Source organism: Mustelus asterias, chromosome 22 (assembly GCF_964213995.1).
Source record: "Mustelus asterias chromosome 22, sMusAst1.hap1.1, whole genome shotgun sequence".
NCBI classification, from domain to species: Eukaryota; Metazoa; Chordata; class Chondrichthyes; order Carcharhiniformes; family Triakidae; genus Mustelus; species Mustelus asterias.
Genome location: NC_135822.1, coordinates 3,261,722 through 3,396,352, shown reverse-complemented (window position 1 = coordinate 3,396,352; position 134,631 = coordinate 3,261,722). Strand labels below are relative to the sequence as shown.

General features: G+C 41.9%; 1 protein-coding gene across 1 annotated transcript; it reads right to left on the bottom strand.

Annotated features, from left to right (window-relative positions):
- Positions 1 to 25,869: 25,869 nt before the first annotated feature.
- On the bottom strand, positions 25,870 to 106,471 carry LOC144509811 (guanine nucleotide-binding protein G(I)/G(S)/G(T) subunit beta-1). The gene is made up of 11 exons (XM_078238635.1): positions 106,091 to 106,471; positions 56,665 to 56,772; positions 50,288 to 50,326; positions 42,709 to 42,815; positions 40,251 to 40,314; positions 36,159 to 36,321; positions 34,219 to 34,285; positions 33,197 to 33,398; positions 30,152 to 30,368; positions 29,691 to 29,804; positions 25,870 to 27,859 (listed from the first exon to the last, which is right to left on the bottom strand). Exons 2-10 carry the CDS (start codon positions 56,719 to 56,721, stop codon positions 29,698 to 29,700), a joined length of 1,023 nt encoding a protein of 340 aa, XP_078094761.1. The 5' UTR covers positions 56,722 to 56,772; positions 106,091 to 106,471; the 3' UTR covers positions 25,870 to 27,859; positions 29,691 to 29,697.
- Between the last annotated feature and the right edge of the window lie 28,160 nt (positions 106,472 to 134,631).

The window sequence follows — 134,631 nt, the reverse complement described above, 5'->3', positions numbered from 1 at the left end:
TGAGATCAAGCCTTGGAGGAGGTGCAATGCCTGCTCCAATCAACTTGTATCATGTAGATCGAGCCCAAGACAGGAAGTGGGAAGCCTGCCTTGTCAGCTTGGATCGGGAATGTCTCACTTGCTGAGACTTTGAATTGGACTTTGATTGGATTGAATTGGATATAAAACAAAAAAAATCTGAAAAGCAACCATGATCAGCTGCAGGACAACCACACGGCCAAGATAAGGCAACTATACCTTGAGATTGGGAGAAGGATTCTCCACCACCCTATTCAAGTTCACCTGGGAGCCAGCCTCCTGGCAATTCAACTATAAGAACTCCCGCAGTTTACTGAAAACCCATTGCTTTACAAGATCTCCACGCCAACCAAAACATTAATTCATCAAAGAAACTACAGGCGATCTATGAAGCAGTCTGAAATAATTGCTACTTATAAAGTATTGTGATTTTCTTTTTCATCTGTATTTACTCTTTGTGTGAAATAGTGCGGAGATGTTCCCTTTAAACCTCCGGGACAAGTGTGTGCTGAGAAATAATCTTCTTTATTTTAAAATTCACAGAAAACTTGCTGCTGGAGTCATTTAACTTCGGACAAACCACTCGGAGGATAAGAAAATGCACTGATCTCACACATTGAAATACTTTGATCACAAACAACAATAAAATATATAACTCTGTCCGTGATAACAAGGTAGCAGAATAGAGTTCTAACAGGAGATACACATCTTGCTGTATGGGTTGTTGGGACATTAATATCCCTGGAATAAAACTTTGTAGTGTTAGATTCAATTCAGCAGAGCTGCACTGACTGGGGATAATCAAGAAACATGACCCTTGCAACTGGAAGTTGCAGTTGGATTAGCAATAGCAGTCATTCCCAGACATTTTTGGTTGACTTTTTCAATTCCTTTTCAAAGAGTTAGTAATCATTATTCCCCCCGTGCCCCCCATATCTAAATTATAATATATAATCTAAAAATTCTGTCTGTTTTAATAATGCTTTTAAGAAAACAGGTATTTACTGACAGATATCAGTGAGATGAGGGAGGTTTTGTGCAGAGTGGGCTGTATTCCTGCCTCTGAGCCAGGAGACACCGAGGAATGTTTGAATAATCTCTTTAACTTTATGGACAAACTTCACAATTTGTTAAATGCAGCTGAGGCAAGATTTTGATAGATGTAGAAGGATGGATGGTTATTCTAGAGAAGAATGTTTCATGGAATTCAATACGTTTTGTATTAGATTGCAGAAATTCTATTTGGAGATCACTATTTCAGTGCTTCACACACACATACACAGACACACTCAGACACACACAAACACACACACACAGACACACACACGCACACAGACACACAATGAAACCAGGAAATGCTGGAAAATCTCAGCAGATCTGACAGCCTCTGTGAAGAGAGAATAGAGTCAACGTTTCGAGTCTGGATGACTCGAATTTCTCTCCACAGAGGCTGTCAGACCTGCTGAGATTTTCCAGCATTTTCTGTTTTTGTTTCCGATTCCAGCATCTGCAGTATTTTGCTTTTATCTTGCTTTCAAACTGTTGGATTGGGCTAAATTCTCAAACGTGAAGTTAGATTCTAAAGAAAAAGATACACTTTTGGAACAGATGTCTAAAGTTTTCCAAACATTTCTGGGGAAACATTCAGTTCCAGCCACATCTGTGGTTTCAATGGGACATTCGACAGTTACACAAAGGATGGAGGATTGGACTGTTGTGGGAAATTTACCTCTTCGGAGTCAGACTTGGAGGTTTCAACAATACAGTTTTATTTTGGACACAAAGCTTCAGGAGAAAGCGCTGGTGCTCCGCAGTACTTGGCAGCTACCTTCTCAACTACACAATGGTAGTTGACCATCTTTATACCTTTTAGACAATAGGCAGTACGGACATTAGCCGTTAACACAGCGTTACAAGTTGAGTAGACAGATACGGACATCGACAGTTAACACTTCGTTACAAGCAGCTGGTACGGACATGGACAGTTAACACACCATTGTTCATAGAATGGATACATTCATGCAGTTATGTCCTCTATCAATGACTGGTTTCGATATATACATTCAGTGGCTGATCTTGTTACATTTATGTATTTATGTCCCCATCAGTGGCTGACCTTATTATCAAACTCATTGTTCTGGGTCTGCTCTTATCTAAAGTGCCTCCAGCTCTGACCAGCTTCCTGCAGCAATTCAGATACTGCAGGTTTTAACTTTTTGTGTAACTGTCTGTGCCTAAAGCCAGTGCCTTTTAATGTCCCTTCCCAGGTAACCATTTTGTGTGCCAGGCAAACATTTTGTGTCCATCACTTTAATTCCACCATAACAGGATACTGGCAGCATTTCAAGACCAGTTAGAATTGGGGCACAAGAGTTAATATGAAAGAAGAATCACAAACAAAAGAAATGAGGTTAGGGATCCTTTGGCTGTTCTAACAGAGGGCAGGAATGGGGTAACTATGCAGGAAAATGAACCCCAGGAATAACAGAGGAAGGGTCAACAGGTGTTAGATGTGACTCAAAATATCATTATGTGGCTAATTGTCTGAAACAGAATAACAGGGTTTTTGAAAGGATGCATGACAAGGAAGGTTCAGATGGAGAAGATAATGATAGTGATCAGTCAGTCGGAATTGTACTGGTCGGTGAAAAACTTTAGCCCTGTAATGCATGTTCCAGTTGTGGACTCATTCAATTGTGCTGTGTTAGACAGTGGGTGCACCTTCACAGGATGTGGAGTGGATTGGTTAAAGTGTTCCCTGGGTCCGCTAAGTAGGAAAGACCAAAATAAGGTTAAGGAATATGAACATTCTACTTCTGCTTAGGGGACAATAACACGTTAAAATCACTAAAGAGCGATAAATCTGTGTAAAATAGCTGAGGTAAACCATTTTATCAGCAAAGATGTGATATCCAGTGAAATACTCTTACTGTTGAGTAAGTTGTCTATGAAAAAGACTCAAATGAAATTGGATGCAGAACGCAATAAGGCAATTGAATAATTTGATTTTGATTTGATTTATTACTGTCACATGTATTAACATAAGTATATTAAAAGTATTGTTTCTTGTGCGCTATACAGACAAAGCATACCATTCATAGAGAAGGATTACCTGGTCACTTTAAACCAAAACTTTAACAATTACAAACAAGAAACACAACAACCAAGGAAATATCTCTAAGCTTATCTCTATCAGCTTAGCCCCATCCCAATGACATCACTGAAGCTGTAAGCTGCATGATTTTTAAAATAAAACTTTCTTAAAGGTACAGTCACATGACAGCGCCAATGGTCGTGCATGCAGGGGGAGGGGCATTTATCAAGGCTGAGGTTTCAGAGAAGATTTGTGAGTTTTATGGCATTGCATAAGGATTCAGAAATAGATTTGAATCCAAGGAACGTGGTATATTACAAAAGAGAAGGATAAAAAGTGGAAAGGCTCAGGTAAGGTTATAATCAGTGATAGAAAAAGTTTGGGGGAGATCTTACCAAAAAATTTCTAAGCACCAAACAAGTGTGAAAACGGGAAAGTTTCAGACCTGTTTTTTGGGCAAGTTTGAAAATGCAATCTCACGCCACTTTATGCAAAAATAATGCACAATCTGATTCCTGCCAGTGTGGGGAGGGGACGGGGCCTAGGCACACTGGAAAGCAGATTGTTCATTGTAGAGGAATAAAAAAAGAGTTTAAGATTGGAAGTCAGACTTTGGAGGCTTTTAGATACATAGGATTGGACATTAAACAGGAATCAGGAGTGACCTTGAATCAACAATTTTACTTAGAAAATGTCAATCGCAATTCAATAAATTGGTTCCTGCATCCAAGGAAGAAAAAGCTCAATTATGAAATCCGATTGGAAAATTGAACTGTACTCAGTTGTACTCAGACTGGAGCTGATGTCAGTTGTGACGTGTTGGAACTGAGTACCAGGATGAAACATGCTGCAGTTGAGGAAATTCTGAAAGCAAATAAAATACTGAAGAAATGAAATTCAGAGAAATGCGCACTCAGGTTCCCAGTCTTGGGTGTTCCAGAAGGTATTAAGTTAATCTTTTTTAGTGAAGTTTCATATGCCAATCTTCCAAATGGATATTCCAGTCCTGCGGGGTTTATCACACAATAAATGTTGTCCATTGGCCTGGGAAACAAAGAGAATAAAAACAATAGTTAAAAGCACCTTAGCTGCAGGAAGATTGGCTCTGATGCCCCAGTGGTTTTAGCTCTGCTGCCACACAGTCCCAGGGACCTGGGTTCGATTCCTGGCTTGGGTCACTGTCTGTGTGGAGTTTGCACATTTTCCCTGTGTCTGCATGGGTTTCCTCCGGGTGTTCCGGTTTCCTCCCACAGTGCAAAGATGTGCGGGTTAGGAGGATTGGCCGTGCTAAATTGCCCCTAAGTGTCAGGGGGACTAGTTAGGGTAAATGCATGGGGTTATGGGGATAGGGCCTGGGTGGGATTGTGTTCGGTGCAGACTCGATGGGCCAAATGGCCTCGTTCTGCACTGTAGGAATTCTATGATTCTATACGTGATAGATTTGGTATTTTACTTATCAAACATTTTGAGGGAAATCCTACAAAAAGGGAATTCAGAGAAAGGTTTGCCCATTGAATATGATATGGATAATCATTCTCGATGAGAGAATGTACATTCAGCAGAATGCGTGACTGAGAAAAGGTTAAGGATTGACCTTGTTATCATAAAATAAATGTTAGACTGAAGAGGTATTTCTGAAATACAATTGGGTTGATGCACCAATTGTGAGACTGTTTTACAAAAAGGAATGTTTGCTCAAATAAGTTGCTCGAGGTCCGAGAGGGACGTGGTTTTGTCTTCACCAACTGGCTTTGATCCTGTTAACATGAAGTGTGTACCAAGTGTAAACTTTCAGTAAAGCAAGCCAGAGATTCTCCATTGAGAACAGCCTAATACATTGACCAATGTTTGACTAATGTTGTATCTGTATCTGTAATAGGCAGGTATGTGTGTGGGTTAGGTTAGCGCAAGGCTATAAGAATGTGAGGATAAAGTATTTGTGTTTATCGAGTCCATTTCAGAGATGAGAATTCTTCCAATCCTAGCGTTACTTCAAGAGTTTTGGATAATTATGCGACCAAACTAGAGAGACTTAAATATGTATTGATGCAATCAGCAGCATAAGATTCACATTTATCACAAACAACAAACAGCAAGTCACATCCTATTCGATCACAACCTTGGAGTAAGGCACCAGTCAACCAGGCTTGCTGAAGAATGACCAGTGGAATGGACAGGGCAAAATTAAATTTCACAATAAATGCTTAAAGAAATGAAGTCTTGGCTGATGGATTTTTAGATTTGATGATGACACGTGCTCTTTGCTAATTTATTTTAAAACTTTCTCCATTTTGCCGACATTTGTAAGGACAGGATCTCCATTACTGTTCCAAAATGGCTGCTGACCGGCCCTCTGATTCCCTCCCTGGTCCCCACCTGAGAACGCTTCACTGAATTGTGTTCAAGACCAGGAATTGCTGCATGCAGAATTAAATTAAGTATCTATCATCCCAGGGCTCCATGGCATGGAAGATGAGGTTCTTCCTCACAAACACTTTCAGCAATGGGGGCTATTACAGCACCATACACAAGGCAGTTTGTTTTGTAATATGATGACCAAGTTACTAAAACAAACATAATGATAGTCAGTATTAAGGGACTCCCGTAGCGGGGAGGAGATTGCAAGGGGATTGGAATACAAGAATAAGGAAGTCTTGCTCTGGTTGTAGAGGGTTTTGTTGAAGCCACATCTGGAATACTGAGTTCCGTTTAGTCTCCACATTGAACTCACATTGGAGGCAATACAGCAAAGGTTCACTAAACTGCTCGCCAGGCTGCCCTACGCTGAGAGGCTGGGTCATTGAGTCATTGAGCCTATATTCTCTGGAGTTTAGAAGAATGAGAGGCGATCGCATTGAAAGCTACATTCGGAAGGAATTTGATAGGGTGGATGCTGAGAAATTGTTTCTGCTGGTCGGGGAATCACCAGGGCAGCACGGTGGCACAGTGGTTAGCACTGCTGCCTCACAGCGCCAGGGACCCGGGTTCGATTCCCGGGCCGACCCTCTGATTCCCTCCCTGGTCCCCACCTGCACGTTCTCCCCGTGTCTGCGTGGGTTTCCTCCGGGTGCTCCGGTTTCCTCCCACAGTCCAAAGATGTGCGGGTCAGGTGGATTGGCCATGCTAAATTGCCCCTTAGTGTCAGGGGGATTAGCTAGGGTAAATACATGGGGTTTTGGGGATAGGGCCTGGGTGGGATTGTGATTGGTGCAGACTCGATGGTCCGAATGGCCTCCTTCTACACTGCAGGGATTCTATGATTCTATGAAAACAGTCTCAGGATGAGGGGCCGATCATTTAGGACTGAGATGAGGAAAAATTACATCACACAAAGGGTTGTGAATCTTTGGAATTCTCTCCCTCAGAGAGAATGCTCCATATTGAATGGATTTTTGGTTGGGGTAGACAGATGTTTGGTCTCTCGGGGAGTTCAGGCGAGTGGGAAAACAGAGTTGAAAGCCAGGATTAGCCATGACAGTATTGAATGGTGGAACAGACCCGACGAGCTGAATGATCTACTCCCTGCTCCTATTTCTTGCTTTCTACATATTTATAATGACCTATAAAAAGTGACATTTAATAGATTCAACTTTCCTTCGCACTCCTGGTGCAAATAGAATATTCAGGGAGTGTAATTAAGAAAAAAACCTCACGAATCTTGGCCCCTCATGATCTTCGGTCTCGGGAGAAGATGATATTTTATTGTTAGGGTTAAATTCTATTCACTGATGATATTCAATCCTGCCACAAACATATTGAATAAAGGGAACAGGAGAGTGGGAGGAGGTTAACTTGGTCCTTTGTGTCTGTTCCAGTGTTGAATGAGATCGAGGTTAATCTCCTGCCTCGGGAACACCTTCCTGAACTTTCTCCAAATCCCCCGTGTCTCTCAGTGCCCAAACATTTGCTGATTCCAGTTTTAAATATACTCAGTGACGTAGCAGTTACTGCTCCCTGCAGGAAAGATTTCTAAAGGTTTGCAATCCTCTTAATCAATAAAAATCTCCTTATTAAAAGTCCATAGAAGTAAATCACGATTGCCAAATATTTGTTTTTGTTATAATAGCTTTGAAATTATATGTCCCCTTACCCCCGATAATGATCCAGGGCAGTGAAAACTCTCCTCTCCTTTATCTCAATGGAGGGGCTGCAAAATGTACAAAGCACTCAGCTCCCCGTGTTAACTACTCCACAATCCAGCCATGCCCCATATTCCTTTTCATAGAATAGAATCATAGAATCACTACAGTGCAGAAGGAGGCCATTTGGCCCATCGAGTCTGCACCGACTCTCTGACAGAGCATCCCACCTGATCCCCGTAACCTCATGGATTTACCCCACAAATCCCCCTAACCTACATCTTTTGAGACACTAAGGGGCAACTTAGCGTGGCCAATCCACCTAACCTGCACATCTTTGGACTGTGGGAGGCAACCGGAGCACCCTGAGGAAACCCACGCAGACACGGGGAGAATGTGCAGACTCCACACAGACAGTGACCCAAGGCCAGGAATTGAACCCGGGCCCCTGGCGCTGAGAGGCAGCAGTGCTAGCTGCTGTGCCGCCCTGTTCTTCAGGATTTATAGTCCTGATCTATTTTAGCTAAAAACGTCCACAAATGATGCAACCAGGAATATCCCTTCTTGTATCCTGCTGGTTTACCTCTGTTCTATTGATTTCCTGCAACCAGGTTCTGATACAGATACCTGTCCTCAAACTCTACCTGCCTCTGCCTCCATCACCGCTAATAATAATTTGGAATAAAGCAGATTCCCTTTGTGGGAATTTCATGTCTGATGTTTGTAAGTGGTTGCTTGGTTTATTGGTTATAGGTTGTAAGTTTAGGAAGATGATCAAAGAACAAAGAAAGAACAAAGAAAATTACAGCACAGGAACAGGCCCTTTGGCCCTCCAAGCCTGCACCGACCATGCTGCCCGACTTAACTAAAACCCCCTACCCTTCCGGGGACCATATCCCTCTATTCCCACCTCATTCATGCATTTGTCCAGACGCCCCTTAAAACTCATATCCGCTCATACCCGTATCCGCTTCCACTACCTCCCCCGGCAGCGTGTTCCAGGCACCCACCACCCTCTGTGTAAAAAATCTGCCTCATACATCTCCTTTAAACCTTGCCCTTCGCATCTTAAACCTATGCCCCCTAGTAATTGACTCTTCCACCCCGGGAAAAAGCTTCTGACTATCCACTCTGTCCATGCCCCTCATAATCTTGTAGACTTCTATCAGGTCGCCCCTCAACCTCTGTCGTTCCAGTGAGAACAAACCAAGTTTCTCCAACCTCTCCTCCTAGCTAATGCCCTCCATGCCAGGCAATATCCTGGTAAATCTTTTCTGTACACTCTCCAAAGCCTCCACATCCTTCTGGTAGTGTGGCGACCAGAATTGAACACTATATTCCAAGTGCGGCGTAACTAAAGTTCTATAAAGCTGTAACATGACTTGCCAATTTTTAAACTCAATGTCCCGGCCGATGAAGGCAAGCATGCTGTATGCCTTCTTGACTACCTTCTCTACCTGCGTTTGCCACTTTCAATGACCTGTGTACCTGTACACCCAGATCCCTTTGCCTATCAATACTCTTAAGGGTTCTGCCATTTACTGTATATTTCCTATCTGTATTAGACCTTCCAAAATGCATTACCTCACATTTGTCCAGATTAAACTCCATCTGCCATCTCTCCGCCCAAGCCTCCAACCGATCTATATCCTGCTATATCCTCTGATGATCCTCATCGCTATCCGCAATTCCACCAACCTTTGTGTCGTCCGCAAACTTACTAATCAATCCAGTTACATTTTCCTCCAAATCATTGATATATATTACAAACAGCAAAGGTCCCAGCACTGATCCCTGAGGAACGCCACTTGTCACAGCCCTCCATTCAGAAATGCACCCTTCCACTGCTACCCTCTGTCTTCTTTGACCGAGCCAGTTTTGTATCCACCTCGCCAGCTCACCTCATCAATGTGCATTTCAACCATTTTATGATGAAGTAATTATTTAAATGTATTAAATTATTATTATTAACCAATGGAAACAGAAATATTAGGGTAAATTGATGTTTTTGTCTGTCAGATATTTTCATTTTCATAGAATCTGGAAATTTAACATTTTGAACACAATAGGTGACATTTGGAAATTGCAGGTTTTGTCATTGTTGAATTGTCCAGCAGAGGGAGCACCAGGGAAAGATGGACTGGGTCAACCTGCCATCTCTTTACCTGAATTTGGTATTTCCAGTAAGAGTTTTAACAACACCAGGTTAAAGTCCAACAGGTTCTTGGTATTTCCTGTAGGTATCACAACCCCAGAAAGTGGGAATTTACCATGTGGTGAATCATGGACACACTTCAAATCCTCCGATAGCCGAGTGGCATTATCACTGGACTATTAATCCAGAAACTCAGCTAATGTTCTGGGGACCCGGGTTCGAATCCCGCCATGGCAGGTGGTGGAATTTAAATTGAATAGAAAACATCTGCTGTCCTTACCCGGTCTGGCCTACATGTGACTCCAGAGCCACAGCAATGTGGTTGACTCTCAACTGCCCTCTGAACAAGGGCAACTAGGGATGGGCAATAAATGCCGGCCAGTCAATGATGCCCATGTCCCACGAATGAATAAACAAAATATACACACTCCAGCACCCAAACAAGACAAACTGCACATTCATTTTGTTACTCGGACTTTGCTGTAGGCAAGGTTTATGAGTTATTTGCCTATAAAAGGTGAGTGACTACATTCTAAAGATAGCCTGTGAGTTGCTCTTGGATGTTCCAATAACAAGGAAGGTGCTTTATAAATGCAAGTTCTCTCTACTGTTCACTAATGCAGTGCTGAATGAACCCTAAACACCGAATACCCCAGAATAAATGATCTCTAAACTTCTCTTAATCCTCTGATTAAACTAGTTAAATCACTTTTAACAATTAATGTAAAATCACATCAAAAATTAGTTTATTCTATAAATCGATACATTTTAAAAATGTATTTACAGGATGTGAGTGTCGCTGGTCAGCATTTATTGCCCATCCTTAATTATCCTTGAGAAGATGGTGGTGAGCTGCCTTCTTGTCCAGCTGCAGTCCCGCATGGTGTAGGTACACCCACAGTGCCATGAGGAAGGGAGTTTCAGGATTTTGACCCAGCGAAGGAACAGAGATACATTTTCTAGTCGGGATGGTGAGTGACTTGGAGGAGAACCTCCAGGTGGTGGTGTTCCCAGGTATCTGCTGCCCTTGTCCTTCTAGATGGAAATGTAAGACATGTCACTTAAAGAGGATGTCTGCTCAGTAGATAAAGTTTGTTACTAACCAATTTCCCGAAAGAAACCCTTATGGATAAATTTGAGTAAACTTTGAGTAAATTTAAGGAGGAGATAGAGAGATTTTTAATTAGCAATGGGTTTGAAGGGTTATGGGGAACGGGCAGGAAAGTGGAGTTGAGGCTGAGATGAGATCAGCCATGATTGTATTGAATGACAGAACAGGCTCGAGGGGCTGAATGGTCTCCTCCTGCCCCTAGTTCTTATGATTCTTGTGACAGGTTGGTTTGGTAGTTAATGGGGCAATTGTTGTTGGAGCTGCCTCAGTGTCAGCAAGAGGGAGGAACTGAGTTAGTGTTCCATGGAGCATTGCAGTCTATAATGTTCAGTAAATATAGAGCAAAGACAGACGCTGTGAAGGGAATCTCCTTGTGAATTTGGGGGAGGGGGGGGGGTGGGGTGGTGGTGGGGGGGGGGGGGGGGGAGGGGGGGGCGTTGGGCCTGACTGAGATACTAAACGTATATCCTCTGTCTTTAAATCTGCAATACCACAGTGAAGAAAGAGGTGACAGAGAAATTGACAGGGGATAAATGGAGAAAGAGGCACAGAGAAAGGCCAGCAGCACTCAAAATATGAAAGAGTCACTTGACCCAGACAGGGAAGTGGAAATCTTTCCAACGTCCTTTGTTAAGAGGTGGTGCCGGAAGGCTGGCGGATTCCAAATGTTAAGCTGTTGTTCCAAGAACAGGGGAAGAGAAATAAACCAGCAACTACAGATCAGTAACCAATAACCAGTAACGAAAGGTCAGTAATCAGTAACAGGTAACTACAAATCAGTAACCAGTAACCAGTGACTACAGGTCAGTGACCAGTAACGACAGGTCAGTAACCAATAACCAGTAACTGGTAACTACAAGTCAGTAACCAGTGACCAGGTCAGGCAGCCTGAAGCTGCCGATGGGAAAACATCCAGAGGCAAAAATCCAGGGAAAATATAATCATCGCTCGGAAGAACAAAAGTTAATAAATGACAGCCAGGCACAGGTTCGTTAAAGGCAAATTATGTTTGACTAACTTAATTGAGCGATTGAATGAACTAATGGAGATGACAGGTGTGTGCAGGGAGATTCAAAAGGCATTTAATAAAACACCACATTATAGATGCAGTAACTTTGAAGGTGACTTGTTGAGGCTTCAGGTAATAATTGATTTGTTACTAACCCGATTTGTATATGTACAAGCAAGGGTCTGACAAAACAGTAATTTCCATCTACACTCTCTTCTCTCCCCTTCCCTCCCCTTCCCCCTCCCCCCTTCCCCACCCCGGCTCCAGCTCGGGTTCCTCCCCCCCCCCCCCCCAGGAAGCGCACCCTCCTTCTGATTGGTCCAGCCCCCAGCGCAGCCTCTCCATAGGGTCCAGCCCAACCATGTGGCCTCTGGGATTGCCCCCTTAAAGGGACGATGCTACCACAAGATGTCAGCAGAATTGAAGGCTATGGGAAGATTGGAACGACAGCAGAGTAGACATGACGTTGGCTCAGTCTAAGGAAACAGGGAGCAGAGGTGAACATCATCGGCGCCATGTTCTCCCGCACACCAACACGGGTCGCTGGCATCGGGGCATCAGGACCCTCCTGATGAGGCCCCTGACACCTAAAGCACCCCCTCCCTGCACACCCCCCCTTGCATTACTCCCCCCTGCATAGCCTCCCCCTGCAAAGCACCCCCCCCCCCCCCACACTCCCTAATTAAACAGTGACGTTACATTTGTTACTTTCCAATCTGCAGGACGCTTTCCAGATCTATCGACTGTTGAAAGGTAATCGCCAATGCATCCACTATCTCTGTAGCCACCTCCATCAACACTCTGGGATGGAGTTGAACAGGTCCAAGGGGTTTATCAGCCTTCAATCTAACGATTCTTTTGAATGCCACCTCTTTATTAATACCAATATCTTTCAGTTTCTATTTTCACAAGCTCCTTGGTTCCCTCGTATTTCTGGGAGATTTTGTGTATCTTCCTCCGTGAAGACAGACACAAAGTAATTGTTTAGTTTCTCCTCCATTTCCTGATTCCCCATTATAAATTCTCCTGTCTCTGCAAGTAGTAGACCCACAATTTGTCTTTGCTAACCTTTTCCTTTTCACATACCTAAATAAGCTTTCACTGTCCATCTTTATGTTTCTCAAAAAGCTTGCATCCATATTCTCTTTTCTTCATCAGTTTCTTGGTCCTCCTTTTTGGATTCTAAATTGCTCCCAATCCTCGGGTTTACCACTTTTTCTGGCAACCTTATAAACCACTTCCTTTGATCTAATGCTTTCTTTAACTTCTTAAAGTAAAGTTTAAAGTTTATTTATTAGTCACAAGTAAGGTTTACATTAACACTGCAAAGAAGTTACTGTGAAAATCTCCTAGTCGCCACCTGTTCGGGTCAATGCACCTAACCAGCATGTCTTTCAGAATGTGGGAGGAAACCGGAGCACCCGGAGGAAACCCACGCAGACACGGGGAGAATGTGCAAACTCCACACAGACAGTGACCCGAGCCGGGAATCGAACCTGGGTCCCTGGTACTGTGAGGCAGCAGTGCTAACCACTGTGCTACCGTGCCGCCCTACAGTTAGCTACGGTTGATTCACCTTTCCTGCTGGATTTTGTGTCTTAGAGGAATGTACATTTATTGTAGACCGTGTGACATTTGTTTAAATACTAGCCATTGCCTATTTTCTGTCAAATGTTTTAGTGTATTTTCCCAATCCACTGTAGCCAACTTTCCACTCATCCTTCATAATTTATTTTGTTCAGATTTAAGATCCTAGTTTCAGAATGAACTATATCACTTCCAAACGTAATGTAAAATTCTATCATATTATGGTCACTATTTCCTAAAGGCTCCTTTGCAGCAAGGTTATTAATGAGCCCTTTCTCATTACATAAGACTAAATCTAAAATAGCCTTCAAATCATCAACCTTGTTGTGAATGCTGCATGAAATCAGATGGAGTGCCTCATTCTGATCCCATTCAAATGTTGCCTTCACTTTGTCCGCCTTTGAATTTTGCTTACTATTTTTCTACTTCCTGTTACTAGTTTTGCTTCCCTTGAAACTGAGCTCCCTCTCAGGTCCCCATCCCCTCGCCAATCTAATTTAAACCAGCCCCAACAACACTAGCAAATCTTCCTGTGAGGATGTTAATCCCAGTCCTGCTAAAGTGCAGCTAATCAATCTTGTCTGAGTCTCACCTGCCCCAGAACCCAAGCCAATGCCTCAGAAATCTGATGCTCTCCTTCCTATCCTCCAGCCACGTGTTCAGTCGCTCAATCCTCCTACTCCCATTCTCACTACACTCACACACTGTGAGTAATCTCGAGATTACTGCTTCTGAGGTCCTGCTTCTTAATCTCTTTCCAAACATCCTAAAATCTACTTTCAGGACCTCAAACCTCTTCCAGCCGACGTTGTTGGAACAAGATTGGTTTGTGCTTGCAGTGTAGAAAATTAAACCAATTAATTTCCTTTAACAATTTTTTTGAATAGAATCACAGAATCCTACAGTGCAGAAGGAGGCCATTCAGCCCATCGAGTCTGCACTGACCACAATCCCACCCAGGCCCTATCCCCATAACCCCATGCATTTACCCTAACCAAGGGGCATTTTAGCATGGCTAATCCACCTAACCCGCACATCTTTGGAACATGGGAGGAAACCAAAGTACCCGGAGGGAACACACACAGACACGGGGAGAACATGCAGACTCCGCACAGTGACCCAAGCCGGGAATCGCACCCGGGTCCCTGGTGCTGTGAGGTAGCAGTGCTAACCACTGTGCCGCCTCTACGGGCCCATTATATATTAAGCTGATATTTCTCTTCACCCTATCTGTAGCTGCAACACTATATTCTGTACCCTCTCTTTTCCTTTTCCCCTATGTACTCTATGAGCGGTATGCTTTGTCTGTATAGCACCCAAGAAATAATACTTTTCACTGTATTCTAATAGATGTAACAATAATAAATCAAATCAAATCAATTGAACCAGTCTGGCCATCTCATGCCCAGTAGGACAAAAGGAAGTTACCCATTGTCATCGACAATGGCAACCCAATGGTCTGCCTTACACCGATTCATCACAGCACTTGAAGAATTAAACCTTCAGACACTGGGGTTGTTATTTGCAAATAATTCTTTGGTTTTGTTTATTTGCATGATAGTAAATCGTAGGCCAAGTTAAATGTCATTGTTTTTCTGAAAGGTGTTGTTGCCATCTAATTTTGGGCAGCGATTACGCCTCAGACACTGTCATTTTAGTGTTTGCTTTGGTTCCTGGAATGAGCAGAAGTGATTGTGACTTCATACACACTCTTGCTTTCACCTCCAGGTGGCGCTCAGGCCCTGTTGGCAGAGACAGAGATTTGAGATTGTTGGCGATCTGTGCCCAGTAATCCATAATCTTTCTCAAAACACAAAAGCAATCCAATGCCAGCTCCATAAAGTTTATTTTAGCTCCTCAGCAACAGTGGTTTATTTTTAAATACAAATAAAAATCTGGGATTGAAATAAAGTGGTTGAAATTCTGCACATTTATTCTGAACCAATGTGTTATAAATTGGAATATTTTCAAAACTTCTGATTGTAATCTCTGCTGGCAAGAAACATTCTTAAATATCCTGTCACTTACTGAGACTCAGAACAGGTTTGAACCATTTATGCTGCACATAACTCATACAAATCACTTCATTTTATGTTTGCGTCCTCGAGTCCCTTGTTAACTGAACATGTTTTCCTTCTGTCTATTTATGAAGCAGCTTGGGACATTTATTTACATTACTGACACTATATAAACATAAGTTGTTGTTGCTGTTGTTGCTATGCAAATATTCCCAGTGCAAGAATCAGCTGAGTAATAATTTTGATTTCCTTGATCAACATTCTATCAAACTGAGTTTCTCAAAATATAAAAACTAGTAACCATTATTGATGATATTATTTTGTTGGTAAACTAGCCATGCTTGTCACAGTTAAAATAAACTTGTGTTTAACATCCAGCACACCTATATTTGTGTGATACATTTATAGAATCATACAGTGCAGAAGAGGCCCTTCGGCCCATCGAGTCTGCACCAACACCTGAGAAACACCTGACCTCCCACCTAATCCCATCTACCAGCACTTGGCCCATAGCCTTCAATGTTATGACGTGCCAAGTGCTCATCTAAGCATTTTTTAAAGGATGTGAGGCAACCCACTTCCACCACCCTCCCAGGCAGCGCGTTCCAGACTGTCACCACCCTCTGAGTAAAAGGTTTTTCCTCACATCCCCCCTAAACCCCCTGCCCTTTACCTTGAACCTATGTCCCTCATGACTGACCCTTCAACTAGGGGGAACAGCTGCCCCTCATCCATCTTAGACAGTGACTTTCCCCATTGCTGTCCCAAGCTTTAGTGCATCCCTCAGCACATAGTCCTGAGCTTTGGAATCTGCCAGTCTGCAACACTCGGTGAAGGACAATTCCTTGCACTGGAAAACCGACAAGTTTCGGGCAGACCAAAGAGCATCTTTCACCAGGTTGATGGTCCTCCAGCTGTGGTCAATGTTTATCTCAGTGTGTGTCCCAAAGAAACAGCCCAAAAGAGAAAGAGTGTGAAGTTCCTCAGCATCGTTCACAGAGTCTGTCCCAGAGTGCTTCACAGTCAGAATTACTTTGTAAGTGTCTGGAACAGAGGTAGTAGTGGAGGCGGGTACAATTTTGTCTTTTAAAAAGCATTTAGACAGTTACATGGGTAAGATGGGTATAGAGGGATATGGGCCAAACGCGGACAATTGGGACTAGCTTAGGGGTTAAAGAAAGGGTTGGCATGCTCAAGTTGGGCCAAAGGGTCTGTTTCGATGCTGTAAACCTCTATGACTCTAAAACGTTACTGCTCAGTAGTCAGAGTTTATATTCTGTTTATGCACGGCAAGATTTCACGAACACAGCAAGATGAATGACCAGTTGGTTGAAGTTGGCAAGGACACCAAGAAAATTTGCTGCCTCTGATGTGTGTAGCACTTTCATATAAACGCTAAAGCCACTTCCAGGAGTGTAGTCTCCCAGTGTGACTGATGGGCAACAACCCACTCATCTCACACTGGCCAGAGTAACAGTGTCATTATCTACAGGTGTAAAATAACTCATTCTCCGCTCTGCATAACTTGTGGAAAATAATTGATATAAAAACTAAACCTGTTTCTTCTGAAGTAACAGGAGCAGAACACAGGAAAGTCTATACTTGTTCAGAAATTTGAATGTGTAACTCTGATGTAGCCGTCCTCAATGTGTGATATGTAGCAGCATTGCTGCAAAATTCACATCGCAGCTCTGCACGCAGCTTGGAATGACGTCAGTGAACCTTTTCTGAGGACATTTCACCTCAAGTGGAGGTAACTATGCTTCATCTAAAACACACACAGTCCCATTTAAATCAGCATTGTTGGGACATGCCAGTGTTGCCAATAGGCTGTGAAATTCTGGGGCAGGCACGGTGGCACAGTGGTTAGCTCTGCTGCCTCACAGCGCCAGGGACCCGGGTTCATTTCCTGGCTTGGCTCACTGTCTGTGTGGAGTTTGCACATCCTCCCCGTGTCTGCGTGGGTTTTCTCCAGCTGCTCTGGTTTCCTCCCACAGTCCGAAAGACATGCTGGTTCGGCGGATTGGCCATGCTAAATTGACCCTTAGTGTCAGGGGGATTAGCAGGGTAAACACGTGGGGTTAGGGAGATAGGGCCTGGGTCAGATTGTGGTTGATTCTGCACTGTAGAGATTCTATGAAATACAAAATTCGAATAAATTATGCAACATCAGAATAGTGCAATTTCCATAAATTGCCGTTTAACAGTTTAACACCTATTATGGAAAATTGACACCTTCTGAACAATCATCACACGTATACCACTTGCACCAATAAACTTTGATTTTCTCATGTCTATTCTGTGATATCACACAACAGAAACAGCTCACAGCATCTCGCAGTGAAGCATTGTATTGGAATCCAATGGCCATTGTTTCGTGGGCAGCTAATTCGCAACATCAAAATTTCACAATTAGCAATCAGATAAATGATGAGCTAATGTGTTTGTTTCGCTAGTACACTCGAGGTAAGAACCACCCTGGATTTACAGCAAGTGTCAGGATAGCAGATCAGAAACCCCAAGGTATGTTATGAAGTCAGACTAGACTCCAACAGTTTGTTATTTTGGTATTAATGTGAGGATGTGATGTTTCACTCCAAGCGCAATTCTACTGACAGACCAGGGAGATTTTATCAAAACAAATATAATTTAACAACACAGTTTAACTATAACAAATGAATTAGCTTAACATTTAACAGTTGAACAATGACAAGATACAATTCTTAACTGCTAACATATTACTGAGTTCCAATTCAAGCAATATTCCTCTTATAGACTTAAATCTCTCTTTAAAATTAGTTAGCAAAACACAGGTATACTTGCTTATCTCAGGTTAATAGTCTTGGAGTTTTCAGAACACCTCTGGAAAGAGAAAGACAGAGAGACACCTGTTTCTTCTGGCAGTCCAAACAGCAACTGCTTGTATTTTTAAAAATGAAACTGAAAGTGTTTCTTCCCTGAAAGCTCCAGGGAACATCAACCTGTCAATCAACCTAATCAAAACTCTACACTGAAACCCCCAGGTGAGACCCAAGTAAATACAAATGCATTAGCTCTGCTTCAAACAAACATTCCAAATCTAAAATGAGTACTTATCCTGTGTTCCCAACTACCAAGTTAAAGGTCTTGATAGACAAATTGGCACCCTTCAAAACAGATCTGAATCCTAAACATACCCCTTACAAGAAACATGATATAAATATATCTCTTAAAAGCACAGTATCATCACACAAGGTCTTCAGGCAGCAGGTGTACATTAGGGAATGGTATATTAGATGTTCAGTTGTAAATAGTTACATAAGCAGTTATTAAGCACTGCCATTGCAATGTGTACAAAACAAAGTGACATACTCTAACATAGCATGCATAAATTGTGGAGACATTTTTCTCCTCTGCAATGCTAGATTACAAAGTACTTGCAGCACAGAATGAGGCCATTCGGTCCAACAAGTCTATGCTGCTGTTCATGCTTGACATGGTCCTCTTATCTTTCTTTGTTTAACCCCATCAACATATTCTTCTATTCCTTTCTCACTCATGTGTTATGCAGTGTCTCCCTAAGCGTTTATATTTTTCACCTCATATGTGGTAGCAAGTTTCACATTCTCACCATGCTCTGTCATAGTCATAGATGTGGAGATGCTGGCGTTGGACTGGGGTAAACACAGTAAGAAGTTTAACAACGCCAGGCTTTTGCTACCAAATAAACCTGTTGGACTTTAACCTGGTGTTGTTAAACTTCTTACTATAGTCATAGAGTCAGAGAGTTGTACTGTGCAGAAAAGGCCCTTTGGCCCATCGAATCTGCACCAACAATAACTACTTTAAATTCACGCTAAGCCCATTTACCAGCACTTGTCCTATATCCTTGAATGTTATGATGTTTCAAGTGCTCATCCAAATACTTTTAAAGATTGTAAGGTTTCTGGCTACCACTATCTTCCCAGTCAGTGCAATCCAGATTCCCACCACCCTCTGAGCGAGTGTTTTTTCTCAAATCCCCTCTGAATCTCCTGCCCCTTACCTGAACTATGCCCCCTTGTGAATGGCCCCTTAACCAAGAGGAACAGCTGCTCCCGACTCACCCAGTCTATACCCCTCATAATTGTGTACACCTCAATCTTATCCCCCCATCAGCCTTTTCTGCTCTAAAGAAAACAATCCAAGCCTATTCAATCCCTCCCTGTAGCTAAAATGCTCCGTCCCAGGCAATATTCTGGTGAATCTCCTCTGTACCTCCTCTAGTGCAATCACATTTTCCTACAGTGAGGTTACCAGAACGGCACACTGTACTCCAGCTGTGTGTAACCAACGCTCTGTACAACTCCAACATTACCTCCTTGCTCTTATACTCTATACCACAGCTGATGAAAGCAAGTGTCCCATAGGCCTTCTTAACTATCCTAAAAACGTGCTCTGCCACCTTCAGAAACCTGTAAATAATTAACCCAAGATCCATTTGATCCTCTGAGCTTCCGAGTGTCCTGCCATTCATTAAATACTCCCATGTCTTTTTACTTCTTCCAAAGTACATCACCGCGCACTTATCAGGCTTAAATACCATCTGTCACTGCTCTTCCCATCTGACCAACCCACCTATACCTCCCTATAACCTACAACCTTCTTCTTCACTTTTAACCATTGGCAGCACAGTGGCACCGTGGTTAGCACTGCTGCCTCACAGCACCAGGGATTCAGGTTTGATTCCCGGCTTGAGTCACTGTCTGTGTGGAGTTTACATGTTCTCCCTGTGTCTGCGTGGGTTTCCTCCGGGTGCTCCAGTTTCCTCCCACTATCCAAAAGATGTGCTGATTAGATGCATTGGTTATGCTAAGTTCTCTCTGTGTACCTGAACAGGTCATGATGTGGAGATGCCGGCGTTGGACTGGGGTAAACACAGTCATGACGAAGGGGCAGCGCTCCGAAAGCTAGTGGCATTTGCTACCAAATAAACCTGTTGGACTTTAACCTGGTGTTGTTAGACTTCTTACTGTGTTTACCTGAACAGATGCCAGAGTGTGGCGACTAGGGGTTTTTCACAGTAACTTCATTGCAGTGTTGATGTAAGCCTACTTATGACACTAATAAATAAACTTTAAAACCACCCTAACAATCTTGGTGTCATCTGCAAACATGCATATCATTCCCCCCACATTATCATCTGTATCATTTATGTATATAACAAACAATAAAGGTCCAGCACTGAACCTTGTCCGACACCACTGAACACCAGCCTACAGTCACTCAAACAGCCTTCTACCAGCACACTCTGTGTTCTTTTACTAATGATGTGGAGATGCCGGCGTTGGACTGGGGTGAACACAGTAAGAAGTTTAACAACACCAGGTTAAAGTCCAACAGGTTTATTTGGTAGCAAAAGCCACACAAGCTTTCGGAGCTCCAAGCCCCTTCTTCAGGTGAGTCACCTGAAGAAGGGGCTTGGAGCTCCAAAAGCTTGTGTGGCTTTTGCTACCAAATAAACCTGTTGGACTTTAACCTGGTGTTGTTAAACTTCTTACTTCTTTTACTAAACCAGTTTCAGATTCATCTCGCCAAGTTTCCCTCTAGTTTTTTTCTGAATTCCCCAACACACTGTATGGAAGTTGTTTGTCCTCCAAAGCTTCGGATATTTACAGTTCTTGATGTATGAAAGGTAGCACTATATTGACCAGAGGTTCCAAGAACCAAATTTTCTGTAGCAGATGCAGAAATCACAAGGAATTTAGTAATCTCCCCCCACCACCCCCCCCCCCCCCAATCCTTTCAATAATCAGGAATATTAAGGGGAAAGAGAAAATATTCTTTCAGGAATTTTCTCTCAAAGAATGGTAACCCATTTATTGTTATTGTGCCAAGAGGGACTTGAAAAACGACTGGAAATATTTTATTGACAATCAATCTCTGAACAGGGTACTTGTTGAGATGGATTTTGTCTTTGTTAACAGGATTGTTATTTTGTTCCTTTTGACTGCTGAGTTTTATGTTGATGGTGTTTGACACAGCCTTAATACAATGCAGAAACGATAATAAAAGCAAAATATTGTAGGTGCTGGCAATTTGAAATAACAATGCTGTAAATACTCAGGTTTGGCAGCAAGTGTGGAGAGAAATTCGAGTTTATGATTGGAAATATTAATTCTGTTTCTCTCTACACGGATGCTGCCAGATCTGCTGCACATATCCATTACCTTCTATATTAGTGTATGGATTGGAGGTTGTCATCTTGCCAACTGACATGGCAGATCCCAGCTATACTGTCAGGCCACACCTTCATAACCTTAATTGGGACAATTTTCTTTCACTGGATCCAGCACTAATCATTCAAACTCAAACTAAAGCCTCTTTACGTGCAGAACATCAGATAGTAAACTCAAAAGAATTTGTGTCTATACTTCCTGCAGATGGGGCTCCATCTTGGAAGATGTATCTGTCATGGCATCATAAGACCAAGGAGATGCTTGGAGTCACAGGCATATCTACAGGTTTGGCTGAAGTCCCTTGTTGATAGTAAGGTATTGAGATAGTAAAATGTACAGTGAAGAGCTTGCATAACAAATAGGTCATTACGTGGACTGCCATCACCCAGAATATATTATTGTCATGCAGCTCAGATGTCATATGGATTATGACATTCAGCTAGTTATTACAATAAATCTATCTCAAGGAACAAATAGCATTAACTGTCCCACAAGGAAGTAAATTCTGACAAATAGATTGCCTGTGGCACAGTTGGTATATCCACGCAGACATGGAAAATGTGCAGACTCCACCCAGATAGTCACCTGAGGCTGGAATTGAAGCAGAGTCCCTGGCGCTGTGAGGCAGCAGTGCTAACCACTGTGCCACCCTACTTTCATCTAATGGGATCATAGTAAGTCCACAAGAAAGGTTCAGTGTAGAAAGAGGAAAGTATCTTGCATTTGTAAGCACTCTCCAAGGCACTTTACAGCCAGCTGAGTTAAAAGGAACCACTGTTGTAGGTTCTCTGGTCAATTTACACAAACATCCACTACCCAAATACAAAGACACTGTCTCAGTTTCTGTTGATCCAAAGTGTTTGTCAGACACACTTGTACAGTGATAGGCAACCTAGGCTAGTGCGTGGGTTACACGAGTGGCCCTCCTTAATCTCAGTGGGCTGCAAGATTGAAATTGGGCTTGTGAAATAACGATGACCTCATAAATAAGATTAAGTTCATTTAATACATGCCTAATATTTCATAATGAATTACATTATATTATTAGAGTAGTCATCAACTTCAAATGGTAAATAATTGATTAGCTGGAACTAGCACAATCAGCCATGATCTGATTGAATGGCGGAGCAGGCTCGAGCTGAATTTGTCAATTTCTGCTCCGAATTCCTATGTTCTTGTTTACTTTTACCTTAAAAGCACAAAAATAACATTAAAATGTGCAAACTCCCACGTCCACTGATGTGACCAAGATGGTCTCTGGGATGGGAGTAATTTTGCTAACTGCCCTTGTGCACCTGGAATGTGCCAATTGAACCATGGCAGTGTTTTGATTGAACGCAGAGGGAGCGTACAGCTCTCTCAGTCATCATTCACAATGAGCATGCACCTCACTTCACGTGCTCTTTCTTTCCATCTGCATCACTTCATTAATACTCATATGTAAAAAGCAGCAGAATCTGGCAAGCCTTTGCGTGGGCAAAATGTCTTGCGGGCCACTCAGAAACCTGTTGGGCTGCATTCAACCTGCCCACCATTGCTTTAGTAGTTCCAGCTGATCAAGTAATTAACTCATTAACAATCCTTCCCACGTCATAGATAACCACCAAGTATTTGGCAAACACTTTGGATCAGAAACCGAGACGGTTGTCTTTGTATTTGGGTAGTGGATGTTTGTGTAAATTGACCAGTTTCCTATAATGGTGGTTCCTTTTAAAACTTCAGCTGGCTGTAAAGTGCCTTGGGGAGTGCTTACAAATGCAAGATATTTTTCTCTTTCAACACTAAATCTTTCTTGTGGATATACTCTGATCTCATTATATGCAAGTAGGGTGGCACAGTGGTTAGCACCGCTGCCTCACCGTGCCAGGAACCCTGGTTCAATTACAGCCTCGGGTGACTGTGTGGAGTTTGCACATTTTCCGTGTCTGCGTGGGTATCCTCCCACACTCCAAAGATGTGCAGGATAGGTGATTAGGTATACTAAGCTGCTCCTTAGTGTCCCAAGATGTGCTGGTTAGATGGATTAGCCGTGGTGAATGTGCGGGGTTACGGAGATGGAGCAGGGGACAGAGCCTAGATTAAAAAAAACTGTCAGTCAGTGCAGTCTCAATGGGCCAAAAGGCCTCCTTTAGCACTGGAGGGATTCTATACTTTAGACTCAACACAAGCCAAGTTTCCTTGCTGCATCACTTGAAAATCATCTTGCACTTGGTTCAGAGTCTTTGACAGTGAGATCTAGAATTGGCTGTAAATTTAGATACACTTTTAGAGATTACGAAAAGGGGTGAAATTGGGTTTCCAATTTAGCAGCAATTTGCTCTTAGTCTTTCAAATTATTGGGAAGGCCAATCTTGTCCAATAGGATTTTGCCTGCACATCACCAGAGCTTATAAATGATTCTTCCCATAATTTCCAATGATGGAACAAGATACAGTCAGTATAAACAGGTGAAATTCAAAGCCACTGCTTGAGAAAGTATGAGTGACCATTCCCAATAAAGGAGTATGTTTCTAGGGAGTGAATCAGAGTAATTAATGCCCAAGCTAGGGAATGGATGAGCATAGCCTCCAGTTCAGCAGTGTTTTGATTGAAAGGACAAAACCCTTGTAATTGCAGGATTGTTCCACGTGCTTCTGGCTGGCCAATGGAAATGCCCCACGTTTTCCATTTCTAAACTCAAAAAACTTGAGACTGAAAAAATAGCCTCTGCAAACTTTCCTAGCTACTGCCTGAGAAACATGTTAAACTGGGCAAAATGGCACTCCTTGTATAGTACTCGGAACAGAGACCAAATGCTGGGGACTTTCTAATTGAATAGTGCAATGTTTACCTAAAAATATCGCAATGCTGGAGCATCATGTCATTACTCTCTCACTACACAACCTGAATTTCTGTATTGATGAAATCCAAAGTGCCTCATACCTAATTCAGTCAACATTGATTGTTATTTTCTTACGCTGAAGTGTCACCTGTTATTTTGCCAGGAAAATCTAACACTGAAAACTATCAAGGCTCTTTGGGAGATGATTCCCCCTTGTGGTTGGTGTGCAAAGCTCGGGATCCATACAGCATAGCCATTAATAAATGCAATAAGGAATTCAGAACCTTCTTTACCAGAGTGGTTAGAAGGTGGAACATGCCATCACAGTAAGCAGTTATAGTGAATAACTTGATGCACTCAAGAGAATACTAACTAAATACACAAATGAGAAAGGAATGGAAGGAAATAGTGGGCATTAGATAACTGAACAGGGAATATGTTCCCAAGGAGCATAACCACCAGAATAGACCAGTAGGATCTGTACGTGCTGTAAAATGCGTATAATTCTGAATCGACCTTGAAGCTCAAAAGCCAAGGCAATCATAGTTAAAATCAACTCCCCAACATAAGTAAACTTACCTTATGAAAGGAAGTTAAACACAAATGACTTGACAAGGAACGGGGCTGTTGGTAAGCAACATCAATGAACTCAATTTTTTGGAAATTTTATTTGCCTAAAAAGATGAATGCTAAAAGCTTGTGACAATGGAAGCTGAATGACTTGTGGAAGGAATGGATTGCCGTCAGGTGAAATAGTTTCTCCCTCCCTGGATGACCTTGCCAAGTGGACCCAATGCAAAAACAGCTGAAATCTTGTTTTGAGCCATGGGTTAATTAGTTTTTTAAAAAAAAACAAAATTAAATTGTTCACCTAGGAAATCTGTTTTCAACTTATCCATTTTAATTTGGAAAAATATTAAATTGCGTAACCAGCAAGAGAGCGAAGAACGTGCAATGTTGCACAGTTACCTGCAAGTTTTTCTGCAATTCTCTTTCAAATGTAAGACTACCTATTTAAGTATAAAGCTTAATTTTTTCTGAAAATGTTACAAAGTGTACAACCAGGAAGAATAAAGCATGGCTTTAATGAATCTTCACACCAAACAAAATTAGTGCATTTTTACCAATAAACTCGCAATAGAATGCCTCACTGGAAGACTACTGAACTTCACCCTTAAAATGGTAGCACACTAAAGTTACAAGTGTTATTTAAGACATCGGATTTCATTTAGACCAATTGTTATTTCAGTGATTTAAGCTGGCATCTTTGCTCATTAAAATTTCTGCACAAGAGGTGGAGTGACAACTTTGAGATATTTCTGAACTAGATCTTAAATTCTGGATGGCGGCTCAAATTTTCAGTAGAAAAATGTATTCAAATCAACCACTTCTTCAACTTGGACAAATGAATGTCTCACCAGAGTGAAAATATTAAGCTCACATTAATGGAAATGAAATGTGTGTTTGACAGAACATTAAAAACGTTACAAGTGGCTTAGTATTTATGTTCAATTAATTTCTGAAGTTGCTTGGATAAACACATGGAATGGGAAAACAGATGCAGATGGGTCAGTTTCAGATTTGACCTCCAGGAGACTCCCTTATGCAGACAAGATTGAGTCTGACTATGATTTAGGCAACCATGTCTTAAGTCCACATTTCAGCAGGAATCCCCATTTTTCAAGAGTGGAAGGGAGCAAATAAACTTAATGACACACAAAACAATTACAATCCATTGCATGAGAGAAAAAATGATGGTAGAATTTCTGACACTGACAGCTTAAGGTTAGTATTCGTTTTATTAGTCCAATTTTTCTTTGGCTAGAAATCATACAATACATTCATAGCATGCAACAAACAAAGTACAGTGTACATGATATTGTGCAGTAGCAAGTAAAAGCCTTGCAAAAGGGTCGGAAGGCAACACTGGGGACAGGCTTTGGGGAGTGGTGTTATTGTGTATGCTGTGCTTGCTAAATCAATGTCTGGTGCATTCTGGCTATGCTACCTTCCATTACCCTATTCTAGTTGGCTGCAGCATGCCCTCCCATGCAGTGCTGAAGCTATGTGCGGAGTGTTGCCTTGGTCCCATCTAACAACTGAAAATAGGCCAGGAATGGGAAATAGATATGACTAAATTTCTTCTGATTGTGTCAGGAGCTTTTGAAATTTCTCAATTAACAATGGACAATCTTGCTTCTGCAAGTCTATGCAAACATATCATAAAAGTAACCAGTCGAGACATACCTCATGTCAAACTGCTTTATTACATCTTAAATAACAGTACATTTTAATATAGTTATCTATCTTGCATCCAGCTTTCTTGTAGTACACCGACTTCAAAATTAAATACAAAAGGCAAAAGGAAAGGAGTGAGGAAAGACCTACAGAATTAATGGAAAGGTTGCCAGTCCAGGCCTACGCACAATTACAGCACATCTGTACAGGTTTGCAGGAACAGAATGAGAAAGCCACTAATGCTAGTAAAGAGCACTTCTGTTTACAGTATGGTGCAAAAAACTCTGCTGTTCAACTCAGCAAAATCAGAAAGCCAGAAACCTGTTCTAGAAAATGATTCTAACATTAAGCTTTCTACATAAAGAATTGAATTTTTAATGTATAAACAGGATGGTTTGTTTCCTTAAGAATCATCCAAGGTGAAGATAATTTGAACAGGCCAAGTTTGTTGTGAGAGCGCTACTCCAGAAAGTGCATAGCTTTTTTTTTATTCTTCATTGATTATGCACAAGAGTAGCCATGATTACAGCTGCAATGGTTACAATTTAACAGGTGTATCTTAAAAGAACATCTACTGACTTAATTCCATAAGCACTTTTTGCAATTCTACAGCATGCTTCTATAAGAGTAAACCCTCCCATGGCAAAAGGGAAAACAAAAAAAAAACTCCCAAAAAAATTAACTTAGAAACCTCAAGATCATTATTTTCAACATTGACTTACATCATTTGATACACACATTGACCAAATCCAAGCACAGGACATCTGCGGCTGCTACAAGCAGGAATCTTCAGCAAGTATGGGCAGAATGTGCCCAGAACAACTTTACTGAGAAACCCACCAGTTTAAAATCCATCGGGGAGTTTTAATTTTTCTACGTTACCCACAAGGTGAAGGGGGAAAATATTACATTATTTTAAAAAAACAAGCATTCATTACCAGGACTGTGTGCTTGGTTAGTTTAGTTCCAACACATTTTAAATGCAATATTTGTGCAACAAAAGGTCCGTGACACAGGACAAGACCAAAAGAGAAGATAGCTCTGGGACTAATTTACAGTCATTGACAAACCAGGACGATGCTGGTCTAGGACTCCCTTGTTTAGCGGAAAAATTTCATACCAGCAAATTCCTTAGCTAAAAACACAACTTAAAATTGAGATGTGTGTTAAAACAGAGCCTTCAACCCTTAACTGACAGCAAACCTTCATGGATCTAAAATTTTAAACTACTGAGAAATTAGCTGTTTATTCATGATTACCAAGTTTATTTTATAGTTACATTTTGTGGGATGATAGTGTTTTCTCAAGACAGAAACAAAATAATGGTCCCAAAAGGAATGCGCAATCTCATTTTTATACCACAGAATCTTCCATTTAAAGATGCCTAACATTGTGCTCTTCATTATAGCAAAGGTTAAAAGTACATTTTGCCCTTTGAAGTTGGGGGTGTCCAAGTCAGTATCAGTGGATCGGATATGCAATGTCATTGAATGTGGAATGGTCTTCCAGTCACCATGGAGTCCGTCTGCAATCTGGAAAGCAAGGACATTTAATTTGTTGAGTATTGTGCTTTCTCTCCTTGTTTTAGGCAGAAATTGGAAATGAGAACTTCCTGACTGAACTCGTCTCCATTAACAATTTAACAACATGGTATGTCCTAGCTTTTGATGTTGATAAACCAACAACTCTACAACACATTGGTCAGAATGTTATGATTTGATCACCTGCTTTAAAATCAAGGTTCCTAATCCATGGTGTTTCTTCAAGATAAACACTGGCTTACATCATATTCCTATACATGGAATATTCCCAAAATATTCCAAATACAAATAAGGCCATTTAATCCATTAGTTAATTCTTGCAAATATGAGCAATTTTATTCTTGTATTCTTACAACATTCAGGAAATAGGATCCCTTTTTTTAAAAAAAATCATCAAATGACAGGGTCACTCTACATTGTAGTTTGCAAGGTTCTGGGAAAATTACTTCTTAATCTACAGGAGCTGAATTAAAGATAGCTTAATACTGTCCAAGTATCTGGAAATTATGCCCAATTTTCAATTGCAGGACAGCACAAAATAACAAATGAAACTTTTTTTTTACGACAATCGACAATGGTTTCATGGTCATCACCAGATTTTTAATTCCAGGTTTTTTTTATTGGATTCAAATTTCACCATCTACTGTGGTGGGATTTGTACCCGGGTTCCCAGAGCATTACCCTGGGTCTCTGGATTACTAGTCCAGCAACAATACCACTACGCCACTGTCGCCAGAGTTTCTGTGATCTACCCTGCCTAAACGCAAATTTAATACTGATAAGTGATGGATAGCAGCTTGAAGTTAGTACAGTAACTCTGCAAATCACACCAACAGCATAGCCTTGATTTAAGGAACCATTCATATTTGAAGGGCAATTGTTAGACAAAGGAACTGGAAGAGCAAAATTATGATCAGGGCAGAGAATCATTGTGGGTCGCATCCTACAATTTTCTAGAACCTTGGATACCAAAAGGTGATTCCCCAATGACCCCAAATAGGTTATACTGCGGAATGAAGGAGGATGCAGTGCTTGTGGTACTATACACCAATAATGCAAGCAAGATATGGTAACCAAGTAAAAACTGATAACATGGCCTTTAATAAATGAAGAGCCATTTTTCATGCACTTCATTGATTCACTTTATAAAATCAGAACCAGAATATATAAGGGATGATGTATTCGATTCAGCCCAACACGACCACTATACGAATCTTTTTAAAAATAGCATGAGCTTTCACTCCAGAAGCTCCAGCAAGATTTTTCACATTGATATTTCCTTTTCCCTCACAATTGTTTGTGCAGAAATCTGTAAAGTTACACTGTTGGAAACAGATTTTCTTTCATGTTTGTGCATTGAGATTTGGGCAGCAAATGTTTCCCTTCACAAAGAATGAATAAAGCAAACTTCATTATTCAGAAAAGTCTGAGAGCGAACCATTATTTTGTCTGTGTTTTTATTAAAATTGTACTCAACTGGAAGAGATTCTAACAATCTCCACATTATCACCAATGAATCTCACCACTATTCACTCGCTGAATTCTCTTCATAAAGTGATAGAGAAATTGTGCAGAATGTGTTCACACTCACGACTGCAAATTCTAGGCAGGGTCAGAGGACAATTATTATTAGAAACGAAACTGTCAATATTTCATTTCCAGTTTGCTGTGATCTGTAAATATACTAATCGCATTTTCTGCAACTTGCTTTCACAATCAAATTGATTCTTCACCCCACGTTTGAAATGAGCCTATCGTAAGAAACAAGTTTAAATACAACGTGGGACCTTACTTAGCTGCAGACGGAAACTGATCAACAAACCTAATATTTAGTTCCAGATCTTCAGAAAACTATCCCATGATCCTGTTGCAACTGCCATGCCATCATCAGTAACACCCAGGCAGCTTACACGATTATCATGGCCAGCCAGTACACCTGAAATAATAAAGGGAAAAATCTTTTAGTAGGTATGTGAGCAATACTACAAAACTAATGATTCTTCCCCATTAGTTAGGATTTAGGGCTAATTTGATTAAACACTAGGCAGTCCAGCATTCGACTTCTGCTGATGTATTATTGGTGCTTTATCTGCAAAAGATATCTTTGCTAAATGTATTTATCATTTTTGTAATGGCAGCAACCATTTTACTACTGGTAGTAGCAATGATACTAGCAGTCAAAGAGCAAGACAATTTTACTTATCTGAAATCTACTTTGCACAGGAAATAGGTTCAAAATCCACAAAGAAAAGGCATAATTAAAGGTGAAAATGTGTGAAGTACCAGCACGATCAGCTTTCAGAGTATCCCAGACATTACAGTTGAAGTCATCATAGCCAGCTAGCAGAAGACGACCACTCTTGGAGAATGCTACAGATGTAATGCCACAAATGATGTTATCGTGGGAATACACCATCAACTCCTGATCAGCACGCACATCAAACAGCCTGCAGGTGGCATCATCTGAACCAGTTGCAAACGCATTGCCATTAGGGAAGAACTGAAAGACAACAGAGCACATTAAACGTGTACATCCGCACACACAGGCCTTTAAAACGTGTACATACACACATGCATTTAAAATGACTTTTATTTATACAGCACCTTGACCACAATAAAATATTACGGTGCTTTTGAGGCATAAGTAAGAAAAATATGGCACAGAGCCACATCAGGAGATATTAGGGCAGATAACCAAAAGCTTGGTCAAAGAGTTGGATTTTCAGGAGCATCTTAAAGAAGGGAAGTGAGCGAGAGTGCTGTCGAGGTTTAGGGAGGAATTCCGGAGGTTAGGGCCCAGCTGACAGCACAGCCAAAGATGGAGTGCGATGAAAATCAAGGATGCTCAAGAGCAGCATCGATATTTGAGTTTTAAGGCTGGAAGAGATCAAAGATGCAGTGGCGTAGCCATGGTGAGAATTTTAAAAATAGAAGCATTGTTTAACTGGGAAACAGGGCAATTTAATGGCCACAGTGGTGACAGGTGAACAGCATTTGGTAGGAGTTAGAGCACAGTCAGTGGGGCTATGGATGACCATTAGTTTGAGAGCAGAATGTGGCAGGTCAGCACGAGTCCGTTAGAATAGTCACATCAAATTTAACAAAAGTGTGGATGAGGTTTTCAGCAAATAAGCTGTAGCAGGGTCAGAGATGGGTGATGTTAGAGGTGGAAATAAACAGTCTGAGCAGTGCCATGGATCTGTGGTTGACTGCTGATCTCAGGGTCAAGTATGTAATTGAGCTTGGGAGCAGGCTGGGTCAAACCTCAGATAGTTGCCAGGGATAGAACTGGTGGTCAGGTCCAACGACAATAGATTCAGATTTCCAATATTTAATTGGAGAAGATTTCTGTTCTTCCAGGCAAAAAAAAGGACAGGGTTAGGGAGAAATGTTATCTATTCAAAATATTCTCTCTCACTGCAATAGATACTCCCATTTTGTATTTGTTGGCTCCTGCTTTCCTGAAGTGCTCTCACGATGTCAATGGGGTGAGCATTGTGGGCTTTAAGTGGCAGCTGACCCAAAACTGCTGAATGACGATAGTGGCCAAGCAGCTCAATATGCACAAAGCTGGATACAGAGGACAGTCTAGAAGAGGCAGGCTATTTAGGATGAGTTGAAGAGAAATTTCTTCACTCGTAGGGTGGTGAACCTTTGAAATTCTCTACCTCAGAAGGTAGTCAAGGCTCAGTCAACATGTATATTCAAGACAGAAATTGACAGATTTTTAGATATTAAAATATGTCACAGGATATGGGGATAGTGCGGGAAAGAGACGTTAAGGTAGAAGATTGGCCCGGATCTAGTAGAATAGCAGGCTCGAGGGGCCAAATGGCCTACTTCTGCTCCCATGTTCCTGCTTTTGCAGAAATAAAATCATCAAGCTATTTTAAGTGACTTCAATGAGCCTTTCTGGGTAACCATTCAATTTTTAAACTTTGAATGCAAAACAGAAGTAGAAGTAAGTTTGAACAAAGAGCTGCTCCAACTTTGTCTGAAACGGAAAAATAGTTTGATACAATTCATATTCTCTTACAAAAAGTTAAACATTCAAATAGGCATAAGTCAGGAGCGTGATGGTATACGCCCTACTTTAGACCATAAGACCATAAGACATAGGAGCGGAAGTAAGGCCATTCGGCCCATCGAGTCCACTCCACCATTCAATCATGGTTGATTTCAACTCCATTTACCCGCTCTCTCCCCATAGCCCTTAATTCCTCGAGAAATCAAGAATTTATCAATTTCTGTCTTGAAGACGCTCAACGTCTCGGCCTCCACAGCCCTCTGTGGCAATGAATTCCACAGACCCACCACTCTCTGGCTGAAGAAATTTCTCCTCATCTCTGTTCTAAAGTGACTCCCTTTTATTCTAAGGCTGTGCCCCCGCGTCCTAGTCTCCCCTGTTAATGGAAACAACTTCCCTACGTCCATCCTATCTAAGCCGTTCATTATCTTGTAAGTTTCTATCAGAGCGTAGCTTCAACAGAGATCAAGTTTCACATAATCCAGGATAAAGCTTGACTGGTACCTCATCCCCATCTCCTAAAATATTCACTCCCTCCCGCTACTGATACACAGTGGCAGTGGTGTGCACCATCTACAAGATGCACTGCAGTAACTCATCAAACCTCCTTCAACAGCACCTTCCAAACCTGTGACTTCTTCCACCCAGAAGGACCAGGGCAGCTAACATATGGGAACACCACCACCTGCAAGTTGCCCTCCAAGCTACACACCATCCCATGGTTCCCTAAATGTCACTGTCCCAAAATCCTTACTGGGTGCAACTTTTCATTTACTTTGCAAAATATTTTCGATTAATAAACTGTTGGCATAAAGGGATCAGTAATGTGCGAAAACAGCGATGAGTAAAAATCCTGGAATGCTTTCCCTAACAGCACTGTGGGTGTACCTACACCACATGAACTGCTGCAGTTCAAGGCAGCAGCTCACTACCACTTTCCATAGGGCAATTAGGGGTAGAAAATAAACGCTGGCCTTGTCAACGATGCTCAAATCCCATAAATAGAAAATGTATTTTATCTTTTCTGTGTTGAGGAACTTCTTTTGATCATACATTATTTGATATGAGATTCTGGACAGCACTGTTATTTTACACACCAAAGAAATTCTCAAACATTTTTTTTAAAATTTACTTTGATAATATAGACTTGAACTAAATAGAATGTAAATAATGGTCACATAAATATTTTACTAGGCCAAGGGAAGGCTTAAACTATATTTTAATTGGTTCTACCTGACGAATAATTAGAATGGCATCACTCCTGTCACACACAAACCCACAAAAGATAAAACTAAACTTACACAGATGGCATTAATGTCAGATTCATGTCCAGTGAAAGTCTGTCGGCACATGCCATCTCGAATGTCCCAAAGTTTCCCCGAGGCATCACAAGCACCAGAGACGAAAAGCCTTGTATCAGTGCCAAGAGAAAGGCTCATGACATCACCAGTATGACCAGTGAATGTAGTTGTTTGCTGCCCAGTTTCAATGTCCCAAAGAGCACTGATGAGAGAAAACGTGAAAGAATGCTTCAAATTAGCATTTTAACAATCTCAACTGCCAACATTTCATCTGAGCAATTCCAACATCTGTGTTTAAAATCTGCATACAACTTTAACCCAAGTGCTGTGCTAGGGACAATTGAACAGAGAAGGCAATCAATTTAAACAGGAATCAACAAGTATAAAGGGGTCAAATGTATCCTCCTGATGACCCCACCCCCTGCCATTTGCTTATACAAAATAATCAGATGTTTATATAAAACTGCAACAAGACAAGGCCAACCTATTTACGCTATCATCATTTCGTTCCACACTCATGCCTGACAAAGTATTTCAATCTCCCCACCAAATTGATGAGTCAAGCAAGAAAGATATAACTCATTTCTAATACATCACGAAGCAACATTTAATATTCAAACTAAGGCTGGTATCGGTCTGGCAGTGACATCTTCCATGTAATTTTACCCAATATACTTGGTTTAATTTGTAACTGTGACCTTATTTTACATCTGTCCAATTCCTTGTGACCATACAAGGCTCAGAAAAAGCATTTTGCCTTCTGCACCTCAGAATCTCCACCCCGCCAGATCTTTTCCCAGTAATTTAGTCCCGGTGACTCATTACTGCACTTCAAGGATACAATCCTTGGATATTTCAAAGTAGACTAAATGCACATAGCATTGAAAAGATGGCATTTTCAACATTGCGCCCAACTTGTACTCAGTACCCTGAATACTACATGAACATAAGCTGCTCACCTCACAGTTCACTTCAAAGCATATTTTTTTAAAACAGTCTAATGGTATGATTTCAACACTCACCAAGTGGTGTCTCCTGAACTGGTTACAATTTGATTATCATCCAGGAAGCGACAACAGGACAGATAACCTGTAATCAAGAACAGTTAAAGCTGAAATCATTAAAACTGCAAATGTATAAAAAGTGCCAAAATCTGTACTTATTTTTAGTCACCCTCCTCCTATAGTCAAGTTAAAAATAGCATTCACAGGACATGCAGTTGCAGTGCCTGCAACGTCACTGACACCACAGATAGGTAGGTCCCTCCATTGAAGAATTGGACCATCCATAATACCGAGCAATGTAGATATTTAAACATCAATAAAGTGTTATTTTCACCATGGGTAAGAACTTCGATTTTCACAGAAAAATGGAACCCCAAAATACCAGTTACAAATCCTGGGGTTGCAATTTTGATCTGTTTGCTGCCTTGCTCACCCACTCTCAACTCCTCACTGCCTTCCTCTCATTTGCTGCTCTGCTACCTCACTATCTACAAGCAGTGAGGAGAGTGGCAAACAAAGTAGTCAAGTGCTGGGAGGGAGGCAGTGAGCTGGCAACCCAAGCGACAAGTGGGACAGGGAGTGAAATGGCACGAGGTGAGCAAGCAGGCACTGAGCATTCGACAGGCACACATCAGCAACACTGCAACGCCAATGAGCGGAGTGGGTGCTGAATTTGTGTTGCTGTGTGGCTGCGGGTGATGGTGATTATGGGACGGAGTAGACAACTGGCAAGCTAGTCTACACTGTCAAGTTCATTCCTGCTTTCACTCATGTCCACATATTTCCTGCAGCACCCACAGCTGATTGGCCACTTTTACCTCAAGGAACTGAGGAAAATTATAATATCCACATGAACATCGGGCTGAGATCAGCTAACTTGGTAGAAATCAAGGGTTAAACCTTGGACTTTCCTACATGGCTCAGGTACTCATTGCAGCAAAGGAGAAAAATGTTCCTCATCTTAACTCTACAAAGGGGGAGCCAAAGTTGGAGCAAACATTTGGCACATCAATTTATCATGGATCAGCCATCTGAGTACCACGATGTCCATCAAACATCGAGGATCTGTTAACATCTTAGAAGACTCAACCCTCAGTGAAGCACTTCAGCCTGGAACTGCAATGCACTCAGTATAAACATGCCTCTGCTATTTTGAAGAAGCTGTATCCCAGTCAATGTTCTCATTAAGACAGTAGGTATTCCTTTAATTCCTCTACGCAATATTTATTGCTATTTCTTATGCAGGTAACATTGTTATTGCCATCAAGTGCAAGGATTTGGTTTGACCTCTGTCCTCCATGCCAAGACACAGGAACATCCAGGCCACGTCTCTCACGGTGACCAGTGACAGTGAAATTGAGAGATGTGGCTGAAACCAGGATCAGAAAATGATATGCCCTTACTCAATATAGCTGGGAGTTTTAATGGGTGAAATCCACCATGCCCAATTAATTATGACATAATGTAGAGCTACCCACCAGCCAGAGGGGAATGACACCAATATCCAGAACATCAGGAAAGAATCACTGAAATCACCATGCACGATTATCTACAATCGAGTCTCATTAACTTCAACTGTTTCTTTTAGCTCCAGGGGTAAAATTTGCAATAGCATTTAAAGGAATTCTGCCTTTGGAGAAAGTTAAAGTGTGCTGAACTGTACCCAGGTTTTTAGGTACCTCCCCCAAATAATCTGTAGTTGCAATAGATTCCTAAGAGCTAAGAAACAGGAGTAGGCTAGACAATCCACCAGCCTGCACTGCTATGCAATAATGTCACGGTTGAATTTCCACATCAGCTCCATTTTTCATCCAATTCCCTGTTAAACCTATCCCTCTTTATTGGGACAAGGCACAGCCATACATCGGGTCAAAATGTCCATTAAGATTAACACAAGCATCTGTGTCTTTATATGAAAACAGCCTTAACTCCAATAAGAGCCGGCTGGGACTCCTTACCTGTATGGCCAGCCAGCTCACGACTCACACGGACATTTCCTTCACGGGTCTTCAGGTTATAAATGGAACAGATGTTATCCAAGCCACCACAAGCAACATAGTTACCAGAAGGGGCATATGCACAAGTCATGACCCAGGAAGACCTCAGAGGAATGGCATGAACCTATTATTCAGACACAAAGAACACGATAATAGCACAAATTGACATGATACCTTATTTATAATGCACATTGAGAATACGGTCACATCAAATAGATTTTAAAAATTCACCTTATTACCAAGTGACAAGAGCAGAAGATTATGAATTTCCTTTGTTGCTTTACAATTAATTTTGCTAATTTACATTGTTGTTTGGCTTGGTTTCATAATATTCTTGCAAACAGCAACCACAAACAAAGAACGTAACTCGAGAATCAAATCCATCCGCACTGATACTTGGCTGAACACCAGAATTTGTGCAACTCTGACAGGTGCGGTAATAGGTTCAAGTGGAATACATTCAATACACTGCCTCGCCAGGACACAAAGATCTCAAGTTTAAAAATAAAATTCAACTAGCATTCCCATCACCATCTGGATTTTTCTATATCATTAATCCTTAATATTGATCTACACAATTAATATTCCTTCTGGCAATATATTAATTTCTCCATTTGAATAAAATATTCTGAAACTTCCCATATTAACACCATAGAATTGACTATATCATATTTACACTCAGGCCTCACATGTTGGATGAATGACAACAATCCAGTATTCCCCTGAAGCCAGTGTAGAGGACATCAAAAAGCTGTTTCTGAAGACATCAACTGGTCCGTCACAATCTAATTCCTAGTAGATAGTGACACTGCATAACAGCGCCTCAAAATTCAATGAAATGAGGAAAATGAAACAATGGAGCAAACTAGCACGTACAAATTTGTGGTTAAATAATATTGTTGGGGCAGCATCACTTTGCATAATGAATAGGAATAGGGATGTCTTGCTGCAATTGTACAGGGCGTTGGTGAGGCCACACCTTGGGTATTGTATGCAGTTTTGGTGTTCTTATCTGAGGAAGAATGTCCTTGCTACAGCGGGATTGCAGCAAAGGTTTACTAGGCTGATTCCTGGGATGGCAAGTCTGTCAAATGAGACTAAGTCGGTTAGGATTATATTCACTGGAGTTTAGAAGAGTGAGAGGGGATCTCATAGAAACTTATAAAATTCTAACAGGATTAGACAGGGTAGATTCAGAAAGAATGTTCCCGATGGTGGGGGAGTCCAGAACTAGGGGTAAACCTTTTTGGATTGAGGTGTGGAGACATGTCTTCACCCAGACAGTGGTGAATCTATGGAATTCACTACCACAAAGTAGTTGAGGCCAAAAGGTTGTGTGTTCAAGAAATTAGATATAGTTCTTCGGGCTAAAGGTGTCAAGGGATAATGGAGGGAGGGGCATGATCAAATGAATGGTGGAATAGGCTCGAAGGGTCAAATGGACTACTCCTGCTTCTAGATTCTATGTTTCCATGTTTCTAGGACAGATGAGGTTGGGAATTCTGTGCAAAGTAACACCTTCTGACTCCCCAAAGCCAAAGACATGCTGGTTAGGTGCACTGGCCACACTAAATTCTCCCTCAGTGTACCCGAACGGGTGCCGGAGTGTGGCGACTAAGGGATTTTCACAACAACTTCATTGCAGTGTTAATGCAAGCCTACTTGTGATACAAAAACTTAATCACTACAATGGAATACTCGCCTGGTTAAGTGCAACTTCAACAATACCCAATAAGCTCAACAGCATCAAAAACGAAGCATCCTTTGATTGTCACCCCCTCCAACTTAAACATCAAGTCCCCCCACCATCAATGCACAGTAACAGCAGTGTACCATGTACGAGATGCACTGCGGCAACTAGGTTATGGGATCACCAGCACAGCTTAATATTGAATAGGATGCCAAAGCTGCTAGCCATCAGACGGGTGAAGAATGGCATCGTCACTGACATGGATAGGGAGTTTGAAGCAGGGCGCATAGTTTTCCTAATGTTCCCTGAATGTGAGAGAAGGGGACCAAGAAAACATACTTTGGGCACTCGAAACAACAGCATGATGAAGGGAAAAAGCAGCACTGCTGGCAATTTTGTGACAACAACTGGATAAGGAAGAGAATAATAAGAGGACAGACCCTCTGAGCTGGACATGAACCAGTATTGGAAAGGGAAGGTGCAGCAACCCTGTCAACATCTGCACACGAAGTGGAAACATGCACTATAAAAAGGTCACAAAAATGTCATTTGTGACCTCGATTAAGGTTTTGTGACAGAGTTTGAAAGGTTCAGGAGAGTTGCAAGAAAGATAGAGATAGTAATTTGGGAAGTGACAGCATATTTAACAAATAATAAAAGCAGGACACTGCAGATGCTGGAAGTCTAAAATAAAAACAGAATACTGGATAAACTCAGCAGGTCTGGTAGCATCTGTGGGGAGAGAAACACAGTTAACCTTTCCCGTTCATGTGGCTCTTTCAGAGTGGTTCATACTTAACTTTGGAGAGAAAAGTTTGAGATAGGGCAAGTTTACAAAGATGAATGGAATCATTTGTTTTGAAAGGGAGGTGGTGGTGATGGTAGCTTTGAAAGGAAGGGAGACATCACCTAGGCAGTATTTATAACTCAGAGGCTTGGAAGGGAAGTTGGATATTCAGCAACATGGTGGCAGTGGGAACAGGAGATGAATTTGGAGGTCATACGAGGGGTGATAGAGAAACACGGGCTTAGGTCAAGGGCAGGGGCAGGTTTGGCACCCGAAGCAAAGGAAAACTGGGGAAGCAGCAGCAGAAGCTTCTTGACATGAGGGCGTTGATATTACTGTATAACTCGCAAAAATACGTACTCATGGTGAATATCAGGACATTCGAGTCCCGATCTGCAAGTGTTCACGTTTTTAGTGTTCTTTAATAACATTTAGCAGAGTCATATTTTTGCTGCACTTTAACTAATTATTTTTGAATGTAAAGTCCAATGGTTTTAAGATAAAATGATAGACTTGTTATAACCATGGAACGATTATGACAGAAAATGGCCATTCAGGCCATCGGTTCTGCTCCAGCCACGAAAAAGAAAAATAGAAACCAGCATCGCATTTCAATCCCAATTTTAAGCATCTGGTTCGTAGCCTTGCAGATTACAACACTTCAGCTGCAGATCCAGGTACCTTTTCAATGAGTTGAGCGTTTCTGTCTCAACCACAGGGAGACACCCTCTGGGTGAAAACACGTTTCCCCCATGTCTCTTCTAATCCTTCTGCCAATCACCTTAAACCTATGCCTGATGTTACTTGGCTAGGGGAAACAGGTCTTTCCTATCTACACCTATCTAAGCTGCTCAATTTTGTACACTTGGATTAGGTCACCCCTCAGCCTTCTGTTGAGGAAAACAACCCAGCCTATTCAATCGATCCTCATTGGCCCAAACAGCATATTACACAGTTCCAGCATTAAATCCCTGCTTTTGCATTCAATACTTCATCCAATAAAGGAATGCATTTAATATATTTTCTTCACCACCTTATCCACTTGCCCTGTCACCTTCAGAGACATGTGGACATGCACGTCAAAGTCTCTCACTTCTTCTAGCTCTCAATATACTACTGAGCATTCCCTTGATTTGCTGCCCCACCCCAAATGCACTACCTCATTTCTCTGCACTGAATTCCATTTGCCACTTTTCTGCCCACTCAACTAAACCATTAATATAATTCTGGAGACAGCATTTATCCTCTTCACTATCAACTACACGGTCAATTTTTGTATCATCTGCAGATTTCCCAATTTGTTCCTCCTTTACACTAGGCCCATAGTGTTTCCAGATTGGGTTAAATTAGGATCTTCCATGCACGGCTTATCTATACAGCAGGTGATGCTAATACCCATTGAGCTGCTGGAGGTAATATTACAAATTTTAAAGTTGCATAATTGTGATCCATAAGGTCAAGTGCTGCAGTTAAACACAATTAGGTGCCGTGGGGAAATTTTGAGTGCTCGACCATGTTAAGTGTAGCCATGGAAACTTTGAGTCAAATTCAATTCCAAAATTCAGACTGTACTCACCTTGTTTGTGGTGTAGCTATCCCAGATGATCAATTTCCCATCCTGGGAGGCACTGACTAGCAGTCTAGAGGGAGAAAAACACAAAACAGCTGATACCACTTTCAGAATTTTATCTGGAGTTCAATACTGACCTGTAAATTCTAAAATAAATTCAAGTATTTTGTATACCCTATAAATAAGTTTACAAGTCAAGAGTTTACAGAACTGAATACCCACAGGTAAATGTTTCACATGACAAATACAAGCAAAGTGTATTCCCCAGAACACCTTACTAACATGTGGTTAAACATGGGTATTTCAAAGTTTGTAAATGCCTAAAGCATTAGGTAGCTCTCAAAATGACTATTCCACTAGGCTGTTTTGCTCATCATATGCACTAAACCAAATTCAGCACAATACTAAATAGATTTAAAAGTTTCTTAAATAAACAATTATTTCAGATTTAATGGAGAAATTGTACAGTGGATTTCAACTTTGCTCTTTTACAAAATATTTCAACATCAAACCTAAATAATTCATCATAAAAAGCTATTTTATAAATAATACTTCATTTTAATTAATTCAACTTGATACTTTGGAGGTAAACAATAATAGTCCACAGTTTTAGCGCATTTTTGTACTCCATTTACATAACATGCTTAATGGAATTGGTTAGCATTAACTTTTGGCACTCAAGTACTGGACACTATTACATTTCCAATTTTATCAAAATACAGGTAAAATTATTAAGAGTTTAAAATTTTCCATATTTTCAGTGCTTCTAATGACAGGTGCAGTTATATACACCTCAGGTTTTCCTTCGTGCGTCATTAATTATCAAGGGTTCAATAACTTGGAGCAATAACAATCAAGGTCTGCAATACACTTTAATCTAAATAATTAAAAAAAAATTCAGTTTCTGCTTCTGAATTTTAGCTGTAACATTAATTAAGTCTCATGTTAACCTAATCACTATGCAATTTAGCTTTCTGCATATTGCAGTTATGGCAAATAATTTGACAAATTTAAATCTTTGAATATAATGCATCAAATTAGAGCGACCAGTTAAAATCTCTTCAAAGATATACCACTATATGCATTCAGCGTTTAGGATCCTTTATCAATAGGTATACTTCTATACAATTTTAAGGTTACAGGGGCCCATAATTATCAACTTTAATATTCCATTCCACAAAAATAAAGCATTTTGCGTGACATGCGTTATTTTCATGAAAGTCATAAACAGCAGCTGGAAGTGGTAAACAGCAAGCCACCTGACTGTAAGCGCAGGAAGGCTCTGCTTCGGTCAGATATATATTCAACAACGGAATGTTTACTAAAATCTGTATTTCAAAAAACAAGCTTGATTTAATAATGGACATTTTGGAAACAATAAATACATATTTTAAATTACATTTAACTTCTAAGTGGGTGGCCAAGGACAAATATCTAAACTATATTAAAGCACACATCTGACGAACAAAGGGAGGAGGGGAGTACCCGTTTGCTACTAGAATTTGGCAAAGTTGCCGAAATGCTGGGTCATACTGCTCATCTAAACAAACCCATTCCCTGATCGTCTCCAGGGTATAGATGCTTCTAATCACAAAGCAGTTAGATTTCCCCAGTGGTCTAATCCACACCTGCTTCAGTTTAATTAGCCAAGTCTTGGTTTGTGCATTTACCCATCCATATTTTGAAAATCTGGATGCTGAAACCCTTCTTTGCACGAAGCATCATCTTGCGTTGAAAATGAAAATGTTTCCAATGTCAGAATATGCAAAACCTAAAATAACAATGCATCAATTGTGCTGCATTAAACTTTGTTGGCAGGTTAGTATTTGTTTCATTTACTGTCCTACAGCATTTCAGCAAATCTGGTTTGACTGAATACTGATACGGATTACTGAAATCCGCACAAGTGTGAATGCAGCCAAGCAGGTTTCTCATTAAAAATAGTTACATGGTGACAGACCTTATTTAAAAAACTGTATTCCAATCATTGCTCAGTTTGCAAAACTGACATAACAAATTTTAATGGCATAAGAGAAAGATGTTTCATATGTGAACATCGTTCACAATATAACTAAGTTAAAGTTAACCCCCTCACCCAGAAGAAATCCAGTGCTAAGTAACTAGGTGATACAGTCCTTTATTCGTTCTTTCGTTTCAAGCCTCGACATCAACTGCACAGCATTAAAAACACTGCGGTTAACATTTTATGTTTTTACAGAATGCCACACGTTTATGTTGTGCACTGGTCTCTCTCCAGAGTCATTAGGTAATGAAAACAGGCCTGTTGGGATTAAGGAGCAAACAAAATTCCATTTAAAATGGCACTGTGCCAATGAGAAGACAGTTTGTTATTTTTTTTAAATCCTAATGAACTTACTTTATCCCATGCCACTGCTCTAACAGTCACCATCCATCTGAATCTATAATAACACTTAGAAAACAAGAGAACTAATGATGTACACACCTGGAGTCGGTACCCCAGTGCATTGCATAAATCTTAGCAAGGTGGCCTCGTAGTGTTCGCCTGGTACGCATCTGAATTCGACCCACTGGGTCAATGTTAGCTGTGATCTAAAGAGCAAAACAAAATGTCAGCTTGCATCAGAGAACCTTTTCCAGTTCACTTATTTCATAAGAATTTTAGAACCATGACCACAATAACCATAAACCTGAAACAATCCAATACTGAAAGATTCTTTTGTACTTAAACTAAAAACAGCAACTGCTGGGAACACTCAGCAAGTCCGGCAGCATTTGAGGACAGGAAAGTTGTTGTTTCAAGCTAAACATGACACTTCTGCAGAACATTCTGAAGAGCCTTTTGTTTTGAAGCATTAATTGTTTTTCTCTCTCCAGATACTGCTAGACCTTGGAATCAAGTACTTCAGAACTCAGAAATACTGCTAGTATTTCAAGCACTTGCTGTTTTTGTTTCAGATTTCCAGCACGCCCAACATTTTTCTTCTGAGCTTTTGCTGCTGGTATATTTATGAAGCTGGCAAACTGTAGCATTACATTCTGCACTCACTCCTTTCCTTCTCCCCTATGTACTCTATGAACCGAATGCTTTATCTGTATAGCGCGCAAGAAACAATACTTTTCACTGTATACTAATACATGTGACAATAATAGAGCAAATCAAATTGACAAAGCCAACAGGTTAATGAATCTAATCATGAAACGTTCTTTTCTGAGTAAGGAAAATTTAATAGCAGTAATAAGAATTCAGATAGACTCCCGACCATTAGCCCCAGCTCTCCTTCCCCAAGTGAAATAGCAAGCTGAGATCAGTTCACTCATGTAGAACAAAGATGATCCTTATTTATATATTTTACTATTATGTAGAAAGCTTAAAATTGTGGGAAAATAAGTTACATGACACCAGGATGATGAAAGATCGAAGAAACATTAACCCAAGGGTGAAAACATAAAATAGGGTACAGGCAGGGAAGTGGAGTTAAGAGCACAATCAGATCAGCCATGATCTTATCGAATGGTGCGGCAGACGCAATGGGCCGAATAGCCCAGCCCTGTTGCTATTTCTTATGACCTTATGAAAGCAGAAAGTATCCGCAGAAAAGTTTGGAACTAAAAATGGTATAGGTAGGAAAAGCATTTCAGCCACTGATTTTGAAATATAAATGGAAAGAGATATTTACATAACGGTTAGTAATTGAAGATGTCAAGAGTTATGGCCAAGTCCATTCAGTGATTTATCTTCTCTGTACAGCAAGTCCAGTGGTATGTCTGTGGTTGGGTGGACTAGAATGCCATTTCTGAAATTTGCTTACGCTGTCTATGGCAAATTAAATCTTAAAATTTTATGGACAATATTTAGATTTAAACTCCCTAATTTTACCAAAACCTCTCTCCAGTGCACCAGACTCTAGTTTGTATGAAAATTCTACAGGCCAGTAATATCATGACACATCCTTAGCTTAAGTGGTGACATGCAGCAAAAACATGTTAAACCTGTCATGGTCCAAGATGAAAAGATGATTTTGACTGCAATTATTTCTAAATGTATTTTTCGCAGCTGAATGTGCAGGATGAAAATTGAAATCCAAAGAATAAAACAGCACAAGAACAGGCCCTTCGGCCCTCCAAGCCTGTGCCAATCACTTTACCTATCTAAACCAACCACTTATATCCCTCTGTACCCCGCTTGTTCATATGCCTATCAAGGTGAGTCTTAAATGTGGCTAACGTAACTGCCTCAACCACCTCACTTGGCAGTGCATTCCAGGCCCCCACCACCCCATGTTAAAAACTTCTCCCAAATATCTCCACTGAACCTTTCCCCCCGATCTTGAACTTGTGCCCCCTTGTAATTGTCATTTCTGCCCTGGGGAAAAGCTTCCAACAGTTCACCCTATCTGTACCTTTTATAATTTTGGAAACTTCTATCACGTCGCCTCCTCAGCCTCCATCTTTCCAGGGAGAACAATCCCAGTTTATTCAACCTCTCCTCATAGCTAATACCCTCCATACCAGGTAACATCCTGGTCAACCTTTTCTGCACTTTCTCCAAAGCCTCCACATCCTTCTGGTAGTGTGGTGACCAGAATTGGACACCGTATTCCAAATGTGGCCGAACAACTGTTTTATACAACTGTAATATAATTTGCCAATTTTTATACTCGATGCCCCATCCGATGAAGGAAAGCATGCCATGTGCTTTCCTCACCACCTTTTCCACCTGTGCTGCCACTTTTAAAGATTTGTGGACCTGAACTCCCAGATCTGTGTGTCTATGCTCCTGATAGCTCCCACCTGAATTGGATCTACCAAAATGCATCATCACGCATTTGTCCGGATTAAATTCCATCTGCTGTTTCTCCGCCCAATTTTCCAGTCTATATATCCTGCTGTATTCTCTGACAATCTTCATCACAATCCGCAACTCCGCCAATCTTAGTATCACCCGCAAACTTAATCAGACCAGCTACGTCCCCCCCCCCCCCCGCCGCCCAAGTCATTTATATATATTACAAACAGCAGAAGTCCCAGCATTGATCCCTGCGGAACACCACTGGTTACAGACCTCCATTCAGAAAAAGACCCTTCCACTGCCACCCTCTTGACTTCTATGGCCAAGCCAGTTCCAAATCCATCTAGCTAGTTCGTCCCTGATCCCGTGAGATTTAATCTTTTGCACCAGCCTGCCATGAGGGCATGGAAGGTATTAGCTACATAGAAATCGAAACAAGAATTATTGACTGAATGTTGAAATGAGTTAATCTAGCCACCTTTGTAACGTGAACACAGTATACACGTCAGTAAACAAACTGGCTAATAGTTATTTCATAGTACAGGACTCGAGTACTGCTGGAAAAAAAAGATGTTGAAGCTTTTCGTTTTGCAATCAGGACACTTCGCAAGAATTACCGATATAAAGATTCACCCTGTATGAGAAGAGATGATTATTCTTAGAATCCATACAATGCAGAAAGAGGCCATTTGGCCCATCAAGCCTGCATCTACAACAGGCCACATCCCCGTAATCCCCCTGACACTAAGGGACAATTTAGTGTGGCCAATTAACCTAACTGCACAACTTTGGATTGTGGGAGGAAACCCATACAGACACAGGGAGAACATGCAAACTCCACATGGACAGTCGCCCAAGATCGGAATTGAACCCGGATCCCTGGCGTTGAGAGACAGCAGTGCTAATCACTGTGCTGCCCCCAAGTGCTGATTGGTTGGCAAATGGGCTCTGATTGGTTGAGGTGTTGACATGGAGAATGCACAAGTTGGTGGTAACTGACAGTTAACGGTCAAGCCAGCAGCTTGAGCCTGATTGGTCAAAGCATTGCCCTGAGGAATGAGTCAGCCAATGGCTGTCACTTTTGTTTAGCTGAAATGGGTGTAATGCGTGTACATTCTGTCTTCAAAGAACAGGGCCTATGAATTAATATATGCAGCTTCCAGTACACGTAAATCCATAGAATCCCTAAAGCGCAGGAGGCCGCCATTTGGCCCATTGAGCCTGTACCAACTCTGAAAGATCATCTCCCTCCTCACTCCAATAACCTTGTGCATTTACCATGGGCAATCCACCTCACCTGCACATCTTTGGACTGGGAGGAAACCCAAACAGACATGGAGAACATGCAAACTTTTTACAGTGTGCAACATGCTGCAACCCCACTGACAATTAAATTGGTTGTCAGGATTATTTGGCAAATGCTTGAATAGAGTTTGCAATCGTGTTGGGTATGGTCTGTACCTTGTCTGTTGTAAACAGCGCAAGGGACACGTTGTTTAATGTGATCCACCAGCCTTTGGGACATATGGTCTACATACCTAGCATCACACTGGCACGGAAATTCATATACGACATTACTCGTGTGATAGGCACAACATTGTTTTGGCTTGATGGCAGCTCCTGTTAATGGTGAATACCACTCATGCTGCTACTGCATGGTAGCAGTGTGAAACAGCTAGCTTCACTTGCTGCTCAAATTTATGAGATATCTTGCCCTACTAGGGTGGTCCGAAGTAGACTGGACATTTGTCAGGGCCAAAAGTGACAGCCTTCAGCCCAAGTCTGAGAGATATAAAGTGCAAAACATTCCATCAGGGTAGCCATTATCCCACAGGATACCTTTGGTGCCCCCTAATTTAGCATCAAACTTGTACGATGAGCAATTGAATCAGGCCTTATTTACAAGGCAGTCAATAAGACCAATCTTATAGCATGCGGAACTGTAAGAATCCCAAGTGCATATTGACCAGTGAAGGCAGGATTGAGGGAGACTGTGGTAGTGAACCTGTTGCCAGATTTATCAATAGTACATTAAGGAAAGGAAGTTGACAGGACTGCTCCATTTCAAGGGTAAACTTGGGTGGAGTTTGGAGCCATTAAGACATGTACATAAATTATTACATGTAGCTGCAAACTTAGATATAGCAATGGTATCATCTATATATTGGATATTTGAACAATGCTTAGCAGTTATCTCAGTCATGTGATGCAGTCCCCATGGCAACACCTCAACCAGAGCCTGCTTCCTAACCAATCAGCACTTTCTTCTCAGAGTATAAATTGTTTACTCTTATAAATCGGTATTCTTGTGAAATGTCCTGCTGAGTGCAAGAAAAGCTTCAATGTGTCTATTTTTTCAGCAAGACTTGTAAACTGTAAAAGTTGTGCAAACATTTCAAGAAAAATAACAAGCCTTTAAAAATTGAGGAACCACAAAGTTTCGCTGACCATTATATCTAATCTGGCTAACTCGGCATTGTAGATTACAGGAATCCGTTCAAATCCATGGTATGTTTATAGAATCTAAGAAGTTATTTTCTTTTTAATGTTTTGACAAGACTTGTCCAAGTAAAAATTTTAATATCCTTCCATTATAAAATTCATTATTCTGTAGACAATTGATTTTAATTGCTCATTACAAATCCCCAAAAGATTAATTAATTTTTAAAGTTTTATAAATTTCAAAATTCTTAAGATATTTCTCTTTCCCTTCTGTTTCCAATTAAAATGTTTTATTTCCTTCATCATTATAACTTTTAATTTGTGTTACAGCTCTTCCCATGATTGATATCATTCCCTCCATAGGATACTTGGAACTACAAACAACCAAGGTGTCAATGTCTTCTACAATTTATCAACTGCTTGCCATAAATCCTTTAAAAATCCAGAATCCCATTCGCTTCCTTATATCCGATTTTGCCAAAGTTCTGAAGTCTTAAAGTAATTAATTAAATACTGGTACACTGATTGGGGTGACAGTCGGTTAGCATGTTTGGCTGTCAAAAGAAAGATTGTGGTTTAAGGCCAATGAAGAAGTTCATTGTTTTGTTTGCCAGTGGCTTTGCTACAGGTGGTGCCGTGTGCCAAGTACAGTTGCATGACCCATTAGCGCTAGGTAGCATACTGTTAACAAGGAAGAGCCAAATGCATAAAGTCTTTCCTGCCTGTACACAGTCTTTGCAACAGCAAGACCCCTGTAGTGCCTCCTTGCAGTGACACACAGAAACTAGGCACCCTACATTGAACTGCAGGGGGTCACGGAGAAACTTTGGTTCCCAGAGACATGATACACAGGCTGACCGGTGCGGGGACACACCCTGGCCTGCTCTCAACCTGCTACGGGTCAAATGGAACTCACTTCCTTGTGCCACAGGCACTGGGGTGTCCTATAGGCAGTTGATGAGCTCTTTAGCAAATGCAACTCCTGAATGGGCCCTTAAAGTGTCTTGCTTTGAATTCAGTCTAAGGTCTGGAGAGAGAGAGAAGCCTAAGGTGGGCAAGTCTAAGCCTCTAAATCCTGCTCAGGCTACGCTGCCAAAGAAATGCAGACGGCAATTCAGCGATACTCTTACCAGCAAGGGAGCAAATCGCGAGGTGGCAGTTTACAGCTTTTCAACCCAGTTCAACAGCATAAGGGATGGACGCTTCCAACAGTGGGAAGCATTATTACATTCTACAGGTTAGTCACCATCCACCTCAAGCTGGGTAACCTGCAGCCAGTAAGGTACTGCGCTGCCTACGTCTGCTTTTCTCTATGAGTACATGAGGATAAAGATCCTATCCTGACAATCGGACAGTAAACAGGCACCCAAAAAACAAATGAAGATTCGCCAGCTTGGAAACTGGTGCCCTGGCATGCATGAAGACTTGCAGTCAACATAAACTCTAGCTGATAATCAATGTAAGTGTGACACGTGCAATAGGCTAGAATTTGCCACAACAATGTTGTTTCAGAAGCTTCAAAGCCGACGTCAGCCCTGCAAACATGGTACCTGCACAGATCATCCCACACCAAGGGGCAACTTCATGTGTGACACGTGTGGCAGACTTTGCCTTCCCAGAATCAGCTTGTTCAGTCACCAAAAGAAGTGCAACATTTAATCTCAATTCAACACATCCAAGTTCTGCAGTTTCATTCCCATCATCTCTTGCAGATGGAAGGATGCCAACTAATCAGGTCAGGGATCACTAAAAACTAATTTAGCCCCAGAATAATGAAGGGGAAATTTGTTGGAAACAAATTCTTTCAATGTTTGACAAAATAAACATAAAAATATATAAAATAGGAGATTGGAATGATTTTCTCTCCGGGAGGGGAGCTAAAATAGCGGTAATGCCCACTATGCTGCAAGTTCTGTGATGCTATAAACATGGCATGGTTTTGAATGGATTTCTGTGATCTATAATGCAAAGTTAGCCAGTCTGAACACCATGGGTCAAGAAGTGTATTTGCTCTCCTATTAAAGGAAATTTTGGCCCAGAAAACTTTGCAGCACACAGCAAAAAAAAAACCCCTTTGGTTGAAGAGGCTAGATTCACTTATTTCAACGTTCAGTAAACAAATCTTTGAAGCTTTTGCTGCACCCATGCAGGGTTTATGGATAATATTTATCTCTCTACTATCTCTAGATATATTTTGTCCCCCCTCCCCCCCCCCAAAGGTATTGCCTCTTCATTCATCTACAAAGGCCATAGGCCTCGTTCACTAATCTGTTTATGACCTCCTCGAGTTCCTCCAAGTTCTCCCTCACATTTTGTACTACTCCCCAATTTGATATCACTCAGCAAATGTTATTCCTGCTCTGCCTACGCCCAAATTATTTCTACAAACAGCGAGTACTAGACTGGGTTGCAAGATGCCAATTTGTTGATCACATTTTGTTATTTTTCCTGTCTGTTATTTGCTGCTGTTTGAGCTACATTCTCATGCTTCAAATTTCACAGGTTCCTTCCACCTCACTTTATCAAATATTTTTTGAACATCCATACATATATTATTGACTGCATTTTTAAAAATCGCTTCATATTCCAATTATTTCAACAATAAACAAATTAATTTAACAGCCTGTCCTTTACGGATGCATGCTGGTGGCCTGACTAGCCCGTTTCTTTGAGTATCCTCTAATGACAACTGAAAGAAGATTTACCTTCCCCTTCTTAAAAATTCGCTTTTTCTGAAGCTTGTAGCTAAACTACTTAAAAATATCTAAAGGTGGAAAAGCTTGTAGCCGATCTAATAATCAGAATATGCCATCACTAACTATATCCTTACCTGGGCCAGAGTGGCATCTGCACATGCTTTTCTGGCATCCTGAAAAGGAAAATGGGAGACAAATTAAAAATTGCACCAACATATTCCCATAAAAGTCCATCTAGAATGGTCAATATCTTCTAGAGCATTCTTGTAATTCAATCTGTCGAAAAATGATTTGTCAATTTTGATTTTCTTAAATTCCTTGGAACGTGGAAGACAATAGCAAAGCTGTATTTGTTACCCATCCCCAGCTGTCCAAGAGCATTGAGGACTTGTCTTATGAAGAAAGATTGAGCAGTTTAAGCCTATACTTGCTGGAGTTGAGGAGAGTGAGGGGAAATCTAATTTAAGTACAAGACTCTGAAGGAGATTGACAGGGTAGACAGAGTGGATGTTTCACCTTGTCGGAAATTCTAGAACGAGGCACCACAGCTTTAGGTTAAGGGGTGGCAGATGTAAAACAGAAATGAGGAATTACTTCATTCAAAGGGTTGTGAATCTGTGGAATTCTCTACTCCAGAGTGCAGTAAACATTGGAATACTAAACAAATGAGATAGATAAGTTTCATTAGTGTGGGATGAAGGGTGCTGGAGAGCAGACAGGAAGATGGAGATAAGATCAGCAATGATTGCAGTGAATGGCGGAGCAAGCTCGAGGGGCTGAAATGTCTACTCTTGCTCCTATGTCTTTTTTTCCAAATGTTTGAGACAACACAATGTGGACTTGGGGCTGTGTAGGCCCCACCAGGTAGAGGCAGCAGGACACCCACGAACCAATTGGGTTCAAAATATTCAGCAGCTTCCATGGCACTTGTTTTTTTAAGGTTTTGGCCAAGGTGTATTGAATTCAACTTCACAATTTGCTGCAATGGAATTGGAATTCATGACTTCCAGCTGCTGTTCAATGCAACAGTCACTGGGCGACTGCAAACTGTTTATTCTGAAAACTTTTAGAACAGCCACAATTTTTAAACAGACATGAAGTTAAAAAAAGTCAGAATACACTAATGATGATTACTTTAGTTCGAGTTCAGTGAAGTGATACTGTAATGCGAAAAACACGTGAATAGCCCGGAACAAATTCATCAGGTCAGTCAATTCCATTTAGTTGGACTTTGGTTGTGCTTACTCCCAAAATATACAATTACCAGAAATGGCAATAATCCTCTTCAGCAGTTTCATAGAATCCCTACAATGCAGGAGGAGGCCCTAGGCTGCTATGGGAGGCAAAGGAGGAGATTGCAGGGGCTTTGACCCGAATTTTCAATTCCTCTCTTGCCACAGGGGAGGTGCCAGACGATTGGAGAACAGCTAATGTGGTTCTGCTATTTAAGAAGGGTTGTAGAGACAAGATGTGGAGATGCCGGCGTTGGACTGGGGTAAGCACAGTAAGTCGTCTCAACAACAGGCTAAAGTCCAACAGGTTTATTTGGTAGCACAAGCCACAAGCTTTCAGAGCGCTGCTCCTTCATCAGGTGAGTGGGAGTTGTGTTCACAAACAGAGCATATAAAGACACAACCTCAATTGACAAGATAATGGTTGGAATGCGATTCTTTACAGGTAATCAAGTCTTAAAGCTACAGACAATGTGAGCGGAGAAAGGGTTAAGCACAGGTTAAAGAGGTGTGTATTGTCTCCAGCCAGGTCACTTCGAGAGATTTTGCAAGACCAGGCAAGTCGTGGGGGTTACAGATAGTGTGACATGAACCCAAGATCCCGGTTGAGGCCGTCCTCACGTGTGTGGATCTTGGCCATCAGTTTCTGCTTAGCGATTCTGCGTTGTCGTGTGTCGTGAAGGCCACCTTGGAGAATACTTACCCGAAGATCAAAGGTCGAATGCCCGTGACTGCTGAAGTGTTCCCCAACAGGAAGAGAACACTCCTGCCTGATGATTGTCGAGCAGTGTTCATTCATCCGTTGTTGTAACGTCTGCATGGTCTCCCCAATGTACCATACCTCGGGACATCCTTTCCTGCAGCGTATCAGGTAGACAACATTGGCCGATTTGCAAGAGTATGTACCGTGTACCTGGTGGATGGTGTTCATGTGAGATGATGGCATCCATGTCGATGATCCGGCACATCTTGCAGAACAGTGACCATGACACCACACAACCCTGCCACAGCAACTTCTGCAAGACGTGCCGGATCATCGACACGGGTGCCATCATCTCACGCGAGAACACCGCCACTTCAGCAGTCACGGGCATTCAGCCTCTGATCTTCGGGTAAGTGTTCTCCAAGGCGGCCTTCACGACACACAACAACGCAGAATCGCTGAGCAGAAACTGATAGCCACGTTCCGCACATGAGGACAGCCTCAACCGGGAACTTGGGTTCATGTCACAATATCTGTAACCCCCCCACGACTTGCCTGGGCTTGCAAAATCTCACTAACTGTCCTGGCTGGAGACAATACACACCTCTTTAACCTGTGCTTAACCCTTTCTCCGCTCGCATTGTCTGTAGCTTTAAGACTTGATTACCTGTAAAGAATCGCATTCCAACCATTATCTTGTAAATTGAGTTTGTGTCTTTATATGCCCGATTTGTGAACATAACTCCTACTCACCTGATGAAGGAGCAGCGCTCCGACAGCTTGTGGCTTTTGCTACCAAATAAACCTGTTGGACTTTAACCTGGTGTTGTGAGACTTCTTATTGTAGAGACAAGCCAGGGAAGTAAAGACCAGTGAGCCTCACGTCAGTGATAGGGAAACTATTGGAGAAACTTCTGAAGGAGAGCATCTATCCCCACTTGGAGAGGCAAGGTTTGATCAGGGACAGTCAGCATGGCTTCGTCAGAAGGAGGTCATGCCTAACAAAGTTGACTGAATGTTTTGAGATGGTGACCAGGTGTGTAGATGAGGGTAATGCAGTTGATGTAGTTTATATGGATTTCAGAAAAGCCTTTTACAAGGTCCCACATGGGAGACTTGTAAAGAAGGTAAATACACATGGGTACAGGGTAATTTGATAAAGTGGATTCAAAATTGGCTCAGTTGTAGGAATCAGAGGCTGCTTTAGCGACTGGAAGCCAGTGTCCAGTGACATACCATAGGGATATGTGTTGGGCTCCCTATTATTCGTCATTTACATAAACAACATTGATGACTACGTGAGGGGTAGGATTAGTAAGTTTGCAGATGACACAAAGATTGGCCAGGTGGTTAACAGTGAGGCGGAGTGTCTTGGGCTACAAGAAGATATAGATGGAATAGTCAAATGGGTAGATAAGTGGCAGATAGAACATAGAACATAGAACATTACAGCGCAGAACAGGCCCTTCGGCCCACGATGTTGCACCGACCAGTTAAAAAAAAACTCTGAAAAGTGAGGTGATACACTTTTGAAGGAGTAATTTGACAATGAAGTACTCAATGAATTACAGGACACTAGGAAGTTCTATGGAACAAAGGGACCTTGGTGTGTTGTCCATAGATCTCTGAAGGCAGAAGGGCATGTTGCTAAAGTGGTGAAAAAGGCATGTGACACTTGCCTTTATCAATCAAGGCAGAGATTACAAAAGCAGCGAAGTCATGCGGGAGTTGATAGAACTTTGGTGAGGCCACGGCTAGAGTACGGTGTGCAGTTTTGGTCACCACATTATAGGAGGGATGTGATTGCACTGGAGGGGGTGCAGAGGAGATTCACCAGGATGCTGCTTGGGATGGAACATTTAAGCTATGAAGTGAGATTGGATAGGCTCGAGTTGTTTTCGTTGGAGCAGAAAAGACTGAGGGGAGATCTGATCGAGGTGCACAAGATTATGAGCAACATAAACAGAGTGAATAAGGAGCAGCTGTTCCCCTTAGTTGAAGAGTCAATCACAAGGGGACATAGGTTCAAAGTGAGGGGCAGGAGGTGGGGGGGGGGGGGGGTGCAGAATGATGGTTGGAATGTGCTGCCTGGGACGGTGGTAGAGGCGGGTTGCCTCACATCCGTTAAAAAGTACCTTGATGAGCACCTGGCACGTCACAACATTCAAGGTCATGGGTCAAGTGCTGGTAGATGGTGGTGGGAATTCAAATTCTTCTCGTGTGTCAGTGCAGACTCGATGGGCCAAAGGGTCTCTTCTGCTGTATGATTCATTGAGCTCATCAAGCCTGCAATAACAACAATCCCACCCAGGCCCTATCCCCGTAACACCAACACTAAGGAACAATTTATCACGGCTAATCTGGCCCACACATCTTTGGACTGTGGGAGGAAACTGGAGCACCCGGAAGACACGCACGCAGACAGGGGGAGAATGTGCAAACTCCACACAGTCACCCGAGACTGGAATTGAACCCAGATCCCTGGCGCTGTGCTAACCACTGTGCCACCATGTCGCCCAAAATGATTTTTTAAAAAATCCCATTAACTTTTGCACTAAATGAAACATGGTAAGAAACACATTTGATAAAAGCCATTGCTTTCTTTGGCAACAACTACAAACAGGTTTTGCTTTCTCAGAACTGTGAATGGAGGAAATTCTTCTGCTAGCAATCTTATACCTTCCATTGGAAAATAAAATTAAACACTAAGCTTATTTCAAGAAGTCACTTACCCATTAGTTCAATTTTAATCATTTACATTGTGACAAAGCCCAGAGGTCCATAATTGGGAAAAAATTTGAATGAAACCTATTCAGAAATATAATCTATTTTTCTGTGTTTCGAAATAAACGATTCGCCAGACATTTCTATATGCTGAGGTGGTTAGTTGGCAGCAGTCTTGTGAACTCAGATGACATTGTGCCCATGCCTTCTGATTCTTTCAATCCGTTTCTGTTCACCCCCAACTAGAAGAGTGTTGAAAAGCGAAACCCAAAAGGAACTTCTCCTCATTAGACCAATGCAGATATTTTCCATGGCCTGGTGAAAATGCACCGGCAACATGAGATCAAATGAGATGCAATCCTTCGAAGCAGAATTTATTTAATCAGACATACCAGTTCATCAGATTATATGTCTGCTGGGTTGCATTTTTATACTAAGAATAGTCACATATTGAGTTGGCTTATCTTGAAGTGTCGAGCTGGATCAGGCTGGCAAAGAATGAGGCACACGTCTGAACCCCGTCTTCAAATGCAGGCCACTGAAAAATCCATCATCTGATTGCCCGATTATCGCAATTCAGCAGTTGGGGTTATGGGGCTACAGCACAAGTCTGCTCTGAACTGACTCGGGGTGGCGGCGGCGGGGGGGGGGCACAGGATGGTCTTTATGGGAGATGGAAAACACATGCCGCGTGGGTGCAGCATAGCACTTTGGGGATGGGGCCCAAGAGGTGTTGCACAATTCAGACACCAGAGGGTCAAGATGAGAACAGCTCCTTTCCCAATAGTAGCGTTTTCAGCTTGAACACTTTGAATGGTTCATACTTATCCAATTGATTGTTTCTGCAGGACTATCAACTGCTAAAGAAGCTGTTTTTTGTTTGGCATATCCTACATCGTGTCCCTGGCGATATAATAATCGACGCACTTCAAAAAATAGCGAGAAGCATTTTGATACTACTAACTTGGAGCATATATACTAGCAAGTGGGCTAAATGGCCTCTGTCTGTGCTTCAAATTCCATACAATACATCAATGCATTCATGTGCATAAGCAGTAGCTGAACCAGTTTAGGTATAGTGCGCACAAATTTCACCAACATGTGCAGCTGAAAGGTACCAAAGTGCTTAGATTATTCACCCACTCATCCAGCAATGGAATCGTTGCTGTAGATAGGTAATTTGTATCATGTGCATGATGGACTATAGGAAAGTCAGCTGCCAACCAGGTAAACATGTTTTGCAGTTAATGAAGCCCATAAATCTTAACAAACAATCTGACTGACTACCCAGTGAATGTAGAAATCAAAGGTACAAATGTCTCTGATCTTCAAAACCATTATTTTAACAGGTCTTAGAACGTTGTTGGAACCAGAGTGCTCAGAACACCTTAAGTGGACATTGTACATTCATATATCAGAGACAGGATCAAAACACATATCTGACATTCAGTACCTTGAACCCCTGGAGACTTCTGACTTGCTGACTGCAGGCGGAATAATTCCAATTAAAGCACAAGTAATTTGGGGGTTAAGGAGGTTTCAAATTCAGGGGACAGATAAACAACTAGCTAATCAGCCCCACCAAAGGAAACTCCCTACTGGCCAACCACAATGCACATGAATATTAGGTCTGAAACACACTTTCTCACCTCCCTAAATTATAGCATGTCAAGATACTGAACTTACTATACAGGAAACTACAGATACAATCTACCATTCACAGTATAGTGCACTGATAGCAATACAGTTATTCCTTTTAAGTTTAATTTTTTTTAAAAACTGCCTACTTATGAATTCAAAGCAAACTATAGTTCTGCATTTGCAAATGTGGGCTAGCTGATGCAATACTCACTCGGATCTGATTCTTCAGTTGCTCAGCCTCCTGACGTAATTGATCCAGTTCACTCATTTTCCTGTACTAAACTTGTGCTTTATTGCCTCCACTGGGATACACTGATATCTGAAAAAGAAATGGTAGCAATGCATAATCTGAAAACGATCAGAGATTAAAGGAAAAAATAATCCAATAAAGCTAAAGTGTAGGAGGGGAGTCAAAGGACTGCAAGCCAGATTTTCCATTACTTTTAGGTAGAAAAAAATTCATAAGGAAAGCATCAGGATTAAATTTATGATCAAAATTTCAAAACACTAACAGAATTGACTTTTAAAATTTTACTCCACATTTTACATGTAATCAAAATTAAGCAACTATTATGCAGATACAAAATGCTGGAACACCTAGTAAAGCATTCCAGAGCACCTCATATCTATTTTTCTTTTAAATTCTCTTCGCACTGAGGGGTAGAAAGAATCTCCACCAACAGCGCTGCTTCAACCAGGAAAAAGATTCTTCATTATTGCATACTTACAATTATGACTTGCAATTCCTTTTGAGTTTCTAAATGTCAGCTTGTCCTAATAGTTCACCACTTTCCTAGAGTCTAGTCTATTCGTTAGGTGTGTATGGCTGCGTCTTTCTCAGCAGTATAATTCACTCAGGCTCAATGTTGTTGATTCGGATGCTAAGCCAAATCGGTTTAACAAAAATCTGCTGATTACACAAACCCACCACAATCCATGACCCAAATCCAGTTACTGCCATAAGACTCGCAATTTACATTTATACCACTGCCCCTCTCTATGCTAAGCTAATAGAAAACTGGCATTTCGATGGAACAATAGCTAGGTTCCATTTATAGCTGGGAGATGTGATTTTCAGAGAAATTAGAATTACAAAAATCACTTTGGTTCTTTTCTGTTACCTGAACAAGAATCTACTTGCCATTTCACAGACACTAATAAATCAAGTTGCATTAACTGAAATGATTGTTCCAATGGTTAATTTTACCACTATGTTACAAATACAATGGATAAGTCATGCAGCAGCTCAAACTGACCTGCTTGGGAACTACACATTTTGGTACAGTACATCCCCTTCAAAGGTTTCTTGAAAAATCCAAACTACAGACAAACTTGACCAACTAAATTTCTCAATGGTTAAGATTTTTCAAGAAACAAACTCGCAATTAAACATTTAATTCTGATTGAACAATTCTATATTTTTGTAACTATAGAAACTTTACAATATGAACTTAAATGTAACTATGGCTGACAAAATTCACTGTCCAACTCGCCAGGATGACAATTTTATTTGAAGTGAATACCTCGATCACAACAGCACAGGAATTAAGTCTCAATTGCAAAATGGCTTCCAACCAGCAATTTGATTGGCCCATTCTCCTAAACTGGGTTTGCAGCTAGGCAATGACACCAAATCCTTTAATCTTTTTATGAAAAAATATGCCAGGGTCAATGCTATCAGAACAAGATCTAATCCATAGGGCTGTCATTACCATTTACTGCTCAGTGTAATGAATGACCTCTATGCCATTTTAATCATACTAATTTACTCACTTACAGTGTAGCTTTAACTTTCTCAGTAGCTGATGCATCTAGACAGATCCAATACACAATGGAGGTCAAATTTGAGGCTTGCTATGTTACTAATACTATTAATTCCTACCAATTGGCCTGGTGTTATGGTAATATTCCAATTATTTTAGTGTTTAGAGTCTCCTCAGAGAGACTATGCACTGGCTCCATATAACATTCAGCATGCTGGCCTATGGATTGTTAATTTTGCTTTGAATTCAAAATGAAATTAAGTAAATTTGACTACTTTTAGAAGAGCACTCAGAAATGATCCAAAGATCCATTTCAAAGTCTGTACTATAATTGTGGTGACAGTCTTTAGAACTACTGAGACTTCTGGTAAGTCTTCATCATTAGTAAAATTCATGTTCTCGGGTCAAGATGTCTTGCAAGCAAATTGAAAGTTGCAGCCAGTGAGAGGAAGGTAATTTTAATATCTCCTCACTGGTGAACAAAAATAACAACTGACATCCAATATTGTACTCTGCTCTCATGGTGCACAGGCACTTATGGCTAAATGAAAGATAGTGCAAGGCTTCAGCTTGTGTGTGCTGGGTTTGACTATACCATGCTCAATAACAGTAGATAGAAAATAAATTTCACAGGATCCGAAGCCCCAAATTATTTTCAAATAATGCATATATATTTTCATTTATATATGCCTGTAAGAACATACATAGTCTACACCACTTAACTGATTTTTAATGTATGCTCAGCTTACTGGATACGACTTTTCAATTATTTCGCAAGATATTTTGATTAATAAACTGTAGGTATAAAGAGATCAGTAATGTGCGACCACAATGAAAAGTCAAAATCCTGGAACTCCCCCTTTAACAGCATTGTGGGTGCACCTACACCACATGGACTGTAGTAGCTCACCAGCACCTTTGAGGGTAATTAGGGGTGGGCAATAAATAAGCACTGCCCACATTCCAAGAATGAATGAAAAAAAAGGACGGATGCATAAACTATGAAGTCAATTAAATGTTACACATTTAAGATGGCTGGTCTAAATATTGGCATAAACAACCTCCTTAGTTTAGTGTCAAGTAACTAATAAATACCAGTTTTCAATCATGATTATTATGCATAGTTGAGCTACAAAATGTGTTAAGATTAACAAATCAAAAAGAATGGGAATCAGTGGTGTGATGTCAAATAACTAAATTTGGAGACAGGGGTTTACAGGTTATCTAATAGTATCCAAGGGAATAAAAGCAAATTTACTATGGTTGCTGGAATTTTTAGTATCAAGTATTTTTAGCATTAATATTTTTAGCATCTTGGGGAATACAGGCATGGATAAAGTAATTTAGATCCCCAGGCATACGGTTATCCATTAGGCACAATGAAGTGACACCCTTATCCCGGTGTAAATTTTCCAAAATTTCAAGGATTGTTTAAAGAGATGCTTAGTCCAAATAGCTGACTGATCAAGTTTGTTTTGGGATCAAAGATCTGTATTCCTGCAACACCTCACACAACCCGAGTACCCCAACACACTTTACATTCAATAGCATACTTCTGAAGGGTGGTCACTGTTGAAAACAAAAGCCATTTGTGCACAGCAAACTTCCATGAATAGCACTATGATAATTGTATTTTTTTTAAACTGACAGCTGTAAGAGCAGAGTCATGGATGCAATCAATGTGTCTCTGTTGTAGTCACTTGCATTCATTCCAAATATACTCGGACTGGCTCAAACTGGATTAGTCAACTTGGGTTATGGACAATGGCTAATTTGGAAGGTGACGATTTCATGTACAATGGGTAATTAGGAATGAAGAGAAAATTAAAGAGGAAATCAAAAAGAAAAAAAATGAACATGATGGGGATAGATAGACAAAGAATAAATTACCCGTCACTGAAATTCACAATCTCAAGATGTGAACAATTAGTGAACAGATACAAATCAAACTTTCAGCCAACTGAATCAAGGAATGAAAATTATGTTAACAGAACAGCACATGGGGTGCCATTCAGCCCATTTGTTGACCCACATTTCTCATGCTCACTATACAAAGTCAGTAAAATGTTACAAAGGATAGGACAATTTATTGTACTTTTCATACTGACTAGTAAGGAAAGGATTTTATTTTTATTTCATATCACTTGCCTGTTATCAGACTGATTAGCACTTCTGGTGTGTGTTGGAAAGAAAAGCGCAAAAAGGTTAGGAATATGGACCAAGACACTAGAGTACAGAAAAATGAACTGGTCATGATGGTCCATTCTTACACAGAAATCTGGTTTCTATTTAATTCACAGAACAGCACATCAGATACTTATTATGGTAATACTATGGTAATCATTTTTTCAATTCTACTTCACAATATTATCTAATCAGTACATTATTCAATTCACTGATGCTGTTACTCAACAGCATGTATTTATGAAAGCCACAACAGTTCAGTATTCATTAGACCCAAGTAGGTATGGATATCAATTTTGTCATGAAATACATTTTCAGTCTATCATAAATGTTAGCTTTAAATGGTTTTCATGGGAGTTAAAAGTCAGCTTCAAATAGTGGTTTTTGAGCATATTATCAATTCTCCTAAGTGTCCTACATTTTTCCTTTGGAGAATTTTACTCTTGCCGTTGGGTAGAGATATAAATTATTAGCTGCTGACACCTGGTAGCTTTTTGCCCCCTCCATTCCTGAAGCACAGGACATGTGCAACCAGTGATAAGTTTGACGGAATCACTATAGCCAACGCAGGAATTCACTTTCTAACTAGATCTTCCCGGACTAAGCCAGCAGATCTACAGTAAAGTTGCTGCAGGCAATGCAAATGCTTGTTTTGGGAACAAGCAGTGCCAACACCCAATATAAATCAGTTCAACTTATACTATATCAGCAACACTGGCTAAAGCTTCCAGATTTGACCTGAAGTCATTCCCTACATGTGCAAAGTGTTGGTCAAGATGCAAAAGCAGCAAAATGGTTGATAAGTACCTAGATGGACTTGGGGCAATGAAGTAAATCAATTATGAAGTAACAAAAATGCTAGAAATACTCACAGGTCAGGTAGTATCTGAGGACAGAAAACAGTTAATGTCTTATGTTGATGACTTTTCATCAGAACTCTATTCTGTTCCGGTGAAAGGTTATCAACCTGAAACATCAATTCTGTTTCCCTCCACATATACAGCCTGGCCTGCTAAGTTTCTCCAGCACTTTTTGTTCTTATTTCTAATTTTCAGTATGCGCTGTATTTTGCTTTTAAAGCACAAAAACGAAGAAAAATAAAGCACAGGAAGTGGCCCTTCAACCCTCCAAGCTCGTGCCGATCATGATGCCTGAACTAAACTAAAAAAAAACCTTCTGCCCTTACTTGGACCATATCCCTCTATTCATGTGTCCATCCAGATCCCTCCTAAATGTTGCTAATGTGCCTGCTTCCACCACCTTCTCTGGCAGCGTGTTCCAGGCACCCACCACTCCTTCCGTGAAAAACTTCCCCCACACAACTCCATTAAAGTTTCCCCCCTCACCTTGAACCTGTGCCCCCTTGTAATTGACACTTGTACCCTGGGAAAAAGCCTGATTATCCATCCTGTCTATGCCACTCAATTCTGTAGACCTCTATCATGTCTCCCCTCAACCTCCTTATTTCCAGTGAAAACAATCCTAATTTATTGAACCTCTCCTCATAGCCAATGCTCTCGAGACCAGGCAACATCCTGGTAACCCTTCATTGCACTCTCTCCAAAGCTTCCACATCTTTCTGATCCACATGCAGCCTAACCAAGGTTTTGTTTTTTATAAATCAGTTGGGCATTTCCAAATTGTCTTCTAGGCTTAAGTACACACAAGTTCATCACCTTGGCCATTCCAAAATTTCACACAACTAACAGCCTCAGCTAATGGGTAGCCCACAAAATAGTCTAAGGCACCCATGAAAGCACCCCGCCTCCCCACCCCACCCAAGGTAAACTTAAAAATAATGAAAGGGATCAGTAGGCTTAAGTATAAAATAATTTTGCTCTGTTCATGTTATCGTCAATAATCTCTCTGATAAGAGTAAGCCCTGTTAGAAATTAAATGATGTGGAGATGCCGGCGTTGGACTGGGGTAAACACAGTAAGAAGTTTAACAACACCAGGTTAAAGTCCAACAGGTTTATTTGGTAGCAAAAGCCACACAAGCTTTCGAGGCTCTGAGCCCCTTCTTCAGGTGAGTGGGAATTCTGTTCACAAACAGAACTTATAAGACACAGACTCAATTTACATGAATAATGGTTGGAATGCGAATACTTACAACTAATCCAGTCTTTAAGAAACAAAACAATGGGAGTGGAGAGAGCATCAAGACAGGCTAAAAAGATGTGTATTGTCTCCAGACAATACACTTGTCTGGAGACAATACACATCTTTTTAGCCTGTCTTGATGCTCTCTCCACTCCCATTGTTTTGTTTCTTAAAGACTGGATTAGTTGTAAGTATTCGCATTCCAACCATTATTCATGTAAATTGAGTCTGTGTCTTTATATGCCCTGTTTGTGAACAGAATTCCCACTCACCTGAAGAAGGGGCTCAGAGCCTCGAAAGCTTGTGTGGCTTTTGCTACCAAATAAACCTGTTGGACTTTAACCTGGTGTTGTTAAACTTCTTACAGAAATTAAATGACCCTGGTTTCAGTTCAGATGTTCGTAGCTATCCCTCGATTCAAAGCTACTCAGGGTCGGAGTTTCTGCTGTGGGTCTTCATGTGACTGAAAAGGCAGATTCTCAGCCTGCAGATCTTTGGGCACATGGGACAGGATGCCACATGAGATAATGGGATCTGGAGTGCAGCCTTGCTTCCCTTTTTCCTTCTCTGCCTCATCATTCAGACAGTGTGACTAAAAGCAACTTGATAGACAAGTCACCATTCTGATGTTTGGCAGCAAGCTCCTTTTGGTCATAGACGTCCATGCTGCTGCACTTCTGAGTCTCTGAAGTAGTTTTTTCTCTTCCCTGGAATGTTGCCATTTGAGAAAGCAGGTCCTGGCAGGAGTGATCGCTTTCAGCCAGACACAGTGTCCAGTCCATCAAAGTTGATTTTGCAGTGGTTTTCACTACATGCTTGTGAATCTGGCTTCATGAAGTACGTTAGTGTTTGTCAACAGTCTTCGCATTGATTCTGGAGGATGCAGTAGAGGCGTTACTGATGGAATTTCTCTAGCGCTCGTGTGTCACCGAAACACAGTCCAGGTCTCATTACAACATGAGAGCCTGGTGATGGCAACAGGTCTTTACACTTCTGTTGACTTAGAGTTGCCTTTGTTGTCAAAACACACTGCAAATATTTGTAAAAGGATGAGCTTGCACAGTTGAACAGTGTTGGATCCTCTCATCAGTGGTGGTCTTTTGAGAGTGAAGTGCTCAGCATATTCCAGAGTCTCTCCATGAACATCAACAGGAAGCAAAATATTTACGTGACCATGTATGGGTCAATATGAGTTTTGTTTTGGCTTTAATGAAAACGGGCCAAATTCTGATATTCAAAATTGGAGAGATAAAGAGTGGCTTGCAAGTCTTGTAGAGTGGGAAATATCACTACAATTATCCGCAAACTTGGTCAGTTTAGTTTTGGCTGAAGCAAAGTTAAGGTTTTCTGTCTAGATAGTACTTAACACTGACATCAAAGGGCAGTTATCAAAAATTAGCCAGATACGATCCCTATTCAAATTGCATGCTGACAAAGGTTAACAGCACGGTGGCACAGTGCCAGGGATCCGGGTTCAATTCCGGCCTCGGGTCACTGTCTGTGTGGAGTTTGCACGTTCTCCGTGTGGGTTTCCTCCCACACTCCAAAGATGTGCAAGTTAGGTTGATTGGCCACACTAAATCGCCCTTTAAGTGTCAGGGGGACTATCAGGGTAAATACGTGCTGTTAGGGGAAGAGGACCTGGGTAGGATTGTTGTCGGTGCAGACTCGATGGGCTGAATGACCTCCTTCTGCACTGTAAGGGTTCTATAACAAGGAACAGCAATCCCAAAGAACCGCTAAAACCCATAGAACCATACCCGGCATGTCACTCCTTAATACTCGCAAAGCATTAGCCAATTAATATTTTCTGAAGGATGGTCATTGCCATAGTTCACACAAAGTTAGTGGTCAAGCTGCACAAAGCAAGGTCCTGCAAAGAATATCAAGGTAAACTGTTTTAACAGCATTGACAGATGGACAGATTCCTGGTCAGACCCCACCTGGAGTACTGTGCCCAGTTCTTGGCGCCTCATTACAGAAAGGATGTGGAAGCCATAGAAAGGGTGCAGAGGAGATTTACAAGGATGTTGCCTGGATTAGGTGGCATGCCTTATGAGGATAGGTTGAGAGAGCTAGGTCTTTTCTCCTTGGAGAAGCAAAGGGTGAGAGGTGACCTGATAGAGGTGTATAGGATGTTGAGAGGTATTGATAGAGTGGATTCTCAGAGGCTTTTACCCAGGGCTGAAATGGTTGCCACAAGAGGTCACAGGTTTAGGGTGCTGGGGAATAGATACAGAGGAGATGTTAGGGGTAAGTTTTTCACTCAGAGGGTGGTGGGTGCGTGGAATCGGCTGCCGGTAGTGGTGGTGGAGGCGGATTCGATAGGATCTTTTAAGAGACTTTTGGATAAGTTCATGGAAGTTAGTAAGATAGAGGGTTATAGGTAAGCCTAGTAGGTAGGGACATGTTCGGCGCAACTTGTGGGCCGAAGGGCCTGTTTGTGCTGTAGCTTTTCTATGTTCTATGACACCACATGATGTCTTTCTTCTTCTCCAATAATGCTATTGGAACTCTGTCTACCCGAGCAGGCAAACGGTGCCTCAGTTTCAGATCTCAGACAAAGGAGAAATCTGGGAATGCGTGCTAGTAAAAATGAGTGTCATATTTATTTAGCATTCTGATGTTAATAAACCGTTGAAAACATTACATTTAAACAACGTACCAGTATAGTTATGGGATTTCTTAATACATCATCTTTCATTTTCATTGAAGTTAGCAGCAACAATTCGAGTATAGATCTCAATACCCTCTCCTGACGCAAATGGAGGAATAAAGACAACTCTAACTATACTTACAGTTTGAACACAGAATATCAACATTTCACTCTTTACTAAATACCAGTGACAACACTGGATTCTTGCTCAGCACGTGTTCAGTCACCATAAGCAGTGTAATGAGACGGCTGACATTCCACCACTCTCAAACTGAGACAATTTCACATTTTAAAGTGCACTACTGCTGATTCTAAAATCTGAAATTAAAAAGTGCCAGAAAAATATCAGGTCAGGCACAATCTGTGGAGAGAGAAACAGTTAACATTTCAGGTGAATGGACATTCACCTGAAACATTAGCTTTTAAAGGTGCATATTATAGATAAATATTTAAGAGCTAACAAATAGAAGTGCTTGTTTAAAATTACTTTAAAATTTGCTTACGTTACCAAACAAAAACATCAGCTAGAGGTCTAAATATATCAAAATATATTTTCACTATATAATTCACATGGTGATTGAGAACAGGAGACAGTAAAGAAAAACAGCTGCACAGAGAGCTAGCAGTGAAAGACTGCTTTCATTCAGGTTGTGTTTTTTTTACATTCCTGGCATTTACAGATGGGTCACTATAGTACCCAAAAAAAAAGCTCCATCAGCATAATTTAAAATTGCTGTTGCCTAGTTTAAGTCAGGTCTCAGCACAAGAATAGCGTTTATGGTATTGCTTCACCAAAGGAAGAAGAGAGGAGTGCTTCAAAAATAAGTATTGTGTTTGAAGGATGAATGCAAATTAATATAAATCACTTGCCTTAGGAAGAGTTTGCACCAAAATTCCAGCAGAGACCTAGATAATTCACATTTTAAAAAAAATTCATGGGATTCTTTTTGCCTCGCCTCAACTGCCCTCGAGAAGGTGGTGGTGAGCAGTTTTCTTGAACCACTGCAGTCATCAAGTATAGATACGTCCAATTTACCATGAGGAATTTCCAGATTTTTGACCCAGCAGTGGTAGAATAGTGACGTAGTCCCAAGTCAGGATTATGTGCAACCAGAAAGGGAAAGCATCAGCTGTCCATGTTCTTCTAAAGGGGTAGAGGTTACTGTAGCGAGTGGCAGACATTGGGAGTATATTCAAAAAGCTATAGTATTGAACATTATAACACCATTGAATTCAAATAGTCACTGATGCTTTGATGAAAGATCATCTCAACGTGAAGCGTCAACTCTGTTTCCCTCCACGGATGCTGCCTGATGCAAGTAACTCAGTTGGTTTGGGAGGTTCTGTCGAAGGAGGCTTGGCGAATTGCTGCACTACATCTTGTAGATGATATACACAGCTGGCACAATGCACCAGTGGTGGAGGGAATGAATATTTAAGGTGATGGATGGGATACTAATCAAGCGGGTTGATATGTCTGATGATTTGTGTGTTGCTGGACCTGCACTCAACCAGACAAGTATTCCATCACACTCCTGACTCATGCTTTGTAGATGGTAGATAGGCTTTGGGGAGCCAGATGATAAATTACCCGCAGCAGAATTCTAAGCCTCTGACCTGCTCTTGTAGCCACAGTAGTTATATGGCCAGGAGGGACAGGTAGCATTGAGGAAGCAGGGGAGGGCTGCAGAAGGACTCGGACAGGCTAGGAGAGTGGGCAAAGAAGTGGCAGATGGAATACAATGTGGAAAAGTGTGAGGTTATGCACTTTGGGAGGAGGAATGGAGGCATAGACAATTTTCTAAATGGGGAAATGCTTAGGAAATCAGAAACACAAAAAGACTTGGGAGTCATTGTTCATGATTCTCTTAAGGTCAACGTGCCGGTTCAGTCAGCAGTCAAGGCGGCAAATGCAATGTTAGCATTCATGTCAAGAGGGCTAGAATACTAGAGCAGCGATATACTTTGAGGCTGTATAAGGCTCTGGTCAGACCTAATTTGAAGTACTGAGAGCAGTTTGGGCCCCATATCTAAGGAAGGATGTGCTGGCCTTGGAAAGGGTCCAGAGGAAGTTCACAAGAATGATCCCTGGAATGAAGAGCTTGTCGTAGGAGGAACGGTTGAGGACTCTGGGTCTGTACTCGTTGGAGTTTAAAAGGATGAGGGGGGATCTTAGTGAAACCTGCAGGAAACTGCGAGGCCTGGATAGAGTGGACATGGAGAGGATGTTTCCACTAGGAGGAAAAACTAGAACCAGAGGGCACAACCTCAGGCTAAAGGGATGATCCTTTAGAACAGAGATGAGGAGGAATTTCTTCAGCCAGAATCTGTGGAACTCTTTGCCGCAGAAGGCTGTGGAGGCCAGGTCGTTGAGTGTCTTCAAGACAGAGATAAAGAGGTTCTTGATTAATAAGGGGATCAGGGGTTATGGGGAAAAGGCAGGAGAATGGGGATGAGAAAAATATCAGCCATGATTGAATGGCAGAGCAGACTCGATGGGGCAAGTGACCTAACTCTTTTCCTATGTCTTATGGTTGGTCCAGTTCAGTTTGGTGGTAACCCCCAGGATGTTGATGGTGGGATTCAGTGATGGCAATGTTGTTAAATGTCAAACAGTCACTAAACCATCCTCCTTTAAATTTCAAACATTCAAATTTATCAATTGTTTAACATTGCTGGAGTACCTCACTTGCTGTTTCAAGTAACAACGTAATAGTGATATTTAAGAAATGCTATCCTGGTAACACACACTAAAGGACTAATAAAATTCAATCCAGTGACATAAAAACAAAAATTGCTGGAAATACTTGGGTCGGGCAGCATCTGTGGAGGGAAAGAGAGTTACGGTTCACAATGAGATGATCTTTCATTAAAACATTCAGTGATTACTTGAATTCAATGCTGTGGTAAAGTTCAACATTGTACTGTTTCGTGTAACTTTTTGAAAACACTTCCAATGTCTGCCACCTCACTACAAAAACGTACTATTACATGTCCAATTGAACATGAGGTAAACATGCTGGGAGCAGATGGTCAAGTTTCAGTGAAGCATTACTGAAAGCAGCTTAGAAATAGCTCGGATGCATGCAGTTAGAAGCCAACTACAAAAATACTAGATTGCTGAATTTCCAGTTTGGCTTCCCAATTCCCCGTGGCCCCTCAAAACAAAGTCACTCTTTATACATCCTATCTGGTTTACTTCAGTTTTGATTCGAGACTTAATTAGTTCACAGAATTGCAGAATCAGCGCAGATCCACTTCTAGGACAAGAGAACACGGATTAAGGGCAAAAGATGCAGGGAAATATGAGGAAGAACAAACTTGTTTTACACAGCAAGTGATAATGACGTGGAACTTATTCTCCACAAGGGTGAAAGAAGCAGAAGCAGTGATTTCAAAAGGAAATAAACCTGCAGCGCTACAATGGGGGGGTGGGCATAACTGATTGGATTGCCCTTTGAAGAGCTGGCATGGCTCTTCCTTCTGTGCTGTAAATAATATAACTATGACTTCATGGCAAAAGATCACTGTCTTTTATCTTTCATGAGATCACAATTTGAGTTGCCAGTTACAGGAACCTTGTTCAAAACTTCAGCAGAAACAGCACCAAGCCATGTCTGGACTTTTGAGAAGTGATAGCAAGCTGAAATGGTTCCTTACAACGATGCATACTGTAAGGTTTGGCTTCTGGCAAGCTCCTGTCTCTAAAGTCAAGAACCTTGAAACAAAAATTACTCCTTCCACCCACTATGGTAATATAGCTCTGACTACTTAAAGAAATAGCTACTGATAAAGCAGCAACATACAAACACACTCACCAAGTGATAAGAAAATTCAATTACTTAAAATAAATCTGGAAGCTACCAGTGATGGTGACCATGAAACTACTCTTATTATTGTAAAAAACCATTCCAGTTTACTAATGTCCTTTAGGAAAGGAAATCTGCTGTCCTTACCTAGTCTAGCTTTATGTAACTGTAGAACCACAAAGTGGTTAACTCTTAACCACCCTCTAAAATGGCGTAGCAAGCCACTCAGCTGCCATATTATCAAGGGCATTAGGGACGGGCAATAAATGCTGGCCTTAATTGCCATGGCCCACGAATGAGTCGCATTAAAAAACAGTATCATAACCGCATCTTCCAATCTATAAGTTACAGTTCTACACTCCTAACCTCAGCCTTTAAATTAAATTGAAGAGTTACTGCCATAGCTTCTATTTGTCAAATGAACTCAATCTGGAGCAGCTATTTTTTCTTTAGCAAATGCTATTCACCAATATCTTTAATAGATTTTCCCTTCCTTGACCACATGTATTCGAAGATTCCATTCACCTTCAGTTTGTATAAAATCAAAGTGGACTCAACTTTAATTACTAATGACCCACGGTTTTAAAAATGCCAATGTGACGATGAACAGGACAGTCTTTGATGCCCAAGCTCCTTTCCACAAAAGCAGTCTAACAAGATTCACTTTCATTCAGGAAAGTGGCCAATTCAAAGAGGTACAAGAGATCTGTAGACTAGAGACCCATGGAACAACAGGTGGTGGATTACCTTCTGAAAGGATTATAGAAATTGGGGAGAGGGGAAGTACACAGTTAGAGAAATGTTTTTTCACATATCCATCAGTTGTCCAATGTGATATGCTTCAGGAAGGTCTAGTTACAAACAGGAGAAGCCAATGCACAAATGTTCTGTGATAGAAGGAAATGCTTGGTGCCTTGCATTCTCTGAAATTATATCCAAGTTCACTTTTGTTATGACAATGAGTGCGAAACAGAATACTGTGCATGGAATGAGAAAAAACAAGCCCATCAAACCGGTTCTCTGCATAGAATGTCAATACCGTAGGTGTGACGCAAATTCTTTTAGTTACATATACTCTAGCAAAACCTACATTTGCTACATTCTGGAGACAATTGAGTACATCTAGATGATGTTCAATCACCAAAGGCTAAGAAAAATACATGTAGCACAACTACAATCTTTATATTTCACGTTTCTGTGCAACTTACATACATTTTGACAGGATTCAAAGTCTCACTTACGTAGCTGAACAATTTCTCCAGATTGATTGTCAACCGCCTTACCCCTCCCAACGCACAAGTTAGTGTCATACAATGGTTACTAGAAAAAAAAAGTGATCTTCCACAGTAATTTTGCTTTTCTGAATAAAATGAATGCTCTTCAGCAAACATCATTCTACAGGAATGTACATGGACTGCAACTCAAGCTCCCAAACTGCGAGGTAGCAAGGCACAAAAGAATTTCCACCTTGAGCTTGTATAATTTTCATTCACCTACCAGCTTCATTTTGGCATATTCAAATGATATCGCACAAAGATCTCAAAACTAAGCACAACTGAGCTATTCCAATGCCCACTTTACACTGGAACATCTGGATCTAATTGGTTTGGAAATCTATTTGACTGAAACAGTCTTTGTCCACCAAAGTATTGAATTTCCACTGATCACATCCGTTCTGGAGCCGATCAGTGTCCAGGTTCTCAGACACACGCAACAACCAAGGTAACTTGAATTTAGAATTACTCACCTGATCTACACTGAGCAAGCACTCAACTGAAACCTGACCCAGGCCTGTCCCTCCAGCTGTTGCTGCAGTAGTTACTTTTAACTATTCCACCTGTTACACCAGAGACGTGACCAGTCAGTTGAAGCGATAGATTCCTGTTTTGTTGTAGCAATGTACAAATATTTTACCAATAAAAATCCAAGTTTTATCTAAAAATGCAACAGGAGGGTTTGTGAAAGCTTTGGAAACTTAGTCACCTTCAGTAGGAAGTAAGATTGAAGAAAAAAAACCACTGATCACACAATAAGCTTCTACGCTGATCATACAATATGCTTCTATGTGCTATCATGGAAAGACTTGGATATTTACCCTGTCTATACAAGTTGCTGCAAAATAATGAATTAAAGCATTTCAAGAGATTTAGGTACAACACAGATGTGTAAAATAAAGTATTTTATTCACTCTTAATTTTTGCTATTTAATCCTGAGCAATAAATGTTTTGCTGCAGAGTATTAAAAATCCAAGACACATTTCTGCAGCAAAAGCTGGAAAATCTCAGCACCTATGGAGAATAGAGCCAACGCTTCAAGTCTGGATGTGCCTTCCTCAGATCGGCTGAGATTTTCCAGCATTTTTTGTTTTTGTTTGAGATAGACCAGTTAGTCTTACTTCGGTGGTTGGTAAATTGATGGAAAAGGTCCTTAGATGGGATTTACGACCATTTAGAAAGATGCGGATTAATCCGGGATAGTCAGCATGGATTCGTGAAGGGCAAGTCGTGCCTCACAAATTTGATAGAATCTTTTGATGAGGTAACTAAGTGTGTTGATGAAGGTAGGGCAGTTGATGTCATATGCATGGATTTTAGTAAGGCGTTTGATAAGGTCCCCCATGGTCGGCTTGTGATGAAAGTGAGGAGGTGTGGGATAGAGGGAAAGTTGGCCGATTGGATAGGTAACTGGCTGTCTGATCGAAGACGGAGGGTGGTGGTCGATGGAAAATTTTCGGATTGGAGGCAGGTTGCTAGCGGAGTGCCGCAGGGATCAGTGCTTGGTCCTCTGCTCTTTGTGATTTTTATTAATGACTTAGAGGAGGGGGCTGAAGGGTGGATCAGTAAATTTGCTGATGACACCAAGATTGGTGGAGTAGTGGATGAGGTGGAGGGCTGTTGTAGGCTGCAAAGAGACATAGATAGGATGCAAAGCTGGGCTGAAAAATGGCAAATGGAGTTTAACCCTGATAAATGTGAAGTGATTCATTTTGGTAGGACTAATTTAAATGTGGATTACAGGGTCAAAGGTAGGGTTCTGAAGACTGTGGAGGAACAGAGAGATCCACAGATCTCTAAAGGTTGCCACTCAAGTGGATAGAGCTGTGAAGAAGGCCTATAGTGTGTTAGCTTTTATTAACAGGGGGTTGGAGTTTAAGAGCCGTGGGATTATGCTGCAACTGTACAGGACCTTGGTGAGACCACATTTGGAGTATTGTGTGCAGTTCTGGTCAACTCACTATAGGAAGGATGTGGAAGCGCTGAAAAGAGTGCAGAGGAGATTTACCAGGATGCTGCCTGGTTTGGAGGGTAGGTCTTATGAGGAAAGGTTGCGGGAGCTAGGGCTGTTCTCTCTGGAGCGGAGGAGGCTGAGGGGAGACTTAATAGAGGTTTATAAAATGATGAAGGGGATAGATAGAGTGAACGTTCAAAGACTATTTCCTCGGGTGGATGGAGCTATTACAAGGGGGCAGAACTATAGGGTTCATGGTGGGAGATATAGGAAGGATATCAGAGGTAGGTTCTTTACGCAGAGAGTGGTTGGGATGTGGAATGGACTGCCTGCAGTGATAGTGGAGTCAGACACTTTAGGAACATTTAAGCGGTTATTGGATAGGCACATGGAGCACACCAGGATGATAGGGAGTGGGATAGCTTGATCTTGGTTTCAGATAAAGCTCGGCACAACATCGTGGGCCGAAGGGCCTGTTCTGTGCTGTACTGTTCTATGTTCTATCTATTCCAGCATCCACAGTATTTTGCTTTTTAACAGATTTCTGCAGCTTGGAAAGATGAGGGCTAAATGTTAAAGATATAACAGATCCAAGATACAAGAGTTCTCACTTCTAGACTCTTGTAGCGATACCCAGAGGATGTAATACCAACCATGAGCTGGCATTCTTCTATGTGAAACTATCAGGGAAGACAGGCTCCGGTGAATCTTACCCGGATCATTTTCTCCGACAGGACAACCAATAAATAAATAAATGTCCACTGCAAATTTAGAAGCATATGTCAATTAATGATTCTCCAAAATCTATTCTAAAATTTTATGATCCATAGAAAGGCACCTGACTGACGTAGCTCCACTTTACACTTTTTTGCTCCCAGGATATGGTAAATTTGAGCTGAAGGTGAGAGCACAAAGTAACCATTTTTGAACTGAAGCTATGCCCAAAAGCTAACAGCTTTCGACTTTTGCCACTGGAGCTGTCTTTATGAAAGAATCAATGAAAAGACAGATAGACATAATGATAGTTGTGTTGCATGCTAACTGGATAAAGCTACATTCATAGACCAATTCTAACTGCAACCTAATTTACACATCAGACCTCTCAGTAGCTTTCAACCCAACAGGCAGCTTAGTAAGTATTCCAGCAAGTTACACCACATGGTTGACTCACAGCTCTCTTTAAAAATAAACTTCATGGGGCCAGGGGTCATCATGTGATGCAAGCATGGCAACAGCTGCATTTTTGAGAGCTCTGGCGCAACTCATATTTTAATCCTTTTTTATCCTGATGCACAACCCATGAATTCTTTGATGCTGAATCTGTGCTACGTTCCTGGATGATCCTCACTAAATTTTGGTGATGGGGAGCCGAGTGAAATCAAGAAAATCCTTTTGATTGAGGCAGTCAGGGTAGGATGCAGTTCGCAGTGGTCGTTTCGTTGGTGAGCGGACCTACACTTTGGCAATGCTATAGGCATTGAGATGATGGCTGCTATTGTGAGTGAAGTTGTGGACAATGGTCTCAGCTCTCTAGCACAGATTATTGGTGCTCTGATGAACTGTGAGATATCTTGAAGAGGATGAAGTGGAGAAAAGAAATGCCTGTCAATCAAGAGGGAAGTTTCCTCGCTGGGGCCTCACCTTAATCCTTGGAAATCCTGCTGCATGGTATGTTGAACATCCTGGTTGATGCAAGGAGATTTAAGTATTCATACACTTGGTCTCCCGAGGGGAGTTCGGGGCGAATTCCCAGCCAAATCTGAGAACTGGCTGCCATGCTTTCACAATCTTGATTTGAAGGTTAGGCGTTTCAAGTTCGATGGAGCACACAGTATCTGGTCTTCGGGGCTGGGGTCGGTCGGTCGAAGACTCCGACCACAGGTCTTAAATTGTCTTGTCCTCTGTTCGTTGAGATGGGCTGGAGACAGCCAACGCAATGGGTCTTTGCCACCTGCTAGCGCCTAGGTTTCTCTTTACCAGGGCTTCTAGATATCGACATGATAGAGGTACAACGGCTTTGTTGAAACTCTGATGGATCCCAAGCGTTGTGCAATGATCCCGTCATGGCCTTTGCAAGCTCAGTATGGTTATATTATCCTGCAGTCCATCATTAATCCTGAACTTTGTTCCCTTGTGATTGATTATACTCTTGATTTTGTGCTATCATCTGTTACCCTGACAAGGGTATGTGATGTATGAGCACATACACCCGTGTCATGGTGTTGCATGCTATTTTGTGAAAATCAGGATTGTCCATTTTTTCCCCTTGATGGCATTCCATCACCAGTTTGCTCTGACCATGGAACGAGGGAGGCCTTAAATGTGCATGACTGTTTACATTCACCCTCGATTTTGATGCGAGATACTGGGGGAGCAGGGTGGGTAAAGGAGGCGGTCCAGCCTGCTTCAGGCCGTGTCAAATTCTAATTCTCAGATTGTTTGTAATATGGAGCTATTTCATAGAAACATAGAAAAACTACAGCACAAAACAGGCCCTTCGGCCCCACAAGTTGTTTCCTTGTAGGTCTCCTTTCTTCTATTGGGAAGATGAAGTGTTGGTTGTATGCCATGAGGGTTGTGGGGCATTTATCTGTTTTTTTAATGTGCTATAATCATTGCATTTATACTGAGTATATTTTTTGGTATCCTTCACTTTCTTTATTGAGTAGCGCCACTGCAGGACAGTAGGTAGGTGGTTTGGTACAGGTGTGGTAGTCATAGCTTTAATCAGCCCTCATTGTGGGTGAGAATAACCTCCGTTAGAACTAGAGGTCTGGCGTTTTTCGTGTTACTTTGGAATTAAGGAATCCTTGCTCGTCTCTATGAAGGGATGGAGCGATCATGCATCTTGGAAAAGACCAGGTTCTTTTTTTCTGTTGTTGACATCTCTGGTGTTGTTGGAATAGAGGGAAAAATATGTACTGGTGCACATCCAAGCATGGCTGACTAATCCTCGGATATCTAGCCTTTCTTGGATTGGTCTTCTATACTTACTTGGCTGCACGGATAGTGAGTGGTTACTTGATCGCTTGGTTCTTAGAATGTACGCAAGGGAAACATCCTGTTGTTAGGGTTTCTTTGATGAGGGGAAATGGGTAAAATCTTGTTGATGGTGGGGCCTAAGTGGCATCTCTGGGATGCCTAAAGATAGGGCGTCGTTTGCTTTGTTCAATGTATAAGAGTGATGCGAGTACGCTTGGCCCGTCAGCCCTTATTCTAGTGTTGTTGTTCCTAGTTTAGCTCGACTGAGTACATTAGGGCAGTAGTAACTGTTTAACAGGGGGATGGTAAATTGGCTGGGGAATAGGTCACCCTCCCCTGATATGTCCCCTTTTGGACTACTCTTTTTCTTGAGACTTGATTCCACTGGGAATGCAGTATCCTTTTGGCTACAGGGCCAGAGTGAGTGTTTTAAGTGCTCCAGCTCAGCGTTGTTGCGAGTCAAATCTTTAGTTGGAGATTAGGCTTGATGGAGTAGATCGCCCTTCTCCAAGTGGTCTTATATAGGAACTTCCAGACTAGCTTGAGCTCTCCTGGGGAAGGGCAGCAGTATCCTACTTATGAGGTTATGCTGTCCCTAACTCTCCTGGCTTGAGACAATTCACACCTCTTTAACCTGCGATTATCCCTCTCTCTACACATACTGTTTGTACCTGTGAAAACTTAATTTCCTGTAGAGACTTGTATTCCAATCTGCAACTATCTTGCAATTATGTCTTTTGATATATATGCCGTTTTTGTGAACCTACCTCCATTCACCTGATGAAGGAGCAGCGCTCCGAAAGCTCGTGATTCCATATAAACCTGTTGGGACTTTAACCTGGTGTTGTAAGACTCCTTACTGTTCTGTTCCTGGTATCCTTTTTTGCAAGTGTACACTGATAGGCCACATCTATTGGCTAATCCTGGTGTTCCTCTCTCTGGGGTTCTCTTTCTTTATCTGGACAGGTGAGGTGCTGATACAGGCTCTGATGTGCAATATTTAATTCTAGAAGGTTTCCCTTATCTTGTTGGCAGAATTGTATTGCACCCCAAGATATCCCATTGATGGTGTCTTGACAATAGTCTGATGAATATTTGCTGGGTCTTTTCTGTATATCTGGAATATTGATCACTCTGTACTGCGCAAGATTTTGGGGATTTGTTGTGTCTTGTGGTAAATTGTAAAATGGAAAACCTTCAATGAAAATATTTTTTTTAAACTTCACTATACTACAATGATTAAAAGGAAATAGAATGAATCTACCTTATATTGTGGTATTTTTGGCAAGTGCATTAGACCTATATTTTAGACACTATCTTTAATGCACAAAACAATTTGACTGTTACACAATATCAGGAGCACAAGCACAAACTGCAATTTTAGATACAAAGGTGGTTAGTCTATCCAACTACAGAAGTTCAATGATCCACCACAATTGCAGGATCCCCATAGCTAATTGGCAAATAATGAGCAGCATGCTGCTGATTGCCTCTCTGTGCGCACACTCCTTTCCAGCAACATTCAATTACTTCTGTCAGCAAGTATCAGCTGGTACTGCAGTGCTGATTAATCCCACTCCCAGACATGAAGCCAGGCTTTGTAATTATTCCAATTTGTCACCACTACCCAAGGCTGCTCTTGGTGGGTTCACTGAAGATCAAGGACAGTCTACAGTGCCAACTGGTTGGTTGTGATGGCGAAAGCACTTCTGTTGAGCTCAGTTAAAGCTGCATTCAGCTCCTTGGAAAAGCTGTAAGGCAACAAAGCAGCGAATAAATCACCAGGCGCAGTACCACCCAAAACAAAAAATGGCAGCTCAAATGGGGAAAAATTGCTGGAAGTGCAACACCCAACCTCCAATCATTAGCTAATGGTTTTTAATGAATATGTGAAAATGCAAACTATCTGCACATTGATAATTGATGTTCCACTAAGTAAAACATATGACTTGCTTCTCATTAGGGGCAAGACAATAAAATTTTCTTTCCTATACACTAGTTAACCTGATGCATTTAGTTTCTGAATTTAAATGTGCATTATAGTGCAAGTTTCACATCCATTTGGTACATAGCAAGATCCCACAAAAATAGATAGATTACATCGTTACCTGATTACCTAATGCTGGCTGAACAATGTTTATCAGGGCACCAGAAAAACTCAGCTCTTCTTTAAACAGTGCTTTAAAATCTTAAAAGTTCCGCCTGAACTGACAGTTGAAGGCTTGGCTTAATGCCTTAACCAAAGGACTGTGCTTCCCCCTAAGTGACACATGCTCAACACTGCGCTGGGTTGTCAGCCTAGAATTATGAAATTTGAAATCTCAACTTCTAATTCAGAGGCAAATACTACCAACTAAGCCAAGCTGACAATAACACACCATAATTCCCTACAGATACTCTGAAGAGAAGGTTAAGAGGAGATTTGACGTACTGAAAATTGTGGAGGATTTTGAGAAGAGTAAAAAAAGGAGGACTTGCTTCCTTTAGCAGAAGGACTGGTAACCAAAAAACAGACTGAAGATGATTTACAAAAGAACCATGGAGGACATGAGTTTTTTTTAAAAAAGAAGCAAAGGCGAGTTGTGATCAGGAATGTGTTGCCCTAAAGGGTGAAGGAAGCAAGATTCAATGGTATAGGGATGAATGGAAGACGACAAAAAAGGTCTGAAATTATGTGACAAGGAATCACGTACACATCATAGTGCAAAGTGACTGCAGGGCGAGGGGCCAGAAAACTTATGGTCTTCAGTAGTAAAATGTAAATACTACTTGGCCAGTTCAACTGGGTGGAATTATTAAACTTCAAGTGGGTAGGACAATAGGCTTCCCTTTACTTTCTATTACAGTTAGACCATGGGCCAATGTATGTGTGTGAAATCAAAGTGACCTCAGCGTTTCAACATTTTAGTCTTTAATGCAGTTAATACAGGTAATACAGGATGAAGTAAATACTAACACCAGAACATGACCTTGCTGGATTATGTTCATGCAAAGCCAAGCAAAGGACTACAGAGAGGGGGAGGCAGAGGTCAGAAAAAACATTTCAAAGGGTAGAATTCCATAATCAAAAAGTCAGAATTTCATCCCTTTCAACCTTCAAAATGGAACTGGATAAATATTTGAGAAAAATTTACAGGGTTGTGGGAAAATAGCAAGCGAGTGAACTGCTCAGGTATCTCTACCACAGAGCCGTCACAGGCACAACAGGCCAAACACTGCGCCCAACAAAACAAACTCATTTTGTGGAACGTGCCACATTTCTGCGTGCCACATTTCTGGAAGAAATATTTTTGATTTGAAATTGCAATTTTTTCTCCAATCCACTCCTAACAGTCAGTACACATGCAGCCATAAGGTCAGTCAGTTGTGGGTTCAAGTCCCACCTCAAACTCTGCGGGGAAAAGCTAGGCTGATGCTTGTGACAGCGTCCCTATCTCTGGGTCAGAAATTCAAGTTCACATCCCACTCCAGGACTTGACCATGGAAGGCGTATTCATAACATGGCTAAACAGGTTGGTCATCAGCCTGCAAATCCTTCCAATACACCTGATGGCAGAGAGGAGTGTTTACTGGTCAGCCGTACTGCAGACAGCAATGGCAAACCACTACAGTACTGTGTAATCATGGACCAATCCAATAGAAGTCTGTGGTCACCAAGGCTCTCTTAAGAGCACGATACTGGAAGCAGATGGTGATGTGCTTATGAATACAATATGCACAAGTCCGATTATGTTTAGGTTACGTTTGTCACTAATCGGATATTGTGCATTCGAGCCAAAATCTATTTCTTTGAAGGAAAGCACAGATAGGCATCATTAAACAGTCACACCATACCCCAGCACTGTAGCCAAAATCCACAAATTCCTTAAATAGCACTATTATAGGGCAGAAAGGTGATGTGGGACAGGCAATAAGACTTGCCAGTATTACCCACATCCCTAGACCAAATTAAAAAGACACTAAACAAGTTCAAAAGGAATTTGTAAATAATTAGATGAAACAATTTCATTAGAATACAAGAACACTCCGAAGAACTGGACTGTGAACAAGAGACTGGAGTCTGATAGACAGCAGTGAGATAAAATAAAGAGGATCTAAGAAATGCTACGTCAAGGGTTAGAAAGCTGACCTAAATATTCGAATTTTCCTTTCTCCACAGGGACAAATCTACCTGCTGTTCAGCTAAAATTTGCGTTCCTTTTAATATTCTAACATGATTCCCTGGAGCCTTCATGATTTTATGGAAAGAACTTTCTGGAGAAATTGGCCAGGTACAATTGCAAGGGCCAACTCCGTAAACTATACATTAAGCGGAAACCTTAAAGACGAGCAAAATAATTAGAGGAAAATGTTTACCCATTTAACATGATTTTTGATCTTATTTTGAATTTTAAGCAGCCCTCAGTCTATTTAAAAAGAGATGAAATGACATTTATAGGCTTCCTTTCTACAAAAGGGCTCCAATGTCAACCTCAAAACAGATTCAGGCCTATATGAAGTACAATGAAATCAGTGAATTTAAGAGCATCGTTGTCATTTTGGCGAGGCTATTAAGAAAGTGATCGCCTGTTACTAAATCTGAATTTGGCAAACAGCAAAAATACATTAAAATGTGAGGTTGTGTCATAAAATAAGATCTCAAGAGTCAATGAATCAAAACTAAGTATCACAAAAGATCTCCATTAAGATTAATTAATTCCACTTAGTAAATATGAAACTGCATACAACACAAGAAAATGTGGAATACCAATTCATTTGAACAAAGCAGTTCCAATGAGTGCAGGTGACACTTAATATCATTTTTTCCACACGTAAAATCAAGTTATATGATAATAATGAATGGTGAGTGCACTGCAGAACTTCAGACACAAAGGAAAGCTTTAACCATACTTCAAAAGCTATCCCTCTGTTCCATTATAATGCTGAAAAACACTTTTTATATACTGCCTAAAGATTTCAAGGTGGCTCAAATAATTTCCTGACCCATGAATTACTTCTGAAATGAGCTAAGGTAGCTGAAGGCACAGCTCCAATGGTGGGATGGAGTGGAGGATGAAAAAGACAGAAGTAGATGGGGCAGGATGTTTTATTGGGGGAAGGTTGCAGAGATATTGAGAGGATGGACAGAGGATGCTAACTTTAAAGTCGAGATGCTCAGTATCAAGATCAATGCAATAGTTTATTAGTCACAAGTAAGGCTTACATTAACACTGCAATGAAGTTACTGTGAAATTCCCCTAGTCGTCACACTCCAGCGCCTGTTCAGGTCAATGCAGCTAACCAGCACATCTTTCAGACTGTGGGAGGAAACCCACACAGACACGGGGAGAACGTGCAAACCCCACACAGACAGTGACCCAAGCTAGGAATTGAACCTGGGACCATGGCGCTGTGAGGCAGTAGAGCAAGTACAGGTGTGATAGATGAGTGAGAGTTGGCAGCAGAATTTTTAAGGATGAAAGACAAGAGGCTAGGCAGCAGATCATGGAGATGGAAAAGTCTGCAAGTGTCAGATGGGCTGAGGTAGCAGCAAACATAAGTGGAAACACAAGTCCAAGATCAAAAGGAACGTTGGTGTTGAAAACAGCCTGGCTCAATCCAAGTCACTGGCATGGAAGAGACTGAACTAGTTCCAAGAGTATGGCATTTATTGGGGTCAAGATTTCTGGGGCTCAAGGATAAAGTGAGAAACCTCATTAAAGATTGTTGAACATTCAATTACACATTCAATTCAGTTACACATTGAACAACATATTAGCTCCAAGAAGCAGCACTGAAGCATATAATCAAAAGCACCTCTAACTTTCTTTCATAATCTTGAAATCCAACATTTCTTTGAAACAAAGGTTCATGAAGCAAAGTCTTAATTCATCAAGTTTCCTGTTAGCTTGAAGTCCAGATTTCAAGAATTATTGGGTACCTATACCTTGTCAAAGACAAGAGAATTATTAGATAACCAGAACTGCCACAATACACCTGATGAATCTGACCACATTTGCAGCAGTCCATCCCTGTTATTTGACTATTTACTACAGTGAAGCAGTAACAGATTAATACATCTATTCTCTGCAACACTAAATAATGCTCTGATGGGATTTGTGGCTTGCTGTTCCCATTTTACAATTAAACAGTGATCTAATGGAAGTTCCACCTTACAGACAAAACAATCAAAAACAGAATTTACTGAACGTTTATGAAATTTAGGAATTCATTACATCAAACTGACCAGAGTCAAATTGAATGGATATTTGATGCAGAGACACCTTAATGAAATAGATACTCCTTGTGCTTTTTTTAAAAATTTGTGCAGGGCCATGGATTTCCTTTCTTAAATTAAGTCTAAATAGAGTCCTGGGATGCGTAGGTTAGAGGGATTAGTGGGTAAAATATGTGGAGGTAGGGCCTGGGTGGGATTGTGGTCGGTGCAGACTCGATGGGCCGAATGGCCTCCTTCTGCACTGTAGGGTTTCTATGATCTATGAAGAAAGATTTTTTGAAAGTTGCCATCACCTGACTTTCCCTCCACACTGACATCTTTGGTCTAACTGTATGGCTGGGAAATCTATCTTTTGTCACCATGCTTGCTTTAATCAGCCAGCACGATGGCATAGTTGGACTGTGGACTTCTCTACAGTTTTGTGATGTAAAATTTTTACTTCTGTGGTAACCATAACAAAACTGTTACCAATTCAAGAGAGATAAATTTGAATAACAATGCAAGTTATGATTCAGCTGTCTTTGCAGCCCATTTTTTTTCCATCCACGGGCTGTTCTGTATCTTTTATTTCTAAACTTGGCAAATTACCTTCCAAACTAAGAAAATTATTGTAATTTTTGTGTCAAAGATCCCAGAGTTTCAGTAAGGAGCATACAATGTCCATGTAATTGTAATTCCTTTTGTTGCTGGAACAGGCTTTTCAGTGTTCAAGAATTAATGGTGTCATCCTGTAAAAACAAAGGGCCTTTTTAAGGCAACACACTGTGAATGTTGCTGTTCACTTAACATCTGCACAGAGTTGCCATCTGCAAAAACACATCACTGGTTAAAATTTTAACTGTGAGCTTTCCAAATCTAGCCAAATTCTACATTTATCAGCTTTAAAAGGGCTTCTTACACGAGACCTGGAATCACATTACAATTCAAATAAGACTGACATTACTCTTTTTTTATGATCAAAGGATGAATGTTCCTGGTGCCAAAGCATAGCAAGAATGCTAACAGCCAAACTGAATATTGACTTGCATCAATAGCATTGGCAAGCACAATGTAGACTTGGATTCCATCTATTACACCATGCCGAGATATGAAATGTCAACACACATTGGTATGGCAATGGCCACGTGACCCAGTAGATCAGTGAGGTATGGTGAATGTTCCAGTAACAGAATGCAACAATGATGGTGTAATAACTGGAATGCAATTTGACATCACAATTATTTTCTGGGGAGTTTGTAGCTTGAGGTGGAGTCCAAAACAAACTTTCCAACTTTGAATCGATGCAGAAAGGTGGCTCAGCAGCAGCTTCTGTCCATTTTGGTCAGTGTATATTTTAATATATTTTCTGACATGGGCTACTTGGTGAAACAGTTCAATGGGTTGTTCAGATTGTTTCCATGGGTTCATAGAATTGTCAAGTAGCCGAGAGTATTGCTGAAGCCAGAGGTATACAAGTATTTGAATTAAAGCGACCAATCAAGAAAGGTTTGGCTCAACCGAGTCAGGTAGGCATTTAAAGACATGATGAGAACTGTAGGTTTCGCAGGCCTATGCAGAATGGGAATGTGACTAACTAATAGCTTTTTCAAAGTGTTTTCACAGGCACAGTGTAGCGAAAAGCTTCCTTCTGCTTTAACATGAGTAGGCGGCAAATCAGTGCCTCGAGCCTGCTCTGTCATTCAATACCACCGTGGCTGATCTGGTCTCAGCCTCACCTGCCTGTTTTCTATAACCCTTCAACCCATTACTAATTAAAAATCTGTCTATCTCCTCAAATTTACTCAATGTCCTGGTGTCCACCACACACTGGGATAGTGAATTCCCACAGATTCACCACCCTTGGAGAGAAGTGGTTTCACCTCATCTCTTCTAGGGCGGCACGGTAGCACAGTGGTTAGCACTGCTGCTTCACAGCTCCAGGGACCTGGGTTCGATTCCTGGCTTGGGTCACTGTCTGTGTGGAGTTTGCACATTCTCCTCGTGTCTGCGTGGGTTTCCTCCGGGTGCTCCAGTTTCCTCCCACAGTCCAAAGATGTGCGGGTTGGGTTGATTGGCCATGCTAAAAATTGCCCTTAGTGTCCTGAGATGCGTGGGTTAGAGGGATTAGTGGGCAAATATGTAGGGATATGGGGGTAGGGCCTGGGTAGGATTGTGGATAGTGCAGACTCGATGGGCCGAACGGCTTCTTTCTGCACTGTAGGGTTTCTATGATTTCTATGATAAACCTGCTACCCCTTATCCTAAAACTAGGGCCTCTCGTTCTAGATTGCCCCACAAGAGGAAACATCCTCTCTACGTCTATCCTCTTTAGCCTCTTATAATACCTCAATTAGATCTCCCCCATTCTAAATTCTAGATACAAAGATAACCTTGTGGTCAAAGGAAACTCTAAATTGCTCAATCTCTCTTCATAAGATAAACTTCATTTCTGGAATCAATCAAGTGAACCTCTTCTGAACTACCTCCTTCCTCAAGTAGGGGGACCAAAACTATGCAAAAAAAAACCAGTGCAGTCTCACTAATGCCTCGTACAGTTGAAGCAACATTTCCCTACTTTTATACTCTATTGCTTTAGTAATAAATATCTAAATTCCATTTGCCTTCCTTATTATCTGCTGTACCTGGATAGTTTTCTGCGATTCATGCATGAGATACCTAGATCCCTTTGCACCAAAGCATTCTGAAGTTTCTTTCCACTTAAGTAAAAAGGCAACTTATTATCTTTCTGACCAATGAGTCAATGAGGAGGTAGGGTTGGATGCCATCATGCATGTGAAAACTGAATCCGTGCTTATGGGGAAGGTGACAATGTACAGTGTTATGTAAATGATAGAAGGGGACCAAGAATGGAAACATTGGATACAAAGATAATCTTGTGGACAACGGATTTTTTTTAATGCAATGTAATGTCTGCTGTGTGAAAGGTAGAAGTGGGACCAAGAGACAGATCTATATGTGCATTATAAAGAAGAAACATTAGAGGAAAAAGGTGCACTTGACATGTGGAAAAATCATGATGTAATTTAAATTTCTAACAGACCAATGCAGTTTTAGCATTTTTGCTCAAGGTCAGGATATCTTGCAACATGCCTTTACTTATTGAATTTTGCATGAACATGCCACAGAATTTACATTTTCATGCCATATAATTCAGCTGGATATGCCATAGAATTGTAGAGGCTGGGTTATTTGAATATGCAAACATAGTAGCCCACCAATAATTATCCAACAAAAGCATTTTCAAAGCACTGATGCCATGACCAACATAAATTATTTGAGAAGCTGGTTGGTAACATTCCTGCACCTTTTTATAAAAGATTACTCAATAAAATGCTCCTGCACAATAGCACTGATCTGTTGTACTAGTGACAAACCACTAAAGCACTGAACGGCTGGGTTAAAAATCCTTCCCCCCACTCCCCCCGCCCTTTGTCATTTCTTCCTCAAAACAGCTCATTTCTAGCAGTATTGACATTGACAGGTTCAATTCTGGAGATACCGGCATACCTTGTGAAGTCAAGAGTGCAAAGCAAGTAAATAAAGCCTCAATCGCCTCCAAAAACTCTCTAAATCATAGGTGGGAAAAGCGCACGTGTGACTTAGGTATAGGTTAACTGCAGCCACTATTCTGGAAAAGGTTTTTGTACCATTTTTAAACCAGTAAAATGCAAGACTTTGAACCATAGTCAAATAGTCTACCATTTTTATTAGTGACCACTACAGCAAAGCTTCTGAGAACTCTGGGTCCTGTTGGAATGCACTCAACATTTGGGGCTTTCAAGAAAACTGACCTGACTGTAACTCTGGCTAAAAGTAGTCCTAACATCAAGAAATCGATATGAAGCAAAGCTGAAATGTTCAAAGTTACTACCTTTTCACTTCAATGACTATATATTTAATATGTAATGAAACCAAAGTAAACTACAAGGTTTGATTGTTTGTACTCAGGGTAAAAAGCTTCAGTACCAACAAAAATTCATTTTTTACTTTTGGAATGTGGCTCCTCATTCATTTCACTTGCGATGCAGTAAAGTAGAACTGACTATTCTGCAGCATATGTTTTGATGAGCTTTGTAGTTAAAGTAAACCTGTCACTTTTGGAGAATGGAAAACAGCAAGTCACAAGTTACCACGCAGAGTACATTCTTTTGCTGCTTCCCCACTCCACAGAACAATAATCCAAAAGTTTCCACCCTGGGTGAAATTATCAATTTAGTTGCAAGCTGCTCTCTGGGTTGCCTCACACAGTCTAAATTCAGATTATCCAAGTTACTTCATTTCAATCTCCTCACAGAAAAAAAAAAATCTGCACCAAAATTGCAAAAACCTGGAATACACACTTTGTTTAATATATGGTCATATATAAAAAAGCTTTCATTTAAACTGGGCATTTTGAGTGAACACACAACTGGATCAAGATCAGAAGAGTCACAAAATGGACTTGCCTTTAATGAGTTAATTTATGCAATACGCTGACTACATTTTGACGAATAAAAGCTATCCATTTTATACAAGTACAATGCTTGCTTTCATTAATTTGATAAGAAAGGGAATCGGAAGAATTATAGCTGAGCCCAGTATACTTCACCTTGAGAAATACAACACTCAAGGAATAGACTGCTGCAAATAAACTTAATTTCTTAGCAAATAGTGTATCACGAGATTATATTCCGTTAGAGAACCTCAATTATTCGATTTTCTTCACTGGAAGAACCTCTAGGCTAGACAACCATGCATGAAATTAATCAGAATCCACATTAAAATAATAACCAGCACATTTTAAAATCTGGAGACTGGAATGGAAGAGTTGAAGAACTTCACAATTCAACTAATTAAGTAACATAAGAATACCCAGGCTTACTTTATGTTGATTCACATACAAAACGTTCTCAAAGTCCGGTTTACTCCACCATCAGGATTATTCCCAGTCAGGCACAATCCTCAAATACCTTGATCGTGTTAATACTCCAATCCCTTTATTCCACATTGGCCTCCTCACAAATGATTAGCTTATGCTTGGCCTGTTCAATCTTATTTTATTATAATATTGCAGGGGGTGGGGTTTGGCCAACCCACTTCATACCAAGATGTTCCTCGCACTATTTTCCAATCCCGTCTTCAATGAAAAATTAAGTGTCTTGATTAGAGTTTACCGACCAGCCTAGATCAAATTAATGTTTAAGAATATACCCAGATTCCTCGGAAGTGGGGCAACTTGTGGAGTTCCCTGTTTTCCCCATATCCTTTAAATTTGATCTGCAAACTGTTGGAAGCATAAACTGATAACAGCACATAAGAACACAGCATCTGGGACTTGAGATTTAAGGATTGAAAAACAGAGAAATAACGAAAGAAAAATGGGCGGAATTAAAGTCAGAAAGAGAAAGCCCAGATTAAGAGGAATGAAATAATGGAAAAAGGGAAAAACTTTTAATCTAACAAAAAACTACCACCTGTAGAAATGAGACTGCAGTCTGAACTGTTCCCTTTCTGGGCTGGAGTGGTTGAGTCACATTGTATGAACCTGGATCTCTATATTTTAAGTAGCAACCAGCACGTTCCGGTGAGTTTAATTGGCAACTAATGCTCAAATGCTGCAGCTTTGCAAAACTCATGGATGATTGAGGATGAGCTGCCACCAGAGTGAAACAAATTGCTCAACAAATTCAATTTACTGGTCCTCGCTACAAGATGATGGGACGATTTGCACATTGAACAGAGTGCCATCAAACATGGGTTACTCTGGGCATTAGTTTAAAGTTACTTCGCTTCAAATGAGTGGTCTGGTTAAGTCATGACAGAAACCTCAATATTCATATGTAACAACATTGGGAAATCTAACTTAGTTCCCATGCAGAGCTTTCACTTAAAATTTGGGTACAAATTTGAATACAACTAGCTTACATCTGGATGAATTTGAAACCACATTGAGCACAGTATAGTACACTGACTCACCGTTATGAATTGATTAAAAAACAAATGAAGATTCATATCTTTAAGAACTTTTACAATGTTCAATAAAATGAATGGCTGAGGGTGACAATTTAAAATTTCTGCACCAGGGGCTGGTTGCAAGGTAAAGCTATTATTTCCAACCGATTAGCTGTATTGATTGGGTACTGGTACATTCAAGTATCTGTGTAGATACAAGTTTATTATTTGGACCCATGCAAAATTAATTTAATCATCATCTGGAAAGTTATGCAACTAGATGGAAAATTTAATTATTTGTACACTCCCATGCAACATGTTACCCGAGTTAATATTCATTCAATTTAAAAGGAACAGAATATCTGAGTATGTCTTTCATGATCTAGAAATGAGTATTAAGCCTACATAAAGTGCACTTAGAAAACTAGTTTAGCAGTTTCCACCATTTTCAATGTAAAACTTATTTACATAATAACTCTCAAGAACTACATGAATATTTTCAACAAACAGATCAGATTTGATCAGACATCATATATGCAGTGGGATCTAAATGCACTTCTGTTTCAGTAAACATTTTAAAAAGCAGAGTGCTGTTTTTCCTCTGTAGTTTCAAGGAAGCCACACCCATCACATCTACTCAGTTGCAAGACATGAATTTACACTAAACTTCAAAACAGCTCAGCACAAAAATGCTTCCTTAAAAACTATGTACAACCCATACATCAGCAGTGTTTATAAATGAAAAACAAAAATCTTTATTCTATATTTTCTGCATGAACTTGAATGCTAAAGCAGTAATGATAACACTGCAGAATGCTTCTGAAGTCCTCAGAGGGTTATAACACTGGTTCCTCAAGTTATAACTCTTACACAAATTAAACTCGGAATACCATCTGCATTTTCAACAAACACAAGTACACAATCTCAAAACTAAATGCAAACATCCTTCTGCACCAAGGTAAATTTATGGTTCTAAAATACGGTTGAAGAACAGTTTCATAAATTTACTGAACTACAATTAATTAGGAATTTGGTTCAAACCTCAAGTTGCAAAATGCCTATGAGATGCAGCACAATCAGACAACTGAAATCATCTTCAGGTTTCCAGCCTTAAAAGACCACACCTTACCATCACAACCAGTGTGTACTGCAGCGAAGATCTGTTCATTTTCACTCAAGACAGGTCAAATAAGAACAAGTGGACATTTTAACATGTTAAATTGCAGACTTTTTAAATAAAATTGTTGATTAATAATGTTGAGTTTTCCCACATCCTTTTAAAAACACAAAATGGCTGCTCTGCAGAATGCTATGAATAGAAAAATTTAGTCTGTTAAAATGATGCACATTCCTGCTTCTGTATTCCAAACATTTCATTTAAAAATGATCAGACTGCATTATCTATCCTGCAATCCCCCTTGCCACTTGTTTAAGATGCGCTTAAAAAAATAACATTTACATACATTGCATATCTAGGCTTAAACATTGTGAGAACAGCTAGCTTAGCGATGTACTGGGGGGCAGTGCAACCAGTAGAATCTCCCGGGAATTGGGGGCAAGTGGAAATAATAAATACTTAATACAACATTTCCCTATCTTTCAGGAAACTAGAACGCAAGCCAAAATCAGTTTTACAACAGTCTCAGAATTCCATTAACACTGGGGAGGTTAGTTTAAATTCAAGTTAGCCAAATGACCGCTGCTTGGTTCTGGGTCTACACATCTGCTACAAGGATAGGGATTTAGCACAGTAAACAGTGGCAGCTAAGTGATGCCAGTCTTCAGCAATCAGAATCGAATGCTGTCGTTAACAATTCCCAATACAATAAGAAAACAAATTCAACAGCATTCTGCATGGAATCCCTACAGTGAAGGAGGCCATTCAGCCCATCTCTTCACCAACTCTCCAATAGAGCAGACCATCCTGCCCTTTCTCCCGCCCCATAACCCCACACATTGGGACACAAAGGGGCAATTTAGCATGACCAATCCACCTAACCTGCACACCTTTGGACTGTGGGAGGAAACCAGAACACCCGGAGGAAACCCACGCAGACAGGAGGAGAATGGGCAGTCACCCAAGACGGGAATTGAATCCAGGTCCCTGCTGCTATGAGGCAGCAGTGCTAACAACTGTGCCACCATGTTCTATGAATCGCAGCTGAACTCTTATGGCATTGTACACCATAAAACACAACGCAGTATTCAAATCAAGCAAAGTTAGAAGATGGATCAAGATGGAAGCAAGGAAGTTGGCACCTGGCAGGAGTTTTTGAAGAGTTTGAAGAAATCTGAATTTGGAGAATGCAATTAGTGTCAACAGCTCCTATTTTAGATTTAAAGGGGATTTTTCCAACTGAAGGGTCCATTTTGTTTGATTTTAAAACGAGAGAGATATACCCACATGTAGAGGTATGGTTTCTTCACCTTTCAATAAATATTAACACTTCAGGATGTGATAACGCAAGACATTACTGTGTAAAAAGAAATAGAAGTTTATACGGCCCCTCATGCTTGCTCCGCCCCTCAATATGATCACAGCTGATCTTGGTCTTCAACACTGTCTCCCTGCCTGTTCCAAGACACCAAAAATCTATGTCAGCCTTAAATATATTCAATGGATCATCCATAACACTCTGGGGCAGAAAATTCCAAAGATTCACAACACTAAGTGAAGTAATTTCCCCTCATCTCAATCCTAAATGATTGGCCCCTTATTCTGAGACTGTGTCCTGTTTTAGATTCCCTTACCAGCAGAAATCCCCTTCAGAATCTTGCAAGCTTCAATGAGATTGCCTAATTTTTCTAAACTGCGAAAATAAGCTGAGCAAATTGGAGCTATCATAGGACAAATCTCCTCACCCCAGGGACCAATTTAGTGAATCTTCACAGTATGACCTTCAATGCCAGTAAACCTTTTAGAAACGTAGAAAAACTACAGCACAAACAGGCCCTTCGGCCCACAAGTTGTGCCGAACACATCCCTACCTTCTAGACTTACCTATAACCCTCCATCCTATTACGCTCCATGTATTCATCCAGGAGTCTATTAAAAGACACTACTGAGTTCGCCTCCACCACCACTGACGGTAACCGATTCCACTCGCCCACCACCCTGTGTGTGAAAAACTTACCCCTAACATCTCCCCTGTACCTACCCCCAGCACCTTAAACCTGTGTCCTCTCGTAGCAGACATTTCCACCCTGGGAAAAAGCCTCAGAGTCCACCCGATCTATGCCTCTCAACATCTTATACACCTCTATTAGGTCTCCTCTCATCCTTCGTCTCTCCAAGGAGAAAAGACCGAGCTCCCTCAGCCTATCCATGCCACTCAATCCAGGCAACATCCTTGTAAATCTCCTCTGCACCTTTTCAATCTTTTCCACATCCTTCCTATAGTGAGGCGACCAGAACTGAGCACAGTACTCCAAGTGGGGTCTGACGAGGGTCTTATATAGCTGCATCATTAACCCCGGACTCCTAAACTCAATCCCTCGATTGATAAAGGCCAGCACACCATACGCCTTTTTAACCACCACCTCCACCTGCGGGGCCGATTTCAGAGTCCTATGGACCTGGACCCCAAGGTCCTTCTGATCCTCTACAGTACTAAAAGTCTTTCCCTTTATATTGTACTCCTTCATCCCATTTGACCTACCAAAATGGACCACGACGCATTTACCTGGGTTGAAGTCCATCTGCCACTTGTCCGCCCAGTCTTGCATCCTATCTATGTCCCTCTGTAACTTCTGAGATCCCTCCAGACTATCCACCACCCCACAACCTTCGTGTTGTCGGCAAACTTACCAACCCATCCCTCCGCTTCCTCATCCAGGTCATTTATGAAAATGACGAACAGCAAGGGTAACAGATCCCTGGGGCACACCACTGGTGACCGACCTCCATTTAGAAAAAGACCCATCTATACCCACTCTCTGCCTCCTTTGGGCAAGCCAGTTCTGGATCCACTGGGCAGCAGCCCCTTTGATCCCATGCCCTCTCACTTTTTCTAGAAGCCTTGCATGGGGGACCTTATCGAACGCCTTGCTAATATCCATATAAACCACATCTACCGCCTTCCCTTCGTCAATGTGTTTAGTCACATTTTCGAAGAACTCCACCAGGCTCGTAAGGCACGATCTGCCCTTGACAAAGCCATGCTGAGTATTCTTGAGCATACTAAACCTCCATACTAAACCTTTTCTTATAAATGTGGAGACCAAAACTATACACAGTACTCCAGATGTGGTCTCACCAAAACCTGGCCAGCCTTATTTATTCCTGCACTCAATTCCCTTGCAATAATGGTCAAAATTCCATTTGTCTTGTTCATTGCTTGCAGTACCTGTGTTAACTTTTTGAATTCCTTGCATGAGCACACCCAAGTCTCCTTGTACATTAAAAGGTGAGAAACCTGTAAGTGTTAAAAAATATTCAGATCTTCTATTATTTCAACCAAAGGGCCTATCATTCACATTATAATCCAGCTACCATTTTGTTTCCCACTCACTTAGCCTATCTATATCTCTTTGCCGCCTATATCTCCCACACCTTATCTTTCCATCTAGTTTTGTTTCGCCAGCGAACTTATATACATTACTGTCTGCCTCTTCATCTAGATCATTAATTGTAAATAGCTGAGGCAGCGGCACTGATCCTTGCGGTACCCAACTATTCACTACCTGCCAACTTGGAAAGTCCCACTTATGCCCACTCTTGGCTTCCTATCTATTAACCAATTCTCTATACGTTAATATATTACCTCCAACTCCATGTGCATTTCTCTTGCCCATTGGCACCTTAAGCGCAAGCCTTTTGGAAATCCAGGTATACTACATCTGCCAGGTCCCCTTTATCTACCTTATGAGTTACATTCTCAATTACACTGAAAAGCTACAAATTCAACAGGTATTGCAAGTAAATATACAGGAAAAATATCCCGATCAGCTGATTTGGGGGTTTTCATGTGACCTGCCAACCATTATTTAAAATGAAATAAATTACCTACATACTACTTCAAAATGCATAATCTGATTTTTATCGATCAAGATACAAACTACTCATTTCATTCACAAACATTCGACCCTCAGTTTGTGCTGCTTTAGCTTTCAGGATCGATTACATTGCCACTCAAGGTAATTTGGAAAAATAGCCAAGATTCATATTGCTATCTTAAGATTCCTTTTTGAAAGTGCATATAAATATTGGGTCAGGTGGAAATCAGCTTTGATGTGATATAACACAATGGAAAAATAGCCTGGCAATATCCACTGGTTAGGTCCACATGCAAAAATTAGCTATAACTTGCTGGAGCCAAACTTAGGAAAGCCCAACCTTCAGCAGAGAAAAGGAGAAACAAGATATCTCATAACAGCTTCCAAATGTGTTTTTAATTGTTTAAGCTAACATGGGTTATCACTGAAGAATAGAATACTTTCTGCAATAGTTTTGCATCTTGGGAGTCTGATGACAAATTAAACAACCCAGTTAGATTATGAGGGTACCTTCAGGAAAGTGGTTTCTGAAAAAACCAACATATCCGTTTGGCAAGTTATAAGACCACCCGCAAGGGACGATACTGCATCACCACCACTGAATGGCACCTTCAACATAACTACAGTTGACTTTTTGGATCAAAACTTATCATAGAAACTCTACAGTGCAGGAGACGGCAATTCGGTCCATCGAGTCTGCACCGACAACAACCCCACCCAGGCCCCATCCCCGTAACCCCACATATTTATCCGCTAATCCCTCTAACCAATGCATCCCGGGACACTAAGGGCAATTTAGTAAGGCCAATGCACCTAAGAACATAAGAAATAGGAGCAGGAGTACGCCATCTAGCCCCTCGAGCCTGCCCCGCCATTCAATAAGATCATGGCTGATCTGAAGTGGATCAGTTCCACTTCCGCCTGATACCTATAACCCCTAATTCCCTTACCGATCAGGAATCCATCTATCCGTGATTTAAACATATTCAACGAGGTAGCCTCCACCACTTCAGTGGGCAGAGAATTCCAGAGATTCACCACCCTCTGAGAGAAGATGTTCCTCCTCAACTCGGTCCTAAACTGACCCCCCTTTATTTTGAGGCTGTGCCCTCTAGTTCTAATCTGCATACCTTTGGAAGGTGGGAGGAAACCGGAGCACCCGGAGGAAATCAATGCAGACACGGGGAGAATGTGCAAACTCCAGACAGTGACCCGATCCGGGAATTGAACCCAGGCCCCTGGAGCTGTGAGGCAGCAGTGCTAACCACAGTGCCACCCCAAAAATTGAAAAAAAAATTCATGGTAACATGCAGAGTTTTTTGAACAGGTTCCAGGGTCTCAAAATGGATCCCAGGTAAAGAGAGGTCGATATCAATCGGTCAAATTTGCCACAACAGCATTTTATATTTATATGGAGCAATAAAACATCTTGGGCATTCCAGAAGAGCATTTTAAATCAAAATAAGACACTGAACCACATCAGAGATGACCAAAAGTTTAATCAAGGTCAATTTCAAGGACTGTCTGAAAGGAAGTGAGATGGAGATGCTTGGGAAGAGAATACTCAAGCTTTGGGCTCAGATAGATGTTAACATGGCCACAAATGGTGGAGTGATGAAAATCGCGAATGCTCAAGAGACCAGAATTAGATGAGTGCAGGTATCTGGGATGGTTGTGAAGCTGGGGAATATAGAGATGAGGTGGTAAGAGAATGGAGGGATTTGGTAAAGATGAGAATTTTTAAATCAAGAAGTTGCTTGACCAGGTGCTATTGTAGGTCAGCAAGCATGGAGGCGTTGGTGCAAATAAGGGCACGGGCAAACTTTTGGATCATCTCAGATTTATGGGGGATAGAATGAGAAGGGCCAGCCAGAATTAAAAATAATTATAACTAGGATTTTAAATTTAGACTCTGGAGAAAATTTGAAATCAATTTGAAAGATGTCAGAACTGGGGAATGGAAGATTTACATTTTCTTCATGTAGTTTCAAAGATTTCCAGATCAGGTCAGAAAAAAGGCAAAGCTAAAGCTCCCCCAAAATCTATCCTGATAACGTGCCTTGCAAACCTTCCCCACTCACTGGTACTTTTCCCCCTCTTACACTGTCAGCTGTTTTTATAAAGCATATTTTAATACCATAACATTTTTGGCAAGAGCATTACAGCTTTACTTTAAGAAGCTGACAGTCTTTTAGAAGTCAGAACAGAAGATCGGCAAGTGTGTTGATATCTGTAGCCCACTTCTGACAGTATAAAAATATTTAGAGAAACCCACTCAAAGTTGAAAACTATACCTGCAAGATCAAACTACTCCAACCTCTTCCCAACATTCAGATCAGTTGCAGCCATTTTAAGGCATTTACAATTGCAGCCTTGGTGCAAATCTGTTTTGTTCTGCACCAATAATGCAGTTGTAGTCTAAATGCAGCACAAATTTAGTCAGCACCTGACCTACAAAGTGAACTGAGAGACTTGGAGTCACAGTTCAATTTACTTTAGAGTCAGTTTAGACCTTAAAAATAGATTTAAAATGTTAGCACATAATCAGATTTCTGCTTCTCTTGATTCAAAAGCAGTGAAATCAGGCATCATTAACTCTTAGTACTCAAATATTCCTTGATCAGTATTAATCCTGTGCTAAGCAAGATAATCATATTAAAATTCAAATCACAGGATTTTTAAAAATGTGAATGGCAGCCAACTGATTATAGTTCTGGGACTAGCAATCCAGAGGTTCAAATCTCACTGGTAAATAGTGAAATTGAATTAAATAAATCTGGACATGGCAGCTAACACTGAAAGCTGTCAGATTGTTCAACTGTCATTCTGGGAAAGGAAACTGCCACCTCTCCCTGGTCTGGCCTACATGTCACTCCATTCCCTTATTATGTTGTTGACAAAATGCTCTCAGGACAAATGCAGATGGGCAATAAATATTTTCCATCACAGCGTTGTCCACATCAAAAATAAAAATACCTTAGGGGTATTATAATTGGCTCCAGAATGTCAAGAGGAGAAAAAGTGATGACAACTCTTGCTCCTAGTTAACCAGCAGGAGCTGGCTAAACTGAGCATGTGGACATCAGAAGCTATATAATCACACAATTCTATGAATGGTGCATAAATATTAATTTAGCAAAATAACAAATATTGTAAAACAATTCCACTAAAAATGGTGTCCCCCCTCCATCAGAAGATTTCCCAAGATATTTCACTATTCACTTTGAAATGGTTATTCCCGAAATGCATATTTATTCTTGTGCAGAATCAGGTAGCACAAAAAAAAAGAGCTATTTAGCTTGTGGTCAATGTGTCTCATGCATTGCTGCCAAATGCATTATAACACTCACTTTAATACTTCCAAAGAACCAGTCAACAGGGAAAGAAATTAAAATCAGCTCTGGAGTTCACAGTTGCGCACTGCATTAAAGAGGACAGCAACCTCTTTATCACTGCTTCATTATTGGCTGAATGAAGAATTTTCTCCATTTCCCTTCTTCCAGCCTCTCAGTCATTTATCTTTCTTAGTCATTTCATTCAACCAAATTTTATTCTGACAAACCAGATTTTTTTAAGGTACAGTATGATTCATATTCAAATCTGTCAATGCAAATTAAAATTTAATTTGCAAAAAATGTGAACCAGACATTATTTAACTGTCATTCTATACTACATCAAATGAGACACCTGAAATTACTATCCCTTGTATATTTTAAACCAATAACTGTCTTAATACCCGACATCTGTATTCATAATTTGCATCTTTCTCCTTGTATGCGAATTGAGCAACTGTATAATAAAATCCCATCAATGCATTAGTGCTCCACCACATAAATGGTTTTAAATAGCTTTAAATAATAGCACACACAGACAGTTTGCCTGGAACAGCCATCCATTTCCTGCCTGTGGGGAGAAGCACTGACAATAGCTTGCCTGGTCCCAATGGAAGCAATGCACTAACAAGCTGAGCTAACCACCTCCCTGATTCTGGCGGAAAAAATATCTCCCCTGGCACAAGAGGCCCAGAGAAAAACAAGGACATCTGTACATATGACAAATTATTCCATAATAATCAGCTTAAAACTAATACACTTTCAAAGGAAATGGAGACTTACAAAGTAGAATCCAGCCCCACATGTCAACATGATTAACTGTAATGGTGATTTTGAAAACAGGATCAGTTTAAAATCACTCTTTGCAAGCGATTTCACGTAATCAGGATTAAAAGCTAGAGTTTGCCTAACACAGAATTAGGTCCATATTTTAGTAAATATTTAGTAGGCAACATATGGTATACGGTACTAACAACCCATCAGTATACTGGAAGCCAAAATGGCTCTTTGTGCTGCTGCTTCACAACTGAAATCAAGTACAGCCCAGATTTATTTTAATGGAGTTTTTCAAAAGCAAAGACTGGGAAAGGAATTTACGTAAATTAAGCAGAAGGACACAACATAATCCTGAAGCTATAAAAATTTCTACCACTGAATAATTTCAATTGAATTCCCTAAAGTATGCAAAATCTTGATCTTTATCAGATGTGCACCCCACAAGAACATACCCCATTTCAAATTTTCATCATGAGACAGAAATAACCGTTGTCTATTTAATAAGGGGAAGAAATATTCTTGTCAAAAAATAAAGTAAAGATCAGAAAGAACTTTAAATGCCTATATTTGGATACAGTCTACAATGAACCTTCAAATATAATTCAGCTCAGATAGAAGTACACTGCTGCTCAGTAAATCCAAAAAAGGGCTATAAATTTTGGGTGTAGTAGTCCAGAAAGCATGCACATGCTCAAATATTTTCTTACTCCTAATTTAGGTGGCATTTACAGCAAGGAAGAGTCCAATCCTGTCTTCACCTGACATTTGCATAATGTTTCTTGGAGAGTTTAGTGGATTTTGATCAGAAGCAGTAATTGTAACCATTTTTTCTTCTCCCTGATCAGGGCTGTTAAAAAGTTACAGCATTCATACTGCGAACTTAATATAGGAACTTGATTTGAACCCAGGATCCACCAGGCCTGTATGGCCATCAAAAGATAACCCCAATACGTTACTAGGGAGAGTCAGTTGTGTATGAGTGGAAAAAAATTCTATTTGGCAAAGAGTGTCATTACAAATATATTTTCCAAATATCTTAGGCTTTAATTATTTGTCAAGTGGATACAATTCTCAACATTCAATTCTTAAAGTAAATTGTTCTAAACTTACTCTCAAGTTTAAAAAAAACACTCGAGTTTATAAGCAAACATTGTACAGAATCTGGTGGTTTAATTTTTGCTCCAAGATACATGCACTTAAAATTCATTTTCAGGATGTGGGTACCACTAGCAAAGCTGCCAGTTATCGTCCATTCCTCAGACTTAATATTAGAATAGCTTTCCACTTCACTGAACAGTGAAGAGCCAACCATGATGTGTGACTGGACCTACAAAAAGACTAGATCAGATAAGGCAACAGATTCATGGTCAGTTTTAAGGTTTTTTTTCAGATTATACATATTTTAAACTGATTTCAAATTTCTCAAACTGCCACAGTGCGGTTTACATTTCGATTCTCTGGATTATTAATCTATAAGGCTCCGAACATTAATCCAATATAATACTGTGGGACTTCAAAGTTACCAATGCCACTATAATAACAGTTACAAGGACACACAACTTCAGTAACCCTATCAGACACTTCCATCCAAAGCAGCCCAACGTGAAGCTCAAGTCCCACTTTAATTCACCCCAGTGTGAAACATGCCCTTACAATTTACAAGATTACCACTTTATTGATTAGAACCATAGAACAAGTACAGCGCATAAGGAAGCAATTAAGTGCATCAAAACTCAGCTCTTTCGAAGAGCCTGCTGTACCTGCGTGCTTACTTTCAGCGGCTAATGCACGAAGACTCCAAGCTCCCATTGAGTATCCACCTCTCTCAATTTTCACCCATTCAAGTAACAATGTCTTCCTATTATTGCTACCCAAGTGGATAACTTCACATTTATCCACATTATACTGCATCTGCCATGCAGATGCCCACACATCAGCCTGTCCAAATCACACTCTCTGCATCCTCCTCACAGCTCACCCTCCCACCCAACTTTGTAGCATCTACAAATATAATACATTCAGTTCCTTCTTCCAAGTCATTAATACGAACAGTTGGGGTCCTAGCACAGATCCCTGTGGAATCCCACTAGTCACTGACTGCCAATCAGAAAAAGACAATTTATGCTAACTCTTTGCTTTCTATCCATCTCAAGACATTGCCTGCAATCCCACATGCTTTAACTTAATAGTAATGTTATGTAAGACCCTGTCAAAAGCCTTAATAAACCACATCCACTGGTTCTCCTCAATCAACTCTATTAGCTACATCCTCAAAAAATTCCAATAGATTCATCAAGCATGATTTCCCTTTTGTAAATCCATGCTCAATTTGTATAATACCACTACCTTCCAAATGCCGAGTTATGAAATCCGTGATAATGGACTCAAGTATCTTCCCCAGTACTGATGCTAAGCTCACTAGTCCATAGTTCCGTTTTCTCTCTACCTCCCTTTTTGAATAATGGGCTTACATCAGTTACCCTCCAATTTGTAGGAACTATTCCAGAGTCTAAAGAATTTTGGAAAATAACCACCAATGGATCTACTATTTCTAGGGCCACTTCCTTAAGTACTCTGGGATAAAGATTATCAGGACCCGGAGATTTATCCACCTTCAATCCCATCAATTTCCCCAAAACCATTTCTCTACTTCAGCTCCTCACTAAAACAAGTTTCTCTCAGCACTTCTGGCACATTGCTTCAGTCTTCACAAAGGAAGGCATGACTAAAATACAAATTTAATTCCTCAGCCATTTCTTTATTCCCCATTATGAATTCTCCCGTTTCGGACTGTAAGGGGCCTGCATTCGTTTTTGTCAATCTCTTTACATATCGAAAAAACTGACTGTAAAGGTTTCTAATGTTCCCTGCTACCTTACTTTCATACTCTATTTCCCCCCCTCAATCAATCAATTTTTAAACTGCTCCCAATCCTCAGGCCTATTGCTTTTTCTTGCCAATTTGTATGCTTCTTCCTTGAATCTGATACTATCTCTAATTTCCCTTGTAAGCCATGGTTTGGCCACAATTACCTTACCATTCTTGCACCAAACAGGAACAAAACTTCTGGAGTTCAACTGTTCATTCTTTAAATGCCTGCCATTACCTATCCACTGCCTTTCCTTTCAGTAATGTTTCCCAGTCCATCATGGCCAATTCATGCCTCATACCATCATACGTTATCTTTATTGAGATTCAGGACCCTGGTCTCAGAATCAACTACATCATTATCCACCTTGACAAAGAATTTCACCATATTATGTCACTAAGCCCCAAGGGTTCTCTCAACTGGATTGCTAACTAATACATTCTCATTACATTCTAATTATTTAAATGGTGAAAAATTACAACATGCTACTGTGCAGAGGGACCTGGGGGTCCTTGTGCATGAATCGCAAAAACTCAGTTTGCAGGTGATCAAGAAGGCAAATGGAATGTTGGCCTTTATCGCAAAGGGGATGTGGAGTATAAAAGCAGGGAGGTCTTGCTGCAATTTTACAAGGTACTCTGCTATTTGTGATATATATAAATGATTTGGAAGAAGGTGTAACTGGTGTAATCAGCAAGTTTGCGGATGACACGAAGATGGCTGGAATTGCGGATAGCGAAGAGCATTGTCGGGCAATACAGCAGGATATAGATAGGCTGGAAAATTGGGCGCAGAGGTGGCAGATGGAATTTAATCCGGATAAATGCGAAGTGATGCATTTTGGAAGAAATAATGTAGGGAGGAGTTATACAATAAATGGCAGAGTCATCAGGAGTATAGAAACACAGAGGGACCTAGGTGTGCAAGTTCACAAATCCTTGAAGGTGGCAACACAGGTGGAGAAGGTGGTGAAGAAGGCATATGGTATGCTTGCCTTTATAGGACGGGGTATAGAGTATAAAAGCTGGAGTCTGATGATGCAGCTGTATAGAACGCTGGTTAGGCCACATTTGGAGTACTGCGTCCAGTTCTGGTCGCCGCACTACCAGAAGGACGTGGAGGCATTGGAGAGAGTGCAGAGAAGGTTTACCAGGATGTTGCCTGGTATGGAGGGTTTTAGCTATGAGGAGAGATTGGGTAGACTGGGGTTGTTCTCCTTGGAAAGACGGAGAATGAGGGGAGATCTAATAGAGGTATACAAGATTATGAAGGGTATAGATAGGGTGAACGGTGGGAAGCTTTTTCCCAGGTCGGAGGTGACGATCACGAGGGGTCACGGGCTCAAGCTGAGAGGGGCGAAGTATAACTCAGACATCAGAGGGACGTTTTTTACAGAGGGTGGTGGGGGCCTGGAATGCGCTGCCAAGTAGGGTGGTGGAGGCGGGCACGCTGACATCGTTTAAGACTTACCTGGATAGTCACATGAGCAGCCTGGGAATGGAGGGATACAAACGATTGGTCTAGTTGGACCAAGGAGCGGCACAGGCTTGGAGGGCCGAAGGGCCTGTTTCCTGTGCTGTACTGTTCTATGTACTGGTGAGGCTGCAACTGGAGTAGTGTGTGCAATTTTGGTCCCCTTATTTGCAGAAGGAAGTATTGGCCTTGGAGGGAGTACAGAGAAAGTTCACCAGGTTGATACCGGAGATGAGGGGGTTAGCTTATGAGGAGAGATTGAGTAGATTGGGCCTGTACTCGTTGGAGTTTAGAAGGCTGAGGGGAGATCTTATAGAGACATATAAGATAATGAAGGGGCTCGACAGGGTAGAGGCAGAGATTTTTTCCACTTAGAAAGGAAACAAGAAATAGAGGACACAGCCTCAAAATAAGGGGGAGTCAGTTTAGGACAGAGTTGAGGAGGAACTTCTCTCAGAGGGTAGTGAATCTCTGGAATTCTCTGCCCATTGAAGCAGTGGAGGCTACCAATGTGTTTAAGTCACAGGTAGATAAGGTTTCTGATCAATAAGGGAATTAAGGGTTATGGGGGTAAGTGGAACTGAACCACTATCAGATCAGCCATGATCTTATTGAATGGCGGGGCAGGCTCGAGGGGCTAGATGGCCTATTCCTGCTCCTATTTCTTATGTTCTTATGACACAACACCAAATCGAATAGGGTCTGCTCCCTTGTTGATTCCTCAACATATTGCTCCAGAAAACCATCCCATATGTACTCCAGAAATTCCTCTATTGTATTGAGACTAATTTGACTCTCCTAAGCTTTATGCAGATTATGTCCTTTTGTTATTGATCCTTCAGCCAGTGAAAATGGTTTTTCGTTATGTACTCAACCTAAATTTTTCATGATTTTAAATAATCAAATTTCCTTTCAACCTTCTCAGCTTTAAAACCCCACCTTCTCCTGTCTGTGTGCGGAACATTCAAGCCAACGCCAAACCTTTCAGGATCTTCCTAAAGTGCAGTGTTCAGAATCAGACACACTACTTCAGCTGGAGTCAAACTAGTATTTTATGAAAGTTTAGCTCAACTTCCTGACATTTATCCACTAAGCCTCTATTCCTAAAGCCCAGGATCAATATGCTTTATTAACTGCTTTGAAAGGTGGCAAAACAGAGAATCAAAAATTTGCGCACAAATATCACCTCTGTGCTCTTACGTCCTCCTTCTTTTCATTTTCCTCATTCTTCTACTAAAATGTATTACTTCACAGTCCTCTCATCTGTCATATGTCTATCCATTCACCATGTCTTCCCATTCCACCAGCCTATCTACTTCACTGTTTGTGCTTTGCACAATTACAAAAAATTGAAATGCATGAGCAGTCCGCAGTCCGCATATAAAATTAAGGAACCATACAGTCAATTAGAAATAGTTCCAAAAAAACTTGGTCACAATAATGCTAGAATTGAAATATCTTCCAAACGAGTATGGAAATTTCTTACACGAGAGGCACTGCAGCTTGTATGATTCTTTGGATTTAAATGTGAAAGTGGATGAACAGATGACATACACAACTGGAATGATGATAGTTTGTTCCACACTTCTTTACTTCAATAGATTATGATGTTTACAGGGGATTATGTACAATGCACATCTTCATTGGGGAAATTGCCGCAAACGTCTTGAATATTTCCCCATACCAGCTAGTTGTATTGCAAGTAATAAGGATATTAGAATTCAAAATTTACTGGTGCTTCAAATCATTGTGCAAAGAGACCAGAACTCCAATATCAGTTTATTCTTAATGGAGAGACTAGGAATCTGTGGAGGAGGAATGAGATTGAGATATTAATGTACTTAGGTGTATCGGCCATGCTAAAAATTCTCGTGTCCCCGAACAGGCACCTAGTGTGGCGACTGGGGAATTTTCACAGTAACTTCATTGCACTGTTAATGTAAGCCTACTTGTGACACTAATAAATAAACTTAGAACTCAAATTTAAAAACAATTTACACAACTAACCACAGGTACAAAACACAGATCAAATGGAATGTTGGCATTTATCTCAAGGGGGCTGCAACTCAGGAAGAAATAAGGAGTCTTGATTAGGCCACATCTGGAGGCACTGTGCTCATTTTTAGACAAAGTACTTCAAAAGCTAATATTGCATTGGCTTTACAGGGAATACAATGTAAATTCACCAGAATGATAACTGGGATTGCTGGGTCAAAATTGAGGAGTGGAAGTCTGAAATTCTCCCCCCAAAAGTGGTAGCTGCTGGGTTAGTTGAAATTTAGATTAACAGTCATTAGGGAGGCATATTGAGGAACCTGAACCAAAGGTGAGTAATTGGAGCTGAATGGTGAAACAGCTTGTGGGGCCAAAATGCCTACTGCTGTTAATGACCTGTATGTCACAGGGAAAGTATAACCCATAATAGAGAGATCGATCGTATAATACATAATCTGAAAGGGCTCCAGGATACTTCCTGATGATTGTTTAATCAGCAGCTGTGGGAAAAGCTTCAAAAATAGGCCACCATGTCAGTCTCCTAAATATGAAGTGGGAATTGTACACAGCATTATTAAAAACATGTGCGTTAATGGGGAGAAATGATCAAAACATGTTTAAGCAAAAAAAACTATGAAAAGGAAAAAAGTCAAATGCAGGTTTGAGGTTGCAACATGTTCTCAGGGTTCGGGATCAGAACAGTAGAGTGTAGGTGGTCATTTGGTCTCACTCCCCAAATCCCTCAAGCTGCTCATTAAATAGTTGAAAACTTCTTGGAACCATAAGAACCCAAATCACTTCATATTCTTGGGCAAAACTTCCAAGTTATCCATTAATTAGTGAAAATAAGTAACTTACTGCAACATGGGGAAAATTACATCAATGCCCACCACTCTTAAGTGGGGCCAGGATGAATCATATCTGGCTGTGATGCCAGATATAGCTGAATAACCTGGTACTCACCATTTTACACTTACATGATAAATAATTAATTTGATGAGGCATTAGAAAGCTGTTAAGGGAACCACGATGTGCACAAGGGGGGAATGTACTTGATTTGAATATGTTACAACATTATACAAAGCCAGATTTTGCAGAATGTGTGTATATAGTATCTAAACCAAACGCCTTGTGTAATTAAAAAAAAAATGTAGAAATATCATATTTGCAAAAATGGACAATGTAGACAGTTATTAAAATTAATTGCCAGTCTTAGAATGATACTTCAACAATATATAAAATAAACAGCAGCGGGAAGTAAAATCCAATGCAGAACTTAAATATCCAAAACTTGATTTAAATATTTATAAAAATATGAACTTCCAGAAAACTATCACTATATTGCACAAACTCTTGGCCAAGAGACAGGATGAATAGTTTCCATTCCATTTTTGGCAAATCTACACTGTAATAAAAGCAGTTTGTGCTAAGTTTTGGTACATCAAAACTTGATTACTGTTACTCCATGTACGACAAATTCCAATTACTAAGTTACCCAGAGCTTACCTAAACTTTCCAATCATCGGAATGATACAAGTGGTGCCGATTTACTTATTGAAGAGAACATGAGGATTTTCTTCGAGATGTTAACTGTAGATTCCTGACAGGTGATTTATTAAATATTGCATGCATATTGAAACAATCAGCTGTACGACTAGATTTACTATTAAACTGTAGGCCAAGATGTTTGCTTAAGGAACTTCCCCATAGAATTAGTTTTAAACGTCAGGAACTTTGCCCAATTGCCAAAGGTTCAGTCAATACTCTGCCATCCTTTAAGTTAAAATAATTAGTGCTCCAATATGAACATTAAATTATCTGCAGTACCAAAAATGGAACGTGTTTGCACATGTATCTCAGGATGAGTTAGCATTGTCACCCATTCTATTACACCAAACAAGATGAGTGGGAAATAAATCAACTTGGTGCTGCCTCTGACCACATTTACCTTGTATATGTGGTAATACACAGGCAGATACCCAAGATCACTTATCTACCCTTTTTAATCAAGAGTGGAGAAGGATGAATGAAGAACAGCCAGCTTTGATGCTAGAATTCTCTTCCAAATGGTAGATAGATATTTATCATTTATGTGATATAATATACATGCACTGGAATATAGTGGTCCGAAATTAGTGAATCTTTCAAGGCATTCTTCTACAATATCACCATCTTGGCACGGATTCACAAAAGGATGACAAAAAGTGCATGCATTAGATGGGCTTTGTGAAGAATAACTGTCCAGCAGTACAGCTTCTCTTCATTACTTGGGACTTGAACTATACATTGTGATCCTTAACATCAATTTAAAATACCATAGCTTCCTTAACGTGCATCATATAGAAACGCTGCTAATAAACGAAAAAATACAATTTCAATGGCAGAAGGGATTAATTCAAAAAACAGTAGGACCCCACCTACTCAATTTCCTGTTAATCATAAATTTGGTGTAGTGAGGTAAATCTCTTGGATGTACACATTTAATTATCGTGTAGCACTTAAATGTTTTTTTAAGTCTAATTTTAAATCCTCTGCATCCCATTGTAGGCAAAATCGAACAATAAAGGTTAAAAACAAGGGAAGGGGAATGATAGGGAAGGGGAAAGATAGAGCAGGGCGAGTCCCTCTTTCATAAAAAAATACAGATGGAGAAAGATTGCAAACGGCGAACAAAAAAAATACCAAATAGACTTAACATGGCTCGGTGGTTGGTGATTATGCGTTTTCTTACCGATAACGGGAGGGAAGGGGGAAGAAAGAGATGACTTAATTGGCAAAAGTCAAAAATCCGACGCAGTATTAATTGTATTAAAGCCAATCTCCAGCAATGCCTGAAAAACCCAGCCCTGCAAGAAACGAGGAGGAGCCCCCAGCACAATCCCTCAAAGAGAAAAGCATTCCCCCCTCCAACCCCAGTAAAAGGGGACTGGAAAGCGCACATTCGGCCATTTGAGTGACAGGAAAGGGAGTGGGGAAGTCAAAGCCGTCGAAGTATTTGAGGCAGAAACTCTGGGATTCCCCCTTTACCCCGGGCTCATTATTGGGACGAGAGGGAGAGGCTGCCATCGCCATGTTTGGAGTCCGGGCCCAGATTGAGGAACTCATTCATTAGGAGAGGGGAGAGGGCAGAGGGGGCTCCGTCCTCCCGCACCCACACCAGCTCACACAATTCCAGCCGCATTCGGCTCCCCGCCATTTCACATTCACCGAGGGGGAGGGGAGAGATTGTCCCTCATTGCCCCCGCCATGGGGCTCCCTGTCGTCGTGCCCCCTCCCTCCCTCCCCCCCCCCCCCCCGGCCTCACCCAGCCCGCCCGGCCTCACCTACAGCTCCTCGGTCCCGGTCAGCAGCATCCACCTCAGCCCGGGCTCCGGAGGCGCTTTCTGCTTCTTCCCCCCTCCCCCCCCGGCTCAGGCCCGACCGCTCCCGACTTCTTCCTTCAACAATTCTGGATTCTTCTTCTGGCTCTCGGGTTATTTTCTTTTTCTCCGTCTCCGCTCAGTGCCGGTGTTGGGGCGGAGTGTTGTTTTTCTCCTCAGTCTCTGTCGCTCTCTCTCGCTCCCTCAGCCGCTCCGAGCGCGCCAGCCCGCGGCCATTAGATGGAGACACACTCACCCGGATGGGCGCGGCCCAACCACCGCCCCTGCGCCGGCCGCCCGCCCGGGAAACCCCGCACGCGCGCTCCCGCTCGCCGCCGCCGCGCCCACGGCCGGGAACCCGCATCGCGCCAGCTAGCCAGCGCGCGCGCCCACTCTTCCCCCCCCCCAGCAGCGCCCTCTTGTCTCCAAGTAAGGCACTGCAGGTGTATTGGGGGCAACCAGCGAGCCATTCCTATGGCAAGTCAGACTTGCATTTATATACCGGCCTGGTTTTCACCTATGACATGGTGATGCCGGCGTTGGACTGGGGTGAGCACAGTAAGAAGTCTCACAACGCCAGGTTAAAGTCCAACAGGTTAGTTTGGAATCACGAGCTTTCGGAGCGCTGTCCCTTCATCAGATGAGTCATTCCAAACAAACCTGTTGGACTTTAACCTGGTCTGCACCCAAGACTGACACTCCAGTGCATTACCGAAGGGGCGGCATGATGGCACAGTGGTTAGCACTGCTGCCTCACAGCGCCAGGGACCCGGGTTCCATTCCCCGCTTGGGGCAGTCTCTGTGCAGAGTCTGCATATTCTCCCCGTGTCTGCGTGGGTTTCCTCCGGGTGCTCCGGCTTCCTCCCACTGTCCAAATGACATGCTGGTTGGGTGCATTGGCCGTGCTAAATTCTCCCTCAGGCGCCGGAGTGTGGCGACTAGGGGATTTTCACAGTAACTTCATTGCAGCGTTAATGTGAGCCTATTCGTGACACTAAATAAACTTTGAGTGCTGGGCTGTCGGCATGAGTGGCACAGTGGTTAGCACTGCTGCCTCACAGCACCGGGGACCTGGGTTCAATTCCAGCCTCAGGTCACTGCCTGTATGTAGTTTACACATTCTGCCCTTGTCTGCGTGGGTTTCCTCTGGGTGCCCCGGTTTCCTCCCACACTCCAAAGACGTGTAGGTTAGGTGGATTTGCCATGATAAATTGCCCCATAGTGCCAGGGAGATTAGCAAGCTAAATATGTGGGCTTACGAGGATGAGGCTTGGATGGGCTTGTTGGTGCAGGTTTGATGGGCAGAATGGTCTCTTTCTGCACTGTAGGGATTCTATGAACATCTATAAGCATCAGACGTGCCGATTTATGGTCAAACATTACCAACGGGGAGGCACGGTGGCACAATGGTTATCACTGCTGCCTCACAGTGCCAGGGACCTAGGTTCGATTCCTGTCTTGGGTCACTGTCTGTGTGGAGTTTGCACATTCTCCCTGTGTCTGCGTGGGTTTCCTCCGGGTGCTCTGGTTTCCTCCCACACTCTAAAGATGTGCACGTTAGGTTGATTGGCCATGCTAAATTTCCCTCTAGTGTCCCAGGATATGTAGGTTAGAGGGATTAACGGGGTAAATATGTGGGATGACGGATATAGGGTCTGGGTGGAATTGTTGCTGGTGCAAACTCAATGGGCCGAATGGCTTCTTTCTGCACAGTAAGGTTTCTATGATTTCTATGATTCTATGATAAACCAAGGTTCTGTTTCCCTCCTCAGGTGGATGTAACAGATTGCATGCCTCTATTTGAAGTAGAGCGGGAGAGCTCTCTGTAGTCTCCTCATTATCCTGCCTCAACATCACCCATTTGATCAGCATCTGAAATGCCACAGCAGACAAGGCTACAGCCCAACTGGTGGTAAAATGGGATTAGAATGAATAGGTGCTTGAAGGCCAATTCAGACATGATGGGCTGAATGGCTTCTTGCTGAGCTATAAAACTCCATGACTCAAATCATCTGCTCAATATCACATTGCTGTTTGCGGGATCTTACTGTGCATATATTGGCTGCTGTGTTTCCTACATTATCTTGATTATGATTCAGATGTGCTTTGGTGAGAGGACATCTCGATTATTGCATGTAGAACAAAGAACAAAGAAAATTACAGCACAGGAACAGGCCCTTCGGGCCCCCAAGCCTGCACCGACCATGCTGCCCGTCTGAACGAAAACCCCAAAGAACAAAGAAATTTACAGCACAGGAACAGGCCCTGTAGTTTTAGTCTCGTTAATTAAGGAAATGCATTGGAGGTGGTTCAGAGGAGGTTTCCTGGATTGATACCTCGAATGAGTGGGTTGTCTTATGAGGAAAGGTTGGACAAGCTGGCCTTGTTTCCACTGGAGTTTAGAAGAGTGAGGGGTGACTTGATTGAAATATATAAGATCCTGAGTGGTTTTGACAAGGTGGACTGGAAAGGATGTTTCCTCTTGTGGGTGAGTCCAGAACTAAGGGGGCACTGTTTTAAAATTAAGGGTCGTCTCTTTAGGACAGAGATGAGGAGAATTATTTCTCCCAGAGGGTTATGTGACTTTGGATCTCTCTGTCTCAGAAGCTAGTGGAGGCAGTGTCATTGGATATTTTTAAAGCAGAGGCAGATAGATTCTTGTTTGATAAGGAAATCAAAGGTTACGGGGGGTGGATGGGAGTGTGGATTTCAAAACACAAACTGATTAGCCACATTGAATGACAGAACAAGCTCGAGGGGCCAAATGGCCTACTTCTGCTCCTATTTCGTATATTGCTTTGAGATGTTTGTGGTGGTGATAAGCGCTACATAAATGTAAGCTTTTTTCATGACCACCAGACATTCCGACCAATGAGATACTTTTGCAGTGTTGTAATGTAGGAAACACAGCAGCTGATCTGCAACACAAGCTCCCATAAAGTGCAACATTATAATGACCAGATCATCTGTGATGTTTGAGGGGTAAATATTGGCCTGGACACCGGGGAGAACATCCCTGCTCTTCTTCAAAATAGTGCCACAGAATTTTTTATATCCATCTGAGAGGGCAGATGGGGCCTCAGTTGAACATCTCATCCAAAAGACAGCACCTCCGACATTGCAGCACTCTATTAGCACTGCACTGGAGTACAAACCTTTTTTTTGCTGACATTATGAAGTTGAAGCCACAACAGGCAAGAATTCTAGCAACTGAGCCACAGTGACACATAAAAACATAAGAAATACAATCTGCAGTAGGCCATTTGGCCCTTTGAACCTGCTACACCATTCAACAAGTTAATGATTGGTCTTCTAATTCAACTCTACTTTCCCAATATCCCGTGAGTTCCTTAGAACGCAACAATCTATTGATTTCTGCTTTAACTATACTCAACAGCTGAGTATCTACAGTTCTCTGTCTGGGACAAAGAATTGTAAAGATTCACAACTTTTGAGTGAAGAAATTTCTCCTTTTCTGAACTCTTATCCTGAGTCTGTGACCCTCATGTTCTAGATTTCCCAGTTAGGGAAAAGACTTTTTCAGCATCTAACCTGCCAAACCCCTTAAGAATTTAGTATGTTTCGACTAAATAATTTCTCATTCTTCTAAACACCAGAGAATATTGATCTTGTTTAATCAATCTCTCCTCATAGGACAATACCCCTCATCCCAAGAACCAGTTGTCAATCTTTGTTACAATCCCTCTTGGGCAAGTATGTTTTTCCTTAGGGAAGGAGATCAAAGCTGTGCTCAGTACTCTGGGTGTGGCCTCCCCAAAGCCCAGCTTAATTGGAATAAGATGTACTTTCTCTTCTACTCCAGACTTGTTATAACAAAAACTAACATTGCCTTCTCAATTGCTCGCTGTATCTGCATATAAACTTCCTGTGATTCATGTATAAGGAGACGCAGGTTCTTTTTGAATGTATACATTTCTCAATCTCTCACTATTCAAAAATATTCAATTTTTCTTACTTTTCCCTACCAAAGTGGATCAACTTCACAGTTTTCCACATCGTATCCCATCTGCCATTTTCTTGTTCACTCACCCAATCTATCTTTATCCCCTTGCAGCTTACTTAATCTAACTGTGTATCTTCAGCAAACTTGGATATAATGCATTCAGTCCCCTCATCTAAATATTGTAAATAGATGAGGCTTAAATACTAGTCCTTGCAGTAACCCACTGGTTAAAGCCCTCCTCTGGTTAGGCTCATACCCGGCACAGAGGAAGATCATCGTGGTGGTCGGAGGTCAATCATCTGAGCTCTAGGACATCACTGCAGGAGTTCCTCAGGGTTAGTGTCCTTGGCCCAACCATCTTCAGCTGCTTCATCAGTGATCTTCTTCCCATCATAAGGCCAGAAGTGAGGATGTTTGCTGACAACAGCACCTTGTTCAGCACCATTTACGATTCCAGATGCTGATGCAGTCCATGTCCAAATGCAGCCAGACCTTGACAATATCCGAGCTTGGGCTGACAAGTGGCAAGTAACATCTGTACCTCACAAACGCCAGGCAATGACCATCTCCAACAAGAGAAAATCTAACCATCGCCCCATGACACTCAGTGGCAATACCATCGCTGAATCCCCCACGATCAACACCTTGGAGATTACCATAGACCAGAAACTGAACTGGACTAGCCGTATAAATACTATGGCTACAAAAACAGGTCAGATCTACAAGACGCAAGTCAGAGTGTGATGAAATACTCCCATGCCCGGTTGAGTGCAGCTCCAACAACATTCAAAAAGCTTGACACCATCCAGGACAAAGCAGCCAGCTTGATTGCTATCCCTTCCACAAACATTCACTCCCTCCTTTACTGGCAAACAATGGTAGCAACATGTACCATCTACAAGATGCACTGCAGGAACTCACCAAGGCTCCTTAGGCAGCACCTTCCAAACTACTATCAGCTAGAAGGGCAAGGGTAGATACATGGGAACACCACCACCTGGAGGTTTCCTTCCAAGTTGCTCACTGTTCTGACGTGGAAATATATCGCCATTCCTTCACTGCCACTGGGTCAAAATCCTGGAACTTCCTCCCTAACAGCGCTGTATGTGTACCTACACCACGTGGACTGCAGCGATTCAAGAAGGCAGCTTGCCATCACCTTCTCAAGGGCAACCAGGGATGGGCAATAAACGCTGATCCAGCTAGTGATGCCCTCGTCTGGTAAATGAATCAATTAAAAACAACTTGTCAATCTGTAAATGTCCCAGGAAAACCAGGAAGTAACAGCAAGTCTTAGTCAAACATCAGTTCAGTCCCAGCTAGAGCATTGTCCCCCAATTCTGGGCAGCACACTTTGGGAAGGACAAAGAGGCTCTGAGAAAGTAACTAGAATGGTTCCCGGGATGTCTGATTAGAATCACATGGATAGGCTGATGAAGGCAGGCTTCTTCTCCTAAGAGCAGAGAAAGCTGAGGGGAGATTTGATAGGGGCACTTACAATTATTTCATTCTCACAGAAACTGCTTCCAATGGCTGAAGGGGTGAGAGGGCGTGGGCAGCGAATTACAGTGATTGGCAAAAGAACCAGAGGCAACATGAGGATAAATATTTTAATGCAATGAATGGTTAGGATATGGAAGGCACCATGAAAGGGTGGGGATTACAGAATCAGCAGCAGCTTTCCAAAGGGAATTTGATAAATAATTGAAGGGGGAAAATTTGCAGGGACACGGGGAGGAAACAGGGGAACTGGACTAACTGCAAAGAACAGGGGAACGGACTAACTGTAAGGAACAGGGGAATGGGACTAACTGGAAGGAACAGGGGAATGGGACTAACTAGATGGCTTTTTGAAAGAGCAAGCTCAGGCTTGATGGGTGAAATGGTCTCCTTCTGTGCTGGACTATTCTAAGACTCTATAATTTAGGAATAAAGTCCCAATGACTGTGTAAAAGTTTATTTATGAAAACATTTATTTTCTGTTCAATGCTGATATACAGATGCACTCTTGTAAAGATAACAGCACAATGTCTCAGCTCCTCAAATAAATAGCACAGCACATTTTCCAGAGTCTAAAATAACTTCCATTCATGAATCCCAATCAAGACAGACTTATACTAGAAATCTTTTGATTTTAGACAATTTACTTACCAGAGTCGGTTTGATTGGTCAGCTAAATCCTGAGCATGTACCTTTAGTTGATGCCACTGAGATTGAAACCTCAGTCGCAACTCATCCAGTCGACAATCTGTCTGAATGGTGTTGTGATGCACTGGTGGTGTTTTGCTCGCCGAAACTCTCTGGAGATGTGACGCTGATCCCGGGAGATTGTTATGTATTGCCAGTTTATAGGCTACAGTGTGCAGTGCTCCCAATCTCAGAAGGAGCTAGAGTCTCCAGGTTATGTAACCAACGCTGATAATGATACATCAGCAGAGCCTCCCAAGCAATCAACAATGCTCCAGCAATAACAACTTACATTTATATAGCACCTTCAGCATTGTAAAATTTCCCCAAGGTGCTTCACAGGAATGTTGGCAAATACAAAATAACACTGAGCCACATGAAGTGATCGGAGGACAGCTGACCGAAAGCTTCTCAAAGAAGTTGGTTTTAAGAAGCATCTTAAAAAAGGAGAGAGGGATGCAGTGAGGGAATTAGAGCTTGGAGGATGGCAACGGAAGGTATGGCTGCCAATGGTGGAATGATTAAAATTGGGCCGGGCAAGATGTCAGAATTGGAGGAGAGCAGAGACCTCGGTGATTGTCGGGCTGAAGGAGATAATAGTGACACATAGATGGATTTGAAAGCAAAGATGTTTTAAATTGAGGTGTTGCTGGACCTGTAACCAATGTCGATTCATTAGCACAGGGGTGAACATGCTTTGGTGTGACTTAGGGTAGGAACATTGAACGAATACAGTGATATCATCAAGCATTGTACATGTGATTGAGATGGAAACGCCACCACCTCCAGGTACTTCTCCAAGCCGTACACCATCCTGACTTGGAAATATATCACTGTTCCTTCACTATCGCTGTGTCAAAATCCTGGAACTCCCTCCACAGCAGCACTGTGCATGGTCCTACACCATATGGACTGCAGAGATTCAGGAAGGTGGTTTACCATCGCCTTCTCAAGGGCAATTAGGGATTGGGAACTAATGCTGGTCTAGCCAGCGACACCCACATCCCATGAAAGAATAAAAAAATGTTGAGAGGTCTCTTAGACTGATACTTCACTGCTCCAGTTAATAATCTACCATGGAATTCTTGAAATATTTAGTAGTGTAACAATAAGGAGAAATGTCCGACTCTCGTTCCCGAATAAAAACACTGGACAAAGAGTTTGTTTGTTTAATGCCAATAGCAAGTTACTGGGGTTTGCAAGTTTCATAAAGTGTTAATCCCCGTTTATTTTATCTTTCACCAACCTCACCTAGGAAGGCCACAAATATCTGGGGGTATTTTAATTCCAAGGTGGGTGGAATACTGGGTGGATGTGAAAGACACCCATGGTCAGAGATTTCAGACCCACATTGTTTTAACTTCTGATCTCATCTACATGTTGCTGGTAAACTGATCGCCTGCAATCTCAAGAATGAAATAAAATAGCACCTGCCACCACTGCCAGATGCCCCATCAAACTTTACAGCCAATCAAGCACTTTTTGAATTGTAGCCATTGTTGGAATGGAGATCACGGGATCCAGGGTGAGGTATCTAAATGGATACAAAATTGGCTTCTTGACAGAAGCCAGAGGGTGGTTGTAGAGGGTTGTTTTTCAAACTGGAGGCCTGAGGCCAGCGGTGTGCCTCAGGGATCAGTGCTGGGCCCACTGTTATTTGTCATTTATATTAATGATTTGGATGAGAATATAGGAGGCATGGTTAGTAAGTTTGCAGATGACACTAAGATTGGTGGCATAGTGGACAGTGAAGAAAGTTATCTCCAATTGCAACAGGATGTTGATCAATTGGGCCAGTGGGCTGACGAACGGCAGATGGAGTTTAATTTAGACAAATGCGAAGTGATGCATTTTGGTACATTGAACCAGGGCAGGACTTACTCAGTTAATGGTAGGGCGTTGGGGAGAGTTACAGAACAAAGAGATCTAGGGGTACATGTTCATAGCTCCTTGAAAGTGGAGTCACAAGTGGACAGAGTGGTGAAGAAGGCATTCAGCATGCTTGGTTTCATCGGTCAGAACATTGAATACAGGAGTTGGAATGTCTTGTTGAAGTTGTACAAGACATTGGTAAGGCCACACTTGGAATACTGTGTGCAATTCTGGTCACCCTATTATAGAAAGGATATTATTAAACTAGAAAGAGTGCAGAAAAGATTTACTAGGATGCTACCGGGACTTGATAGTTTGAGTTATAAGGAGAGGCTGGATAGACTGGGACTTTTTTCTCTGGAGTGTAGGAGGCTGAGGGGTGATCTTATAGAGGTCTATAAAATAATGAGGGGCATAGACAAGGTAGATAGTCAATATCTTTTCCCAAAGGTAGGGGAGTCTAAAACTAGAGGGCATAGGTTTAAGGTGAGAGGAGAGAGATACAAAAGTGTCCAGAGGGGAAATATTTTCACACAGAGGGTGGTGAGTGTCTGGAACAAGCTGCCGGAGGTAGTAGTGGAGGTGGGTACAATTTTATCTTTTAAAAAGCATTTAGATAGTTACATGGGTACGATGGGTATAGAGGGATATGGGCCAAATGCAGGCAATTAGGATTAGCTTAGGGGCGGCATGGACAAGTTGGGCCGAAGGGCCTGTTTCCATGCTATAAACCTCTATGACTCTATTTAAAATGCAGCAGCCAATTTTCACACAGCAAGATCAGCAATGTGATAATGACCAGATAATCTTGTTCACCAATGTAGATTGAGAGATAATATTCATAGAAATCATAGATTCCCTACAGTGCAGAAGGAGGCCATTCGGCCCATTGAGTCTGCACCGACCACCTGACACCATGGGGTAACTTAGCATGGCCAATCCAACAAACCCGCACATCTTTGGACTGTGGGAGGAAACCGGAGCACCCGGAGGAAACCCACACAGACACGGGGACAACGTGCAAACTCCACACAGACAGTGACCCGAGGCCATAATTGAACCCGGGTCCCTGGCGCTGTGAGGCAGCAGTGCTAACCACGGTGCCACTGTGCCGCCCATATTGGTCAGCACGTTGGGGAGAACTCCCTTACTCTTCTTTGAAATAGTGTCAAGGGATCTTTCACATCATGTGAGAAGAAAGAACTGGCCTTGGCTTAATTTCTCATCTGAAAGACAGCGACCGCAATTCTCTGACCTCGCCCGTGGCTGGGATTGTCCGGCCCCGCTGCTGTCAATCGGGATTTGGCTGAGCGCCAAATTCTCCGTTCTGGCTGGCAGTGGTGATGGGGCGTGTGACATTGGAAATTTCCAGCCGGCATCTCCCTCGGAGAGTTAGCCTCAGTGTTTTCGTGTTCCTCCGGGCGGAAAGCAGCATCTGGCTGGCAGGCAGGAGAGGATTAGGTGACCTGGAAATTGCCTGCTCGCACTGTGTGATGGCCCACAAGCACGGATGGTGGAGGAGACGTGGAAGGATGGGTGTGATGTCTGGCTGAGGGTGGGGTTGCCCTGGGTTGAGCACAGCCTCACTTGTACACATGTGACACTGCATCATTGAGATGAAGGAATTTGTTGTAGATGTAAATTGGTTGAAAAGTGTTGGTCTGTTTATATCCCTGATAAAAATCCAATGTTTTGCCTCATGTCCCTTTATCCGGCTCTATAGTGGTTTAACATTGCTTTCAAAAGAAGTTTTCATTTCTCATGAACAAATTCTTTGTTACATATTAGTAAATCTCAGAGTTCTGATAAAAAGATTGAAGGGTTAGTTCTACCAAAGATCCTGCACCTGAAGATTTAACCAAGACTTTCTCTCCTGACTTGTATATTTCTGGCATTTTAAATTTATCTCCTTAGATTTCAGATTTTCAGAACATACAATTATTTTTGAAATAACTCCCCAGAGGCCGGTGTCCCATCACCAGATTCCCTTTATTTACTAACTCTATTCCACTCCTAGATTGCTTCAGGTACACCGTCAGAATCTGGATTGTCAGCGGACCTGACACTCCTATTTTTATAAACAGATGAGGCTCCCTGATTGGGTAGGCAGTTATGACGTCAATCAGGGAGCTCATACTCCAAGAGGCCAACCTCATGGGCCTCGTTGGAGTCATTCCACTTTTCCCTTTTGTAGTCTAGTTCAATTGCTTTTTCCCCTGTTTTCCAGCCATTACCATTTAGATTTTATTTTATGGCACAATTAGCGCTGTGAGGAAATCAGCATTGGGGAGTGTAAAGACACTGAAGACTGAGCCATCAGACAGTAACCTAATTATGGTCAGCGCTTTTTCTGCTTCTTCAGTTTACCATCACATTTTTGTGGAAACACGAGCTCTTAAAATGCTGGAACATTACTTTATTCTATGACATACAGACCAGGATTTCTTCAGAAAGATGAAAACATCCTCATAAAAGCAAATGGGAGGAAGAACAATGCTGCCAACAACACACACCTCCCATCAACATTTTTTTAAAGCTAAGATTAGTGTTCCATCAAACTTGCACTGTTTTATTCTAAAAATAGACCTCACATTATTGAAGTGCACCTAAATTATTAAATTAGCTATCTAAAACCTCATTTAAAGATGTTTAAAAGCCTGAAGTACAGACTGAATTATTCAGGAGATTTTCCACAATCCAAAATCAATAGCATGAAAGCTGCTGAAGGAAGTGGGGGGAAGTTTGTAAGACATCATTCTCACTTTTTGGACTTTGTCCTTTGAACATCTATTACAGGAAGAACAGCAAACCCAGTTCTAGATTACCTTTTGAGAAATGTCAGCAAGTATGGTCGTGACAGAATACACAGCCAGAATAATGTGCCTTAAACTAAGCTTAGTCCATTTATATTAAATAGGTTAATCCCTCTGTTATCTTGCTAATCAAAGGCTTTCACTGAAGCATTAAGCATTCTCATTGTAACATTTCGCAGCGTAGCATCTGGGCTGTATCACTCCACTGCATCGATCTCCATCAATTATTTCATTCGTGAAATATAAGTCAGAAAACACAACTATTGTCAAAACTGTGCAAGGATCAGGATTTCTAGAATAAATTAATAGTGAGGGTATTTTATATTTTGTGCTGGACATACACATGAACTGGAATTGAATTTCAGGCAGTTAGTGTGACAGGTCCATAGCCACCCGTCCTGTGCTGTTACCCTAGATGAATTCCTCAGTGTCAGCATGAAGTATTCTTCAGGCCAGTTTAGACACAGGCAGCTGCAGAGTAATGCTCCCTCTGCACTGCGTCAGTAATGTGACAGCTTCAAGCTATCTGGCTGCATGAGCATCAAAACCCATGGCCGCGATTTTCCCCCAAAAAATAACCAAGTGCCCAATAGGCAGGAAAACGGGAGTTTCTCCGGCCTGTTTTTTTTTTTGGATGAGCTTAGTTAAATGAACTTCCGACATTCTCTGCAGCACAGAGGCCATCAGGAGATTTACGCTGGTGGTCGGGGGGGCGGTGGGGCCAAATCCCGCTGGAGAGGCTGGAATTACTGAGGGGGCCAGTGCGCATGTGCTGATCGCCTAGTATACTGGCAAATCGGTTGATATGCATTCCCCCCCTCCTGTCACCAGCCTCCCAATCGCCGGCCCTGACCCCACCCCCCCCCCCCCCCCCCCACCCCCGGACATCACCGCCCCCGCACCGGCCCCACCACCAGCCCCCACCCTCCGATAGAGAGTTCCCCCTCTCCCCTCCTACTTCCCCGCACCCCCTAGTCTGGCTTTGCCCCTGTCTGGCCACGGCCCTGTGAGGCCCACTACCTTGGCACTGCCAAGGTGCCCAGCAGGCAGTGCCAGGGTGGCTGACCCTGCCCACGGGGCACCCGCCTTACCCCAACCGCCCAGGGGGCCTCAATGGCCTCCAGTCTCACCAGCGAGGCTGTCAGACCTGGTCCACGTTGCTGGGGATCAGACCTGACCTCCACTGGCAGAGTCATAAACATTACTGAGCCCAAACAATAGCGTCCTGGGCTTACTGAAGAGATGCAAATCATGATTTGCGTATTGTAAACAGCCTCGCGCTGTTCCCCGGCGCGATGGTTGTCTGTCGCAATTCCTGTTTTTGGCCACTCACGGCCCGCTATTCTACTCGATCAGCCCATTGAACCTGCACTGACAATGACCCCACTGGGCCCTATCCCCATAACCCCACGTTTACTCTACTAATCCCGCTGACACTAAGGGGCAACTTACCATGCCCAATTAAACTAACCTGCAATTCATTGGAGTGTGGGAGAATGTGCAAACTCCACATAGACAGTGACCCAAGCTGGGAATCGAACCCAGGGCCCTGGCGCTGTGAGGCAGCAGTGCTAACCGCTGTGCCACTGTGCAGCCGCACTTCTGCTGCTATTCAGTCTGTTTCTGTCTCTTTCTCGTAGCATTTGGCTTCCTCCTGCCATATGGAACATTGCAGAGTCTTCCCTGCCATCTGGATATTCAGTTTGGTGAGCCTAAATTTGCCACCAGTCCTGTTGAGAGATACTACCAAGACATATTTCTCTGCCAAGACATACCAGGCTGATTCCTGGGATGGCAGGTCTGTCACATGAGGAGAGACTAAGTGGGTTAGGATTATATTCACTGGTGTTTAGAAGAGTGAGAGGGGATCTCATCGAAACTTATAAAATTCTAACAGGGTTAGACGGGGTAGATTCAGAAAGAATGTTCCCGATGGTGGAGGAATCCAGAACTAGGGGTCATAGTTTGAGGATAAGGGGTAAACCTTTTAGAACTGAGGTGAGGAGAAATTTCTTCACCCAGAGGGTGGTGAATGTGTGGAATTCACTACCACAGAATGTAGTTGAGGCCAAAACGTTGTCTGATTTCATGAAGAAATTAGATATAGCACTTGGGGCTAAAGGGATCAAGGGATATGGGGAAAAGGGGAGATCAGGATATTGAATTCAATGATCAGCCATGATCAGAATGAATGGTGGAGCAGGCTGGAAGGGCTGAATGGCCTCCTCCTGTTTCTAGTTTCTATGTTTCTATGTTTCTATTTCACATAGAGCCCTGACAACCAACAAAGTCAGGAGACCTTCTCCAATCATTGGAAGTTTGATTTGAACTCAGATTGTGCTAAGGTATACTAACCAAAAATACAAGTGTCTCCCCAGCGGTGAGTTCCTAATAATAATGTGCTACATAGTTGTCAGGTAGCCCCGAGGAGATACATGAATCATATTGTATCAGATTGTTATTCCCATGGCCCTTATTGAGTCAGTGTAAATGTATTAAAATCTAGTTTTCATATACCAACTTTAATGCAATAAAACATCTCAAAGCACTTAATAGGAGAAATATCAAATCAAATAAGATGCTAAGCCCTATAAGGTGGTATCAGACCAGATGGCAAAAAGCTTGGTGAAAGAGGCAGGTTTTAAACAGCGTGTTAAAGGAGGTGAGAGAGGTGGAGAAACAGAAAGATGAGGGAAGGGAATTCCAGAGATGATGCCCTTGACAATTGAAGGCAAGACCATTACAGTGGAGCTGTTAAAAAAGGGGGATGCTGAAGAGAGCAGACTTAGAGGAGCACAGATAGTTCAGGGGGTTATGGGACTGGAGGAGGTTACAAAGATAGGGAGGGGGTGTAGGGGCTGGAGGAGGTTACAGAGATAGGGAGGGGGTGTAGGGGCTGGAGGAGGTTACAGAGATAGGGAGGGGGTGTAGGGGCTGGGGGAGGTTACAGAGATAGGGAGGGGGTGTAGGGGCTGGAGGAGGTTACAGAGATAGGGAGGGGGTGTAGGGGCTGGAGGAGGTTACAGAGATAGGGAGGGGGTGTAGGGGCTGGAGGAGGTTACAGAGATAGGGAGGGGGTGTAGGGGCTGGAGGAGGTTACAGAGATAGGGAGGGGGTGTAGGGGCTGGAGGAGGTTACAGAGATAGGGAGGGGGTGAAGGGGCTGGAGGAGGTTACAGAGATAGGGAGGGCAGAGATCACAGAGGGATTTGAAAACAGGGATGAGAATTTTAAAATGGAGGCATTGCTTAACCAGGTCCCAATCTTCAGCCAGCACAGGGATAATGGGTGAATGGGACTTAGTGCGAGTTAGCATCTGAGCCGTTGAGTTTTGGCTGACCTCAAGTTTAGGAGGGGTAGAACCTATAAGGCTAGCCAGGAAGTGATTTAGAATAGTCAAGTCTAGAATAAAAAACCTCTATACGGAAAATGGTTGTAGCTCAGACTCACTTTTGCATGATTCACCAAGAATGGAAATTAAATCAAATGGGACACTCTTCAAATTTTAATGGACACTTTGAATAACAAACTAGATTTTAATACATTTACACTGGCTCAGTAAAAGTGCAAAGGAGAATACAGAGTTCCTTCAACATGGTCAATAACAATCTGACCAAATATGAATCATGTACACTATCTCCTTGGGACTATCATTAACATAATTGCCAATTAACCAACATCTGTTCAAATTTACAAACACTAAAAAATCAATTTAGTTTTGTATTCTTTCCCCTTCTAACCTTTATTTTACCAGTTTATGGGCTGTGGGTGTCACTGGCTAGACCAGCATCTATTGCCCATCCCTAATTGCCCCTTCAGAAGGTAGTGATGAGCTGCCTTCTTGAACCACTGCAGTCCATGTGGTGTAGGTACACCCACAGTGCTGCTGGGCAGGGCGTTCCTGGATTTTGACCCAATGACAGTGAAGGCACAGTGCTACATTTCCAAGTCAGATGCTGAGTGACTTGGATGGGAACTTGAAGGTGGTGGTGTTCCAATGTTTCTGCGGCCCTTGTCCTGCTAGGTGGTAAAGGTCCCGGGTTTGGAAGATGCTGTCGAAGGAACCTTGGTGAGCTGCTGCATGTGCATCTTGTAGATGGTACACATTGCTGCCACTGTGCGTTGGGGGGAGGGAGTGAATATTTGTAGATGGGGTACCAATCAAGCAGGCTGCTTTGTTCTGGATGGTGTTGAGCTTCTCAAATGTTTTAAAATTTAAAGTTTAGTTATTAGTGTCACAAGTAGGCTTACATTAACATTGCAGTGAAGTTACTGTGAAAATCCCCGAGTCGCCACACTCTGGCACCCGTTCAGGTACACTGAGGGGCAATTTAGCTTGGCCAATGCACCTAACCTGCACATCTTTGGAGGGTGGGAGGAAACCGGAGCACCCGGAGGAAACCCACGCATACATGGGGAGAATGTGCAAACTCTACATAGTCACCCAAGGCTGGAATTGAACCCAGGTCCCTGGCGCTATGAGGCAGCAGAGCTAGGCACTGTGCTATGGCATGGTGCTGTGGGGGTGGTGAAAAATAATAGGAAACACATGTCATGAAATCAAGATGAGCGATTCTTGAAAAGAAATGTAGATATTGTGTATTGTTTCCAGGTCAGGCCATCACACTTTAGAAATGATATGAGGGGCCTTGGAAGGGTAGAGGGGAGATTTACCAGAGTTGTTCCAGGGGACGAGGGAATTTAGCGACAAGGTTAGCTTGGGGTTGTTCTTCTTGGTGTAGAAGATACTGAGGGGAGATCTGATAGAGGTTTACAGGATTATGACAAGTTTAAATAAAACTTAATGCACCATTAGCTGATGGTACAAGGACTCGGGGACATAGATTTATGATTTCATAGAATCATAGAATCTCTACAGTGCAGAAGGAGGCCATTCGACCCATCAAGTCTGCACCAATCACAATCCCACCCAGGCCCTATTCCTGTAACCCCATACATTTACCCTGCTAATCCCCTGACACTAAGGGGCAATTTAGCATGGCCAATCAACCCAACCCGCATATCTTTGGACTGTGAGAGGAAACCGGAGCACTCGGGGGAAACCCATGCAGACACGGGGAGAGCGTGCAAACGCCACACAGACAGTGACCCAAGCCGGGAATTGAACCCGGGTCCCTGGCATTGTGAGGCAGCAATGCTAACCACTGTGCTACCACACTGCCCCACCATTTTAACCAAGGGATACTGGGAAGATAGAACATAGAACATAGAACATTACAGCACAGAACAGGCCCTTCAGCCCACGATGTTGTGCCAAGCTTTACCTGAAACCAAGATCAAGCTATCCCACTCCCTATCATCCTGGTGTGCTCCATGTGCCTATCCAATAACCACTTAAATGTTCCTAAAGTGTCTGACTCCACTATCACTGCAGGCAGTCCATTCCACACCCTAACCACTCTCTGCGTAAAGAACCTACCTCTGATATCCTTCCTGTATCTCCCACCACAAACCCTATAGTTATGCCCCCTTGTAATAGCTCCATCCACCCGAGGAAATAGTCTTTGAACATTCACTCTATCTATCCCCTTCATCATTTTATAAACCTCTATTAAGTCTCCCCTCAGCCTCCTCCGCTCCAGAGAGAACAGCCCTAGCTCCCTCAACCTTTCCTCATAAGACCTACCCTCCAAACCAGGCAGCATCATGGTAAATCTCCTCTGCACTCTTTCCAGCGCTTCCACATCCTTCTTATAGTGAGGTGACCAGAACTGCACACAATATTCCAAATGTGGTCTCACCAAGGTCCTGTACAGTTGCAGCATAACCCCACGGCTCTTAAACTCCAACCCCCTGTTAATAAAAGCTAACACACTGTAGGCCCTCTTCACAGCTCTATCCACTTGAGTGGCAACCTTTAGAGATCTGTGGATATGAACCCCAAGATCTCTCTGTTCCTCCACAGTCTTCAGAACCCTACCTTTGACCCTGTAATCCACATTTAAATTTGTCCTACCAAAATGAATCACCTCACATTTATCAGGGTTAAACTCCATTTGCCATTTTTCAGCCCAGCTTTGCATCCTATCAATGTCTCTTTGCAGCCTACAACAGCCCTCCACCTCATCCACTACTCCACCAATCTTGGTGTCATCAGCAAATTTACTGATCCACCCTTCAGCCCCCTCCTCTAAGTCATTAATAAAAATCACAAAGAGCAGAGGACCAAGCATTGATCCCTGCAGCACTCCGCTAGCAACCTGCCTCCAATCCGAAAATTTTCCATCCACCACCACCCGCTGTCTTCGATCAGACAGCCAGTTACCTATCCAATCGGCCAACTTTCCCTCTATCCCACACCTCCTCACTTTCATCATAAGCCGACCATGGGGGACCTTATCAAACGCCTTACTAAAATCCATGTATATGACATCAACTGCCCTACCTTCATCAACACACTTAGTTACCTCCTCAAAAAATTCTATCAAATTTGTGAGGCACGACTTGCCCTTCACGAATCTGTGCTGACTATCCCGGATTAATCCGCATCTTTCTAAATGGTCCTAAATCCCATCTCTAAGGACCTTTTCCATCAATTTACCAACCACCGAAGTAAGACTAACCAGTCTATAATTACCAGGGTCATTTCTATTCCCTTTCTTAAACAGAGGAACAACATTCGCCATTCTCCAGTCCTCTGGCCCCATCCCCGTGGACATACGAGGAAGAATCTTTTTACGTGATGAAAGGCAATGACCTGGAACTCATTGCCTTTGAGGCTGATGAAGGTGAGACAGTGATTTCAAAAGGACATTGGGTGGGCACTTGGGGGAAATGAGCCTGCAGCAATACAGGGATAGAGTGGGGGAATGGGACTGACTGGATTTCTCAACAGAGAGCTGGCATGCACTCAATGGGCTGAATGGCCTCCTTTTGTTCTGTAAAGATTCCTATATAACTCTATGATATATTGGAAGGGGGAAGTTAGATTACTGGGTATACTAAAACTGCTTCACATAAATGAAGTTATTCAAAATTTTTAAGTTGAGAAACTTGTTTTTTGCTGATAATATTGGAGGGAGAATTTGGATAAGTTCTTGTTTAGCTACCTGTTCAGATTGCTCACTGACTAGCACTGATGTGACAGTGAAAACATGATGCTTGCACAAAGTTAAAAATAAGCTGTTTTCATGATTCCGCATTTCCCCTGATGTTTGTCACGTCAGGTTATTGGTGCTTTGAGAGAGCAATCTGCAGTGAGATCGGAACAACTGAGCAATCAGCAGGAGCCTCAGTGCAGGTAAGCAACAAATTGTTACATCATACCAACAATCCTAAACTCTGGGCAGCATCAAGCCCTTCTCCATTAGACTCTTAATCAATAAATGTTATCACTCCCCAGTCTTGTCCTGCTGCTAATTAGTTGGTAATGTATCAGACAGTGTATGGGTACAGAATAAATATTTTGCATGTTAAGAACCTAAAATGGATTTTCTAGAAAAACTTTAGACGAAGGACGGTTGAAGTTGGTTTTAGTTTTGAATTACTTCTGTTAACACAAACAGGCACAAACTTCGGAATGGGGTTCTGAACAATTATATTCGACGTGAAATGTCAACTCTGTTTCTCTCTTTATAAATGCTGCCAGACCTGCTGAGCTTTTCCAGCACTTTCTGTGTTTATATTAAGGAGTTCCATTGTTGTCTTCTGTGAATGCTTTGAACTGCTAGGAATTCGATGATGACAGGGGAACTGTGTACTTCTGTCTTATGAAGAAATGTGTGTGGGAATGTGAGGGATGTATTAAGGATACATGGGCTGGGGACGGAGAACGGGTGGGTGTGAAATTACTTCATTTATTTGTTGAACATTCTGGGCTCTCATTTGTGCTTTCCTTGGCAACGGACTTCTCTTTAACCTCATCCGCTTACACCTCTCCTCATTCACTTTCATTATACTATTTTTTATTTATTCAGGGGATGTGGGCATCACTGGCTGGGGCAGCATTCATTGCGCATCCCTATTTGCCCTTGAACTGAGTAATTTGCTAGGGCAGTTAAGAGTCAACCACATTGGAGTGTGTCTGGAGTCACCTGTAGGCCAGACCGGGTAAGGACAGCAGATTTCCTTCCCTAAAGGACATTCATGGGTTTTTCCGACAATCAACAATGGTTTCATGATTATTATCAGACTTTTTAATTCCGGGTTTCCCTATCTGGTGTGGTGGAATTTGAACCCAGCACCCCAGAGAATTACCCTGGGTCTCTAGATTATCTGTCCAGTGACAATACCACTGTGCCACTGCTTCCCCCACTATGGTAAGAAGTTTAACAACACCAGGTTAAAGTCCAACAGGTTTATTTGGTAGCAAAAGCCACACAAGCTTTCGGAGCTGCAAGCCCCTTCTTCAGGTGAGTGGGAATTATGTTCACAAACAGAGCATATAAAGACACAACCTCAATTTACATGAATAATGGTTGGAATGCGAATACTTACAACTAATCAAGTCTTTAAGAAACAAAACAGCATGAGTGGAGAGAGCATCAAGACAGGCTAAAAAGATGTGTATTGTCTCCAGACAAGACAGCCAGTGAAACTCTGTGGGGGTTACAAATAGTGGGACATGAACCCAATATCCCGGTTGAGGCCGTCCTCGTGTGTGCGGAACTTGGCTATCAGTTTCTGCTCAGCGACTCTGCACCGTCGTGTGTCGCGAAGGCCGCCTTGGAGAACGCTTACCCGAATATCAGAGGCCGAATGCCCGTGACCGCTGAAGTGCTCCCCAACAGGAAGAGAACAGTCTTGCCTGGTGATTGTCGAGCGGTGTTCATTCATCCGTTGTCGCAGCATCTGCATAGTTTCCCCAATGTACCATGCCTTGGGACATCCTTTCTTGCAGCGTATCAGGTTGACAACGTTGGCCGAGTTGCAAGAGTATGTACCGTGTACCTGGTGAATGGTGTTCTCACGTGAGATGATGGCATCTGTGTCGATGATCCCCCACTATGGACATACCTAAGCAAGACTTGATGCAGACCCTAGTGAGTGGATAGCTTTGTAGGGGAAGATATATCTTTTGTGGTGCCTGATTCTAAGCTTCCAACACAACCTCTTCTATCTCTTCATCGCCCTTGACATGAGATCAAAATAAAGGATTTCTGATTGAGAAATACTTTGATTTGATTTGATTTATTATTGTCACATGATTAACATACAGTGAAAAGTATTGTTTCTTGCGCGCTATACAGACAAAAATAACGTTCATAGAGAAGGAAATGAGAGAGTGCAGAATGTAGTGTTACAGTCATAGCTAGGGTGTAGAGAAAGATTAACTTAATGCAAGGTAAGTCCATTCAAAGGTCTGACAGCAGCAGAGAAGAAGCTGTTCTTGAGTCGGTTGGTACGTGACCTCAGACATTTGTATCTTTGTCCTGAAGGAAGAAGGTGGAAGAGAGAATGTCCAGATTGCGTCGGGTCCTTAGTTATGCTGGCTCCTTTGCTGAGGCAGCGGGAAGTGTAGACAGAGTCAATGGATGGGAGGCTGGATTGGGCGACATTCACGACTTTTTGTAGTTCCTTGCGATCTTGGGCAGAGCAGGAGCCATACCAAACTGTGATACAACCAGAAAGAAAGCTTTCTATGGTCCATTTGTAAAAGTTGGTGAGAGTTGTAGCTGACACGCCAAATTTCCTTAGTCTTCTGAGAAAGTAGAGGCGTTGGTGGGCTTTCTTAACTATAGTGTCGGCATGGGGGACCAGGACAGGTTGTTGGTGACCTGAAGCTCTTGACCCTTTCTACTTCATCCCCATTGATGTAGACAGGGGCATGTTCTCCTTTACGCTTCCTGAAGTCGATGACAATCTCCTTCGTTTTGTTGACATTGAGGGAGAGATTATTGTTGCTGCACCAGTTCACCAGATTCTCTATCTCATTCCTGTACTCTGTCTTGTCATTGTCTGAGATCTGACCCACTACGGTGGTGTCGTCAGCAAACTTGAAAATTGAATTGGAGGGGAATTTGGCCGCACAGTCATAGGTGTATAAGGCGTATAGTAGGGGGCTGAGAACACAGCTTTGTGGGGGGCACTGGTGTTGAGGATGATCGTGGAGGAGGTGTTGTTGCCTATCCTTACTGATTGTGGTCTGTGAGTTAGGAAGTTCAGGATCCAGTCGCAAAGGAAGGTGCCGAGGCCCAGGCCATGGAGTTTGGAGATGAGTTTCATGAGAATAATGGTGTTGAAGGCTGAGCTGTAGTCAATAAGTAGGAGTCTGACATAGATGTCCTTGTTATCTAGGTGCTCCAGGGTTGAGTGCAGGACCAGGGAAATGGCATCTGCTGTGGACCTGTTGCACCAGTAGGCAAACTGTAGTGGATCCAGGTAGTCCAGGAGGCTGGAATTGATTTGTGCCATGACTAATCTTTCGAAGCACTTCATAATGATGGAAGCACTTTGAAGAACTTCATAATGATACTTGTAGCTGAACAGAGCTGAGTGAAGAATTAGCCAAAATGCCCAATTCAATCCGAAGAAGATTGTGATGCACCCCAACCTACAGGAGCAGCACACAAAGTGGGTGTGATATCTGCCTCTCGGATATCCTGTAGCAACTCTTATAGTCACTGATTATTCAGGATGGGAATTGAGAGGATTGGTTTGGAAGGATCAATCACTTAATTTCATTGTTATGTGGGCTTTTTCTAGAAGAAAAAGGCATCAGTAGATGTTTTTGTGGTGAATTTGAGGACTTTAACAACACATTTTACACCTTCCTGCTCCTTAATGCACCACATGATGAGTGACAGTTCAGAGGGGAGTCCAAACTAATGGATCCACATCCCCATTCAAATCAGTCCAAACTAATGGATCCACGCCCTCATTCAAATCAATCAAGAAGCAGAAACCAACAACCTCATCAAGATCCTCGTTCATTGAGCCAAACACAAAGAGCTGGTTGGAAACTTTCCTTTATCAAAACCCTGCTCAGCTATCTTCCTTAGGATTGGCCATAGAAATCGTGATGGTTCATGTGTTAAGATAAAATGAAGTGGGTTTTCTGACTGAAATAGCTGATCCTTTCAGAAAGCTTTGGATACAGTTGTTGTACAACTCAGCATTAACCCTTTGTTGGGATAATTTTTGTTGAAAAAAAGGTTTAAGTCCCTACCCAGTGGCCAGTGAAGGCCAACATGTTCTCACCCTCTCGACTAAAGCAAACTCCCGAGACACTGAGCTCTGCGTGCAGCAATTCCAAACGCCCGGGTAATGGCAGGAAAATTTCACTTTGGGTCACAATTCCATAATTTAATCTGAAATTATGGCCAGAATTTTCCAGCTGTTCACTCCCCACCGCTGCCGCAAGCGAGGACGGAGAACTTGGTGCTCAGCCAAGTCTCCATTCACTGCAGCGGGACTGGAGAATCCCAGCCGCGGACGAGGTCGGAGAATCCCAGCTGCGAGCGAGGTCGGAGAGTCCTAACTGCGGGAGAGGTCAGAGAATCCCAGCATTGGGCGAGGTTGGAGAATCCCAGCCGCGGGTGAGGTTGGAGAATCCCAGCTGCGGGGCGAGGTCGGAGAATCCCAGCCCTGGGCGAGGTCAGAGAATCCCAGCCCTGGGCGAGGTTGGAGAATCCCAGCCGCGGGGCGAGGTCGGAGAATCCCAGCCACGGGGCGAGGTCGGAGAATCCCAGCCCCGGGCGAGGTCGGAGAATCCCAGCCACGGGCAAGGTCGGAGAATCCTAACTGCGGGAGAGGTTGGAGAATCCCAGCTCTGGGCGAGGTCGGAGAATCCCAGTCACAAGCGAGGTTGGAGAATCCCGGCCAACATGTACTCAACTGTGGAAGTTTCACACCAATCTTTACAAATGAGTGTGAAATGTTGAGAATATCAGAGGTACATTCAGCTGACAGTAAATAATGCAGAGTGTTTAGTAAGTCACATGTTCACATTTTTGAAGAATATGCTGTTATTTCCAAAGATAAAAAAAAGTTGCTTTCTATAGAACCTTCCACAACATCCAATTCACAGCCAATTAAGAACCTTTGAAGTGTAATCAGGGTTGTAGGGTAGGAAATGCAGCAGTTAATTTGTATGCAACAAGCTCCCTCAGACAGCAATGTGATAATAATCAGATGACCTGGTTTTGTGCTGTTGACTGAGGGATTAATATTATGTGGAGATGCCGGCGTTGGACTGGGGTAAACACAGTAAGAAGTTTAACAACACCAGGTTAAAGTCCAACAGGTTTATTTGGTAGCAAAAGCCACACAAGCTTTCGAGGCTCTGAGCCCCTTCTTCAGGTGAGTGGGAATTCTGTTCACAAACAGAACTTATAAGACACAGACTCAATTTACATGAATAATGGTTGGAATGCGAATTCCAACCATTATTCATGTAAATTGAGTCTGTGTCTTATAAGTTCTGTTTGTGAACAGAATTCCCACTCACCTGAAGAAGGGGCTCAGAGCCTCGAAAGCTTGTGTGGCTTTTGCTACCAAATAAACCTGTTGGACTTTAACCTGGTGTTGTTAAACTTCTTACTGGATTAATATTAACCAGGACAGCAGGACTAACTCCTGTTCTTTGGGGCCTGAGTTGGCAGGCAAGGCCTTGCTTTAATGTTTCATCCAAAGGATGACACCTGCAACAGTGCCGCACTCTCTCTCTGTACTGCACTGGGAGTATCAGCCTAGATTTTTCAGCTCAAGTCTGAACCCACAATTTTCCGATGTAAAGGTGTGGGGGAGCTATCAACTGAGCCACAGTTGGCACAGCTGATCAGTGGAAAGAACTCAGAGCTCCCGTGAAAGATAATAAATAATCTGAATTCATTTTAGATCTTGGGTTATTAAAATAGTCAGCAGCAACTGGGAATTAGCCTCTGCAAGATACTGGAGTGTCACTTGGGGCAACTCAAACAAACTGGGCCTTAATGAGAAAGATCAATTAGCAAATATCTACTCATGTCCCAGTTTTTATTGCATGGGTTCAGTGCGAACAAAGCAAGTCGGGATTATTAAAAACAACTTTGGTGCACGTGTCGATACGTATCATAATATTTCTCGTTATTTTTCAGGTGGACTAAGCTTCTGTTTACAGCCAGATTACATCCCTAACTGAAAGTTCACATTGATTTGAAGATAATTCTTTATCAAGTCTATGTGTACAATAAGAATTGAAAAGAAACAGCAAAGCAGACATTGGATTTTATTCCTGTGTCTATTTTGTTACCACAGTGAGGATAATGTGAACCAGAACCGTTTGTTTAAAACAATTTTGGGTTGAAAATGAATGTGAAACATACAGGTTGAAGAGAATCTCTTGCTGTAGACATGCAAATGTCACCAGTGACACTATTTATAATTTAGTGTCAATTGTTACTGTGCTGCTTTCTTGAACAGTAAGAGTTAGTTGATATGAACCAGGACAAACAATATGATTACAGACAGCAAGCAGAATCTGACAGCCCATATGTTACAATGCTGTTAGAAAGTCTCTTTAAATAAACTCAAAAGACAAGCAATGACTAAGAGTCTAATCGTCCTCACGTTGTCTGCCAGTGCCTGAAGTCTGATCTGAAGCAAACGAGGGTCGTGGAGTGATATCACATAATTCAACTGAGACCAGAGCAGAGAGTCTATTTTTAAATAGAAGTAATGATTAAAGTTCCATGCAAATACACGAGTCAGTTTCTCTGTTTAATATCACTATACGTTCCAGTATCTGTGTGAGACACTTTGTGTGGGAAATGTGCAAACATTTGTCAGTGATGACTCTTCTGTGTTTGAAACAAAGTATCTGAGTAGGTATAGGAACCACGAAATGTCAACAATCAAAAATCCAAACTCTAAGGAAACCAGACAATGTAATAAGTACGAACCGATAACGCCTAAATACACCACACAACTTAATCCTTGGAACACACAAAGGAAAATCAGCAGAATATTTCACAGTTCCCAGTACGAATGTTGCTCAACGATTTAGTTAACGGTGAACATCATTCTAAGGTTGGATGAGAAACCAACAAAGATGGTTGGAAGGTGATTGGGCTTCCGGATCACTATGGAACAAACGTGGCTTTCCTCCGGGTGCTCTGGTTTCCTCCCAAAGTCCGAAAGATGTGCTGGTTCGGTGCATTGGCCATACTAAATGCTCCCTCAGTGTACCCAAACAGGCACTGGAGTGTGGCGACTAGGGGATTTTCACAGTAACTTCATTGCATTGTTAATGTAAGCCTACTTGTGACTAATGAATAAACTTTAAACTTGTGAATTCTTCATTACTATTGTAACAAATATTCACCCCTCCCCCATCCCCGATGTAACCAGCTGCCTTTTTGGAAACTAAGTGGGTAGATTTTTATTCAAACAAGCTACTGGTGACTGATTGGTACAATGTACCCATCAGAAGTCCTGGTATGAAACTGGATCAACATTGGTGAAGGGAAGCACGAATAGATGGTCTCAATCTTACTGGCCATAAGCTCCTCACACACTTCTCACCCCACAGCCCTCGGGGGTAGAGAATTCCAAAGATTCACTACCCTCTGAATGAAGAAACTTCTCCTCATCTCAGTCCTAAATAATTGACCTCTTATCCTGAGACTGTGTCCAGATGTTCAAGATCCCCCCAGCCAGGGGAAGCATCCTCTCAGTGTCTACCCTGTGAATCCCCTCTTGAAGCTTGTATGTTTCAATAAGATCACCCCTCATTCTTCTAAACTCCAGTGAATCATCCCAGATTACTCAGCCTCTCATTCCAGGACAACTCTCTCAGCTCAGGGACCAATCTAGTGAATCCATGTCTCCAATACAAGAATATCCTTCCTTAGGTACCAAGACCAAAACTGATTTATTGATTTGATTTGATTTGATTTATTATTGTCACACGTATTAACATACAGTGAAAAGTATTGTTTCTTGCGCGCTATATAGACAAAGCATATCGTTCATAGAGAAGGAAAGGAGAGAGTGCAGAATGTAGTGTTACAGTCATAGCTAGGGTGTAGAGAAAGATCAACTTAATGCAAGATAGGTCCATTCAAAAGTCTGACAGCAGCAGAGAAGAAGCTGTTCTTGAGTCGGTCGGTGCGTGACCTCAGACTTTTGTTATTTTTTTCCCGACAGAAGAAAGTGGAAGAGAGAATGTCCGGGCTGCATGGAGTCCTTAATTATGCTGGCTGCTTTGCCAAGGCAGTGGGAAGTGTAGACAGAGTCAATGGATGGGAGGCTGGTTTGCGTGATGGATTGGGCTACATTCACGACCTTTTGTAGTTTCTTGCAGTCTTGGGCAGAGCAGGAGCCAGACCAAGCTGTGATACAGCCAGAAAGAATGCTGTGCCACAGTATTTCAGGTGTGGTCTCAATTTAGTAAGATTTCCTTATCTTCTACTCCAAACTCCTTGTAATGAAAAGCACCAAGTCCCTCTGAACAACAACATTTACAAATTTCACTTACTTTTTAAAAATATCCTGCTTTTCTATTCTTATGACAGAATGTTCCCATGAATCATTTTGGAACATTTTAGTACATTATCAGGTGCTATATAAATGCAAGTTATTGTTAACCACAGTGAAACATTTTACCTGAGTAGAATGGTATTTCTAGTGATTCCTGTAAGAAATAAAAATATTTCCTATTCTGACTGGATGAGTCAGCCAGATCTCGGAACTGACCCAAGGCTCCCTCGGTGGTGAAGTGAGAATTTTTTTATTGTATCGAATTGAAACCAAGAAACAAGTTCATTATTAGACTCAGTACGAATTAAATCTATTATATTGTCTCTGTTGTGAAACAGGCTCACAAACTTTGTCACAAACACAAAGGATATTTTATCACATAACAGAGGCAGAAATCCTCAACTCATTTAAATATTGTCCGGATAGACACCTCAAAGTGCCGGAACCTGCAGGGCTACGGACCAAATGCTGGAAAGTGAGGTTAGGAACCTTATCACCGTTCATGCCGGTGGGATTTTCCCGCTGTTGTGAATGGGGGTGTGGCTGGCTGCCAGATTCTCCGATCTCGCTGCAGCGGGAGCGTGGCGTGAACGGCCGGTAAGATCGCGCTCCCTACATGTCTTCCAGATACTTTCTGCCCAAGAGAGGGCTCCACCCCCTGGGGTGATTACCCACAATCAGTCCCAATTGGTCCCTCAAGCCAGGTGACTCTAACTCTGCTGTGTTGCCCTTAAAGGGACAATCACCACAGTCTCGGACGAATAATTTATGCTGGCACAAATTACACTGTGGAGCAATTGTTTACTAGTAACATGGAGTTAGTCATCATAGAATCATAGAATCCCGACAGTACAGAAAGAGGCCATTTGGCCCATCGAGTCTGCACCGACCACAATCCCACCCAGGCCCTACCCCCATAACCTTATCCTAGCTAGTCCCCCTGATACTAAGGGGCAATTTAGCATGTCCAATGCACCTAACCCGAACATCTTTGGACTGTGGGAGGAAACTGGAGCACCCGGAGGAAACCCATGCAGACACAGGGAGAATGTGCAGACTCCGCACAGACAGTGACCCAATCAAACCCGGGTCCCTGACGCTGTGAGTCAGCAGTGCAAACCGCTGTGCCATCATTGGGGCAGTACAGTGACACAGTGGTTAGCACTGTGGAGGACCAGGTGCTCTCTGAGTTCCAGAGCGTCCTTATCCTGTTCACAATGCTGCCACACGCTGGTGTCACCGGCTTCACACCTTTAGATCAATTTTAAATGGCAGCATCAGAAATCACAGAGATTATACAAATTTTATTTTCACATCTTAGAAAAGTTGAGTTCACAACAGAACTGCGACTGTGCAAAAAACTATCGAACTAGACTTGGAGAATGGAATAATATTGATTAGCTATTGAAATGGTTTTAATTTGGGAATAATTCAGGATGAGCGGGGAGCAACATTAACAACACAGATTTATTCAGTGGGGCCAATCTTGGCAAAATCAACCAGCTCAGCGTGGAGCACCCTGGGGAGTTGGATATGCTGATACCTTTAAACATAGCAGATAAAATCTCTCTTACCCATCGAATCACAGAATTTACAACAGAAAGGGGCTACACGGCCCATCGTATCTGCACCAGCTGAAGAACGAGACCCCCCCCCCCCCGCCCCCCCAGTCTCACTTTCCAGCATTTGGATCCCCCCCCCCCCCGCCCCCCCAGTCTCACTTTCCAGCATTTGGTCCACCCCCCCCCCGCCCCCCCCCCCCCCCCCCCCCCCACCCCCCCAGTCTCACTTTCCAGCATTTGGTCCACAGCCCTGCAGGTTACGGCACTTTGAGGTGGACATCCGGACCACATTTAAATGGGTTGAAGATTTCTGCCTCTGCTGCCCTTTCAGGCAGTGAGTTCCAAACCCCTACAACTTTCTGGGTGCAAAGGATTTTCCTAATCCTGCCTCTAATCCTTCCCCCAATCATTTTAAATCCATGCCCCTAGTCACTGCTCAGTCTGCCAAAGTAAACAGGCCTTTCCCATCCACTCTATCCGGGCCCTGCATAATTTTGTACGTCTCAATCAAATCTCCCCTCAGCCTCCTCGGTACCAAGGAGAACAATTCCAGCCTATCCAATCATTCCTCATCGCTGCAATTTTCCAGTCCTGGCAATACTCTCCATAATCTCCTCTGTACCCTCTCGAACGCACGTACATCCTAATGAGGCGACCAGAAAATGGTCTAGTTGTGGCCTAATTAGTG

Coding starts and splice junctions, on each gene's coding strand:
- LOC144509811 (XM_078238635.1), bottom strand. CDS start 56,721: ATGAGTGAACTGGATCAATTACGTCAGGAGGCTGAGCAACTGAAGAAT. Junction 50,327..56,664: donor AACTGAAGAATCAGATCCGA/GTGAGTATTGCA, acceptor TTTCCTTTTCAG/GATGCCAGAAAAGCATGTGC. Junction 40,315..42,708: donor CACTGGGGTACCGACTCCAG/GTGTGTACATCA, acceptor TTCTCCCTCTAG/ACTGCTAGTCAGTGCCTCCC.